The 141,765-nt window shown below is 41.6% G+C and overlaps 1 protein-coding gene, 1 long non-coding RNA gene and 2 pseudogenes across 4 annotated transcripts in view; 1 reads left to right on the top strand and 3 right to left on the bottom strand.

Annotated features, from left to right (window-relative positions):
• Nucleotides 1-54,229: 54,229 nt before the first annotated feature.
• LOC310890842 (nuclear pore complex protein Nup153-like) lies at nt 54,230-81,658 on the top strand (the record flags this gene model as incomplete). The annotated part of the gene is made up of 8 exons (XM_083853159.1): nt 54,230-54,513; nt 54,651-54,689; nt 54,790-54,843; nt 57,647-57,802; nt 58,904-58,956; nt 61,641-61,767; nt 63,388-63,861; nt 81,599-81,658. The coding sequence occupies exons 1-8, from the start codon at nt 54,388-54,390 to the stop codon at nt 81,656-81,658; spliced, it is 1,089 nt and encodes a 362-aa protein (XP_083709285.1). The 5' UTR covers nt 54,230-54,387.
• A 54-nt stretch (nt 81,659-81,712) lies between these two features.
• On the bottom strand, nt 81,713-118,388 carry LOC310890841 (nuclear pore complex protein Nup153-like; annotated as a pseudogene). The gene is made up of 9 exons: nt 118,201-118,388; nt 115,519-115,729; nt 113,146-113,394; nt 111,803-111,942; nt 111,595-111,720; nt 109,356-109,412; nt 95,686-96,277; nt 94,088-94,282; nt 81,713-81,816 (listed from the first exon to the last, which is right to left on the bottom strand). The product of its transcript is annotated as a nuclear pore complex protein Nup153-like (transcript).
• LOC310890829 lies at nt 100,327-106,154 on the bottom strand. Its single transcript, XR_014577324.1, has 4 exons — nt 106,012-106,154; nt 104,857-104,909; nt 102,053-102,179; nt 100,327-100,432 (listed from the first exon to the last, which is right to left on the bottom strand). It is a non-coding gene; the product is annotated as an uncharacterized lncRNA (long non-coding RNA).
• Nucleotides 118,389-129,968: 11,580 nt separating the features above from the next.
• LOC310890840 (nuclear pore complex protein Nup153-like) overlaps nt 129,969-141,765 on the bottom strand; it is a 15,075-nt pseudogene continuing 3,278 nt past the window's right edge. The window contains exons 3-7 of the transcript in view: nt 140,747-140,799; nt 137,938-138,064; nt 136,159-136,318; nt 131,576-132,187; nt 129,969-130,174 (exon numbers count right to left, since the gene is read on the bottom strand). The product of the transcript in view is annotated as a nuclear pore complex protein Nup153-like (transcript). The remainder of the gene's footprint in view (nt 130,175-131,575; nt 132,188-136,158; nt 136,319-137,937; nt 138,065-140,746; nt 140,800-141,765) is intronic.

The raw sequence follows: 141,765 nt of genomic DNA, 5'->3' as shown, positions 1-141,765 counted from the left end.
GATGCAGTCTACAAAACCAGAAATGCAGAAGTCCTATGTTTTGACTCCCTGGATTCATCAACCTGCTTCAGGATGGCTGGGGGAATCCAACTGTTAAGTCTAGCCAGACAGCGCAACTTGGGCTTAGCTGCCATTGTAACCAGCCTTGTTTCTCAACAGTAGCAAAGCTGAATGCATTGGTAAATATTTTCAGGTTTGGGCCTGCATAAGGTAGAAGGGACAACAAGTGGTTTTATATGCTAGGGAGTTCTTGTTCTTAGAGCTTTCCCTCTAGTTTGAGAGAAGCACATAACTAGTTTTACAGTGGGTTGACAGGAAAGAAGTGGGGGGGAAAAATGGGAACGCAGGGAGAAAGCCAAAGGCGTTATTACTAGAACAGGTTTAGAATGCTATTCTTTGCTTTTCATGAGCTTAGGGCAATGGGGAGTTTAAAGCTTAGCACTTCCTGAGAGGGTTTCTTACTCTACCGGCTCAGTTCTATCACTTATTTAAGGCAATTCAGGTCTCTGAACGGTTAAAGAATTGATACCAAATTTGATGAACTTTGATCCAGGATACTGACAAAACAGGACTTCATATAAACAATTTCAGTATGTTCATGAGGTTAGCTTGTGTGTTCTGTTAAATAGTAAAAAATGACACTTCTGTTTCTGTTTACCTAGCATAATTCTGCAAATGTTGCCTCCTTCTGCTTTAGAATGGAAATGCTCTTCTCCAAGAGAGCACTGTCCAAACTTCTTTGCCAAAATTTTTTGATTAAATTAATATTGTTTTATTTTGAAAACAAGAATAAGCCACAAACATGTTTTCTTGCTTCGGCTATCCAGAAGAACGTCAACAGTATTTTCAGATTTTCCTTCCCTACACAACTGTATGTAGGAAGAGTGCAGTTGGAAGCAGAAGACCTAAGATGATGTATCTTCTGTTTGTTTACTACAGTAACAAGACAATGGATTACCTCTTTATTAGAACTTGTGTAGCTTTGCAGTATTGAAACAAATGTAGGTATTAAAATACACATCAGTAATACGTTTCTGAATGGCTGAGTACCGTGCTCTCTTAGCATTGAAATACCCAGCCATTGGATTAGTTTGTCCCTCATGTTTGCTTAGTTTGGAAGCTATTTCAGAATGCCTTCAGCTTGTATTCTTCCCCAAAAGCATAGAACTCACTTCTCTGCATCCCCAATTCAAGTCAGAGAAACTGGGCACTGCAACCACAGGAGGTCTGCCTGTACAGAATCAGTGAAGACAAGTCTAAACAGCGGATTTTTTTGAATATGCAGCTGGGTTATCTGAATGTTCTTTATGCAGTGTACCTCAGTTTTAGTACAGATAGCACTTGTCTTGGTTCTTGTCATTAGTCTGAAGCTGCCCCTGAGAAAATCTTGAAAGGGAAAGTAGTGAAAGCTAATCAGCTGGCCCTTTCTTCTTAAGAACCAGCGTATTTTGTAATTCTCCCACTAATAATAAGGCGTCATGCTGGAGAATCGCGATTGTGTTGTTAAGCAAGACTGACTTCACCTGAGCGGTATAGTTGGCAGCTGTTGAATGTTTAATGGACTTTAAACAAACAAAAAAACTGAGCAGGTGGAGGTAGACATGGCAAACTGACAGGCAGTGTCAGATGCTTCTTTGAAATGGATAATCTGACTCCATTCACTTCTTTCTGGAAATAAGATCTAGTAATTAACCAAACAAAAGATAGAAGGGTTAAGACTGCATCTTTAAAGCAGCTGTGCTTGATAAATGTCTCTGGTCTTAAATCAATCTTTAGCAAAGCACAGAGACATAGCAGCAGCTTGCTTATGCCAACGCTAAAAATACTTGATGTGTACAGGTAACCATGTCAAGGCTCTGGAGTTAATCCATGAGAACAATTCCTTCTGGTATTGGCAAAGGTGAGGATGCTTGCTTCTATAGAAATGAGGTTTTGAGCTGTGACTTAAGCTGTCACTTAGGTGACTGTTTAGGAAAGCTTCCTTTTAAGTTTTGAAGTATGTAAGCTGACAAATTGTTTAAGTTCAGAACTGGGTTTACAGTTTCTGTTCTCTGACTGTATGCAACTTCTCATGTTTCAGACTGAAAGCAGAATTGCAGCGGTACCAGTCATACAACTATAATGCTTATTGCCAAGATTACCAGAACTACCACTCGCAGAGGAGTTACGATGCTTACGCTGACTACAACTACAGCTCCTATGCTCCCTATGACAGCATGCAAGCTGTTGGAGACTGCTCTTTAGGAGATTCTTTAATGGCTCCAGCTGTTTTTGAGGTAAAGATAGTGCACGCTTGCTGTAAAGAAAATATTTCACAGATAATATGTTGTACAGATTTGTGTGAATCAGCAAAAAGAATCCGAAGTTGAAAACATGCTTTCTGCTTAGTGTGAAGTTAAAAGAGCAGATTCCGTTCAGAGGTGTTTGTATTTAAGTGCTTAAATAGTAAATCCATAGAATTAGTGATTTATACACCATTATTTGTTCACGCATACCAAAGAATGGTTTTGACAGCATAATTGCGTACGCTTCTTCTGTTCCTGTTCTTCTGATTTGCTTTGCTTAAAGCAAATTAAACAGTTGTTGTAAGTGGTCTTATCGTGGTCAATGTATTAGTTGTGACCTCCGGAGGTCCCTTCCAACCTGTACTGTAATATTGGCTTTCTTCTAAAAATAAGTAGATAAAATGCCATCTATCCTTGTAGTTGTAGGAAGAAGGAATGGGTTGAGACTGCAGCACTTTGAATCTGTGATGCTTTCTGAAATGAGTTATGATTAAACTTAGCCTTTTCTGTCTTTCAGGAATCTTCAGTTATGACTGCAATCGGTGATGACCTAATTACTGACGGTAATAAGGGTTCTGTCATTGTCACTTGAGTTTAGCCATACTTGTGCCTTTTAACAATACAAGCCAACCTCTACTGGATGAAGAACATCTTGAAAATTCAGCTGAGGTCAAACCTCTGTGGGGTTGATCTGCAATCAGCTGGGGTTTTAAAGCTGATACAGCATACACTGACCGCATCAAGTAAAACGGGACACTGTCAATGCTTCGCAGCAGGTTTCTTGTACCTGTGCCTTCATTCCCATTTGAAAATGGTCTAAGACAGAATTTTGTTCTTTGTATTGGTTCCGCTAAACAGATTTTATATTAGAAACTCAGTAATATGCAAAAGCTTTGTTCTCCACCCTGAGGTAAAAGCTTATGTTGCAGATTCCAAAAGGAGGATTCAGCTTGCACTTACAAATACGGTACAAAACATATTTGTGTCCTGGAAGGTTTGCAAAGTTCCTCACGTGGAGGCATTTTGTGTTAGTGTTTAGAAACTATCCTATGTAACGTGTATTGCCGTAGAAGTGAATTAAATGACTCTTGGGAGGGTTTCATGGCTGATTATCCGTAAACGTTATCTTTACTATCTTAAACATTGTCTTTGTCTTTATCTTGAAAGACAGTTCTAGTCCCAGCCTTCTAATATACAAATTCGCAAAAGTTGGAGTTGTGAGGCTCAAAATTTTAGAGGACTAAATACCTCACTAAAATTAGTAGATCTAATAGCTTATTACACTTAGCTTAAAATACATTTTGTTAGCCATTTCACGTGAAGTTTTTTTGTGCGCATGCCTCAGATTTGATACTTGGACTTACCAGGCTTTTATTTTCAGATCCACAGCTCTACTTGGATGTTGATGAAATGAACAGACAATTCACGGAGACAAGCGAAGAACTCTACGATTCACTCATGAATTGTCACTGGCAACCTCTGGATACGGTCACTTCTGAAATCCCCTCTGCTATTTAAGCGTCTTCTAGAGCATGACCGTTAGGACCAAAGTGCTAAAACTACATTTCTTCTACATTATTCTAGCTCATAAGTTTTAAAGCACAATGATAGGTTGGGTTTTTTTTGCTATGCTTTTGACAGTTTCTGTAATCTTTTTGTTCATCACTCCCTTCTTGGAGCATCATGAAGTCATGTAAATATTCGAGAAATGTAAAGAGGTAAATGGGGTCTAAAGATAGACTTGCCTGTGTAAATAAAAAATTTGTTTCTGCAAACCTGCCAGCAAGGGATTTTACTTGTACCTGTGTGCAGCACGTTCTCTTCCGGCTTATGGAATTTAACAAGGTAGTAAGGGTATTTCATCTGTCTTTATTTTTATATGGGCATTAGGACACAAGCAAAATCTAGCTTCCCCTTGTTTTCCTGGTTCCTTAGGTAAGCGACAAGCCAAGCCTTTCATGTGCTTGCTTAGACTGGAAGTATGTATGGGAGACACTCACAGGCCTTGCTATGGAAACACCTGTGCCCACTTTTTCCTGCAGGCTGCTGGCTCTAACTGTACTACTGATACATGCTAGGTCAGCTAAAATTGGCTTATAAATAGGGTATGTTAAGCATATGGAAGTGTAGACTTCAACTGCCATAGCTACAAACATCCCGTGGAATGAGGATGATGTCTGCTGGCACTCTCTGCATCAGCATTCAGTTTTCCCTTGCCCTTCTTACTGTTAGACTTCTCAGCTGACGCTTTACAGCGAAGAAATTGCTACAACATAATCCGTGTTCTTAAACCTAAAAAAAAAAAATCTTGGAGAAAACAACTTGCTGGTTTTCCCTCCTTGCTGGCAAGGAGAAAAATAGTCCACCAGGAACAACAAAAAAATCCTAGTAACAGCTCCTTAAGTTATACCCTCTGCTACCCTCTCTGATTGCTCTGGTCTTCCTTCATTCGTGGTAATGAAGTTTTTAAAGCTCTGGTAGAAGGATGACAGCACTCAAGTCAAAGGAGATGAGAGCAATGAGGAAAGCTTTGCTTTAAGCTAGAGCAGTCTTGCGAGTTGCTGCCTTTATGCTGTTCTTATCTTGAAGGGTACAGAGTCTTTTCCAGTCATAGGGACTCCATAACCCTATGAGTATGGAGAAATAGTTGCTAATTAACAGTGTGTATAATAAGTAAGTGAGGCTGGAAACAAAAGAATATTCCTCCAAGAAAAAAAAGGAAGCAGAAATTACTGTACTTAATAGCTGGGGAAGCTGTTAAAGCTAGTTGACACAGTTCTGGTACTGCCGTGTGTGTTTTGGGGGCAACATAAACCATAATTGCTGTGATGGCAGGTAAGAATCCAATTCTTTTTTATGGCTTAGTGTAGTCAGTGAAAGCAGTGGTCCTAAGCTGCATGCTGTTCTTAAATGTAATGCAAATTCTCTTTTGTGACTCCTCAGTACTTCCAGGTTACTTGTAGCTGATCACCAGCAACTGCTTCTGTTAGCTATTAGCTGTTGGGTTTTTGCTAGGAATACTTTCAGTCCTGAATTGAAATGATGACATCCTGAAACAGAAGAGGCTCTTGGAGTATTGTAGGAAGCACATTCTTCCTGGTTCTAGTGCAGGTGTACATGTAGGAGGAGACAGAAGGCAAAGAACCTCACATAGGTGGAGGGGGTGAGGTGGCATCACAGTTAGAACTGTTGCAGTTAACTCTTCCCAAAGCATGAAAGCAACGTGGCTGGGAACAGGGATTTGTTGGGTTGCTTCTTTGTGTGAGCCAGGGAGTCTTTTGAGGGGCAGATTAATAAGAATATGACACAAGGTAGAGGTGGAATAGATGAAGCAAAGAATCTGGGTGTGAAAAGGGTTGCTTGTACGTGTCTATGGAATTGTTTCAGGGGACTGAGCTGGGGCAAATTCAAGATAATAGATGCAGCCTCCTTGAATTTGGATGGCAGTGCTGAAGCTTCAAAACCTTACAAGGTTTGATGCCACTTCAATTGCAGTGCATAGCTGTGGTACTTGAGCTCAGAAGTGCAAACTGCACAGGATTTTTTTATCTATTTTCTTCAACGTGAGCAGCAAAACATCTTCCAGGAATGTGCCTGGGTGCTACACTGCTTTGACACGGCTTGCTTTGCATCACCAAACACAGTAGTTAGGTTGCATCGAGTACTTTGTGGAAACATTCATTGTGTTGTCACCCAGAAATGGGATGCTACAGATGTGTGTTGGCCCGGCAGTATCAGTGCTGTTTTTTGGCCTTTGAGAGGTTGGTCCATAACATGTGACCTGTGTAACGAGAGGCCCACATAGATTGGTGACTTCATTAAGTCTGATGCTGTGGTGGTGTGTGACCCAAGGCCCTGAACGTCAGAAAATCAGGCTGTGGCCACCTATTTTATGCAGACTTTGCCTATTAACAAGGTCTCTACACTGTACGTTAGAGACGTGCGCCTCCTTTTCCGGACTAGATAGCGAAAATACCAGTTTTGTAGTTCAGTGAATGAGATTGGTTGGGCTGTTTGTTCTCCAGAGCTGAAAAATGTTGGGAGTGTATTCTCTTGGAGTCCACAGAAATGAAAATGATGAGAGGAAGAGAACGTTGGTTGCAGCCCGCGTGCTGCTGTTATAAAGTAGTTCTCTGATCTCTTTTTCCCTCTGCTGAGACTTATCAGCCTATCGTCCTTTCCTGTTAGGAGCGCATACCTGGCTTGGGATGGTGTGCGCAGGGCAGATTCTTTACCGTAAGAGCACAGTGAATGCCAGACTTCTTCCTGTACTGCCGTGTTAACCGTGAGTCACAAATTCAGGAAGCAGTGATTGCATCGGAACTGCTAGAATGCTTTGCGGAGTCTTTTTACTGGGTAAACTTCACAGCTGCAGTTACAACTTCCAGCCTGTGTTAGCTGAACACATCGTACTGGTGCCCGCCATCAGTTTGACAAAGATGGGATTGCAGTAGGAACTTGCTTTCTTCCTTCTTTTTAATTAAACAAGTCTTTGAAGCAACTTTTCCAACACCGCCATACTTCACTTCTTCCAGTTATTTTCTGTTTTACTTAGCTGAAATGTTTTTTTTTCTTCCAAGCTTGAGGAAGTTTTCTACAAGAATGTCCCGTAATGATTTCATAAACTCTTTTCGTTGTACCTAGCTGCAACAGAGAGTGGGGGGAAGATTGATCAAATGGTGATGATCGCTGTCATTCTGCTGGACACGCAGATACTTGCCTTTTGTTTTGGCTCATTTTTAATACCAATTAACTTCAGTGCCTAGCGTTAATAGACACCGTTTGACTGCATCGGCAAATGTTTCTGAGTCGTGAGTGTCATTAAAGGCCTGTCACCCTATGGAAATCCTTCTAAATAAGAAAAATGGCATTCAAATAAATAAATAAAGCAGCGTTTGAACTTATGAGCAAACCTAGCGTAGCTGCCTTTGACGCTGATCTGGAGGAGAAAAATCACGTTATCACACCACTATGGTTGCCTTAATAGGTTTGGTGTACATGAGGGAGGGAAGTATTATGTGATGTTTGCCTAGCTATTACATGGCCGATGCAGGAGGGGTTTTAGTCAGTTCCCTGAGCACGTATTGTTGCAGAAGTCGGTGATTTCACTGCCCAATGTCTGTTATTAAGGGCACGATTCATGTCCCGTTATCGTTTTTATTCTTTATTTATGTGTTTATTTTCTGGGGCGGCGATCTGTCACGATGCCCATCGTTCCCCTGCCGTGGGGTAGAATTTAGCGTGACGACTGCCTCCCGGACCAACGGGGCCACGAATCCGGCCTAAAACACTGCTTGTGCGTTGGTTGTCGGCGTGGGGGCTGTTGGTTGTCGGTGCGGGGGTATCGGTTGTCGGTGCGGGGCTTTTCTGACGAGCACTGTGGGCTCGGGGCGCCGTCCCACGCCCGGCGCGGTGCTGCGGCACACCAGCGGTCGGCGCCACGGCGCGGGGAGGCTCTGGAGGTGACTCCTAGCCCCGTGCTTACGGTGGCCGGGCCGGGGTTCATTATGGCGGCCGGGTCCTGAGGGCGGGAGCGGGAGGGCGGCGGGACCGGGACGGGACCGGGGCGGGGCGAGGAACGGGAGCGGCAGCGGGAGGGGGGGGCGCGCGTTCCCGTGAGGGGAGGGGGCGCGCGAGGGAGGGAGGGGGAGGGTGTGAGAAACACTCCGTAGCCAATAACTTGGGCTCAGGCGAGGAGCTCGGCGAAGCAGGAATTTATTCGCGATCGCAGTGGCGGGCGTCCCGTCCGTGCGAGGACTACCGCACACCAAATTTCCCTGGTGTATTGCCAAGCACTTCCCCGTGCAAGGGCTTACCATACACCACATTTCCCGAGACTCTTCCTTTCTCTCCCTTATCTCACGCTTCGTCCGTCTCCGGCCGCGCCCCTCGCGGAGCTGCGGAACCGCGGATCAGGACTCCACACTCGCTCCGTACAAAAGTACGTCTCAATCACACGGCACACAGAGTCTCACCCGACCCCCAAGGCAATACTTCCTATTTCTTACCTTGGTCTGTGCACAGAGTTACCGGATCAATTCTCAAAGCCGGAGTGCCTGCCTTCTTCCCTTCCCCACTCCTTCACGGATCCTGCCTCTTTCATCAGTCTCGGGCCCTCTGTCAGCTCTCCGCAGAACCGCCGCCGTCGATGCACAGGACCGCTGAAATCAGCGGGGCATGCCTTCCTGCTGCTGCGGCGGTGGGGCTCCCCAGTAGGCGACTGGCTCCCGGACGAGCCCCCAAATTGTGAGAAACACTCCGTAGCCAATAACTTGGGCTCAGGCGAGGAGCTCAGCGAAGCAGGAATTTATTCGCGATCGCAGTGGCGGGCGTCCCACGAGCAGGAGCGCCCCTGCTGGTTCCAAAACCCAGTTTATATACTTTTTGATGACGGGACCCTCCCCTGTTTCCCCACTGAGGGGGTGATCCAGGCTCACAATCTGTCTGATGCTTCCCAGACAATGCATGGCCTTCAGTTGCCGGCCTGTTAAATTTCGAATTTCTTTCGACTTTTTTACTGGTTGAAGCGGTAATGGTTCTTCACTTACCTGACTTGACTCAACACCGTGATTTTCCCCGAATTGTTCTACGGAGTCTGGTTGTCTGCATTTTACAAGGTCGCCTGCTAAGCGTTCTTATCGCTGCAAGCACACCTCGATACCCCATTCCTTACCTTTAAACAACGTAACTCTGCAAAAACAACATTTTTATTCCCACGAGGGGCAGGGCAGGCCCCGCGGCGCGTGGCGGCGGGGGGCGGGGGGGCCCCGTGACGGCACCGAACGCGGGGGGGGGGCGGTATGGCCTCGGGCGGCGCGACCGGTAGCGGCGCGACCGGCAGCGGCATGGCCGGCGGTGGCAGGGCCGGTGGCGGCGGGGCGCCGGGCGGCAGCCCAGGAGCCCGATCAGGAGGAGGAGGAGCAGGAGGAGGAGGAGGAGGAGGAGGAGGAGGAGGAGGAGGAGCGGCCGGCGGCAAGGTGAAGAGGCGGCGCCACCGTTTGGGCGCCGCGAAGCCCCCCTGTGCCAGGAGCAAGCGGGTGAGGAGCGGCCCCCCCACAGCGGGCCCTTCCCCCTCAGCCCACCAGTTACCCCCTTACTTACCCCCTTACCTTACCCGCCCCTTTATCCCCTTAGTTACCCCCTACCCACCTCCTTACCCCCTTAGTTACCCCCTCGACCGCTTAGTTACCCCCTTAGTTACCCCCTCAACGGCTTAGTTACCCCCTTAGTTACCCCCTCAGCCCCTTCCTAACCCCCTCAGTTACCCCCTCAGCCCCTTCCTAACCCCCTCAGTTACCCCCTCAGCCCCTTCCTAACCCCCTCAGTTACCCCCTCAGCCCCTTACTTACCCCCTTACCCCTCTACCCAGCCCATTACCCCCCTCCTCCCCCTCCCCTTCACCCCCAGCCCGCTGCCCTCAGGACCCCCAGTGCCACCCCCAGGGCTTTCCCCGCTCCCTGCACCCCTCCTCAGCCCATCATCAATTCTCTGAACGTTACCTGCCAGGCTTTGCTTCTCGTTTGTGCTGTAGGGTACAGCAGGTTGATGGTGAAAGCGGTCCGTCAATTCGGGGTGTGAAAATCCCCGTGCTGGAGGGGGGACGCGCCGAGATCCCTCCCAGCAGCTCTTTGCTAAGAAATGTCAGGACGCCCAGGGAGATGCTCTGGAGATGCCCTCTGCACATGTTTGTTCAGCCAAAACCTCTCCGCTATTAAATGAGCAACGTAGCTGAGGGGATTGATTATCATATGCAAAACCAAGGGAGCGCTACGCATGGATAGCTGCTCAATTAGGTTTTTATCACTTGCAGAAATGCCAAGTCCCTTATACCACATATTGACAATCAATCTTGTCCATCTAAAGCTGGCCTGGAAGGGCAATGCAAACATTCCCCACGCTTACAGAGCAACCGTTGAAACCTCTGGCTTGAACAGTGCATTAATGTTGAAAGTGCCATAGCTTGCGTGTGCCGACACTGTGTAGCTAACTGATAAACCTTACACGTGGATTGAAAATAATCAGTGGAGATGGTTTTCTAACTTTTCCATTGTCTGTTATCTCTGCGTGTTTTCCAGTAGGTTTATTTAAAGAGTGTGCCAGAGCAAACACGTGCGTGGGGATATCTGGGGGATTCTGCACAGAGAATGGCTGCTGCACATCCAGCGCAGATCAAATTAACAGTAACTTATCGGGGAAGAGTTTTAATGATTTGATAAATAGACAAACTGATAGGTGTTACATGTGTGCATTTATTATAGCAGTTAGCTTTGTAACCAGACGAATCGTGCAAATGTTCATAACGTAAAAGGACGAGCTTTGAGCAGATAGCTTGCTTAGAGCATTTGTCAATTAATTTCAGTTTATTTTCAATATCATGTCCACTCTGCAGAAGGTTCTGTGGCTTAATGTTAATTGTCTCTCAGTGATGCAGTTGGGGAGGCACGAAAGCGACCGATGCGATTTTGTGAGGTTATACCTCTGGTTCTGATCCCTACCCCGCTGTTTTTCTCATCCTTCCCCCTACAACTTTAGTCGATAAGTCGATTCTTAGAAATACTTAAATAGATGTGTTTTGTGTGCTTGTGATCGTAATTACAGCCCACCAAACCCTCTGTCTCTTACCATTAAGCTCTGAAGGTGCCTGGGCACTGTAGACAGTATAGTTAGCAGCTTCAAAGTTCCTGGGAACTAGTCCTGGATCTAATTTACCTTTTTTTTTTCCCCCTGCCTGCAGGAGGGATGATTAGCAGGATGCCTAGCTCATGATTGTCAGCTTTCTGGATATTAATTTTTATTATTAATTTTTATTATTAATTATATTCATTTATATTAATGTATCTTTTATTTAACCGTAGTTCCTGGGGCTTTCGGTCAGGTGGGAATTCTCCGATCGTACCCGATGTATGCCGCAGAGTCAGTCTTCTACAAAATACAGCAACAGCTTTAGAAGGCTCTTGCAAGAGGAGGTGCTGGTGCTATAGCTATAGCTGTGTTTCTTCCAGGACATCTTCTGGGTTAGCCTGACTGTTGAGAGCAGAACTGTTTTTTGTGCGTATAGTCACTGCAATTCAGCATTACTAAAATTGAAAATATTTAGATTCACTGATTTTAATGGGTAGTATGGTCCTGACTGTCGCAGTAGATAATTGCTGAACTTCTGGTTTAGTTGGTTTTCACGGGAGGGTGCGAAGAGGAAGAGTCCTGGAACAAGTCTGTAGGTCAGGAGCTGTTCAGGCGTAGAGTTTCCTGATAGCCTTGCAGATTGACGACCTGCTGGTGAATTTTGGCAGAGGTTTCAAAACTTTGAACCTTGCCAAGGTCACTTGGAAGTGCAGACAGTGATAGGTAGTTGTAAATCAATCTTAGGTGAATTTAGGTTTACCAGAAGTGTAGCGATCCTATGCCAGGGATCAACCTCGTCGTCGTCTTCTGAATATTTGCTGTATAATATCTGTCTTCAAGGTCCGTGGAAGGTGGTATCCCAGCATATGCTGTTGACTGCGTTTCTGTAATTAAACAAGTGTTTTTTCTTTCAAGCAGGGATTAATTAGCAGAATGACAGAAACTGTGAAAAATATTGTACCGGCCTGGCTGCAGAAGTATTTCAATAAGCGTGAGGAGGAGTGTGTAGACAGAAATGAATCTGCAAACCAGGAGGAGACTCCGGTAAACTATCACCACGATTATTCAGATGAAGATACCATAATCGATGAGAGATTCACGCCTGAACCAGCAGGAATTAGTAGACGAGGTATGTGAAAAATCATTTGGAATTCTGGCCATCTGTATTTATTCACAGATTTCTAGTTTTGAATCTGAATTTCAAAAGGAAATTGGAATGAGGGTTTTGACAGAATGAAAAAAACCCAAAAAAAGTCAAAACAACTGTTTGTGAAACCGTCTTAGCTTTAAACTGTATACACAGTTACGAAGCATACATCTTATGCTCTTGGAAGGCATCAGTTAACTTTAGGTACTCTATTAGCCAGGTGCTAAATGCTGAAAATAAGTCATTTGCAAGTGTGCTGGGTTGCATTTTCCATCTTTTAAAAGATATGGAATGAAAATCTGTCTAATTGCCTAAGGCAATTAAAAAAATTAATTTGTTTTGCAGTCTTCGAAACAAAAGACTAGATGCTAGAATGGCAGAGGAAAATTCCGTCTCGTGTCCCGACTTTGTTTGTTTTGTTTTGTTTTTTTTTTGTTTTGGGCTTTGATCAATTTAGTAAAGTTCCTCGTTAACTTGATGGTGAACTGGGGAACTTGTGCACGGATGTGGTTTATGAGATTATTATCCTTAAAATATTCAATAACTTTAAGGTCTACGCGGGGGGAGGGGGTGTCTTTGAAAAGGTATTTGGACCGTTGGCAACGAGGTTTGCAACTCCTTTACCTCATGAAAGATTAATTTGTCTTATATCCAGTGCCTCTCACTGTTCCTGTAGTCCTGTTGTATAAATTTGCATCTATTCTTATTTGAGTTTCTCTTAAATTAGCTGTTTTGGGGAAGTCAGCTTTTAATAAGTGAAGAAGTTTTGTCTGAGCGTGCGTAGGTAACCATAGATAATGTGGAAAGTCAGTTGCTTCTGTTGTTGGCAGAATCAAAAAATAAGGAGGAAATATCTTTGCCTCCAATCTCATCTAATTGTAAACAAGGAGATTGATGGCTTTCTGTGTAGCTGTAGCTTGGGAATGAGTTTGGAGAAAAGAATAGAGAAGGTCTTCGTGACTGAGGAACACATGTTGGCTTTCCTATGTAACTGCGTGAAAGGAGCTTTCAGTAAGAACAGCTGCACTGCAAGCTTGCTAACTCCAGGAGATCAGGAGCAGGTGGACACCCTGGAACCTTTTGCAGCTTATGTTGCTGTCCGTGGGTGTTGCTTACTATGCTTAAGAATAAGATTATTTTTTTTAATTATTACTACATTTTGAAACCAATGTGTTTCTTCAGTTCTGAGGTATCAGTGTGCTGGAGCCTATATTGGGTGGCCTTCCGCCTGAAGAACTTTCTGTATCTCAAACGGTGCTGTCCTAAAAATCTGCTCATGGTTTGGAGAGCTAATTAGTGGTACTGCAGTGGTTATGAAGATTGAACTAACTAGTTTAAGCTTCAGTTCAAGTATCAAGAGGATAGTGGCTCAAAGTCATTTGAATTGCCCAGATTCCTGGGAGAGACAGTAGGCTTTCATCAGGCAAAATACCCATGAATAGTTCCATTCATTTAGCAAGATAGACTTCAAGGCCACCTATTCCAGGCCACTGGCATTGTTTGCAGACCCTTTGCTTCAAGAGGGAAAAATGCTCATCTGGTTACTTGGGTCAACATCCTTGTCCCTTGGGTCAAAATCCCAATAGTTAATGGGTAGGAGATGATGTTTTGCCTCTAACGTGAGCTGATATGGAAGAACTTGGGAAAAAAGTACTGCAAACGTTCATTTTCATGTTGTGTATTCAGATTAATGTAACCTTTGTTCCAATATTATGGAAGCTGCAGTGTTATCTGTAATTTACCGTGTAATCTCAAATTTTGTAAAGCTTATTGCAAGCTGTACATGGGAGAAGGAGTATATATGTTTGATTTAGTGAACGGCCAAGTCAGCGTTAGAGCATTTGAGCACGGGGTCAGAATGTGGTGTTGTAAAACCTCATAGTTAACTACTTCTGGATGCAACATTAATACTGTGTATCGCAAGCAGTGTTGTTGTTGTAGCCAGACAGTTAGATGCAACCGTATCTGGGTGAGGAAGAAGTTAAATTTGGCTTCTCTCTTTTTGCGCTTAGAACTTGGCAATAGCATGGCTGTCGATAGGAAACAGGTTTTGGCTTCTGTGAGCTTGTCTATAGCAAAGCTAATTATCTCCCTGTTCTTGTCTAGAACCATCCACAAGTAGATCAGCACTGAACTTCCCAGTTGTGTTAACAAGGCCCTCTCTTCATCGGAGCCGTCTGAATTATACCATGCTGGATTCTCCTGTCCCACCTTGTCAGCCCTCGACATCTTCTATATTTGGCATTGGCAGTCCTAGGCTGTCCTTCATAAAAGAAATAGAAGATTCTACCTCTCAACAAGACGATGATAACATCTCAACAACCAGTGATTCCTCCTCTAGAGCATCTGATGAAGGTGATTTTTGTGTTCTCTGTTTAATTGACTTTTTTTTTAATGTGAAGTACCTTGCGTTCTTTAATATTCCACATCACCTTAGTAAATAAAATAGGTGAATGTCAACTTTGGATGCGAGAATTAAATTGAATTTTTAGTGTTTTAGAAGTATATAATCCTATCACCTTTTTAATAGAAGCGTGCTTTGGAATACGTTTATGATACCCTGATATTAGAAAGAGTCAATGCTGAAATATACACGTTCAGCTAGGTTATATGTAAATTTTGAACTGGGACGGTAGGAAATCAGGCTGACTTGCCGTAGCTTGACAACTAGGCTGATTGTCTAGAAGGAAGAGTGACTCTATCATAGAGAATATCTAACAGACAGCTGGTTAAATGTGAATAAGTGCAGGTGACAAATAGGAACACGAGATGTTTTCCTGTGTTTCAGCAAGAGAAGATAAAGAAACTACTCTGACATAAGCTATAGGCTGTTTTTTGACCTTTCTTGGTAGAAGGCTTCAGCTGTCAATACTTTCATGTCTTTTGCCAAATTCATTGAGGAAAGCACACCATTTTAAAATAAAAAATAAGCATCGTGTCGATGTAGGTTGGTACGTAGGTCTTCTCGCTGAAAGGGCGAACAGCAGGTTTGCAGCTTTTTCTAGTCCCCCATATAGACAGGGACTGACGTGTGCTCAGCAGGTTTTCCAGAGAACTTTTGTACAGCTGAGAGTAGAGTTGCTGGGCTTTAGCAATATAACCTGAGTGCACTAGAACTTTCTGGTGTGTCTTCGTAAAACATACATGGGCAGAAGATCGTTAACTCTTAGAGCAGCCTTTGGGGAATCTTCCAGGTTTAAAACCTGTGCGATTATGATCTGTGCTGGCCTCCAGCCTTTTACCAACACAGAAAAAAGCTTTGTCCGTACAAATGCACTGATGTTTATGCGGTCCTCTTTTATCTTAGCCTGAAGGAAAAAAAAATCTGCATTGGAAGCACAGTATTAACTTGGTAAGATTGCTGAAAACTACTTGCAGCTCTGTGAACAGTTTTCAAGTTTGTAGGTGATACTTGGTTTTCAGTCTGTACGTGAAGTTGATCTATTTAAAGAAGCTGAAGTCATGCTTATTTTTCTGTATTGAAGAACTTGAATTAGTGTGATCTTTATTGTTAAAGTTCTGTACGTACGAGAGGCATTTACATCTAGCATACGTCATTTTGGCAGATGTTGCAGTTTTAAAAAATACTTCATCGTCACTGCTCTGGCCCACAGAAGCTGAAAGAACTCATTCCCTCTCGCAGCATTCTGCAGCTAGCTCTAAGAAACCTGCATTCAGTTTATTTGTTTTTGGAGGACTGTGTCCTGTAAGTACTGCACAGTATTTCTTTTAATCAGTTTGAATGTGTACCTGTTTTTCTATCCACTTCTCATACTGTGTTTCCGTAGGTACGTGGAAGCACGTCTGTTTTTAAGCAAAACCAGCTTGGGTTTTCTCCATTTTACCCCGGAAAGACGGCCTATGCCGGTGGTGCAGCTGTAAGATCAAGGCAGCCAAAGACGGAACCTTATCAGGTATGAGAAAAGTAGTGTAGTGGGAAATAGTGATGGAAATAAAAAAAGCAGCACTGCCAAAGGAGCTTTGAGCAGGGAGCTGAATATGTGGTAACAGTTGCTCTTCTGCCCTCTTGGTCTACAAAAATAGACGAGATTGATTTCTGTTTAAATTCTTTAATGACAGTTTTTACCACAGGTAATACTTGTCAGAAAGAACAAGAATGACAGTTTGGGCTAGTTGTTGGTAGTTGGGGTTTCCTCTGTTGTTAGGTCTTTCAAAAAATTCCATTCAAGTGCCATTGTCTGCCTCTGACTACATTACGTTAAAATAACTTGATGCAAAAAAGCCAATGACAGCATAACTTTGAAAACTTGTGTTTATGGTAGCAAAAGCTACAGTAGTCAAACCTGGCTAATATTTATCTGTGGATCTTCTTTTCCAAGCATGCCTACATTCATGCTATGGATATGTTGTATAAACCTGCAGTCTTTGAAAATATCTAAAATCAACTTTGCTGATCCTTTGTTCTTCTGGTACACAGAGGCATGCAGGACTAAATGCAGTCTCAAGATAAGCAGTAACATGCTTTCTGTTTTGAACGATTCATATAGTTCTTGGAGAGAGTTATTTGCCCCCAAGAGTTCTTGGAAATAGCAAATAAAAACTGCTGACAACTCTGATTAGCTAGAGCTGAATCGAAAAGGAAAGTCAAATCAGGTTTGGTAGGAATGTATTTAAATGAAAGTGACTTTTATCGATAAATCAAAAGGAATTTTAAGAAAATGAAAACGCGGGTTTGCTGGCTCTGTTCTGACAGTCCATTTGTGCAACGGAAAAAGGGCAGTACAAGTACCTCACTTACGGGAAACCTTGAAACCTTGTGGTGCAAAGCTGGGAACCCTCTTTGGTCGGCTATTTTTGTTTTTTACAATATTACTGCATTATGGTAAAAAGAGGAACCAAAATACTAGGCTTTTAAAGGAGAGAGTAGCTTGCTTCTTGCTGCTTGCTGTGAATGACAGCAAGGTACTAGAGAGTCCAGCGAAGGGCCACCAAGAAGATCAAGGGACTGGGAGCACCTCTCCTCTGAGGAGAGGCAGGGACTGCTGGGCCTGTTTAGCATGGAGGAGATGAGGTTCAGGGGGGATCTTATTGGTGTATATAAATACCTGAATGGATGGTGCAAAGAGCATAGAGAGCCATTGTGTTTTCAGCGGTGCCCAGTGCCAGGTCAAGAGGCAACAGGCACAAACTGAAACGTGAGGCTCTGTCTGAGCATCAGGAAATGCTTTTGCACTGTGCGGGTGATGGAGCCCTGGCACGGGTTGCCCGGAGAGGCTGTGGAGTCTCCCTCTTTGGAGGTCTTCAAGAGCTGACTTGACATGGTCCTGGGCAACCTGCTCGGGGTGGCCCTGCTTGAGCGGGGGGGTAGACCAGGCGATCTCTAGAGGTCACTTCCAACCTTAACCATTCTGTGGTTCTGTGAGTCTCACTTGTGTTTTTACATGCTGCGTGGTCTGCTTCCTGTCTTCACATCGTGTGATAAGCACAGTGTGGTTATATGAGGGGTTTAACCTGGGAAGAAAAAAAGTCACACCAAAGGAAGTTTTCGACTGATATTTGAAGTTGGGTGGTGCAAATAAACAGTTTACTTTTTCAGTGTAATGTTTAGATCTGTTACAGTTTAAATCAGATCTTTATCTTTTAAGACAAAGATTTGCAGCCAACTTTAATCTTGGGGGAAGGGAGGAAGCAAGAGAGAAGTAAAACTAGTTCCTGGTTATGATTGTATACACTGATTTTAAGATGGTACACTTAGACCATCGTGAAACTCTGAGGTCTGTGTTGTTACTGAAAATGCTTTCTGTACCACAAGCCTTTTCTTGAGTTCTGTTTCCCTGATTACTGCTTCGGAGGCCTTAGCAGTCCTAGCATCATCCGTCTTGACCTTTTACAAGTACGGAGTTCTTTTATTGCTCGTGCAACAAGCACGTGCAAGATGCACTGAGGCCCAAGGTAAACTTCATTAAACTCCGAATGTATTCTCTTCTTTATGGCTTAAACTCCCAGTGACTGCATTTTTCTCTGTCATCAGAATATATTGATTGTATCATCAGTGTAGCCTTGGGACGTAAAATACATGCCTCTTTAGCTCAGAATTGACCATTGTAACACTTAAAATGCTAATTTTTCAGGCACAAAAGAGAGCGAAAGCTGGACAAGAAACTGTGTGGTCCCACGCTACCTTAATTCCTTTAACACGGCGCATCTTGGAGGCAATGGAGAAGCTGTCAAGCCCTTTGTTGGTAAATAGCACTTCTTTTAATCTGTTTTTGCTTCATGTGTTTATAAAACTTAGTAAATGTGCCATCAAAGCATAAAGATAAAATTATTCTTCCTTACGTTGTGGCCGGTTTAATTTATTGCGCTGTTTTTTCAACAGGATGCTAAAAGAATGGCATCTGTTTTGCTGCTGTGTTGTGTAAGTTGACCATGAACCCCCACATTTTTGTTGCAGGGAACCCTCTCTCTCAGGAGAAAAAAATTGCCCTCTAATAGTTATGCTTTGTTTTTTCCTCAGCCTCCGGACATAGATAAACTGGATATTACTGACTTCCAGTCCAAACGAAGAAAGGTAAGAACCAATAATGTCTTAAGCTGAGGTAGATAACTTTTTCAATGCTTTATCACTATTAGAAAAATTTTCTCAAACCTCAGTGACAACATAGACATCAAATCAAGTTAATAGTGGCATGTATCCACAGTAGATGATGGGCTGTGAAGATTACTCAGGTTAAGAATTATGTTATCTTTGTAAGTTGAGAGCAACAACTCTAGAACACACCAAGTCGTTTTATCTTGTCCCCCAACTTGGGGTGAAGCTGCATATTAAAATTCCTCTTGAGGCAAGTTTTCTCTTGAAGAAATGATCACAAATAGAAAAATACTGATTGAGTGGTCATATAGACTTTGTACAGACTTCCGTGTTCATTCGGGCACAGAAAACTAGTTTTTGTGCTTTTTATCACCATTCAAAGTAAAGAGGAGGAAAATTGTTAATTTCCGACGCTATAAATCTTACGCTCCTAAATTCCTATTTGGAGGTAGCACAGAACTGGTGAGAATGCTGTGGTAAAGCATGATTTCCTTTCATTTTGTTTAAAAAATGAAAACTAGTCATCTTTTTTTGATGACTTTAGTTAGGGGTATCATTAAATTGCAAAACCGTACCAGGCACAATAGCTCTTGGTGTATTAAATGCCTAACTGGGGGAATTAATATTTTTCATTTTTACCTTTAAAACCAGCGATGAACCATCGTTGGAGTCTGATAAATTTTCCATAAAATTAAATGGGCATCTCTTTCTGCGAAAACATCTGTGTTTCCAGTATCAGTCTGAGTGTACAAATGACCACGTGTTAAGTGTATGGGCTTCTTAGGCTGGAAATCAAAGTGGACAGTAATACTGGTTGCTTATTGCTTTTAACTCTTTCAATCTCTGTATTGTTTAGCCAGCACAATCTCCATTTGGTAAAGTTCTAAAATGAATGTAGCAGCAACTGCTTAGTTTTTAGGGGGGTAGAGGTTTTTTTTTTTCTTTTTCTTTTCCGACGCTATAAATCTTACGCTCCTAAATTCCTATTTGGAGGTAGCACAGAACTGGTGATAATGCTGTGGTAAAGCATGATTTCCTTTCATTTTCTTTAAAAAATGAAAACTAGTCATCTTTTTTTGATGACTTTAGTTAGGGGTATCCTTGGGCTTATTAAATTACAAAACCCTTAGATGACCACTTGAAGATCAGGTGACTGAAGGAAATAACAAGATGTGCAAACTTTTCATCTTCTGTTCTAATGAGCAAAGGGACAGTGTCTCAAGAAGTTTCTGTGCTAATTCCTTGATTGGATGGATGTATAATTAAGTTTACAATCACTTCAGAGTTTACAAACATCTCAGATTTCCTGGACCATCTTTTCACCATCTGCCAAATTACAAGGGCATGGAGAAGTGAAGTATATCATAAATATTATCCAAATAACTAAAACCAAATCTGGTGTGAATTCTCAGTTATATTATAGCAATACACCTGTGATAAGGCATTAAGAAAGATCTGCCAGATTTGCAACAGAGAGCCTGAAATTGTCAGCCACTAAATGAATGTTGCACGCAGCTGTCAGTGGGTGAAAGGAGATAGATTGTCTATTCATAATACTAGAATTCATAATGGTGGCGGGAGAAGGGTAGCCCGTGATGAGAAGCAATTATTTGCTGAGGAGACGATCGTGTGTTTTCCTGCTAAAGTGAACATGCGGTTGACGGAACACTTGTGCACTCAGGCTAAACTTCTGCAGTGGGTAGCAGTGATGTGGTATTTTTCTTATTTCAAGGAGCTGTACCAGGCAGAATAGCTCTTGGTGTATTGAATGCCTAACTGGGGGAATTAATATTTTTCTTTTTTACCTTTAAAACCAGCAATGAACCATCGTTCACTCGAAGTAGATTTGTGAACTTACATAAAACATGTCTTATTCAAGGTTTCAAACTGAATGTAATATTTTTTAGAAAGATGTATTTTTATATACTTTAGAGAGAGTGTGAATTCTATTACTAAGAGCTGGGAGATACTGTGAAATTAAAGCTGCAGCGTAAACAAAAATTTCCTGTTGGTATTGATTTGAACAATAGCATGCTTCCTAAGACTGTATTTTCTGATCCTTAAGACCGCAGGCGGAGCCATCGGTAAATCTTGTAGCCTTTAGGGTTTGTTTTCTGTCTGACAGTTCAGTTAAGTCAGTTTTGCAGAACACGCAGTGGTCTGTGTTAAAAATTAACTCTGGTCTGTGAAAATGCTTTGAAAAGGGAAGTCAAACCCACTACTTGAAGTGCATCTAATGCACATGTAAAGCATTGGATCATATTTTAATGAATGAGATTATTGTAAGATTGACAAGTTGTTTTTTTTTTGAGTGTGTTCTATTGTTTGTGTAACTTTGAAGAGGGAAAATGTAGGGAATGTGAAGCCCAGAAGCCTGTATAATTAGTTGCTTAACACTTCGAATGTTAAATTAATGAATTAAGCTACTGAAAAAAAAAAATCACAGTGTGGGCAGAGGAAAAGATAGGAGCATATTCTAGGAACATGGGTTATTTTAATTATGGTAGCATGAATTATTTTGTCTATGAAGCTAACTGCCAAATTTTGAAATGGAATTCAGTCAGACTTTGGCTACTTATATATAGCTTTATGGATTTCGTTACTGGTTTTCTGGTGATTTCCCTCTACAAGTTGAACGGTCTTCAGAATTTTCAAATCGTATTCACTGAGTGCCAAGACCGATGGGGGGAGGTTTATAGTTCTGTAATTTGTTTTCATCAATAAATATTGGAATTAATTTGGGTGGACGTAAGGATAAATTGATTGCTGTTTCCCTTTCAAAGCTGGAATCCCAGAATGCATTCCAGCCTCCACCTGTTAAGAGACTTGTGACACCAACGGTAAACCGTCAACCGATGCGTTATACGCGGTATTCTGAACCATCACCGACTTCAACTACTCAGTCCAGCAAAATTTGCCAGAGAGGAGACACAAAGTTCCAAGTGAGTACATTTTTGAGTCCTTATGTGCCTGTTTTTTTTTTCCAGTCTTGGAATGTTTCTCAAACCAATTGTTATCCTATCTTTGCAAAAAGTACTGATAGTATGTTTGAGGCGAGCTTTAAGGCAGTGGGAACCATTGTGAAATAGATTGAGCTTTTATGGATTTAATTCTGTTTTTGGAACACTCAGTGTCTTGTGGTTGTTTTCACGATGTCATGATGTGCTATTGAGTCATCCTGTTGTCAGTGAAAGAATATTAAAAGACAGAAATGTTTTCCTTTTATATTCTCATGTACACAAAGCTGTCACTGATGAAACATGCTCGTGTTCTGTGTAAACTATTCCAGGTGAGCTATGTGCTCCAAGTGAGAGTTCTGACAATGTGCTGAGTTATCGGTTTTGATTGCTTTGGAGTAGATGGAGTCTAATAAATTTTCCATAAAATTAAATGGGCATCTCTTTCTGCGAAAACATCTGTGTTTCCAGTATCAGTCTGAGTGTACAAATGACCACGTGTTAAGTGTATGGGCTTCTTAGGCTGGAAATCAAAGTGGACAGTAATACTGGTTGCTTATTGCTTTTAACTCTTTCAATCTCTGTATTGTTTAGCCAGCACAATCTCCATTTGGTAAAGTTCTAAAATGAATGTAGCAGCAACTGCTTAGTTTTTAGGGGGGTAGAGGTTTTTTTTTTCCTTGTTTGTTCATAAATGACAGAAAACAGAAAAGTATGTCCCTTTTACGGGTTTGGTAAACACAAGTTTTGATGAAAACTCTCCCCCCCCCACACACAATTTTTGTCATTTTGTTTAAAATAATTACTTTCTTTGTTAGAGGATTTGACAAATTTGATTTAGTGTTCTATCAGTTTGTCCTCAATGCTGAGTGAAGCAGTGTGCTTACTTTAGCCCCAAAATTTAACTGAACTGTACCCACAATGCTGAATTACGGAACAACGTTAAGTAGGTGAGGTGTATTCAGTGCTATAAAATTAAAAATAAATAAATAAAATAAAAACCACAAAAAACCACATGAAGTGGTTGTTGGTACTTTGTGTATTCTGTACATATTCAGCTAAGTCTTGAACTAAACTTAACTTGCAGGGGATGAGAGAGAAGACTTTGCCTGCAGAACAGCGAGCAGAACCATCTGAAAGGTATGACATCTATTAATTTAAAACTTACTTGAAGAAAGAAAGAAATCTCCTTTTTCAGTACGGTCTGCACCTGAAAGGTGGTGACAGTTCTCAGTAAAAGGAATGGGAAATCCAATGAAAATTTTGTATTTTGAGGGAGCTGCAAAGTCTGGATTGTGTTTGAAGATCAATATAACTTTGAGAAAATTGTTGTTTTTATGAACGGAAGGAAGATGAGCAAGAATAAAAGTACTGATACACCACTTTTTATCCCAAGTTTATCTTCTGAGTAGGATACGAAGATGGGAAATGAGGCACGTTTTCTGTATCCACAGAAAGGATCTTTGCTATTGGAGGCCTAATTTTTTCCTTCTACAGGAAATATGGCTCATTTTGTAGTTTAACTAAATCTGTAGCGTTACAAATTTTGCTTTGACAGATATTTCATGGTTTATAACTCAGTTTACTTATAACAAAATAATTTGTCCCTCCTAATGTTCCCTAGGGGAAAAGCTATTAGTTTTAGCTATTTAATTGCTTGCAGTTTGAAAGCTCTGTCCTAATGGGATGATTCTTTCTGAAGTATTCTTTAGAAGGTGAAGTAGGGGAAGTGAGTTACAGTTCAGGAGGATGTTTATTGATGTGTTTTTTTCTTTATTTTTTAAGCAAAAACATGGAGGAAGATTTATGATTTATTATTCTTTTTTTTAATACTCCTTTCATGATGAAGTTAATTGTCTGCTTTGAGTTCACATGAAGACCATGTGTTCTTTAGAATCATTTGAGGCCAAATGCTAACTCATCTCTAAAATAAAAATCCAGCAGAATTAATTGAATTTCTTCTTGAGGAGACTGCTTTGTGTTATACTGCTTTCTTGGTTTAGGTCAAATGAGTTATCCTCCAGATAATATTGATGGCTCTTCCTTCTGGGCAAATGGTGTTTTGGGTAATAATGCTTGAGTTAAGAGACTTTGCACTCGGTTTTTAGGGGGTCGCTCTTTTCAAAGAACAGTAGCAGGGAATTTTGTTGACTCTATGCTCATCTGCCAAGCAATTCTTATGTGACCATGGGCATTCTTTGGCTTGCAGAAAGAACTCAACACTTTGTTTTGGCATCTAAAAGTTGGACTTCACAACAACCACCTTTTTAGGGGTGGAAGCGACTGGCTTTAAGGTTCTGGTACAGGTGCAATCAGGTGCTGGGTTGTAATTATGTTTTTTTCAAACTGTTCTAAATTGTCTCTGTTAGAACTCCTTTCTACTTCTCCATTTAGGAAGGAGATAGAGCAAACTCATACTGCTTTTGATTTCGTTCACAAAGTTTATTGCAGTGCCCTACCTTTTGTTTGTAGAGTAGGTAGTGGTGGTAGTGTTTTTTGTGATGCTGGTCTCTGTTGGGTGCCATGTTCTGGAGCAGGAGCACCACACTGATCTGCTGGCAAGAGTCCCTTTGGACAGTTGAGTTGGAATACTCAGTAAATCTCTGGCCCACCAATGCTATATATCTATGTGTGTGTGTGTGTGTGTATATATTTTAAACCTGAGTCCAATTGTAGATTAGACTTGCTTGAAGGCTGACAATTGTCTTTGCCCCCTTGAAGCTCACAGGTGTTAACAGAAAGAGGAATATGGGCTGTTATGGGCAAGCGATAGTTGTCTGAATGAAGATCTATTTTGATGTAAGACTTTTTTCAGAATTCTAATGGATTGACAGTTTGGATTAGAGAAAAGTCTGAGCATCTGCCTTAGGGATCTGTCTTCCTCTATGCAGTTACAGTGCTAAGCAGGCTGTTGTCAAGTATTTGACAAGTTTAGACCAGTTCTCCTCCTCAGTATTGTGGGAGTTTGACCTGGTGTCTTCCAGTGCGATCTAATGCACTTCTGTACTGACTGACTGATTGGCTGCAAGATAAGCTTTGATGTCACGGTTTTTCCAGGCATACTTCATTTTCTTGCCATAGTACTTTTGTTAGAGTTATTCCCTATTCCACTTCTGGTTTGGGTTATTTTTTCCCCATTTGCTCTTGGATTAGGATATCTTTCTGGTTTTGAGCTAGGCTTTTTTAAGTACCAGAAAAACGCCTTTGTATGCCTTACAAAAGGGATCTGTATTCATGTCTGAAAAGACTTCTGGAATGTTGGCATACCCAAACACCTCTGCTGTTCCTGCTGATGGCCACATGAAAGCCAGAGCTGCTTCTGAAGCTTAGGCCATATTACCTTGCCACACAAGTCTAAGGCGTCCCTATTCTATCAGAGCTGTTGGCAGTGTTTCCCATGTGTATGTGTGCATATGTGCACTCTTTCTGTATTTTTGTGAGCTGTTCTTTTATATCCCTGCAAAAGATACACGTGCATCGCAGAATCAGAGAACCAGTCCTATTTAAAGGAAGCACTGGAAAATAACAATCTAAATCAGCTCTTCTATTTCAGGTCTTCTGGCTTAGTCATTGTTCCCGTGTGAACGGTGCACTTATGTATGTCCTTTTCATTGCTGCTGTTAATAAAGTTTTTCCTATTTAGAACATCAAGTATTTACCAGCGTTTAGCAACTTGTGAGACAGCTTTAGTTTTTTTCTGATCAGCAGGTTTCAATTCTAGGACTAATAACAGCTCTAATATCTTGAAAAAAAAATTTGGCTGGTAATTTTTTTTTCTCTTGTTTCCCCCAACTTCTGTACTGTCGTGTGCTAGCAATGTGACCAGCTACAAATTCAGTACTGCTGCGTCCAATGGTCTGTCTTCAGGAGTGAGTAGCAGAGGTGGCAAAATGAGAAGGGAAAGAGGAGTACACTATTTATCAAGAGCTGTACAAGAACAGGTAAGTGACTCTTAAATTAATTGCTGTCACTGAGCTTACTGAAGTAACTAGCTAAGTGTGTCAGTTTTATTGCATCATAGTAAATTATAACAATACCGCTTTATTTTTGCATTGTTTTTGTTTTCTTGTGGGTTTCAGAGCAGGCTCCAATTGATTTCCTGTCTTTGAATACCTGAACTTTGCTTATGTAATTTTGAAATTTTTAATTCTCTTACCTTGGAGATTCTTCAAACTATAACATTTCTCGTTAGCAATTGAATGAATGAGTCCTAAGAAGAGAAGTTTTGGTGAAGGTTTGTATAGTTTTTCTACAGGAATGATACTTGAAACGAGTGCCAAGTATAAAAAGAAAAAAAAAGCTTAATTTTTGGTTTCATATTTAAGTCATACAGAAAGATACAGGCCAAGAGTGTGAAAAAGAGTAGTAGAAGAGAGCATTCTGCATGTCTGCTAACGATGACTCAGTTTTTGATACTCACCAAACTCATTGTGAGAGAGTTTGTTTCTCATTTTAATAGGAAAAATCTATTCCATAAAACTATGACCATGAATATTCAGATTATTTTTTCTTTTATTGGATGTTATATAAGCTGCCTGTAAGTTAATTTAAGTATTTACGTTAACATTAAGTATTTAATTAATATTAAGTTAATATTAAGTATTTAAGTTAATTTAAGTTTCAAATCATTAAATGGGACTTCCAGATGATGCAATATAAAGAAATCATAAACACTGTTGTTTATTCCTGTAACGCAAATAAAATAATGGTCCAAATATCAAAAGTTCCATAAACTTTTCAAATCAAAACTGTGAAACAGATGTAAGCTACAGGATGCACTGAATATCAGTAGTACCAACTTACATCCCTTCCTAGTCATTTCTAAGTAGATCATGATAGTACTGTACAAATTTTGGTCAGATTTCCTATGCCATTTAAAACATAACTCATCCAATCTTAGTAATCAAATAAAGTAAGTGGCAGGGATGAAAATTGAAGTTGTTAAGAGGCTGTTTTCTGATTTTTATATTTGCATCCTGATACATGGTATAGACTGTATTTACCAGAACACAATCTTCAGTGCTGCTAGTCTGACTTTCTTTGGTGCTTTTTGTGTTTAGTTTGGTTGTTGAACCTACCTGCTTCTTTAAACATTACCTTTTTCCACGTTCACTGCTGTAGTGACTTTAGAAACTTTGGCAGCTATCCCGCCTAATTTTGCAAGAGGAACACTTTCTCACTTGTCTTGAGAGTGTACTCTTAATTGAAGCCATGCGAGGGTAGTTAGAAAGGATGATGCTTCTCCAGAGCTTTGATGACTAAAGTATAGAAAAGAAAGAAAAAAAATGTGATCTGTGCGTCTCTGTTCTGCACAGGTTTTGAGTTAACTTTCAGTGTTCTTGCTGTACAGTTGTTGAATAGAGTATAATGTGGAAGCAGGCCTGCCATAAATTAAAATGACGTGGTAGACAGAGGTGGGGAGATCGGGATTTCTTCTGGAAACTTGCTTTCTCTTAATTTGTATGGATTTTTGTTCTATTTAATTTTGTTAATAAATTGGGTGCGATGGGGTGAGAAAGTAGTATGTCTTGTATAAGAAAAATTAAAATTTGCAACTTTAGGAAGTGGAGGAACCAGTGCTACCGAACATACCCCTACCCATCAGTGCTGCATCGCTGCCTCAGTTCAATTCCAGTTTCATTGGTAGTAGCGCTGTCTCAGCGTCACCGAGCGCTGTTTCAACAGCAGCAATGAGCACGGCAACTCCAGCAGCTGCGACGGGCATGGCAAATCCATCAGAGGTGGAGGGCATGACAGATCCATCAGAGGTGGAGGGCATGACAGATCCATCAGAGGTGGAGGACTTGACAGATCTATCAGAGGAGGAGGTGGAGGACATGATTTATACAACGGCGACGTCGGGCATAACGTGTTCAACAGTGCCCTCAGGCTTGACATATCCAATAATGGCGGCGGGCATGCCATATCTGCTGATGACAAAGGACAAGGCAAAGTCAACAGCGGCAACGACAAGCGTGGCAAATTCAACGGAGGCGGCAGGCATGGCAGATGCAGCAGCGACGGCGGCGGGCAAGGTAAATCTTTATGCTATAAATAATGTTTACAATGAGTATACTGCTTTATTGCGAGTTGACTTTTTCTGTGGTGCTCATGAAACTAACAAATATTAGTTTCTACGCAGCTGAATGAATTGGGGTTGTATGCCAGTTTGGGGAAAAAGGCATAAATGTTTTGATTCTGCTTCTCTCAGTCTTAGAGCCTGCCAACTCCCATTTAACGTGATTGTATAACTGCTTCAAATGCTGTGGAAGTCTGCGGGGGAAGGGGGGTGTGGACTTTATGCCAAGTTATTTATAGTGGTTTTGGCAGGGGTAGAGTTAATTTTCTTCGTAGTAGATGATGCTGTGTTGCAGATTTGTGAGCAAAACAGTGTTGGTAAGGCACTGGTGTTTTAGCTGTTGCTGAGCAGTGCTTACACAGTGACAAGTCCTTTTCTGTGTCTCACGCTGCCCTGCCAGCGAGGAGGTCGGGGATGCACAAGAGGCTGGGAGGGCACTCAGCCAGGACAGCGGAGCCCAGAGGACCGAAGGGATATTCCACACCATTTAGCATCGTGCTCAGCAATAAATGCTGGGGGAAAGAAGGGGAAGGAGTGGGGAGTATGTACAGGGTTATGGCATTTGTCTTTCCAGGTAGCCATTACATGCGATGAGTCATTAATGCTACCTCAAATTTAACAACTTTACTTCTTTACTTCCAGTTCTTTTCCCTGTTCCATTTGGAGGGAGTGAGCGAGTGGCTGTGTGGTGCTTAGTTGCCTGCAATGGTTAAACCACAACTTTATTTAAGTTATTAAATTAGAGGTAACGTGGTCATATAAGCCTCACATAGAATGAGCCTAGGGTGCAATAATTGGCATATTATTGCAATAAAATAAACATTAATCTGTTCCAGAGTACTTGAAATATTTTTTGTACGGTTTGAAGTAGACAGCTGCTTTAACATGTTGAGGTGTTTGCTGAAGTTCTTGGAGTATCATTGGGCTGAGTTTGCCGTTCTTCAGCTTCCTGGCTTGCTTTTCCGTGCATTTAGACCTAAGTAGCATCTCCAGCTTTTCCTCTCAGTTTCTGGAATTTGGTTTTGAAGATACTGTCCTATACCCACTTGGAAACTTCCCTGTGTTTTATTATTACTTTTATCTGCAAAATAACTCAAACATCAGGTTTTTCGACGTCACTGCGGGACTTCTGTTGGGTAGTGAATTCAGGTAGTTGTTGCTCTTAAATATAAACCTTTAATTCTTTTGAAAATACAGATACAACCAACAAGTACTGTTAGCAGTCCTGAGTTTGCGTTTTCATCTCCAGTTGTGAAATCTACTGAGGCAGAAGTGCTACCTACGTCTTCTGTAAGTAAAATAATAAAGGAGCTTGACTTTTTTTCTTAGGCATTTAGTAGGCTGTTGCAGAACACTAAAGCAGAATCTGCCTTGATGGAGAAAAGTATGTAGGCTTCTGGCTTATAATTTGTCATTCAGCATGCGTGCTACAAATGTGAAGAGCAGCTTTCAGATTTGGTTTTGTGTGTGCATTCGATTGAAGTTCCTGTGGCTTGAGAATCTGAAAAACCTCTCTTGTTCATAGCAGATTGGGTTTACATTTAGTGTTCCCGTTGTAAAATCGGCAGAACTTTCTGGACCCAGTGGTACTCCAGTGACGCCCTTTCTTACCCTAGGTAACTGAAACTTTAGCACTTCAGATCTGAAGTGCTGATTTTCCTTTTTTTCTTTATTAAATCTTCAATCTGTCCTGTCTGCGCATGCTAGCAATTCCAGGCAGTGTTGGACTTCTGCAGTATTTTTCCAGTGACAGATCTGCTTTTATATTTTTTTTTTGTTTTGTTGCTTTTTGTTTTGCTTGTAATCATAAAGCATTGCAAAGTAAGTAGAATTTGTGAAGATTCTTATGTGAGAAGCATGAAAGCTGGAAATTGTTTCTAACAAAAGTGAGTATAATCTGCTCTAACTAGGTCACATTGTGAAAGCTGTTTTTGTTTTCTTTTGTTTCAAAAGACACCACCACCTCAACCAACATCAACACACAGAAAGAGGAGGTCAAAGATTTTGCTGGTGGTCCCTTCACCACTGCCCACGTATTAAAGGAAGGAAGCGTCTTAGACGTTCTAAAAAATCCTGGAGAGATAATGAACTCCTTTTAAAAAGATGCTGCAAAAAATACGCTAGCATTTTTTATTAAAAAAAAAACCAACACACGACTTATGGTTAATAGAGTATCTGCTATAAATATGAATGTAGGAGAGCATTACATTAAGCGCTGCGTTTGTTAGGGTGCATCTGCCCCCTTCTATTCTAAGTGGTGTTTGTTGCTGGAAGTAAAACTGCAAGATGAAAAGCAGATGGGTTGCATCTCCTTTACGTGTTAGCATGTAATTGTAAATGAGGTACTAAGAGAATTAGCCAGATAATCGGTGTTTCATTTTAAGTAAATACAATTTGTGGAATTGAAAAGGAAATGTTTGTAAAACTCAACACTCCTGTCCCACCTTCAGCCCAGGTGAAGAAAGAATAGGAAAGAGCTTCAGTTCCAAATACATGGCGAAAGCTGCGAATCTTTGGGCCTTAGCTTACAATGGCTCCTGTGGATTAAAATTTAAACTGCAAACAGAAGTGGAGTGTTTTACGTTAAAAACCCTTTTCTGAATTTTGTTTTTAAGCAATTGCAATTGTTTTCAACAGTTTCATAAAGTGTGTCTGTGGAAAAGATATCTTTTAAGAAAAAGGGCTTTATTGAATTTGATCTTTTCCCAAAAGTCTTCTTCTAACTTACATACTTGTTAAGAAGGCAGCACATTTCTCTGTTGGAAAGAGCTAAGTGAGAGAAAATACATTGTGCATTTTGTTTAAGGAAAGACCTCTGAGTGAAGTGACATTCACTTTCTTTATCGGTTTAAAAGAAGCAGAATCTAAATCCACATTGTTCAAAGACTTCATTTTTGACTAAAAAAAACCCAACAAACAAACCACAAAACAACTATGTTCAAGGTAGATTTACAAGCAACTTGAGCTGCTGTTTAAGATGCATTTCCTTTAGTCTTTCTGTATTAGTAGCTTGTCTTTCCTGTTAAAATTGCCACCTTTTAAATAAGGAGTTGTCCTGTGTCCGATGCATTTTGAAAAAGATTATAGAAAATTAGACAGTTGTTCAATTGTCTTGAGTTTTTATTATTTAATTAATATTCAGCATCTGTGGGAAAATACCGCATGGATTGCTGCTCCGAGTACAAACTTCTGTACAGTTACTGGAGTAGATTTGAGTCATCTGCTACGGAAGGAGGAGCTTTAGAAATTTGATTCGATTGGGCATCGCGTCTTAATCAAATTGTATTATTTCCATTCCACGTTGGACTGTCAGATTTCAGTCAGCTACTGTCTGTTTGTACTTGTATCGACCAGTGAAAATGTTGATTTAAAGCTTGCTTGGAAACAAAGAGTTAAATGAAGCTTTAACGAAATGTTCTGTTGTGACCCAGTGCAGCAGATGAAATTTCATCCGTTTAGATAAGATTTCTGGGGACTTCCTGTTGCGCTCGGTCTGAATGTCTAGTTGTAACCATTGGCACCTGGGTTGAAATTTTTGCCCTCTAGTAAAGTCACTTAGTTACATGTAGTGAGGTGCTGCGCTAACAGGAAGACTTTTTTTTCTTGCTTCCTAGACTTTGGATTGTTGAAAACACGCTCTTCTACGTCTGCGCAACCTACAACAAGCACAGTGGTTTATACTAGGCCTGCAATAACAACTTTTTCTGCAGGTAAAGAGACTTCTAAACAAGCATCGTACTGGCAATCTGATACATGTGACCCTTTTCTGCAAAACAAAGACATAAAGGACAAATGTGTAACTTGTCAAGCTACTAAAGCCTCAACAGTTGAGAGTATGAAACAGACAGTAAGTTCAAGTCAATGCGACACCTCAAAGCCAGCAGCGCCCCCAGCAGGGATGCTGGGCTTTGGAGACAAATTCAAAACAGTACCTGGAACGTGGGATTGTGATACATGTCTTGTCCAAAACAAACCGGAAGCTACAAAATGTATAGCATGTGAGACACCAAAACCTGGAACGGGAGTAATGCCTGCTCTGACATGACCAGTGGTCACAGACAGCTCGGTGACAGTGACATCCTCCTCGAGCAGCACTGACACAACAGCCACTCTGGGCTTTGGAGACAAATTTAAGAAGGACAAAGGCTCTTGGGACTGTGGAATATGCCTTGTACCAAATAAGACGGAAGATAACAAATGTGTAGCCTGTCAGTCTGAGAAACCAGGTATGGTCCTTTTTTTCCTGTTGTTTCCATCCTAGCCTCTGTGAATCTTGTACAGAATAAAAGTACGTTGCATATATGGAATATTTTAAGCAACACGATTCCCAGGTACGGTTGATGGGTTAGCGGCTGTCTGCAGGATTGGTTTACAGGCACTTCAGAGGTCTCAGCCCAGGTTCCAGCCTGTCGCATAAATTGAACTGATTGTGAAATGTATTAGTACGGAGCTGGATCAATGCAGATACCCCCGGCTTTGCAGCTGGTGAGGGAAGGTGGCTGAAGTGAGTGACTTAATTTAAAAACAACATAGTGATTTTTCACTGGCGAAAATGAGAACTCCATAGAAAGAGTTAAAAATGACTGCGTTTTTCTCTTTCAAAAAATAAGTAAAAAAAATTACAGAATGTGGCCAAAATGCCTCTACTCACCGTTTGTATGTAATTGAGGGGAGATGTGAAGCCAGATTTCAAGACAGTGTAGTCTTAACTAGTCTTAAGCTAAAGCAGAGAGATGCCTATGAAGGTCAGTGGTAGGCTTCAAGAAAGCGAGTGACCCGCTGGGTAACTTCTTCAGGGCAGTACTGGGTTGTTTCCCATTGTGTGTGACCGTAATTGATTTTGAGCGTGGTTGTATTGTTTTTAAAATACGATTCTAATTCTAACTTTGACTCTAAATGTCATTTAACATGCCATTACATCGAAAAACACCTGTGCAAATATATCGTGGAAGAAACAAATTAAGATGGACTAGACCGGGCTTTTGTAATCATCCTGTGCGGTAAGACTGAAATTTCATGAGGTAAGATAATGGATTTCAGACAGAGTTGATTCTCTTGGACTTCCAACCTCTGAGCGGTCAGTCGGCATCTTTGTCTGAGGCTCTTGCCATTGCAAGGAGGAATTTTGGAAATGAGGGGTTTACTGTGACCATGGTGCAGTGAATTGCACGGTTACGTTGCACTTGTCAGGAGGAAGAGCGATGCAAGTAATACTAGGATAAAAGTTTTCTGCGTGTGCCGTGGAAGGGAAGAGCCATTCTTGTCTTTCCGGTTTTGAATTTGAAGCGTTATCTTCTGCTTCTCTCTTAAAAGGCACCTTTTTTTTAAAAGGCACCTGTCAGGCCTCTTTATGGAGGTTACACTGTGGTCAACAGCAGCAGAAGCTTGTGTGCTGAACAGAGTTGTGTGTTGTTTGGAAGCTTTGAGTTCCACTCTGGTTTTTTTGTTTGTTTCTTTGTTTCTTTGTGGGTTTTTGGTGGCTTTTATTTTTTTCAGGGGCGGGGGGGGGAGTTGCGGAGTAGTTTTGAACATTTCTGTGGGATTTGACAAATCAAATTTAAAAGTTAATGCTCATTTTATAGTTCATGTTCAAACAGGATGGTTAACTGTCTTGTTTGTCTCACAGAGGGTCCAACACCTGTGACCAGTAGCAGTGCATCTGCATTTTCTGCTCCTTCTGGAGAATTTCTGGATTTAGACAAATTTAAGAAGCCTGAAGGAAGCTGGGATTGGGAGACCTGCTTGGTTCAAAACAAAGCAGAGGCCACGAAGTGTGTAGCCTGTGAAAGTGCAAAGCCAAGCACCAAAGCAGAGCTCAGAGGTAATACTTAATGATTAAAACGAGGATGCATATTCTGTGATTTATTTTTTGGTTTGCTCTGATTTTTTTTATTTTCTTACCTGTTAAGCACAATTATTTTTTCCTTTGAGGTGTGGCAAAATTATTCGTTTTTCCTGTAGGAATATTGCCTAGATAACTTCTGTTTCCACACTTTTCCCCAAGAATAAGTTTATCCTTTTTAGAGAAAAGCTTTCATTAATGACGTGCTTGTTCTTTACATGCCCTACACGTTGTTCATTTGGAGTTCAGACTAAAAACATGATCTTTCAAAGAAGTTTGTATACTTTTTAAAGCCAGGTGGTGGGCAGAAAACACAATTGTGAAAAGTTTTATGTAGAGAGGAAGCATGGGGTTTTCTTGTTTGTTTTACTGTTTGGTTGGTTGTTTGTTAAACAGTTTTGACTGGAAAGATCAGGACTAGAATGTAGTTCAAACCTTCACGTACTGCAGATACACCGTGGGTTACGGACTTGACATTCACTTATTTCTGCAGGTTTTGGTACTGCGACTGCGTCCACAAAATGCTGCCTTGCCATCATTTACATTCGGTGTTCACTCAGAGTGTTCAGGTGCAGAGTCTGCAGCTGCCTCACAGTTTATTTTGGGAAGGACAGAAGAGAAGCAGGATTCTGTCACTACTGCTGCTCCGTTAGTGTTTGGAAAGAAAGCTGACACTGAAGAGTCAAAGACACAGCCTATCTTTTCAGTTGGGAAGTCCGAGCGTACAAAAGAAGAGAGCACAGCAAAACCTATGTTCAACTTCAGTTTCGTTAAACCATCAGAGAAGGAACCTGAGCAAGCAAAGCCAGCTTTTTCATTTGGGGTCCAAACCAGTACTTCAGGTAAACAGAGTATCTTTTGTCTTCACTTGTGCGCTTATGTCCATCAAGTAAGACCTCTGAAACCATACTAGAAAAAATCTGCGGGATTTGATATGTTCATGTACTAGAGCTTTAGAAAAAGTTTAATTCCTATATGCAGCATGTCTTCTGTCCTGGTTATTGATACGTACGAAATTAGTAGCAATCCCTTTTTTGATCTCAACACTAGGTTTAGACAAAAAATTGCGACACCTTAAGGAACCTGTCCTGCATCTCATACAAGCACAGAAGTTGCAGTGTCTCAATGCTAGCAGTACAGTTGGTGGTAAAATCTTTAGTAGGGTGAAATAGAGGCCTCACACCTTTCAGAGAAAAAAAGAGATTATTCCCACGTACTTGCAACTATGCTGCAGAGTGTACTGCTGTTACTCTAGTGCTACAAAGGTCCAAAAATCACTGAACAGTTATTAGCCAGTTTTGTATTCCTTTAATTTGTTGAAAGACTGCAGTAGAGGATTGAAGTTTTTATTGAGGATCACTGTGTGGAAAAATTCTGATTGTTAAATGTCATTTGTATGACTTAAGAACCGCGTTTTGGAGTACAGAATTCAGTATTAATTCCAGAAGGGGTAAGGGGAAGGACATTAGCTAGTAATCCCGAACAAAAGCAGTGTATAGAGCTATACTGATTTTAATCGCAGTATTCTTACAGTTGGTCTGTTACTGAACAGATATGTTTTGGGGAGATATGGTGGCCAGGGAGGCGTGTGTGTTTGTGTGCTTCCTCTTCTAGTTAAGGTTCTGGGGTCTGGTTTAGTCAGGAAAATTCGATGAGGCACCTTGTGTAAAAGGAAATGTTAACCAGCATTTTTCAACACGGTGTAGTCCCTTAAAAGTGTCATAGATGAAAAGAGGCCATAACCGCTGGGGGAAAAAGTTAGTGGGAAACTGAGAGCAGGATCACATTCAGTAGTGAGAGAGCAGCAGCCTAGGGAAAGCTGATGAATGACTGTAACAGATAGTTCTATTTTAAGTGTAAAACAACACTCAGTACTTTATAATGGTGGTCTTACCAGAGGGTTCTTCTCCATGGCTCCTAAAAGCACGTCTTGAAGGCATTCGAGTGCAGTGAACTTAAGCTGTAAGAGTTGGGCTGGTAAGCTTGGCCTGATTTGAAGCTGTAGGCACGGGGCTATAATTTCTGAACAGGCTACAAAAGAAACTGTACCACTGTGCTTTTCAGTGCTCCGTTTAGCAAAGCCATCAAATTGTTGCAGGCAATTGATGTTGTTCTTCTAAGAGCACCTGAAAGATATTTTTGTTTGAAGAGTTCAGAGGTACCGGTTAATACTGGTTCAGATAATTACAGCCAGCTCTTGGTGTTTGTGACCAATAAAGTTTGTGGCTCCAAAAGGAGTGGGTTAGTGCTAACTGATTAACTGCTGTATATGCAGAAATATGGAATCTGATTACTTACGCAGAGAGCACTTAAAATGTATTGTTTTGCTGGCTCTCAGTGAGTTGCATCTTAATGCTACCAAGGAATAAGCTTTTTGCTCCTGGCCCAAGTTTTTTAATTTGGTGAAAGCCTTTTCTGTGCACGTGCACATGCCAGAGAGGTTGCTTAAGTAATAGAAGCTATAGTAGCTGCTATCTTCTGTTTTTTGTAGAAGACAGAAACTGAATTCGTTAGCTTTGTAACTGTTATGCATACTAGAATTGGTTTTCTCCCTTTTGAAAATAGTAGAGGGTATGCCTATGTCAGATTTGGTGAGCAAGGTGATCAGATGAGGGCACTGCAAGACTGCCAGAACGCACCAGGTCTGGGGGGAAAAGGAATCCGGCTGAGCATAGGAATTTCTAAAAGGTAACCAAGGAGTTGTGCATTGATACAGTTATTCTAAATAATCAGATTCTTGTAGCTCTGCCTTTGGAAAGTCTGTGGCCCTTGCTGTAGTGGCTGCACACAGGATGCAGTCTACAAAACCAGAAATGCAGAAGTCCTATGTTTTGACTCCCTGGATTCATCAACCTGCTTCAGGATGGCTGGGGGAATCCAACTGTTAAGTCTAGCCAGACAGCGCAACTTGGGCTTAGCTGCCATTGTAACCAGCCTTGTTTCTCAACAGCAGCAAAGCTGAATGCATTGGTAAATATTTTCAGGTTTGGGCCTGCATAAGGTAGAAGGGACAACAAGTGGTTTTATATGCTAGGGAGTTCTTGTTCTTAGAGCTTTCCCTCTAGTTTGAGAGAAGCACATAACTAGTTTTATAGTGGGTTGACAGGAAAGAAGTGGGGGGGAAAAATGGGAACGCAGGGGGAAAGCCAAAGGCGTTATTACTAGAACAGGTTTAAAATGCTATTCTTTGCTTTTCATGAGCTTAGGGCAATGGGGAGTTTAAAGCTTAGCACTTCCTGAGAGGGTTTCTTACTCTACCGGCTCAGTTCTATCACTTATTTAAGGCAATTCAGGTCTCTGAACGGTTAAAGAATTGATACCAAATTTGATGAACTTTGATTCAGGATACTGACAAAACAGGACTTCATATAAACAATTTCAGTATGTTCATGAGGTTAGCTTGTGTGTTCTGTTAAATAGTAAAAAATGACACTTCTGTTTCTGTTTACCTAGCATAATTCTGCAAATGTTGCCTCCTTCTGCTTTAGAATGGAAATGCTCTTCTCCAAGAGAGCACTGTCCAAACTTCTTTGCCAAAATTTTTTGATTAAATTAATATTGTTTTATTTTGAAAACAAGAATAAGCCACAAACATGTTTTCTTGCTTCGGCTATCCAGAAGAACGTCAACAGTATTTTCAGATTTTCCTTCCCTACACAACTGTATGTAGGAAGAGTGCAGTTGGAAGCAGAAGACCTAAGATGATGTATCTTCTGTTTGTTTACTACAGTAACAAGACAATGGATTACCTCTTTATTAGAACTTGTGTAGCTTTGCAGTATTGAAACAAATGTAGGTATTAAAATACACATCAGTAATACGTTTCTGAATGGCTGAGTACCGTGCTCTCTTAGCATTGAAATACCCAGCCATTGGATTAGTTTGTCCCTCATGTTTGCTTAGTTTGGAAGCTATTTCAGAATGCCTTCAGCTTGTATTCTTCCCCAAAAGCATAGAACTCACTTCTCTGCATCCCCAATTCAAGTGAGAGAAACTGGGCACTGCAAACACAGGAGGTCTGCCTGTACAGAATCAGTGAAGACAAGTCTAAACAGCGGATTTTTTTGAATATGCAGCTGGGTTATCTGAATGTTCTTTATGCAGTGTACCTCAGTTTTAGTACAGATAGCACTTGTCTTGGTTCTTGTCATTAGTCTGAAGCTGCCCCTGAGAAAATCTTGAAAGGGAAAGTAGTGAAAGCTAATCAGCTGGCCCTTTCTTCTTAAGAACCAGCGTATTTTGTAATTCTCCCACTAATAATAAGGCGTCATGCTGGAGAATCGCGATTGTGTTGTTAAGCAAGACTGACTTCACCTGAGCGGTATAGTTGGCAGCTGTTGAATGTTTAATGGACTTTAAACAAACAAAAAAACTGAGCAGGTGGAGGTAGACATGGCAAACTGACAGGCGGTGTCAGATGCTTCTTTGAAATGGATAATCTGACTCCATTCACTTCTTTCTGGAAATAAGATCTAGTAATTAACCAAACAAAAGATAGAAGGGTTAAGACTGCATCTTTAAAGCAGCTGTGCTTGATAAATGTCTCTGGTCTTAAATCAATCTTTAGCAAAGCACAGAGACATAGCAGCAGCTTGCTTATGCCAACGCTAAAAATACTTGATGTGTACAGGTAACCATGTCAAGGCTCTGGAGTTAATCCATGAGAACAATTCCTTCTGGTATTGGCAAAGGTGAGGATGCTTGCTTCTATAGAAATGAGGTTTTGAGCTGTGACTTAAGCTGTCACTTAGGTGACTGTTTAGGAAAGCTTCCTTTTAAGCTTTGAAGTATGTAAGCTGACAAATTGTTTAAGTTCAGAACTGGGTTTACAGTTTCTGTTCTCTGACTGTATGCAACTTCTCATGTTTCAGACTGAAAGCAGAATTGCAGCGGTACCAGTCATGCAACTATAATGATTATTGCCAAGATTACCAGAACTACCACTCGCAGAGGAGTTACGATGCTTACGCTGACTACAACTACAGCTCCTATGCTCCCTATGACAGCATGCAAGCTGTTGGAGACTGCTCTTTAGGAGATTCTTTAATGGCTCCAGCTGTTTTTGAGGTAAAGATAGTGCACGCTTGCTGTAAAGAAAATATTTCACAGATAATACGTTGTACAGATTTGTGTGAATCAGCAAAAAGAATCCGAAGTTGAAAACATGCTTTCTGCTTAGTGTGAAGTTAAAAGAGCAGATTCCATTCAGAGGTGTTTGTATTTAAGTGCTTAAATAGTAAATCCATAGAATTAGTGATTTATACACCATTATTTGTTCACGCATACCAAAGAATGGTTTTGACAGCATAATTGCGTACGCTTCTTCTGTTCCTGTTCTTCTGATTTGCTTTGCTTAAAGCAAATTAAACAGTTGTTTTAAGTGGTCTTATCGTGGTCAATGTATTAGTTGTGACCTCCGGAGGTCCCTTCCAACCTGTACTGTAATATTGGCTTTCTTCTAAAAATAAGTAGATAAAATGCCATCTATCCTTGTAGTTGTAGGAAGAAGGAATGGGTTGAGACTGCAGCACTTTGAATCTGTGATGCTTTCTGAAATGAGTTATGATTAAACTTAGCCTTTTCTGTCTTTCAGGAATCTTCAGTTATGACTGCAATCGGTGATGACCTAATTACTGACGGTAATAAGGGTTCTATCATTGTCACTTGAGTTTAGCCATCCTTGTGCCTTTTAACAATACAAGCCAACCTCTACTGGATGAAGAACATCTTGAAAATTCAGCTGAGGTCCAACCTCTGTGGGGTTGATCTGCAATCAGCTGGGGTTTTAAAGCTGATACAGCATACACTGACCGCATCAAGTAAAACGGGACACTGTCAATGCTTCGCAGCAGGTTTCTTGTACCTGTGCCTTCATTCCCATTTGAAAATGGTCTAAGACAGAATTTTGTTCTTTGTATTGGTTCCGCTAAACAGATTTTATATTAGAAACTCAGTAATATGCAAAAGCTTTGTTCTCCACCCTGAGGTAAAAGCTTATGTTGCAGATTCCAAAAGGAGGATTCAGCTTGCACTTACAAATACGGTACAAAACATATTTGTGTCCTGGAAGGTTTGCAAAGTTCCTCACGTGGAGGCATTTTGTGTTAGTGTTTAGAAACTATCCTATGTAACGTGTATTGCCGTAGAAGTGAATTAAATGACTCTTGGGAGGGTTTCATGGCTGATTATCCGTAAACGTTATCTTTACTATCTTAAACATTGTCTTTGTCTTTATCTTGAAAGACAGTTCTAGTCCCAGCCTTCTAATATACAAATTCCCAAAAGTTGGAGTTGTGAGGCTCAAAATTTTAGAGGACTAAATACCTCACTAAAATTAGTAGATCTAATAGCTTATTACACTTAGCTTAAAATACATTTTGTTAGCCATTTCACGTGAAGTTTTTTTGTGCGCATGCCTCAGATTTGATACTTGGACTTACCAGGCTTTTATTTTCAGATCCACAGCTCTACTTGGATGTTGATGAAATGAACAGACAATTCACGGAGACAAGCGAAGAACTCTACGATTCACTCATGAATTGTCACTGGCAACCTCTGGATACGGTCACTTCTGAAATCCCCTCTGCTATTTAAGCGTCTTCTAGAGCATGACCGTTATGACCAAAGTGCTAAAACTACATTTCTTCTACATTATTCTAGCTCATAAGTTTTAAAGCACAATGATAGGTTGGGGTTTTTTTGCTATGCTTTTGACAGTTTCTGTAATCTTTTTGTTCATCACTCCCTTCTTGGAGCATCATGAAGTCATGTAAATATTCGAGAAATGTAAAGAGGTAAATGGGGTCTAAAGATAGACTTGCCTGTGTAAATAAAAAATTTGTTTCTGCAAACCTGCCAGCAAGGGATTTTACTTGTACCTGTGTGCAGCACGTTCTCTTCCGGCTTATGGAATTTAACAAGGTAGTAAGGGTATTTCATCTGTCTTTATTTTTATATGGGCATTAGGACACAAGCAAAATCTAGCTTCCCCTTGTTTTCCTGGTTCCTTAGGTAAGCGACAAGCCAAGCCTTTCATGTGCTTGCTTAGACTGGAAGTATGTATGGGAGACACTCACAGGCCTTGCTATGGAAACACCTGTGCCCACTTTTTCCTGCAGGCTGCTGGCTCTAACTGTACTACTGATACATGCTAGGTCAGCTAAAATTGGCTTATAAATAGGGTATGTTAAGCATATGGAAGTGTAGACTTCAACTGCCATAGCTACAAACATCCCGTGGAATGAGGATGATGTCTGCTGGCACTCTCTGCATCAGCATTCAGTTTTCCCTTGCCCTTCTTACTGTTAGACTTCTCAGCTGACGCTTTACAGCGAAGAAATTGCTACAACATAATCCGTGTTCTTAAACCTAAAAAAAAAAAATCTTGGAGAAAACAACTTGCTGGTTTTCCCTCCTTGCTGGCAAGGAGAAAAATAGTCCACCAGGAACAACAAAAAAATCCTAGTAACAGCTCCTTAAGTTATACCCTCTGCTACCCTCTCTGATTGCTCTGGTCTTCCTTCATTCGTGGTAATGAAGTTTTTAAAGCTCTGGTAGAAGGATGACAGTACTCAAGTCAAAGGAGATGAGAGCAATGAGGAAAGCTTTGCTTTAAGCTAGAGCAGTCTTGCGAGTTGCTGCCTTTATGCTGTTCTTATCTTGAAGGGTACAGAGTCTTTTCCAGTCATAGGGACTCCATAACCCTATGAGTATGGAGAAATAGTTGCTAATTAACAGTGTGTATAATAAGTAAGTGAGGCTGGAAACAAAAGAATATTCCTCCAAGAAAAAAAAGGAAGCAGAAATTACTGTACTTAATAGCTGGGGAAGCTGTTAAAGCTAGTTGACACAGTTCTGGTACTGCCGTGTGTGTTTTGGGGGCAACATAAACCATAATTGCTGTGATGGCAGGTAAGAATCCAATTCTTTTTTATGGCTTAGTGTAGTCAGTGAAAGCAGTGGTCCTAAGCTGCATGCTGTTCTTAAATGTAATGCAAATTCTCTTTTGTGACTCCTCAGTACTTCCAGGTTACTTGTAGCTGATCACCAGCAACTGCTTCTGTTAGCTATTAGCTGTTGGGTTTTTGCTAGGAATACTTTCAGTCCTGAATTGAAATGATGACATCCTGAAACAGAAGAGGCTCTTGGAGTATTGTAGGAAGCACATTCTTCCTGGTTCTAGTGCAGGTGTACACGTAGGAGGAGACAGAAGGCAAAGAACCTCACATAGGTGGAGGGGGTGAGGTGGCATCACAGTTAGAGCTGTTGCAGTTAACTCTTCCCAAAGCATGAAAGCAACGTGGCTGGGAACGGGGATTTGTTGGGTTGCTTCTTTGTGTGAGCCAGGGAGTCTTTTGAGGGGCAGATTAATAAGAATATGACACAAGGTAGAGGTGGAATAGATGAAGCAAAGAATCTGGGTGGGAAAAGGGTTGCTTGTACGTGTCTATGGAATTGTTTCAGGGGACTGAGCTGGGGCAAATTCAAGATAATAGATGCAGCCTCCTTGACTTTGGATGGCAGTGCTGAAGCTTCAAAACCTTACAAGGTTTGATGCCACTTCAATTGTAGTGCATAGCTGTGGTACTTGAGCTCAGAAGTGCAAACTGCACAGGATTTTTTTATCTATTTTCTTCAACGTGAGCAGCAAAACATCTTCCAGGAATGTGCCTGGGTGCTACGCTGCTTTGACACGGCTTGCTTTGCATCACCAAACACAGTAGTTAGGTTGCATCGAGTACTTTGTGGAAACATTCATTGTGTTGTCACCCAGAAATGGGATGCTACAGATATGTGTTGGCCCGGCAGTATCAGTGCTGGTTTTTGGCCTTTGAGAGGTTGGTCCATAACATGTGACCTGTGTAACGAGAGGCCCACATAGATTGGTGACTTCATTAAGTCTGATGCTGTGGTGGTGTGTGACCCAAGGCCCTGAACGTCAGAAAATCAGGCTGTGGCCACCTATTTTATGCAGACTTTGCCTATTAACAAGGTCTCTACACTGTACGTTAGAGACGTGCGCCTCCTTTTCCGGACTAGATAGCGAAAATACCAGTTTTGTAGTTCAGTGAATGAGATTGGTTGGGCTGTTTGTTCTCCAGAGCTGAAAAATGTTGGGAGTGTATTCTCTTGGAGTCCACAGAAATGAAAATGATGAGAGGAAGAGAACGTTGGTTGCAGCCCGCGTGCTGCTGTTATAAAGTAGTTCTCTGATGTCTTTTTCCCTCTGCTGAGACTTATCAGCCTATCGTCCTTTCCTGTTAGGAGCGCATACCTGGCTTGGGATGGTGTGCGCAGGGCAGATTCTTTACCGTAAGAGCACAGTGAATGCCAGACTTCTTCCTGTACTGCCGTGTTAACCGTGAGTCACAAATTCAGGAAGCAGTGATTGCATCGGAACTGCTAGAATGCTTTGCGGAGTCTTTTTACTGGGTAAACTTCACAGCTGCAGTTACAACTTCCAGCCTGTGTTAGCTGAACACATCGTACTGGTGCCCGCCATCAGTTTGACAAAGATGGGATTGCAGTAGGAACTTGCTTTTTTCCTTCTTTTTAATTAAACAAGTCTTTGAAGCAACTTTTCCAACACCGCCATACTTCACTTCTTCCAGTTATTTTCTGTTTTACTTAGCTGAAATGTTTTTTTTTCTTCCAAGCTTGAGGAAGTTTTCTACAAGAATGTCCCGTAATGATTTCATAAACTCTTTTCGTTGTACCTAGCTGCAACAGAGAGTGGGGGGAAGATTGATCAAATGGTGATGATCGCTGTCATTCTGCTGGACACGCAGATACTTGCCTTTCGTTTTGGCTCATTTCTAATACCAATTAACTTCAGTGCCTCGCGTTAATAGACACCGTTTGACTGCATCGGCAAATGTTTCTGAGTCGTGAGTGTCATTAAAGGCCTGTCACCCTATGGAAATCCTTCTAAATAAGAAAAATGGCATTCAAATAAATAAATAAAGCAGCGTTTGAACTTATGAGCAAACCTAGCGTAGCTGCCTTTGACGCTGATCTGGAGGAGAAAAATCACGTTATCACACTACTATGGTTGCCTTAATAGGTTTGGTGTACATGAGGGAGGGAAGTATTATGTGATGTTTGCCTAGCTATTACATGGCCGATGCAGGAGGGGTTTTAGTCAGTTCCCTGAGCACGTATTGTTGCAGAAGTCGGTGATTTCACTGCCCAATGTCTGTTATTAAGGGCACGATTCATGTCCCGTTATCGTTTTTATTCTTTATTTATGTGTTTATTTTCTGGGGCGGCGATCTGTCACGATGCCCATCGTTCCCCTGCCGTGGGGTAGAATTTAGCGTGACGACTGCCTCCCGGACCAACGGGGCCACGAATCCGGCCTAAAACACTGCTTGTGCGTTGGTTGTCGGCGTGGGGGCTGTTGGTTGTCGGTGCGGGGGTATCGGTTGTCGGTGCGGGGCTTTTCTGACGAGCACTGTGGGCTCGGGGCGCCGTCCCACGCCCGGCGCGGTGCTGCGGCACACCAGCGGTCGGCGCCACGGCGCGGGGAGGCTCTGGAGGTGACTCCTAGCCCCGTGCTTACGGTGGCCGGGCCGGGGTTCATTATGGCGGCCGGGTCCTGAGGGCGGGAGCGGGAGGGCGGCGGGACCGGGACGGGACCGGGGCGGGGCGAGGAACGGGAGCGGCAGCGGGAGGGGGGGGCGCGCGTTCCCGTGAGGGGAGGGGGCGCGCGAGGGAGGGAGGGGGAGGGTGTGAGAAACACTCCGTAGCCAATAACTTGGGCTCAGGCGAGGAGCTCGGCGAAGCAGGAATTTATTCGCGATCGCAGTGGCGGGCGTCCCGTCCGTGCGAGGACTACCGCACACCAAATTTCCCTGGTGTATTGCCAAGCACTTCCCCGTGCAAGGGCTTACCATACACCACATTTCCCGAGACTCTTCCTTTCTCTCCCTTATCTCACGCTTCGTCCGTCTCCGGCCGCGCCCCTCGCGGAGCTGCGGAACCGCGGATCAGGACTCCACACTCGCTCCGTACAAAAGTACGTCTCAATCACACGGCACACAGAGTCTCACCCGACCCCCAAGGCAATACTTCCTATTTCTTACCTTGGTCTGTGCACAGAGTTACCGGATCAATTCTCAAAGCCGGAGTGCCTGCCTTCTTCCCTTCCCCACTCCTTCACGGATCCTGCCTCTTTCATCAGTCTCGGGCCCTCTGTCAGCTCTCCGCAGAACCGCCGCCGTCGATGCACAGGACCGCTGAAATCAGCGGGGCATGCCTTCCTGCTGCTGCGGCGGTGGGGCTCCCCAGTAGGCGACTGGCTCCCGGACGAGCCCCCAAATTGTGAGAAACACTCCGTAGCCAATAACTTGGGCTCAGGCGAGGAGCTCAGCGAAGCAGGAATTTATTCGCGATCGCAGTGGCGGGCGTCCCACGAGCAGGAGCGCCCCTGCTGGTTCCAAAACCCAGTTTATATACTTTTTGATGACGGGACCCTCCCCTGTTTCCCCACTGAGGGGGTGATCCAGGCTCACAATCTGTCTGATGCTTCCCAGACAATGCATGGCCTTCAGTTGCCGGCCTGTTAAATTTCGAATTTCTTTCGACTTTTTTACTGGTTGAAGCGGTAATGGTTCTTCACTTACCTGACTTGACTCAACACCGTGATTTTCCCCGAATTGTTCTACGGAGTCTGGTTGTCTGCATTTTACAAGGTCGCCTGCTAAGCGTTCTTATCGCTGCAAGCACACCTCGATACCCCATTCCTTACCTTTAAACAACGTAACTCTGCAAAAACAACATTTTTATTCCCACGAGGGGCAGGGCAGGCCCCGCGGCGCGTGGCGGCGGGGGGCGGGGGGGCCCCGTGACGGCACCGAACGCGGGGGGGGGGCGGTATGGCCTCGGGCGGCGCGACCGGTAGCGGCGCGACCGGCAGCGGCATGGCCGGCGGTGGCAGGGCCGGTGGCGGCGGGGCGCCGGGCGGCAGCCCAGGAGCCCGATCAGGAGGAGGAGGAGCAGGAGGAGGAGGAGGAGGAGGAGGAGCGGCCGGCGGCAAGGTGAAGAGGCGGCGCCACCGTTTGGGCGCCGCGAAGCCCCCCTGTGCCAGGAGCAAGCGGGTGAGGAGCGGCCCCCCCACAGCGGGCCCTTCCCCCTCAGCCCACCAGTTACCCCCTTACTTACCCCCTTACCTTACCCGCCCCTTTATCCCCTTAGTTACCCCCTACCCACCTCCTTACCCCCTTAGTTACCCCCTCGACCGCTTAGTTACCCCCTTAGTTACCCCCTCAACGGCTTAGTTACCCCCTTAGTTACCCCCTCAGCCCCTTCCTAACCCCCTCAGTTACCCCCTCAGCCCCTTCCTAACCCCCTCAGTTACCCCCTCAGCCCCTTCCTAACCCCCTCAGTTACCCCCTCAGCCCCTTACTTACCCCCTTACCCCTCTACCCAGCCCATTACCCCCCTCCTCCCCCTCCCCTTCACCCCCAGCCCGCTGCCCTCAGGACCCCCAGTGCCACCCCCAGGGCTTTCCCCGCTCCCTGCACCCCTCCTCAGCCCATCATCAATTCTCTGAACGTTACCTGCCAGGCTTTGCTTCTCGTTTGTGCTGTAGGGTACAGCAGGTTGATGGTGAAAGCGGTCCGTCAATTCGGGGTGTGAAAATCCCCGTGCTGGAGGGGGGACGCGCCGAGATCCCTCCCAGCAGCTCTTTGCTAAGAAATGTCAGGACGCCCAGAGAGATGCTCTGGAGATGCCCTCTGCACATGTTTGTTCAGCCAAAACCTCTCCGCTATTAAATGAGCAACGTAGCTGAGGGGATTGATTATCATATGCAAAACCAAGGGAGCGCTACGCATGGATAGCTGCTCATTTAGGTTTTTATCACTTGCAGAAATGCCAAGTCCCTTATACCACATATTGACAATCAATCTTGTCCATCTAAAGCTGGCCTGGAAGGGCAATGCAAACATTCCCCACGCTTACAGAGCAACCGTTGAAACCTCTGGCTTGAACAGTGCATTAATGTTGAAAGTGCCATAGCTTGCGTGTGCCGACACTGTGTAGCTAACTGATAAACCTTACACGTGGATTGAAAATAATCAGTGGAGATGGTTTTCTAACTTTTCCATTGTCTGTTATCTCTGCGTGTTTTCCAGTAGGTTTATTTAAAGAGTGTGCCAGAGCAAACACGTGCGTGGGGATATCTGGGGGATTCTGCACAGAGAATGGCTGCTGCACATCCAGCGCAGATCAAATTAACAGTAACTTATCGGGGAAGAGTTTTAATGATTTGATAAATAGACAAACTGATAGGTGTTACATGTGTGCATTTATTATAGCAGTTAGCTTTGTAACCAGACGAATCGTGCAAATGTTCATAACGTAAAAGGACGAGCTTTGAGCAGATAGCTTGCTTAGAGCATTTGTCAATTAATTTCAGTTTATTTTCAATATCATGTCCACTCTGCAGAAGGTTCTGTGGCTTAATGTTAATTGTCTCTCAGTGATGCAGTTGGGGAGGCACGAAAGCGACCGATGCGATTTTGTGAGGTTATACCTCTGGTTCTGATCCCTACCCCGCTGTTTTTCTCATCCTTCCCCCTACAACTTTAGTCGATAAGTCGATTCTTAGAAATACTTAAATAGATGTGTTTTGTGTGCTTGTGATCATAATTACAGCCCACCAAACCCTCTGTCTCTTACCATTAAGCTCTGAAGGTGCCTGGGCACTGTAGGCAGTATAGTTAGCAGCTTCAAAGTTCCTGGGAACTAGTCCTGGATCTAATTTACCTTTTTTTTTTCCCCCTGCCTGCAGGAGGGATGATTAGCAGGATGCCTAGCTCATGATTGTCAGCTTTCTGGATATTAATTTTTATTATTAATTTTTATTATTAATTATATTCATTTATATTAATTTATCTTTTATTTAACCGTAGTTCCTGGGGCTTTCGGTCAGGTGGGAATTCTCCGATCGTACCCGATGTATGCCGCAGAGTCAGTCTTCTACAAAATACAGCAACAGCTTTAGAAGGCTCTTGCAAGAGGAGGTGCTGGTGCTATAGCTATAGCTGTGTTTCTTCCAGGACATCTTCTGGGTTAGCCTGACTGTTGAGAGCAGAACTGTTTTTTGTGCGTATAGTCACTGCAATTCAGCATTACTAAAATTGAAAATATTTAGATTCACTGATTTTAATGGGTAGTATGGTCCTGACTGTCGCAGTAGATAATTGCTGAACTTCTGGTTTAGTTGGTTTTCACGGGAGGGTGCGAAGAGGAAGAGTCCTGGAACAAGTCTGTAGGTCAGGAGCTGTTCAGGCGTAGAGTTTCCTGATAGCCTTGCAGATTGACGACCTGCTGGTGAATTTTGGCAGAGGTTTCAAAACTTTGAACCTTGCCAAGGTCACTTGGAAGTGCAGAAAGTGATAGGTAGTTGTAAATCAATCTTAGGTGAATTTAGGTTTACCAGAAGTGTAGCGATCCTATGCCAGGGATCAACCTCGTCGTCGTCTTCTGAATATTTGCTGTATAATATCTGTCTTCAAGGTCCGTGGAAGGTGGTATCCCAGCATATGCTGTTGACTGCGTTTCTGTAATTAAACAAGTGTTTTTTCTTTCAAGCAGGGATTAATTAGCAGAATGACAGAAACTGTGAAAAATATTGTACCGGCCTGGCTGCAGAAGTATTTCAATAAGCGTGAGGAGGAGTGTGTAGACAGAAATGAATCTGCAAACCAGGAGGAGACTCCGGTAAACTATCACCACGATTATTCAGATGAAGATACCATAATCGATGAGAGATTCACGCCTGAACCAGCAGGAATTAGTAGACGAGGTATGTGAAAAATCATTTGGAATTCTGGCCATCTGTATTTATTCACAGATTTCTAGTTTTGAATCTGAATTTCAAAAGGAAATTGGAATGAGGGTTTTGACAGAATGAAAAAAACCCAAAAAAAGTCAAAACAACTGTTTGTGAAACCGTCTTAGCTTTAAACTGTATACACAGTTACGAAGCATACATCTTATGCTCTTGGAAGGCATCAGTTAACTTTAGGTACTCTATTAGCCAGGTGCTAAATGCTGAAAATAAGTCATTTGCAAGTGTGCTGGGTTGCATTTTCCATCTTTTAAAAGATATGGAATGAAAATCTGTCTAATTGCCTAAGGCAATTAAAAAAATTAATTTGTTTTGCAGTCTTCGAAACAAAAGACTAGATGCTAGAATGGCAGAGGAAAATTCCATCTCGTGTCCCGACTTCGTTTGTTTTGTTTTGTTTTTTTTTTGTTTTGGGCTTTGATCAATTTAGTAAAGTTCCTCGTTAACTTGATGGTGAACTGGGGAACTTGTGCACGGATGTGGTTTATGAGATTATTATCCTTAAAATATTCAATAACTTTAAGGTCTACGCGGGGGGAGGGGTTGTCTTTGAAAAGGTATTTGGACCGTTGGCAACGAGGTTTGCAACTCCTTTACCTCATGAAAGATTAATTTGTCTTATATCCAGTGCCTCTCACTGTTCCTGTAGTCCTTTTGTATAAATTTGCATCTATTCTTATTTGAGTTTCTCTTAAATTAGCTGTTTTGGGGAAGTCAGCTTTTAATAAGTGAAGAAGTTTTGTCTGAGCGTGCGTAGGTAACCATAGATAATGTGGAAAGTCAGTTGCTTCTGTTGTTGGCAGAATCAAAAAATAAGGAGGAAATATCTTTGCCTCCAATCTCATCTAATTGTAAACAAGGAGATTGATGGCTTTCTGTGTAGCTGTAGCTTGGGAATGAGTTTGGAGAAAAGAATAGAGAAGGTCTTCGTGACTGAGGAACACATGTTGGCTTTCCTATGTAACTGCGTGAAAGGAGCTTTCAGTAAGAACAGCTGCACTGCAAGCTTGCTAACTCCAGGAGATCAGGAGCAGGTGGACACCCTGGAACCTTTTGCAGCTTATGTTGCTGTCCGTGGGTGTTGCTTACTATGCTTAAGAATAAGATTATTTTTTTTAATTATTACTACATTTTGAAACCAATGTGTTTCTTCAGTTCTGAGGTATCAGTGTGCTGGAGCCTATATTGGGTGGCCTTCCGCCTGAAGAACTTTCTGTATCTCAAACGGTGCTGTCCTAAAAATCTGCTCATGGTTTGGAGAGCTAATTAGTGGTACTGCAGTGGTTATGAAGATTGAACTAACTAGTTTAAGCTTCAGTTCAAGTATCAAGAGGATAGTGGCTCAAAGTCATTTGAATTGCCCAGATTCCTGGGAGAGACAGTAGGCTTTCATCAGGCAAAATACCCATGAATAGTTCCATTCATTTAGCAAGATAGACTTCAAGGCCACCTATTCCAGGCCACTGGCATTGTTTGCAGACCCTTTGCTTCAAGAGGGAAAAATGCTCATCTGGTTACTTGGGTCAACATCCTTGTCCCTTGGGTCAAAATCCCAATAGTTAATGGGTAGGAGATGATGTTTTGCCTCTAACGTGAGCTGATATGGAAGAACTTGGGAAAAAAGTACTGCAAACGTTCATTTTCATGTTGTGTATTCAGATTAATGTAACCTTTGTTCCAATATTATGGAAGCTGCAGTGTTATCTGTAATTTACCGTGTAATCTCAAATTTTGTAAAGCTTATTGCAAGCTGTACATGGGAGAAGGAGTATATATGTTTGATTTAGTGAACGGCCAAGTCAGCGTTAGAGCATTTGAGCACGGGGTCAGAATGTGGTGTTGTAAAACCTCATAGTTAACTACTTCTGGATGCAACATTAATACTGTGTATCGCAAGCAGTGTTGTTGTTGTAGCCAGACAGTTAGATGCAACCGTATCTGGGTGAGGAAGAAGTTAAATTTGGCTTCTCTCTTTTTGCGCTTAGAACTTGGCAATAGCATGGCTGTCGATAGGAAACAGGTTTTGGCTTCTGTGAGCTTGTCTATAGCAAAGCTAATTATCTCCCTGTTCTTGTCTAGAACCATCCACAAGTAGATCAGCACTGAACTTCCCAGTTGTGTTAACAAGGCCCTCTCTTCATCGGAGCCGTCTGAATTATACCACGCTGGATTCTCCTGTCCCACCTTGTCAGCCCTCGACATCTTCTGTATTTGGCATTGGCAGTCCTAGGCTGTCCTTCATAAAAGAAATAGAAGATTCTACCTCTCAACAAGACGATGATAACATCTCAACAACCAGTGATTCCTCCTCTAGAGCATCTGATGAAGGTGATTTTTGTGTTCTCTGTTTAATTGACTTTTTTTTTAATGTGAAGTACCTTGCGTTCTTTAATATTCCACATCACCTTAGTAAATAAAATAGGTGAATGTCAACTTTGGATGCGAGAATTAAATTGAATTTTTAGTGTTTTAGAAGTATATAATCCTATCACCTTTTTAATAGAAGCGTGCTTTGGAATACGTTTATGATACCCTGATGTTAGAAAGAGTCAATGCTGAAATATACACGTTCAGCTAGGTTATATGTAAATTTTGAACTGGGACGGTAGGAAATCAGGCTGACTTGCCGTAGCTTGACAACTAGGCTGATTGTCTAGAAGGAAGAGTGACTCAGAATATCTAACAGACAGCTGGTTAAATGTGAATAAGTGCAGGTGACAAATAGGAACACGAGATGTTTTCCTGTGTTTCAGCAAGAGAAGATAAAGAAACTACTCTGACATAAGCTATAGGCTGTTTTTTGACCTTTCTTGGTAGAAGGCTTCAGCTGTCAATACTTTCATGTCTTTTGCCAAATTCATTGAGGAAAGCACACCATTTTAAAATAAAAAATAAGCATCGTGTCGATGTAGGTTGGTACGTAGGTCTTCTCGCTGAAAGGGCGAACAGCAGGTTTGCAGCTTTTTCTAGTCCCCCATATAGACAGGGACTGACGTGTGCTCAGCAGGTTTTCCAGAGAACTTTTGTACAGCTGAGAGTAGAGTTGCTGGGCTTTAGCAATATAACCTGAGTGCACTAGAACTTTCTGGTGTGTCTTCGTAAAACATACATGGGCAGAAGATCGTTAACTCTTAGAGCAGCCTTTGGGGAATCTTCCAGGTTTAAAACCTGTGCGATTATGATCTGTGCTGGCCTCCAGCCTTTTACCAACATAGAAAAAAGCTTTGTCCGTACAAATGCACTGATGTTTATGCGGTCCTCTTTTATCTTAGCCTGAAGGAAAAAAATATCTGCATTGGAAGCACAGTATTAACTTGGTAAGATTGCTGAAAACTACCTGCAGCTCTGTGAACAGTTTTCAAGTTTGTAGGTGATACTTGGTTTTCAGTCTGTACGTGAAGTTGATCTATTTAAAGAAGCTGAAGTCATGCTTATTTTTCTGTATTGAAGAACTTGAATTAGTGTGATCTTTATTGTTAAAGTTCTGTACGTACGAGAGGCATTTACATCTAGCATACGTCATTTTGGCAGATGTTGCAGTTTTAAAAAATACTTCATCGTCACTGCTCTGGCCCACACAAGATGAAAGAACTCATTCCCTCTCGCAGCATTCTGCAGCTAGCTCTAAGAAACCTGCATTCAGTTTATTTGTTTTTGGAGGACTGTGTCCTGTAAGTACTGCACAGTATTTCTTTTAATCAGTTTGAATGTGTACCTGTTTTTCTATCCACTTCTCATACTGTGTTTCCGTAGGTACGTGGAAGCACGTCTGTTTTTAAGCAAAACCAGCTTGGGTTTTCTCCATTTTACCCCGGAAAGACGGCCTATGCCGGTGGTGCAGCCGTAAGATCAAGGCAGCCAAAGACGGAACCTTATCAGGTATGAGAAAAGTAGTGTAGTGGGAAATAGTGATGGAAATAAAAAAAGCAGCACTGCCAAAGGAGCTTTGAGCAGGGAGCTGAATATGTGGTAACAGTTGCTCTTCTGCCCTCTTGGTCTACAAAAATAGACGTCTGAGATTGATTTCTGTTTAAATTCTTTAATGACAGTTTTTACCACAGGTAATACTTGTCAGAAAGAACAAGAATGACAGTTTGGGCTAGTTGTTGGTAGTTGGGGTTTCCTCTGTTGTTAGGTCTTTCAAAAAATTCCATTCAAGTGCCATTGTCTGCCTCTGACTACATTACGTTAAAATAACTTGATGCAAAAAAACCAATGACAGCATAACTTTGAAAACTTGTGTTTATGGTAGCAAAAGCTACAGTAGTCAAACCTGGCTAATATTTATCTGTGGATCTTCTTTTCCAAGCATGCCTACATTCATGCTATGGATATGTTGTATAAACCTGCAGTCTTTGAAAATATCTAAAATCAACTTTGCTGATCCTTTGTTCTTCTGGTACACAGAGGCATGCAGGACTAAATGCAGTCCCAAGATAAGCAGTAACATGCTTTCTGTTTTGAACGATTCATATAGTTCTTGGAGAGAGTTATTTGCCCCCAAGAGTTCTTGGAAATAGCAAATAAAAACTGCTGACAACTCTGATTAGCTAGAGCTGAATCGAAAAGGAAAGTCAAATCAGGTTTGGTAGGAATGTATTTAAATGAAAGTGACTTTTATCGATAAATCAAAAGGAATTTGAAGAAAATGAAAACGCGGGTTTGCTGGCTCTGTTCTGACAGTCCATTTGTGCAACGGAAAAAGGGCAGTACAAGTACCTCACTTACGGGAAACCTTGAAACCTTGTGGTGCAAAGCTGGGAACCCTCTTTGGTCGGCTATTTTTGTTTTTTACAATATTACTGCATTATGGTAAAAAGAGGAACCAAAATACTAGGCTTTTAAAGGAGAGAGTAGCTTGCTTCTTGCTGCTTGCTGTGAATGACAGCAAGGTACTAGAGAGTCCAGCGAAGGGCCACCAAGAAGATCAAGGGACTGGGAGCACCTCTCCTCTGAGGAGAGGCAGGGACTGCTGGGCCTGTTTAGCATGGAGGAGAGGAGGTTTGGGGGGATCTTATTGGTGTATATAAATACCTGAATGGATGGTGCAAAGAGCATAGAGAGCCATTGTGTTTTCAGCGGTGCCCAGTGCCAGGTCAAGAGGCAACAGGCACAAACTGAAACGTGAGGCTCTGTCTGAGCATCAGGAAATGCTTTTGCACTGTGCGGGTGATGGAGCCCTGGCACAGGTTGCCCGGAGAGGCTGTGGAGTCTCCCTCTTTGGAGGTCTTCAAGAGCTGACTTGACATGGTCCTGGGCAACCTGCTCGGGGTGGCCCTGCTTGAGCGGGGGGGTAGACCAGGCGATCTCTAGAGGTCACTTCCAACCTTAACCATTCTGTGGTTCTGTGAGTCTCACTTGTGTTTTTACATGCTGCGTGGTCTGCTTCCTGTCTTCACATCGTGTGATAAGCACAGTGTGGTTATTTGAGGGGTTTAACCTGGGAAGAAAAAAAGTCACACCAAAGGAAGTTTTTGACTGATATTTGAAGTTGGGTGGTGCAAATAAACAGTTTACTTTTTCAGTGTAATGTTTAGATCTGTTACAGTTTAAATCAGATCTTTATCTTTTAAGACAAAGATTTGCAGCCAACTTTAATCTTGGGGGAAGGGAGGAAGCAAGAGAGAAGTAAAACTAGTTCCTGGTTATGATTGTATACACTGATTTTAAGATGGTACACTTAGACCATCGTGAAACTCTGAGGTCTGTGTTGTTACTGAAAATGCTTTCTGTACCACAAGCCTTTTCTTGAGTTCTGTTTCCCTGATTACTGCTTCGGAGGCCTTAGCAGTCCTAGCATCATCCGTCTTGACCTTTTACAAGTACGGAGTTCTTTTATTGCTCGTGCAACAAGCACGTGCAAGATGCACTGAGGCCCAAGGTAAACTTCATTAAACTCCGAACGTATTCTCTTCTTTATGGCTTGAACTCCCAGTGACTGCATGTTTCTCTGTCATCAGAATATATTGATTGTATCATCAGTGTAGCCTTGGGACGTAAAAAACATGCCTCCTTAGCTGAGAATTGACCATTGTAACACTTAAAATGCTAATTTTTCAGGCACAAAAGAGAGCGAAAGCTAGAGAAGAAACTGTGCGGTCCCACGCTACCTTGAGTACCTCAGCGTGGTGCATCTTGGAGGCAGTGGAGAAGCTGTCAAGCCCTTTGTTGGTAAATAGCACTTCTTTTAATCTGTTTTTGCTTCATGTGTTTATAAAACTTAGTAAATGTGCCATCAAAGGATAAAGATAAAACTATTCTTCCTTACGTTGTGGCCGGTTTAATTTATTGCGCTGTTTTTTCAACAGGATGCTAAAAGAATGACATCTCTTTTGCCGCTGTGTTGTGTAAGTTGACCATGAACCCCCACATTTTTGTTGCAGGGAACCCTCTCTCTCAGGAGAAAAAAATTGCCCTCTAATATTTATGCTTTGTTTTTTCCCTCAGCCTCCGGACATAGATAAACCGGATATTACTGACTTCCAGTCCAAACGAAGAAAGGTAAGAACCAATAATGTCTTAAGCTGAGGTAGATAACTTTTTCAATGCTTTATCACTATTAGAAAAATTTTCTCAAACCTCAGTGACAACATAGACATCAAATCAAGTTAATATTGGCATGTATCCACAGTAGATGATGGGCTGTGAAGATTACTCAGGTTAAGAATTATGTTATCTTTGTAAGTTGAGAGCAACAGCTCTAGAACACACCAAGTCGTTTTATCTTGTCCCCCAACTTGGGGTGAAGCTGCATATTAAAATTCCTCTTGAGGCAAGTTTTCTCTTGAAGAAATGATCACAAATAGAAAAATACTGCTTGAGTGGTCATATAGACTTTGTACAGACTTCCGTGTTCATTCGGGCACAGAAAACTAATTTTTCTGCTTTTTATCACCATTCAAAGTAAAGAGGAGGAAAATTGTTAATTTCCGACGCTATAAATCTTACGCTCCTAAATTCCTATTTGGAGGTAGCACAGAACTGGTGAGAATGCTGTGGTAAAGCATGATTTCCTTTCATTTTGTTTAAAAAATGAAAACTAGTCATCTTTTTTTGATGACTTTAGTTAGGGGTATCATTAAATTGCAAAACTGTACCAGGCAGAATAGCTCTTGGTGTATTAAATGCCTAACTGGGGGAATTAATATTTTTCATTTTTACCTTTAAAACCAGCGATGAACCATCGTTGGAGTCTGATAAATTTTCCATAAAATTAAATGGGCATCTCTTTCTGCGAAAACATCTGTGTTTCCAGTATCAGTCTGAGTGTACAAATGACCACTTGTTAAGTGTATGGGCTTCTTAGGCTGGAAATCAAAGTGGACAGTAATACTGGTTGCTTATTGCTTTTAACTCTTTCAATCTCTGTATTGTTTAGCCAGCACAATCTCCATTTGGTAAAGTTCTAAAATGAATGTAGCAGCAACTGCTTAGTTTTTAGGGGGGTAGAGGTTTTTTTTTTTCTTTTTCTTTTCTGACGCTATAAATCTTAACGCTCCTAAATTCCTATTTGGAGGTAGCACAGAACTGGTGATAATGCTGTGGTAAAGCATGATTTCCTTTCATTTTCTTTAAAAAATGAAAACTAGTCATCTTTTTTTGATGACTTTAGTTAGGGGTATTCTTGGGCTTATTAAATTGCAAAACCCTTAAATGACCACTTGAAGATCAGGTGACTGAAGGAAATAACAAGATGTGCAAACTTTTCATCTTCTGTTCTAATGAGCAAAGGGACAGTGTCTCAAGAAGTTTCTGTGCTAATTCCTTGACTGGATGGATGTATAATTAAGTTTACAATCACTTCAGAGTTTACAAACATCTCAGATTTCCTGGACCATCTTTTCACCATCTGCCAAATTACAAGGGCATGGAGAAGTGAAGTATATCATAAATATTATCCAAATAACTAAAACCAAATCTGGTGTGAATTCTCAGTTATATTATAGCAATACACCTGTGATAAGGCATTAAGAAAGATCTGCCAGATTTGCAACAGAGAGCCTGAAATTGTCAGCCACTAAATGAATGTTGCACGCAGCTGTCAGTGGGTGAAAGGAGATAGATTGTCTATTCATAATACTAGAATTCATAATGGTGGCGGGAGAAGGGTAGCCCGTGATGAGAAGCAATTATTTGCTGAGGAGACGATCGTGTGTTTTCCTGCTAAAGTGAACATGCGGTTGACGGAACACTTGTGCACTCAGGCTAAACTTCTGCAGTGGGTAGCAGTGATGTGGTATTTTTCTTATTTCAAGGAGCTGTACCAGGCAGAATAGCTCTTGGTGTATTGAATGCCTAACTGGGGGAATTAATATTTTTCTTTTTTACCTTTAAAACCAGCAATGAACCATCGTTCACTCGAAGTAGATTTGTGAACTTACATAAAACATGTCTTATTCAAGGTTTCAAACTGAATGTAATATTTTTTAGAAAGATGTATTTTTATATACTTTAGAGAGAGTGTGAATTCTATTACTAAGAGCTGGGAGATACTGTGAAATTAAAGCTGCAGCGTAAACAAAAATTTCCTGTTGGTATTGATTTGAACAATAGCATGCTTCCTAAGACTGTATTTTCTGATCCTTAAGACCGCAGGCGGAGCCATCGGTAAATCTTGTAGCCTTTAGGGTTTGTTTTCTGTCTGACAGTTCAGTTAAGTCAGTTTTGCAGAACACGCAGTGGTCTGTGTTAAAAATTAACTCTGGTCTGTGAAAATGCTTTGAAAAGGGAAGTCAAACCCACTACGTGAAGTGCATCTAATGCACATGTAAAGCATTGGATCATATTTTAATGAATGAGATTATTGTAAGACTGACAAGTTGGTTTTTTTGAGTGTGTTCTATTGTTTGTGTAACTTTGAAGGGGGAAAATGTAGGGGATGTGAAGCCCAGAAGCCTGTATAATTAGTTGCTTAACACTTCAAATGTTAAATTAATGAATTAAGCTACTAAAAAAAAAAAATCACAGTGTGGGCAGAGGAAAAGATAGGAGCATATTCTAGGAACATGGATTATTTTAATTATGGTAGCATGAATTATTTTGTCTATGAAGCTGACTGCCAAATTTTGAAACGGAATTCAGTCAGACTTTGGCTACTTATATATAGCTTTATGGATTTCGTTACTGGTTTTCTGGTGATTTCCCTCTACAAGTTGAACGGTCTTCAGAATTTTCAAATTGTATTCACTGAGTGCCAAGACCGATGGGGGGAGGTTTATAGTTCTGTAATTTGTTTTCATCAATAAATATTGGAATTAATTTGGGTGGACATAAGGATAAATTGATTGCTGTTTCCCTTTCAAAGCTGGAATCCCAGAATGCATTCCAGCCTCCACCTGTTAAGAGACTTGTGACACCAACAGTAAACCGTCAGTTGCGTTATACGCGGTATTCTGAACCATCACCGACTTCAACTACTCAGTCCAGCAAAATTTGCCAGAGAGGAGACACAAAGTTCCAAGTGAGTACATTTTTGAGTCCTTATGTGCCTGTTTTTTTTTTCCAGTCTTGGAATGTTTCTCAAACCAATTGTTATCCTATCTTTGCAAAAAGTACTGATAGTATGTTTGAGGCGAGCTTTAAGGCAGTGGGAACCATTGTGAAATAGATTGAGCTTTTATGGATTTAATTCTGTTTTTGGAACACTCAGTGTCTTGTGGTTGTTTTCACGATGTCATGATGTGCTATTGAGTCATCCTGTTCTCAGTGAAAGAATATTAAAAGACAGAAATGTTTTCCTTTTATATTCTCATGTACACAAAGCTGTCACTGATGAAACATGCTCGTGTTCTGTGTAAACTATTCCAGGTGAGCTATGTGCTCCAAGTGAGAGTTCTGACAATGTGCTGAGTTATCGGTTTTGATTGCTTTGGAGTAGATGGAGTCTGATAAATTTTCCATAAAATTAAATGGGCATCTCTTTCTGCGAAAACATCTGTGTTTCCAGTATCAGTCTGAGTGTACAAATGACCACGTGTTAAGTGTATGGGCTTCTTAGGCTGGAAATCAAAGTGGACAGTAATACTGGTTGCTTATTGCTTTTAACTCTTTCAATCTCTGTATTGTTTAGCCAGCACAATCTCCATTTGGTAAAGTTCTAAAATGAATGTAGCAGCAACTGCTTAGTTTTTAGGGGGGTAGAGGTTTTTTTTTTTCTTGTTTGTTGATAAATGACAGAAAACAGAAAAGTATGTCCCTTTTACGGGGTTGGCAAACACAAGTTTTGATGAAAACTCTCCCCCACACACACAATTTTTGTCATTTTGTTTAAAGTAATTACTTTCTTTGTTAGAGGATTTGACAAATTTGATTTAGTGTTCTATCAGTTTGTCCTCAATGCTGAGTGAAGCAGTGATGCTTACTTTAGCCCCAAAATTTAACTGAACTGTACCCACAATGCTGAATTAGGGAACAACGTTAAGTAGGTGAGGTGTATTCAGGGCTATAAAATTAAAAATAAATAAATAAAATAAAAACCACAAAAAACCACATGAAGTGGTTGTTGGTACTTTGTGTATTCTGTACATATTCAGCTAAGTCTTGAACTAAACTTAACTTGCAGGGGATGAGAGAGAAGACTTTGCCTGCAGAACAGCGAGCAGAACCATCTGAAAGGTATGACATCTATTAATTTAAAACTTACTTGAAGGAAGAAAGAAATCTCCTTTTTCAGTACGGTCTGCACCTGAAAGGTGGTGACAGTTCTCAGTAAAAGGAATGGGAAATCCAATGAAAATTTTGTATTTTGAGGGAGCTGCAAAGTCTGGATTGTGTTTGAAGATCAATATAACTTTGAGAAAATTGTTGTTTTTATGAAAGGAAGGAAGATGAGCAAGAATAAAAGTACTGATACACCACTTTTTATCCCAAGTTTATCTTCTGAGTAGGATACGAAGATGGGAAACGAGGCACGTTATAATGCTGTATCCACAGAAAGGATCTTTGCTATTGGAGGCCTAATTTTTTCCTTCTACAGGAAATATGGCTCATTTTGTAGTTTAACTAAATCTGTAGCGTTACAAATTTTGCTTTGACAGATATTTCATGGTTTATAACTCAGTTTACTTATAACAAAATAATTTGTCCCTCCTAATGTTCCCTAGGGGAAAAGCTATTAGTTTTAGCTATTTAATTGCTTGCAGTTTGAAAGCTCTGTCCTAATGGGATGATTCTTTCTGAAGTATTCTTTAGAAGGTGAAGTAGGGGAAGTGAGTTACAGTTCAGGAGGATGTTTATTGATGTGTTTTTTTCTTTATTTTTTAAGCAAAAACATGGAGGAAGATTTATGATTTATTATTCTTTTTTTTAATACTCCTTTCATGATGAAGTTAATTGTCTGCTTTGAGTTCACATGAAGACCATGTGTTCTTTAGAATCATTTGAGGCCAAATGCTAACTCATCTCTAAAATAAAAAAAATCCAGCAGAATTAATTGAATTTCTTCTTGAGGAGACTGCTTTGTGTTATACTGCTTTCTTGGTTTAGGTCAAATGAGTTATCCTCCAGATAATATTGATGGCTTTTCCTTCTGGGCAAATGGTGTTTTGGGTAATAATGCTTGAGTTAAGAGACTTTGCACTCGGTTTTTAGGGGGTCGCTCTTTTCAAAGAACAGTAGCAGGGAATTTTGTTGACTCTATGCTCATCTGCCAAGCAATTCTTATGTGACCATGGGCATTCTTTGGCTTGCAGAAAGAACTCAACACTTTGTTTTGGCATCTAAAAGTTGGACTTCACAACAACCACCTTTTTAGGGGTGGAAGCGACTGGCTTTAAGGTTCTGGTACAGGTGCAATCAGGTGCTGGGTTTTAATTATGTTTTTTTCAAACTGTTCTAAATTGTCTTTGTTAGAACTCCTTTCTACTTCTCCATTTAGGAAGGAGATAGAGCAAACTCACACTGCTTTTGATTTCGTTCACAAAGTTTATTGCAGTGCCCTACCTTTTGTTTGTAGAGTAGGTAGTGGTGGTAGTGTTTTTTGTGATGCTGGTCTCTGTTGGGTGCCATGTTCTGGAGCAGGAGCACCACACTGATCTGCTGGCAAGAGTCCCTTTGGACAGTTGAGTTGGAATACTCAGTAAATCTCTGGCCCACCAATGCTATATATCTATGCGTGTGTGTGTATATATATATATATTTTATATCCTGAGTCCAATTGTAGATTAGACTTGCTTGAAGGCTGACAACTGTCTTTGCCCCCTTGAAGCTCACAGGTGTTAACAGAAAGAGGAATATGGGCTGTTAGGGGCAAGCGATAGTTGTCTGAATGAAGATCTATTTTGATGTAAGACTTTTTTCAGAATTCTAATGGATTGACAGTTTGGATTAGAGAAAAGTCTGAGCATCTGCCTTAGGGATCTGTCTTCCTCTATGCAGTTACAGTGCTAAGCAGGCTGTTGTCAAGTATTTGACAAGTTTAGACCAGTTCTCCTCCTCAGTATTGTGGGAGTTTGACCTGGTGTCTTCCAGTGCGATCTAATGCACTTTTGTACTGACTGACTGATTGGCTGCAAGATAAGCTTTGATGTCACGGTTTTTCCAGGCATACTTCATTTTCTTGCCATAGTACTTTTGTTAGAGTTATTCCCTATTCCACTTCTGGTTTGGGTTATTTTTTCCCCATTTGCTCTTGGATTAGGATATCTTTCTGGTTTTGAGCTAGGCTTTTTTAAGTACCAGAAAAACGCCTTTGTATGCCTTACAAAAGGGATCTGTATTCATGTCTGAAAAGACTTCTGGAATGTTGGCATACCCAAACACCTCTGCTGTTCCTGCTGATGGCCACACGAAAGCCAGAGCTGCTTCTGAAGCTTAGGCCATATTACCTTGCCACACAAGTCTAAGGCGTCCCTATTCTATCAGAGCTGTTGGCAGTGTTTCCCATGTGTATGTGTGCATATGTGCACTCTTTCTGTATTTTTGTGAGCTGTTCTTTTATATCCCTGCAAAAGATACACGTGCATCGCAGAATCAGAGAACCAGTCCTATTTAAAGGAAGCACTGGAAAATAACAATCTAAATCAGCTCTTCTATTTCAGGTCTTCTGGCTTAGTCATTGTTCCCATGTGAACGGTGCACTTATGTATGTCCTTTTCATTGCTGCTGTTAATAAAGTTTTTCCTATTTAGAACATCAAGTATTTACCAGCGTTTAGCAACTTGTGAGACAGCTTTAGTTTTTTTCTGATCAGCAGGTTTCAATTCTAGGACTAATAACAGCTCTAATATCTTGAAAAAAAAATTTGGCTGGTAATTTTTTTTTCTCTTGTTTCCCCCAACTTCTGTACTGTCGTGTGCTAGCAATGTGACCAGCTACAAATTCAGTACTGCTGCGTCCAGTGGTCTGTCTTCAGGAGTGAGTAGCGGAGGCGGCAAAATGAGAAGGGAAAGAGGAATACACTATTTATCAAGAGCTGTACAAGAACAGGTAAGTGACTCTTAAATTAATTGCTGTCACTGAGCTTACTGAAGTAACTAGCTAAGTGTGTCAGTTTTATTGCATCATAGTAAATTATAACAATACCGCTTTATTTTTGCATTGTTTTTGTTTTCTTGTGGGTTTCAGAGCAGGCTCCAATTGATTTCCTGTGTTTGAATACCTGAACTTTGCTTATGTAATTTTGAAATTTTTAATTCTCTTACCTTGGAGATTCTTCAAACTATAACATTTCTCGTTAGCAATTGAATGAATGAGTCCTAAGAAGAGAAGTTTTGGTGAAGGTGTGTATAGTTTTTCTACAGGAATGATACTTGAAACGAGTGCCAAGTATAAAAAGAAAAAAAAAGCTTAATTTTTGGTTTCATATTTAAGTCGTACAGAAAGATACAGGCCAAGAGTGTGAAAAAGAGTAGTAGAAGAGAGCATTCTGCATGTCTGCTAACGATGACTCAGTTTTTGATACTCACCAAACTCATTGTGAGAGAGTTTTTTTCTCATTTTAATAGGAAAAATCTATTCCATAAAACTATGACCATGAATATTCAGATTATTTTTTCTTTTATTGGATGTTATATAAGCTGCCTGTAAGTTAATTTAAGTATTTACGTTAACATTAAGTATTTAATTAATATTAAGTTAATATTAAGTATTTAAGTTAATTTAAGTTTCAAATCATTAAATGGGACTTCTGGATGATGCAATATAAAGAAATCGTAAACACTGTTGTTTATTCCTGTAACGCAAATAAAATAATGGTCCAAATATCAAAAGTTCCATAAACTTTTCAAATCAAAACTGTGAAACAGATGTAAGCTACAGGATGCACTGAATATCAGTAGTACCAACTTACATCCCTGCCTAGTCATTTCTAAGTAGATCATGATAGTACTGTACAAATTTTGGTCAGATTTCCTATGCCATTTAAAACATAACTCATCCAATCTTAGTAATCGAATAAAGTAAGTGGCAGGGATGAAAATTGAAGTTGTTAAGAGGCTGTTTTCTGATTTTTATATTTGCATCCTGATACATGGTATAGACTGTATTTACCAGAACACAATCTTCAGTGCTGCTAGTCTGACTTTCTTTGGTGCTTTTTGTGTTTAGTTTGGTTGTTGAACCTACCTGCTCCTTTATACATTACCTTTTTCCACGTTCACTGCTGTAATGACTTTAGAAACTTTGGCAGCTATCCTGCCTAATTTTGCAAGAGGAACACTTTCTCACTTGTCTTGAGAGTGTACTCTTAATTGAGGCCATGCGAGGGTAGTTAGAAAGGATGATGCTTCTCCAGAGCTTTGATGACTAAAGTATAGAAAAGAAAGAAAAAAAATGTGATCTGTGCGTCTCTGTTCTGCACAGGTTTTGAGTTAACTTTCAGTGTTCTTGCTGTACAGTTGTTGAATAGAGTATAATGTGGAAGCAGGCCTGCCATAAATTAAAATGACGTGGTAGACAGAGGTGGGGAGATCGGGATTTCTTCTGGAAACTTGCTTTCTCTTAATTTGTATGGATTTTTGTTCTATTTAATTTTGTTAATAAATTGGGTGGGATGGGGTGAGAAAGTAGTATGTCTTGTATAAGAAAAATTAAAATTTGCAACTTTAGGAAGTGGAGGAACCAGTGCTACCGAACATACCCCTACCCATCAGTGCTGCATCGCTGCCTCAGTTCAATTCCAGTTTCATTGGTAGTAGCGCTGTCTCAGCGTCACCGAGCGCTGTTTCAACAGCAGCAATGAGCACGGCAACTCCAGCAGCTGCGACGGGCATGGCAAATCCATCAGAGGTGGAGGGCATGACAGATCCATCAGAGGTGGAGGGCATGACAGATCCATCAGAGGTGGAGGACTTGACAGATCTATCAGAGGAGGAGGTGGAGGACATGATATATACAACGGCGACGTCGGGCATAACGTGTTCAACAGTGCCCTCAGGCTTGACATATCCAATAATGGCGGCGGGCATGCCATATCTACTGATGACAAAGGACATATCAAGGTCAACAGCGGCAACGACAAGCGTGGCAAATTCAACGGAGGCGGCAGGCATGGCAGATGCAGCAGCGACGGCGGCGGGCAAGGTAAATCTTTATGCTATAAATAATGTTTACAATGAGTATACTGCTTTATTGCGAGTTGACTTTTTCTGTGGTGCTCATGAAACTAACAAATATTAGTTTCTACGCAGCTGAATGAATTGGGGTTGTATGCCAGTTTGGGGAAAAAGGCATAAATGTTTTGATTCTGCTTCTCTCAGTCTTAGAGCCTGCCAACTCCCATTTAACGTGATTGTATAACTGCTTCAAATGCTGTGGAAGTCTGCGGGGGAAGGGGGGTGTGGACTTTATGCCACGTTATTTATAGTGGTTTTGGCAGGGGTAGAGTTAATTTTCTTCGTAGTAGATGATGCTGTGTTGCAGATTTGTGAGCAAAACAGTGTTGGTAAGGCACTGGTGTTTTAGCTGTTGCTGAGCAGTGCTTACACAGTGAGAAGTCCTTTTCTGTTTCTCACGCTGCCCTGCCAGCGAGGAGGTCGGGGATGCACAAGAGGCTGGGAGGGCACTCAGCCAGGACAGCGGAGCCCAGAGGACCGAAGGGATATTCCACACCATTTAGCATCGTGCTCAGCAATAAATGCTGGGGGAAAGAAGGGGAAGGAGTGGGGAGTATGTACAGGGTTATGGCATTTGTCTTTCCAGGTAGCCATTACATGCGATGAGTCATTAATGCTACCTCAAATTTAACAACTTTACTTCTTTATTTCCAGTTCTTTTCCCTGTTCCATTTGGAGGGAGTGAGCGAGTGGCTGTGTGGTGCTTAGTTGCCTGCAATGGTTAAACCACAACTTTATTTAAGTTATTAAATTAGAGGTAACGTGGTCATATAAGCCTCACATAGAATGAGCCTAGGGTGCAATAATTGGCATATTATTGCAATAAAATAAACATTAATCTGTTCCAGAGTACTTGAAATATTTTTTGTACGGTTTGAAGTAGACAGCTGCTTTAACATGTTGAGGTGTTTGCTGAAGTTCTTGGAGTATCATTGGGCTGAGTTTGCCGTTCTTCAGCTTCCTGGCTTGCTTTTCCGTGCATTTAGACCTAAGTAGCATCTCCAGCTTTTCCTCTCAGTTTCTGGAATTTGGTTTTGAAGATATTGTCCTATACCCACTTGGAAACTTCCCTGTGTTTTATTATTACTTTTATCTGCAAAATAACTCAAACATCAGGTTTTTCGACGTCACTGCGGGACTTCTGTTGGGTAGTGAATTCAGGTAGTTGTTGCTCTTAAATATAAACCTTTAATTCTTTTGAAAATACAGATACAACCAACAAGTACTGTTAGCAGTCCTGAGTTCGCGTTTTCATCTCCAGTTGTGAAATCTACTGAGGCAGAAGTGCTACCTACGTCTTCTGTAAGTAAAATAATAAAGGAGCTTGACTTTTTTTCTTAGGCATTTAGTAGGCTGTTGCAGAACACTAAAGCAGAATCTGCCTTGATGGAGAAAAGTATGTAGGCTTCTGGCTTATAATTTGTCATTCAGCATGCGTGCTACAAATGTGAAGAGCAGCTTTCAGATTTGGTTTTGTGTGTGCATTCGATTGGAGTTCCTGTGGCTTGAGAATCTGAAAAACCTCTCTTGTTCATAGCAGATTGGGTTTACATTTAGTGTTCCCGTTGTAAAATCGGCAGAACTTTCTGGACCCAGTGGTACTCCAGTGACGCCCTTTCTTACCCTAGGTAACTGAAACTTTAGCACTTCAGATCTGAAGTGCTTATTTTCCTTTTTTTCTTTATTAAATCTTCAATCTGTCCTGTCTGCGCATGCTAGCAATTCCAGGCAGTGTTGGACTTCTGCAGTATTTTTCCAGTGACAGATCTGCTTTTATATTTTTTTTTTGTTTTGTTGCTTTTTGTTTTGCTTGTAATCATAAAGCATTGCAAAGTAAGTAGAATTTGTGAAGATTCTTATGTGAGAAGCATGAAAGCTGGAAATTCTTGTTTCTAACAAAAGTGAGTATAATCTGCTCTAACTAGGTCACATTGTGAAAGCTGTTTTTGTTTTCTTTTGTTTCAAAAGACACCACCACCTCAACCAACATCAACACACAGAAAGAGGAGGTCAAAGATTTTGCTGGTGGTCCCTTCACCACTGCCCACGTCTTAAAGGAAGGAAGCGTCTTAGACGTTCTAAAAAATCCTGGAGAGATAATGAACTCCTTTTAAAAAGATGCTGCAAAAAATACGCTAGCATTTTTTATTAAAAAAAAACCAACACACGACTTATGGTTAATAGAGTATCTGCTATAAATATGAATGTAGGAGAGCATTACATTAAGCGCTGCGTTTGTTAGGGTGCATCTGCCCCCTTCTATTCTAAGTGGTGTTTGTTGCTGGAAGTAAAACTGCAAGATGAAAAGCAGATGGGTTGCATCTCCTTTACGTGTTAGGATGTAATTGTAAATGAGGTACTAAGAGAATTAGCCAGATAATCGGTGTTTCATTTTAAGTAAATACAATTTGTGGAATTGAAAAGGAAATGTTTGTAAAGCTCAACACTCCTGTCCCACCTTCAGCCCAGGTGAAGAAAGAATAGGAAAGAGCTTCAGTTCCAAATACATGGCGAAAGCTGCGAATCTTTGGGCCTTAGCTTACAATGGCTCCTGTGGATTAAAATTTAAACTGCAAACAGAAGTGGAGTGTTTTACGTTAAAAACCCTTTTCTGAATTTTGTTTTTAAGCAATTGCAATTGTTTTCAACAGTTTCATAAAGTGTGTTTTTCACATTGTTCAAAGACTTCATTTTTGACTAAAAAAAAACCAACAAACAAACCACAAAACAACTATGTTCAATGTAGATTTACAAGCAACTTGAGCTGCTGTTTAAGATGCATTTCCTTTAGTCTTTCTGTATTAGTAGCTTGTCTTTTCTGTTAAAATTGCCACCTTTTAAATAAGGAGTTGTCCTGTGTCCGATGCATTTTGAAAAAGATTATAGAAAATTAGACAGTTGTTCAATTGTCTTGAGTTTTTATTATTTAATTAATATTCAGCATCTGTGGGAAAATACCGCATGGATTGCTGCTCCGAGTACAAACTTCTGTACAGTTACTGGAGTAGATTTGAGTCATCTGCTACGGAAGGAGGAGCTTTAGAAATTTGATTCGATTGGGCATCGCGTCTTAATCAAATTGTATTATTTCCATTCCACGTTGGACTGTCAGATTTCAGTCAGCTACTGTCTGTTTGTACTTGTATCGACCAGTGAAAATGTTGATTTAAAGCTTGCTTGGAAACAAAGAGTTAAATGAAGCTTTAACGAAATGTTCTGTTGTGACCCAGTGCAGCAGATGAAATTTCATCCGTTTAGATAAGATTTCTGGGGACTTCCTGTTGCGCTCGGTCTGAATGTCTAGTTGTAACCATTGGCACCTGAGTTGAAATTTTTGCCCTCTAGTAAAGTCACTTAGTTACATGTAGTGAGGTGCTGCGCTAACAGGAAGACTTTTTTTTCTTGCTTCCTAGACTTTGGATTGTTGAAAACACGCTCTTCTACGTCTGCACAACCTACAACAAGCACAGTGGTTTATACTAGGCCTGCAATAACAACTTTTTCTGCAGGTAAAGAGACTTCTAAACAAGCATCGTACTGGCAATCTGATACATGTGACCCTTTTCTGCAAAACAAAGACATAAAGGACAAATGTGTAACTTGTCAAGCTACTAAAGCGTCAACAGTTGAGAGTATGAAACAGACAGTAAGTTCAAGTCAATGCGACACCTCAAAGCCAGCAGCGCCCCCAGCAGGGATGCTGGGCTTTGGAGACAAATTCAAAACAGTACCTGGAACGTGGGATTGTGATACATGTCTTGTCCAAAACAAACCGGAAGCTACAAAATGTGTAGCATGTGAGACACCAAAACCTGGAACGGGAGTAATGCCTGCTCTGACATGACCAGTGGTCACAGACAGCTCGGTGACAGTGACATCCTCCTCGAGCAGCACTGACACAACAGCCACTCTGGGCTTTGGAGACAAATTTAAGAAGGCGAAAGGCTCTTGGGACTGTGGAATATGCCTTGTACCAAATAAGACGGAAGATAACAAATGTGTAGCCTGTCAGTCTGAGAAACCAGGTATGGTCCTTTTTTTCCTGTTGTTTCCATCCTAGCCTCTGTGAATCTTGTACAGAATAAAAGTACGTTGCATATATGGAATATTTTAAGCAACACGATTCCCAGGTACGGTTGATGGGTTAGCGGCTGTCTGCAGGATTGGTTTACAGGCACTTCAGAGGTCTCAGCCCAGGTTCCAGCCTGTCGCATAAATTGAACTGATTGTGAAATGTATTAGTACGGAGCTGGATCAATGCAGATACCCCCGGCTTTGCAGCTGGTGAGGGAAGATGGCTGAAGTGGGTGACTTAATTTAAAAACAACATAGTGATTTTTCACTGGCGAAAATGAGAACTCCATAGAAAGAGTTAAAAATGGCTGCGTTTTTCTCTTTCAAAAAATAAGTAAAAAAAATTACAGAATGTGTCCAAAATGCCTCTACTCACCGTTTGTATGTAATTGAGGGGAGATGTGAAGCCAGATTTCAAGACAGTGTAGTCTTAACTAGTCTTAAGCTAAAGCAGAGAGATGCCTATGAAGGTCAGTGGTAGGCTTCAAGAAAGCGAGTGACCCGCTGGGTAACTTCTTCAGGGCAGTACTGGGTTGTTTCCCATTGTGTGTGACCGTAATTGATTTTGAGCGTGGTTGTATTGTTTTTAAAATACGATTCTAATTCTAACTTTGACTCTAAATGTCATTTAACATGCCATTACATCGAAAAACACCTGTGCAAATATATCGTGGAAGAAACAAATTAAGATGGACTAGACCGGGCTTTTGTATTCATCCTGTGCGGTAAGACTGAAATTTCCTGAGGTAAGATAATGGATTTCAGACAGAGTTGATTCTCTTGGACTTCCAACCTCTGAGCGGTCAGTCGGCATCTTTGTCTGAGGCTCTTGCCATTGCAAGGAGGAATTTTGGAAATGAGGGGTTTACTGTGACCATGGTGCAGTGAATTGCACGGTTACGTTGCACTTGTCAGGAGGAAGAGCGATGCAAGTAATACTAGGATAAAAGTTTTCTGCGTGTGCTGTGGAAGGGAAGAGCCATTCTTGTCTTTCCGGTTTTGAATTTGAAGCGTTATCTTCTGCTTCTCTCTTAAAAGGCACCTTTTTTTTAAAAGGCACCTGTCAGGCCTCTTTATGGAGGTTACACTGTGGTCCACAGCAGCAGAAGCTTGTGTGCTGAACAGAGTTGTGTGTTGTTTGGAAGCTTTGAGTTCCACTCTGGTTTTTTTGTTTGTTTCTTTGTTTCTTTGTGGGTTTTTGGTGGCTTTTATTTTTTTCAGGGGCGGGGGGGGGAGTTGCGGAGTAGTTTTGAACATTTCTGTGGGATTTGACAAATCAGATTTAAAAGTTAATGCTCATTTTATAGTTCATGTTCAAACAGGATGGTTAACTGTCTTGTTTGTCTCACAGAGGGTCCAACACCTGTGACCAGTAGCAGTGCATCTGCATTTTCTGCTCCTTCTGGAGAATTTCTGGATTTAGACAAATTCAAGAAGCCTGAAGGAAGCTGGGATTGGGAGACCTGCTTGGTTCAAAACAAAGCAGAGGCCACGAAGTGTGTAGCCTGTGAAAGTGCAAAGCCAAGCACCAAAGCAGAGCTCAAAGGTAATCCTTAATGATTAAAACGAGGATGCATATTCTGTGATTTATTTTTTGGTTTGCTCTGATTTTTTTTATTTTCTTACCTGTTAAGCACAATTATTTTTTCCTTTGAGGTGTGGCAAAATTATTCGTTTTTCCTGTAGGAATATTGCCTAGATAACATCTGTTTCCACACTTTTCCCCAAGAATAAGTTTATCCTTTTTAGAGAAAAGCTTTCATTAATGACGTGCTTGTTCTTTACATGCCCTACACGTTGTTCATTTGGAGTTCAGACTAAAAACATGATCTTTCAAAGAAGTTCGTATACTTTTTAAAGCCAGGTGGTGGGCAGAAAACACAATTGTGAAAAGTTTTATGTAGAGAGGAAGCATGGGGTTTTCTTGTTTGTTTTACTGTTGGTGGGTTGTTTTTTAAACAGTTTTGACTGGAAAGATCAGGACTAGAATGTAGTTCAAACCTTCATGTACTTCAGGTAAACAGAATATCTTTTGTCTTCACTTGTGCGCTTATGTCTATCAAGTAAGACCTCTGAAACCATACTAGAAAAAATCTGCGGGATTTGATATGTTCATGTACTAGAGCTTTAGAAAAAGTTTAATTCCTATATGCAGCATGTCTTCTGTCCTGGTTATTGATACGTACGCAATTAGTAGCAATCCCTTTTTTGATCTCAACACTAGGTTTAGACAAAAAATTGCGACACCTTAAGGAACCTGTCCTGCATCTCATACAAGCACAGAAGTTGCAGTGTCTCAATGCTAGCAGTACAGTTGGTGGTAAAATCTTTAGTAGGGTGAAATAGAGGCCTCACACTTTTCAGAGAAAAAAAGAGATGAGAGAGAGTATCTTATTCCCACGTACTTGCAACTATGCTGCAGAGTGTACTGCTGTTACTCTAGTGCTACAAAGGTCCAAAAATCACTGAACAGTTATTAGCCAGTTTTGTATTCCTTTAATTTGTTGAAAGACTGCAGTAGAGGATTGAAGTTTTTATTGAGGATCACTGTGTGGAAAAATTCTGATTGTTAAATGTCATTTGTATGACTTAAGAACCGCGTTTTGGAGTACAGAATTCAGTATTAATTCCAGAAGGGGTAAGGGGAAGGACATTAGCTAGTAATCCCGAACAAAAGCAGTGTATAGAGCTATACTGATTTTAATCGCAGTATTCTTACAGTTGGTCTGTTACTGAACAGATATGTTTTGGGGAGATATGGTGGCCAGGGAGGCGTGTGTGTTTGTGTGCTTCCTCTTCTAGTTAAGGTTCTGGGGTCTGGTTTAGTCAGGAAAATTCGATGAGGCACCTTGTGTAAAAGGAAATGTTAACCAGCATTTTTCAACACGGTGTAGTCCCTTAAAAGTGTCATAGATGAAAAGAGGCCATAACCGCTGGGGGAAAAAGTTAGTGGGAAACTGAGAGCAGGATCACATTCAGTAGTGAGAGAGCAGCAGCCTAGGGAAAGCTGATGAATGACTGTAACAGATAGTTCTATTTTAAGTGTAAAACAACACTCAGTACTTTATAATGGTGGTCTTACCAGAGGGTTCTTCTCCATGGCTCCTAAAAGCACGTCTTGAAGGCATTCGAGTGCAGTGAACTTAAGCTGTAAGAGTTGGGCTGGTAAGCTTGGCCTGATTTGAAGCTGTAGGCACGGGGCTATAATTTCTGAACAGGCTACAAAAGAAACTGTACCACTGTGCTTTTCAGTGCTCCGTTTAGCAAAGCCATCAAATTGTTGCAGGCAATTGATGTTGTTCTTCTAAGAGCACCTGAAAGATATTTTTGTTTGAAGAGTTCAGAGGTACCGGTTAATACTGGTTCAGATAATTACAGCCAGCTCTTGGTGTTTGTGACCAATAAAGTTTGTGGCTCCAAAAGGAGTGGGTTAGTGCTAACTGATTAACTGCTGTATATGCAGAAATATGGAATCTGATTACTTACGCAGAGAGCACTTAAAATGTATTGTTTTGCTGGCTCTCAGTGAGTTGCATCTTAATGCTACCAAGGAATAAGCTTTTTGCTCCTTTTTTGCACCTTTAATTTGGTGAAAGCCTTTTCTGTGCACGTGCACATGCCAGAGAGGTTGCTTAAGTAATAGAAGCTATAGTAGCTGCTATCTTCTGTTTTTTGTAGAAGACAGAAACTGAATTCGTTAGCTTTGTAACTGTTATGCATACCAGAATTGGTTTTCTCCCTTTTGAAAATAGTAGAGGGTATGCCTATGTCAGATTTGGTGAGCAAGGTGATCAGATGAGGGCACTGCAAGACTGCCAGAACGCACCAGGTCTGGGGGGAAAAGGAATCCGGCTGAGCATAGGAATTTCTAAAAGGTAACCAAGGAGTTGTGCATTGATACAGTTATTCTAAATAATCGGATTCTTGTAGCTCTGCCTTTGGAAAGTCTGTGGCCCTTGCTGTAGTGGCTGTACACAGGATGCAGTCTACAAAACCAGAAATGCAGAAGTCCTATGTTTTGACTCCCTGGATTCATCAACCTGCTTCAGGATGGCTGGGGGAATCCAACTGTTAAGTCTAGCCAGACAGCGCAACTTGGGCTTAGCTGCCATTGCAACCAGCCTTGTTTCTCAACAGTAGCAAAGCTGAATGCATTGGTAAATATTTTCAGGTTTGGGCCTGCATAAGGTAGAAGGGACAAGAAGTGGTTTTATATGCTAGGGAGTTCTTGTTCTTAGAGCTTTCCCTCTAGTTTGAGAGAAGCACATAACTAGTTTTACAGTGGGTTGACAGGAAAGAAGTGGGGGGGAAAAATGGGAACGCAGGGAGAAAGCCAAAGGCGTTATTACTAGAACAGGTTTAGAATGCTATTCTTTGCTTTTCATGAGCTTAGGGCAATGGGGAGTTTAAAGCTTAGCACTTCCTGAGAGGGTTTCTTACTCTACCGGCTCAGTTCTATCACTTATTTAAGGCAATTCAGGTCTCTGAACGGTTAAAGAATTGATACCAAATTTGATGAACTCTGATCCAGGATACTGACAAAACAGGACTTCATATAAACAATTTCAGTATGTTCATGAGGTTAGCTTGTGTGTTCTGTTAAATAGTAAAAAATGACACTTCTGTTTCTGTTTACCTAGCATAATTCTGCAAATGTTGCCTCCTTCTGCTTTAGAATGGAAATGCTCTTCTCCAAGAGAGCACTGTCCAAACTTCTTTGCCAAAATTTTTTGATTAAATTAATATTGTTTTATTTTGAAAACAAGAATAAGCCACAAACATGTTTTCTTGCTTCGGCTATCCAGAAGAACGTCAACAGTATTTTCAGATTTTCCTTCCCTACACAACTGTATGTAGGAAGAGTGCAGTTGGAAGCAGAAGACCTAAGATGATGTATCTTCTGTTTGTTTACTACAGTAACAAGACAATGGATTACCTCTTTATTAGAACTTGTGTAGCTTTGCAGTATTGAAACAAATGTAGGTATTAAAATACACATCAGTAATACGTTTCTGAATGGCTGAGTACCGTGCTCTCTTAGCATTGAAATACCCAGCCATTGGATTAGTTTGTCCCTCATGTTTGCTTAGTTTGGAAGCTATTTCAGAATGCCTTCAGCTTGTATTCTTCCCCAAAAGCATAGAACTCACTTCTCTGCATCCCCAATTCAAGTGAGAGAAACTGGGCACTGCAAACACAGGAGGTCTGCCTGTACAGAATCAGTGAAGACAAGTCTAAACAGCGGATTTTTTTGAATATGCAGCTGGGTTATCTGAATGTTCTTTATGCAGTGTACCTCAGTTTTAGTACAGATAGCACTTGTCTTGGTTCTTGTCATTAGTCTGAAGCTGCCCCTGAGAAAATCTTGAAAGGGAAAGTAGTGAAAGCTAATCAGCTGGCCCTTTCTTCTTAAGAACCAGCGTATTTTGTAATTCTCCCACTAATAATAAGGCGTCACGCTGGAGAATCGCGATTGTGTTGTTAAGCAAGACTGACTTCACCTGAGCGGTATAGTTGGCAGCTGTTGAATGTTTAATGGACTTTAAACAAACAAAAAAACTGAGCAGGTGGAGGTAGACATGGCAAACTGACAGGCGGTGTCAGATGCTTCTTTGAAATGGATAATCTGACTCCATTCACTTCTTTCTGGAAATAAGATCTAGTAATTAACCAAACAAAAGATAGAAGGGTTAAGACTGCATCTTTAAAGCAGCTGTGCTTGATAAATGTCTCTGGTCTTAAATCAATCTTTAGCAAAGCACAGAGACTTAGCAGCAGCTTGCTTATGCCAACGCTAAAAATACTTGATGTGTACAGGTAACCATGTCAAGGCTCTGGAGTTAATCCATGAGAACAATTCCTTCTGGTATTGGCAAAGGTGAGGATGCTTGCTTCTATAGAAATGAGGTTTTGAGCTGTGACTTAAGCTGTCACTTAGGTGACTGTTTAGGAAAGCTTCCTTTTAAGCTTTGAAGTATGTAAGCTGACAAATTGTTTAAGTTCAGAACTGGGTTTACAGTCTCTTGTTCTCTGACTGTATGCAACTTCTCATGTTTCAGACTGAAAGCAGAATTGCAGCGGTACCAGTCATGCAACTATAATGATTATTGCCAAGATTACCAGAACTACCACTCGCAGAGGAGTTACGATGCTTACGCTGACTACAACTACAGCTCCTATGCTCCCTATGACAGCATGCAAGCTGTTGGAGACTGCTCTTTAGGAGATTCTTTAATGGCTCCAGCTGTTTTTGAGGTAAAGATAGTGCACGCTTGCTGTAAAGAAAATATTTCACAGATAATATGTTGTACAGATTTGTGTGAATCAGCAAAAAGAATCCGAAGTTGAAAACATGCTTTCTGCTTAGTGTGAAGTTAAAAGAGCAGATTCCATTCAGAGGTGTTTGTATTTAAGTGCTTAAATAGTAAATCCATAGAATTAGTGATTTATACACCATTATTTGTTCACGCATACCAAAGAATGGTTTTGACAGCATAATTGCGTACGCTTCTTCTGTTCCTGTTCTTCTGATTTGCTTTGCTTAAAGCAAATTAAACAGTTGTTGTAAGTGGTCTTATCGTGGTCAATGTATTAGTTGTGACCTCCGGAAGTCCCTTCCAACCTGTACTGCAATATTGGCTTTCTTCTAAAAATAAATAGATAAAATGCCATCTATCCTTGTAGTTGTAGGAAGAAGGAATGGATTGAGACTGCAGCACTTTGAATCTGTGATGCTTTCTGAAATGAGTTATGATTAAACTTAGCCTTTTCTGTCTTTCAGGAATCTTCAGTTATGACTGCAATCGGTGATGACCTAATTACTGACGGTAATAAGGGTTCTATCATTGTCACTTGAGTTTAGCCATCCTTGTGCCTTTTAACAATACAAGCCAACCTCTACTGGATGAAGAACATCTTGAAAGTTCAGCTGAGGTCCAACCTCTGTGGGGTTGATCTGCAATCAGCTGGGGTTTTAAAGCTGATACAGCATACACTGACCGCATCAAGTAAAACGGGACACTGTCAATGCTTCGCAGCAGGTTTCTTGTACCTGTGCCTTCATTCCCATTTGAAAATGGTCTAAGACAGAATTTTGTTCTTTGTATTGGTTCCGCTAAACAGATTTTATATTAGAAACTCAGTAATATGCAAAAGCTTTGTTCTCCACCCTGAGGTAAAAGCTTATGTTGCAGATTCCAAAAGGAGGATTCAGCTTGCACTTACAAATACGGTACAAAACATATTTGTGTCCTGGAAGGTTTGCAAAGTTCCTCACGTGGAGGCATTTTGTGTTAGTGTTTAGAAACTATCCTATGTAACGTGTATTGCCGTAGAAGTGAATTAAATGACTCTTGGGAGGGTTTCATGGCTGATTATCCGTAAACGTTATCTTTACTATCTTAAACATTGTCTTTGTCTTTATCTTGAAAGACAATTCTAGTCCCAGCCTTCTAATATACAAATTCCCAAAAGTTGGAGTTGTGAGGCTCAAAATTTTAGAGGACTAAATACCTCACTAAAATTAGTAGATCTAATAGCTTATTACACTTAGCTTAAAATACATTTTATTAGCCATTTCACGTGAAGTTTTTTTGCGTGCATGCCTCAGATTTGATACTTGGACTTACCAGGCTTTTATTTTCAGATCCACAGCTCTACTTGGATGTTGATGAAATGAACAGACAATTCACGGAGACAAGCGAAGAACTCTACGATTCACTCATGAATTGTCACTGGCAACCTCTGGATACGGTCACTTCTGAAATCCCCTCTGCTATTTAAGTGTCTTCTAGAGCATGACCGTTAGGACCAAAGTGCTAAAACTACATTTCTTCTACATTATTCTAGCTCATAAGTTTTAAAGCACAATGATAGGTTGGGTTTTTTTTGCTATGCTTTTGACAGTTTCTGTAATCTTTTTGTTCATCACTCTCTTGGAGCACCATGAAGTCATGTAAATATTCGAGAAATGTAAAGAGGTAAATGGGGTCTTATCTTAAAGATAAGACTTGCCTGTGTAAATAAAAAATTTGTTTCTGCAAACCTGCCAGCAAGGGATTTTACTTGTACCTGTGTGCAGCACGTTCTCTTCCGGCTTATGGAATTTAACAAGGTAGTAAGGGTATTTCATCTGTCTTTATTTTTATATGGGCATTAGGACACAAGCAAAATCTAGCTTCCCCTTGTTTTCCTGGTTCCTTAGGTAAGCGACAAGCCAAGCCTTTCATGTGCTTGCTTAGACTGGAAGTATGTATGGGAGACACTCACAGGCCTTGCTATGGAAACACCTGTGCCCACTTTTTCCTGCAGGCTGCTGGCTCTAACTGTACTACTGATACATGCTAGGTCAGCTAAAATCGGCTTATAAATAGGGTATGTTAAGCATATGGAAGTGTAGACTTCAACTGCCATAGCTACAAACATCCCGTGGAATGAGGATGATGTCTGCTGGCACTCTCTGCATCAGCATTCAGTTTTCCCTTGCCCTTCTTACTGTTAGACTTCTCAGCTGACGCTTTACAGCGAAGAAATTGCTACAACATAATCCGTGTTCTTAAACCTAAAAAAAAAAAATCTTGGAGAAAACAACTTGCTGGTTTTCCCTCCTTGCTGGCAAGGAGAAAAATAGTCCACCAGGAACAACAAAAAAATCCTAGTAACAGCTCCTTAAGTTATACCCTCTGCTACCCTCTCTGATTGCTCTGGTCTTCCTTCATTCGTGGTAATGAAGTTTTTAAAGCTCTGGTAGAAGGATGACAGTACTCAAGTCAAAGGAGATGAGAGCAATGAGGAAAGCTTTGCTTTAAGCTAGAGCAGTCTTGCGAGTTGCTGCCTTTATGCTGTTCTTATCTTGAAGGGTACAGAGTCTTTTCCAGTCATAGGGACTCCATAACCCTATGAGTATGGAGAAATAGTTGCTAATTAACAGTGTGTATAATAAGTAAGTGAGGCTGGAAACAAAAGAATATTCCTCCAAGAAAAAAAAGGAAGCAGAAATTACTGTACTTAATAGCTGGGGAAGCTGTTAAAGCTAGTTGACACAGTTCTGGTACTGCCGTGTGTGTTTTGGGGGCAACATAAACCATAATTGCTGTGATGGCAGGTAAGAATCCAATTCTTTTTTATGGCTTAGTGTAGTCAGTGAAAGCAGTGGTCCTAAGCTGCATGCTGTTCTTAAATGTAATGCAAATTCTCTTTTGTGACTCCTCAGTACTTCCAGGTTGCTTGTAGCTGATCACCAGCAACTGCTTCTGTTAGCTATTAGCTGTTGGGTTTTTGCTAGGAATACTTTCAGTCCTGAATTGAAATGATGACATCCTGAAACAGAAGAGGCTCTTGGAGTATTGTAGGAAGCACATTCTTCCTGGTTCTAGTGCAGGTGTAGACGTAGGAGGAGACAGAAGGCAAAGAACCTCACATAGGTGGAGGGGGTGAGGTGGCATCACAGTTAGAGCTGTTGCAGTTAACTCTTCCCAAAGCATGAAAGCAACGTGGCTGGGAACAGGGATTTGTTGGGTTGCTTCTTTGTGTGAGCCAGGGAGTCTTTTGAGGGGCAGATTAATAAGAATATGACACAAGGTAGAGGTGGAATAGATGAAGCAAAGAATCTGGGTGGGAAAAGGGTTGCTTGTACGTGTCTATGGAATTGTTTCAGGGGACTGAGCTGGGGCAAATTCAAGATAATAGATGCAGCCTCCTTGACTTTGGATGGCAGTGCTGAAGCTTCAAAACCTTACAAGGTTTGATGCCACTTCAATTGTAGTGCATAGCTGTGGTACTTGAGCTCAGAAGTGCAAACTGCACAGGATTTTTTTATCTATTTTCTTCAACGTGAGCAGCAAAACATCTTCCAGGAATGTGCCTGGGTGCTACGCTGCTTTGACACGGCTTGCTTTGCATCACCAAACACAGTAGTTAGGTTGCATCGAGTACTTTGTGGAAACATTCATTGTGTTGTCACCCAGAAATGGGATGCTACAGATGTGTGTTGGCCCGGCAGTATCAGTGCTGTTTTTTGGCCTTTGAGAGGTTGGTCCATAACATGTGACCTGTGTAACGAGAGGCCCACATAGATTGGTGACTTCATTAAGTCTGATGCTGTGGTGGTGTGTGACCCAAGGCCCTGAACGTCAGAAAATCAGGCTGTGGCCACCTATTTTATGCAGACTTTGCCTATTAACAAGGTCTCTACACTGTACGTTAGAGACGTGCGCCTCCTTTTCCGGACTAGATAGCGAAAATACCAGTTTTGTAGTTCAGTGAATGAGATTGGTTGGGCTGTTTGTTCTCCAGAGCTGAAAAATGTTGGGAGTGTATTCTCTTGGAGTCCACAGAAATGAAAATGATGAGAGGAAGAGAACGTTGGTTGCAGCCCGCGTGCTGCTGTTATAAAGTAGTTCTCTGATGTCTTTTTCCCTCTGCTGAGACTTATCAGCCTATCGTCCTTTCCTGTTAGGAGCGCATACCTGGCTTGGGATGGTGTGCGCAGGGCAGATTCTTTACCGTAAGAGCACAGTGAATGCCAGACTTCTTCCTGTACTGCCGTGTTAACCGTGAGTCACAAATTCAGGAAGCAGTGATTGCATCGGAACTGCTAGAATGCTTTGCGGAGTCTTTTTACTGGGTAAACTTCACAGCTGCAGTTACAACTTCCAGCCTGTGTTAGCTGAACACATCGTACTGGTGCCCGCCATCAGTTTGACAAAGATGGGATTGCAGTAGGAACTTGCTTTTTTCCTTCTTTTTAATTAAACAAGTCTTTGAAGCAACTTTTCCAACACCGCCATACTTCACTTCTTCCAGTTATTTTCTGTTTTACTTAGCTGAAATGTTTTTTTTTCTTCCAAGCTTGAGGAAGTTTTCTACAAGAATGTCCCGTAATTATTTCATAAACTCTTTTCGTTGTACCTAGCTGCAACAGAGAATGCTTTTATTCAAAAACCTGCTGGTTTTCTTTTCCAAGAAGTAGTGGGGTTTTTCCTATCTCTTCACTGATGGGAAAGGCTGTAGGACAGTAGCTTGAGGGGCTACTAATGCTGTCATCAGTGAGCCGGGAAAAGGCAGGAGTCCGAAACGGGTAAAAAGTACTTAAAAGGATACCAAAAGAGTAAACGGTACTTAAGCCGTGGATGTTTCTTTTTGCAGGGATGCTCTGGACCAACCGCTTCTTTCTAGCGCTACCTCAAAGTAACTTGCAGATAGAACTCACAGGGAAGGTTGATCAAATGGTGATGATTGCTGTCATTCTGCTGGACACGCAGATACTTGCCTTTCGTTTTGGCTCATTTTTAATACCAATTAACTTCAGTGCCTCGCGTTAATAGACACCGTTTGACTGCATCGGCAAATGTTTCTGAGTCGTGAGTGTCGTTAAAGGCCTGTCACCTGTTGTGGTTTAACCCGGCTGGCAGCTAAACACCACACAGCCGTTCGCTCACCCTCCCCCCTCCCTCTCTGGGATGGGGGAGAGAAACGGGAAAGTGAAGCCGGTGAGTTGAGATAAAGACAGTTTATTAAGACAGGAATATAATAATAACAATAATAGTAATAATAGTGATAATGGTAATAGTATTAATAATAATAATGTGTAAGAAAACAAGTGATGCACAACGCAATTGCTCACCACCCGCTGACCGATGCCCAGCCTATCCCCGAGCAGCCGGCCCCCCACCCCAGCCAGCCACCCCTATGTATTGTTTAGCATGACGCCAGATGGTATGGAATACCCCTTTGGCCAGTTTGGGTCAGCTGTCCTGGGTCTGTCCCCTCCCAGCTCCTGCTGCACCCCCAGCCTGCTCGCTGGCAGGACAGCGAGAAGCCGAAAAGTCCTTGGCCTGGTGTAAACACTGCTCTGCAACAATTAAAACATCAGCGTGTTATCAGCGCTCTTCTCATCCTAATCCAAAACATAGCACCCTACCAGCTACTATGAGGGAAAATTAACTCTGTCCTAACTGGAACCAGGACAAACTGCTTCAGCACTTTTGATCTTTTACAAACTCAGCTAAATTATTTAAGTTCTACTTTGGGCACCGTGTTCCTTCATCAGCCAGGATTTTGTGGATAGAGTTGAGTCTTCTTATCACGCGAGGCCAATAAAACAACTGAGTAATTTAAACCTTTGTGGCTGCTCCCACCCCCAACACTTTCCCATTCCCATGACGACTTCTCATCCCCCAAATGACTTCTCACCCCCAGGTCTCACTCGGGGACCCACCACCCGCAGCCGCTCCCCATCAGGAGCAGACATCCCCAAACCAATTGGCGACGCGGGCAGCGGCAGAGGGCTGCGTTCAGCCCCCACCCCCCCCACCCCCCCCCGCTGACCGATGCAGGAAATAAGTGCAGGCAGAGGCTTTGCAGGGTGGAACAGTTTGTAATTTATTCCCGGGGTAATTAATTGTGGCTGCCACCCCCAGCCCGTCCCCAGGTGAGGCCCGGCCGCCTGCTCAGGCGGGGGGCCCGGCCTGCCGGCCCGTGCGGTCTCCGGCCCCCGGCTCCTCCTGCCTGACCCTATGCAGCCAGGACGTGTCCCCGACGTCGTCGTCCTGCTGGGACCTTGGCAGTCTGCGCCCCACCTGCCCCGCGTGCCAGGAGAAGCTCCTGACGAGCTCTCCTGCCATGGAGGGGCTGCGCTCCCTGCGCCGGGGCGAGACGCTGCGGGAGCGGTAGCTGGAGGGGCTCGTCTGGCGCTGCTGCTGCTGCTGCCGCTGCCCCAGCCGTGCGTTGCGCTGGAACCTCCTGCGTGGTCGTCGGGCCAGGCGCACGATGCCAATGATGTGCCCGCGGCACAGCGGGCAGGTGTCTCTTTCGGCAGCCCAGACGTGGACACACTCCAGGCAGAAGATGTGCCTGCAGGGGTCGATGCGAGCCGCGCTGGACATGCGCTCCAAACAGATGGGGCACGTCTCCTCCTCGGGGGCCTCCTCTGGCTGCCGCTGTGGCCGCCAGCTCATGATGCCTGTGGCCGCCGCAACGTGGAGCTGGTTTTCGTCTGGGGGAGGCTGCCCTGGTGCCAGGCACTTAGCAGCAGCCTGGGGTCTTCAGCACCCCCCGGGTCGCCGGCAGGACCTCGATGCCTTGCGTGTCGCTGTCTGGATCTCGACGCTTGGCGTGACACCAGCAGGACTACTGCAGATAGGAGCAGGAAGAAAACATTGCAGCAGCAAAGAGACATCAGCTTTCTAGGTTCAACCAATTGTCTAGAGTACTGTAGCGGTAACTGTTCTGTGTATGGATTGCAGACATTGCCGTTAGAATGGCAAATCTGCTTGTGGTAGGTTATACATGGCAAGACCGCGCTTAGGACAGATGAGGCAGATAGATGTCTATAGATTTGAGAACATTACCGAAGGACCTCGATGGCTCGGGTGCAACAGCAATGGCTTCGCGTGTGCCTCTCGGCACACCTCCGCCTCTCTCTTTCCTTCCAGCCTTAGGACCTCGAGCTTTCGATACCACCAGCTGGACTGGCCGCAGGCGCGCCGCTCAGGGCATTTATAGCCAGCCACCTCTTGTGAGGCAATAGGGTGACATCACCAGGGTCTCGGGGTGCCCATCAAGCACTGACTTGATGGGAGTCTCACGTATTTGAACGTATTTGAAGTGACACTTTATTCTTGATACCTTAGGGCCCACTCCTTGGCCCACTCTTGGGTTCGGTCTCTTCCGAGATGGCTTTTCTTAATTAGCCTAATACCGCTCTCCTTGCTTGGCTTCTGTCAGCATGGAGCAGCCATCTCACATCAGCATTTTCTCGCAACAGTCAGGTGATCTCTGTCAGTGCTGCCAACAGGGGCACCCCTGCGGCCAGTCCAGCTGGCGGTATCGAAAGCTCGAGGTCCTAAGGCTGGAAGGAAAGAGAGAGGCGGAGGTGTGCCGAGAGGCACACGCGAAGCCATTGCTGTTGCACCCGAGCCATCGAGGTCCTTCGGTAATGTTCTCAAATCTATAGACATCTATCTGCCTCATCTGTCCTAAGCGCGGTCTTGCCATGTATAACCTACCACAAGCAGATTTGCCATTCTAACGGCAATGTCTGCAATCCATACACAGAACAGTTACCGCTACAGTACTCTAGACAATTGGTTGAACCTAGAAAGCTGATGTCTCTTTGCTGCTGCAATGTTTTCTTCCTGCTCCTATCTGCAGTAGTCCTGCTGGTGTCACGCCAAGCGTCGAGATCCAGACAGCGACACGCAAGGCATCGAGGTCCTGCCGGCGACCCGGGGGGTGCTGAAGACCCCAGGCTGCTGCTAAGTGCCTGGCACCAGGGCAGCCTCCCCCAGACGAAAACCAGCTCCACGTTGCGGCGGCCACAGGCATCATGAGCTGGCGGCCACGGCGGCAGCCAGAGGAGGCCCCCGAGGAGGAGACGTGCCCCATCTGTTTGGAGCGCATGTCCAGCGCGGCTCGCATCGACCCCTGCAGGCACATCTTCTGCCTGGAGTGTGTCCACGTCTGGGCTGCCGAAAGAGACACCTGCCCGCTGTGCCGCGGGCACATCATTGGCATCGTGCGCCTGGCCCGACGACCACGCAGGAGGTTCCAGCGCAACGCACGGCTGGGGCAGCGGCAGCAGCAGCAGCAGCGCCAGACGAGCCCCTCCAGCTACCGCTCCCGCAGCGTCTCGCCCCGGCGCAGGGAGCGCAGCCCCTCCATGGCAGGAGAGCTCGTCAGGAGCTTCTCCTGGCACGCGGGGCAGGTGGGGCGCAGACTGCCAAGGTCCCAGCAGGACGACGACGTCGGGGACACGTCCTGGCTGCATAGGGTCAGGCAGGAGGAGCCGGGGGCCGGAGACCGCACGGGCCGGCAGGCCGGGCCCCCCGCCTGAGCAGGCGGCCGGGCCTCACCTGGGGACGGGCTGGGGGTGGCAGCCACAATTAATTACCCCGGGAATAAATTACAAACTGTTCCACCCTGCAAAGCCTCTGCCTGCACTTATTTCCTGCATCGGTCAGCGGGGGGGGGTGGGGGGGGTGGGGGCTGAACGCAGCCCTCTGCCGCTGCCCGCGTCGCCAATTGGTTTGGGGATGTCTGCTCCTGATGGGGAGCGGCTGCGGGTGGTGGGTCCCCGAGTGAGACCTGGGGGTGAGAAGTCATTTGGGGGATGAGAAGTCGTCATGGGAATGGGAAAGTGTTGGGGGTGGGAGCAGCCACAAAGGTTTAAATTACTCAGTTGTTTTATTGGCCTCGCGTGATAAGAAGACTCAACTCTATCCACAAAATCCTGGCTGATGAAGGAACACGGTGCCCAAAGTAGAACTTAAATAATTTAGCTGAGTTTGTAAAAGATCAAAAGTGCTGAAGCAGTTTGTCCTGGTTCCAGTTAGGACAGAGTTAATTTTCCCTCATAGTAGCTGGTAGGGTGCTATGTTTTGGATTAGGATGAGAAGAGCGCTGATAACATGCTGATGTTTTAATTGTTGCAGAGCAGTGTTTACACCAGGCCAAGGACTTTTCGGCTTCTCGCTCTGTCCTGCCAGCGAGCAGGCTGGGGGTGCAGCAGGAGCTGGGAGGGGACAGACCCAGGACAGCTGACCCAAACTGGCCAAAGGGGTATTCCATACCATCTGGCGTCATGCTAAACAATACATAGGGGTGGCTGGCTGGGGTGGGGGGCCGGCTGCTAGGGGATAGGCTGGGCATCGGTCAGCGGGTGGTGAGCAATTGCGTTGTGCATCACTTGTTTTCTTACACATTATTATTATTAATACTATTACCATTATCACTATTATTACTATTATTGTTATTATTATATTCCTGTCTTAATAAACTGTCTTTATCTCAACTCACCGGCTTCACTTTCCCGTTTCTCTCCCCCATCCCAGAGAGGGAGGGGGGAGGGTGAGCGAACGGCTGTGTGGTGTTTAGCTGCCAGCCGGGTTAAACCACAACAGGTGACAGGCCTTTAACGACACTCACGACTCAGAAACATTTGCCGATGCAGTCAAACGGTGTCTATTAACGCGAGGCACTGAAGTTAATTGGTATTAAAAATGAGCCAAAACGAAAGGCAAGTATCTGCGTGTCCAGCAGAATGACAGCGATCATCACCATTTGATCAACCTTCCCTGTGAGTTCTATCTGCAAGTTACTTTGAGGTAGCGCTAGAAAGAAGCGGTTGGTCCAGAGCATCCCTGCAAAAAGAAACATCCACGGCTTAAGTACCGTTTACTCTTTTGGTATCCTTTTAAGTACTTTTTACCCGTTTCGGACTCCTGCCTTTTCCCGGCTCACTGATGACAGCATTAGTAGCCCCTCAAGCTACTGTCCTACAGCCTTTCCCATCAGTGAAGAGGTAGGAAAAACCCCACTGCTTCTTGGAAGAGAAAACCAGCAGGTTTTTGAATAAAAGCACTCTCTATTGCAGCTAGGTACAACGAAAAGAGTTTATGAAATCATTACGGGACATTCTTGTAGAAAACTTCCTCAAGCTTGGAAGAAAAAAAAACATTTCAGCTAAGTAAAACAGAAAATAACTGGAAGAAGTGAAGTATGGCGGTGTTGGAAAAGTTGCTTCAAAGACTTGTTTAATTAAAAAGAAGGAAAAAAGCAAGTTCCTACTGCAATCCCATCTTTGCCAAACTGATGGCGGGCACCAGTACGATGTGTTCAGCTAACACAGGCTGGAAGTTGTAACTGCAGCTGTGAAGTTTACCCAGTAAAAAGACTCCGCAAAGCATTCTAGCAGTTCCGATGCAATCACTGCTTCCTGAATTTGTGACTCATGGTTAACACGGCAGTACAGGAAGAAGTCTGGCATTCACTGTGCTCTTACGGTAAAGAATCTGCCCTGCGCACACCATCCCAAGCCAGGTATGCGCTCCTAACAGGAAAGGACGATAGGCTGATAAGTCTCAGCAGAGGGAAAAAGACATCAGAGAACTACTTTATAACAGCAGCACGCGGGCTGCAACCAACGTTCTCTTCCTCTCATCATTTTCATTTCTGTGGACTCCAAGAGAATACACTCCCAACATTTTTCAGCTCTGGAGAACAAACAGCCCAACCAATCTCATTCACTGAACTACAAAACTGGTATTTTCGCTATCTAGTCCGGAAAAGGAGGCGCACGTCTCTAACGTACAGTGTAGAGACCTTGTTAATAGGCAAAGTCTGCATAAAATAGGTGGCCACAGCCTGATTTTCTGACGTTCAGGGCCTTGGGTCACACACCACCACAGCATCAGACTTAATGAAGTCACCAATCTATGTGGGCCTCTCGTTACACAGGTCACATGTTATGGACCAACCTCTCAAAGGCCAAAAAACAGCACTGATACTGCCGGGCCAACACATATCTGTAGCATCCCATTTCTGGGTGACAACACAATGAATGTTTCCACAAAGTACTCGATGCAACCTAACTACTGTGTTTGGTGATGCAAAGCAAGCCGTGTCAAAGCAGCGTAGCACCCAGGCACATTCCTGGAAGATGTTTTGCTGCTCACGTTGAAGAAAATAGATAAAAAAATCCTGTGCAGTTTGCACTTCTGAGCTCAAGTACCACAGCTATGCACTACAATTGAAGTGGCATCAAACCTTGTAAGGTTTTGAAGCTTCAGCACTGCCATCCAAAGTCAAGGAGGCTGCATCTATTATCTTGAATTTGCCCCAGCTCAGTCCCCTGAAACAATTCCATAGACACGTACAAGCAACCCTTTTCACACCCAGATTCTTTGCTTCATCTATTCCACCTCTACCTTGTGTCATATTCTTATTAATCTGCCCCTCAAAAGACTCCCTGGCTCACACAAAGAAGCAACCCAACAAATCCCTGTTCCCAGCCACGTTGCTTTCATGCTTTGGGAAGAGTTAACTGCAACAGCTCTAACTGTGATGCCACCTCACCCCCTCCACCTATGTGAGGTTCTTTGCCTTCTGTCTCCTCCTACGTCTACACCTGCACTAGAACCAGGAAGAATGTGCTTCCTACAATACTCCAAGAGCCTCTTCTGTTTCAGGATGTCATCATTTCAATTCAGGACTGAAGGTATTCCTAGCAAAAACCCAACAGCTAATAGCTAACAGAAGCAGTTGCTGGTGATCAGCTACAAGCAACCTGGAAGTACTGAGGAGTCACAAAAGAGAATTTGCATTACATTTAAGAACAGCATGCAGCTTAGGACCACTGCTTTCACTGACTACACTAAGCCATAAAAAAGAATTGGATTCTTACCTGCCATCACAGCAATTATGGTTTATGTTGCCCCCAAAACACACACGGCAGTACCAGAACTGTGTCAACTAGCTTTAACAGCTTCCCCAGCTATTAAGTACAGTAATTTCTGCTTCCTTTTTTTTCTTGGAGGAATATTCTTTTGTTTCCAGCCTCACTTACTTATTATACACACTGTTAATTAGCAACTATTTCTCCATACTCATAGGGTTATGGAGTCCCTATGACTGGAAAAGACTCTGTACCCTTCAAGATAAGAACAGCATAAAGGCAGCAACTCGCAAGACTGCTCTAGCTTAAAGCAAAGCTTTCCTCATTGCTCTCATCTCCTTTGACTTGAGTACTGTCATCCTTCTACCAGAGCTTTAAAAACTTCATTACCACGAATGAAGGAAGACCAGAGCAATCAGAGAGGGTAGCAGAGGGTATAACTTAAGGAGCTGTTACTAGGATTTTTTTGTTGTTCCTGGTGGACTATTTTTCTCCTTGCCAGCAAGGAGGGAAAACCAGCAAGTTGTTTTCTCCAAGATTTTTTTTTTTTAGGTTTAAGAACACGGATTATGTTGTAGCAATTTCTTCGCTGTAAAGCGTCAGCTGAGAAGTCTAACAGTAAGAAGGGCAAGGGAAAACTGAATGCTGATGCAGAGAGTGCCAGCAGACATCATCCTCATTCCACGGGATGTTTGTAGCTATGGCAGTTGAAGTCTACACTTCCATATGCTTAACATACCCTATTTATAAGCCGATTTTAGCTGACCTAGCATGTATCAGTAGTACAGTTAGAGCCAGCAGCCTGCAGGAAAAAGTGGGCACAGGTGTTTCCATAGCAAGGCCTGTGAGTGTCTCCCATACATACTTCCAGTCTAAGCAAGCACATGAAAGGCTTGGCTTGTCGCTTACCTAAGGAACCAGGAAAACAAGGGGAAGCTAGATTTTGCTTGTGTCCTAATGCCCATATAAAAATAAAGACAGATGAAATACCCTTACTACCTTGTTAAATTCCATAAGCCGGAAGAGAACGTGCTGCACACAGGTACAAGTAAAATCCCTTGCTGGCAGGTTTGCAGAAACAAATTTTTTATTTACACAGGCAAGTCTTATCTTTAAGATAAGACCCCATTTACCTCTTTACATTTCTCGAATATTTACATGACTTCATGGTGCTCCAAGAGAGTGATGAACAAAAAGATTACAGAAACTGTCAAAAGCATAGCAAAAAAAACCCAACCTATCATTGTGCTTTAAAACTTATGAGCTAGAATAATGTAGAAGAAATGTAGTTTTAGCACTTTGGTCCTAACGGTCATGCTCTAGAAGACACTTAAATAGCAGAGGGGATTTCAGAAGTGACCGTATCCAGAGGTTGCCAGTGACAATTCATGAGTGAATCGTAGAGTTCTTCGCTTGTCTCCGTGAATTGTCTGTTCATTTCATCAACATCCAAGTAGAGCTGTGGATCTGAAAATAAAAGCCTGGTAAGTCCAAGTATCAAATCTGAGGCATGCGCACAAAAAAACTTCACGTGAAATGGCTAATAAAATGTATTTTAAGCTAAGTGTAATAAGCTATTAGATCTACTAATTTTAGTGAGGTATTTAGTCCTCTAAAATTTTGAGCCTCACAACTCCAACTTTTGGGAATTTGTATATTAGAAGGCTGGGACTAGAATTGTCTTTCAAGATAAAGACAAAGACAATGTTTAAGATAGTAAAGATAACGTTTACGGATAATCAGCCATGAAACCCTCCCAAGAGTCATTTAATTCACTTCTACGGCAATACACGTTACATAGGATAGTTTCTAAACACTAACACAAAATGCCTCCACGTGAGGAACTTTGCAAACCTTCCAGGACACAAATATGTTTTGTACCGTATTTGTAAGTGCAAGCTGAATCCTCCTTTTGGAATCTGCAACATAAGCTTTTACCTCAGGGTGGAGAACAAAGCTTTTGCATATTACTGAGCTTCTAATATAAAATCTGTTTAGCGGAACCAATACAAAGAACAAAATTCTGTATTAGACCATTTTCAAATGGGAATGAAGGCACAGGTACAAGAAACCTGCTGCGAAGCATTGACAGTGTCCCGTTTTACTTGATGCGGTCAGTGTATGCTGTATCAGCTTTAAAACCCCAGCTGATTGCAGATCAACCCCACAGAGGTTTGACCTCAGCTGAATTTTCAAGATGTTCTTCATCCAGTAGAGGTTGGCTTGTATTGTTAAAAGGCACAAGGATGGCTAAACTCAAGTGACAATGATAGAACCCTTATTACCGTCAGTAATTAGGTCATCACCGATTGCAGTCATAACTGAAGATTCCTGAAAGACAGAAAAGGCTAAGTTTAATCATAACTCATTTCAGAAAGCATCACAGATTCAAAGTGCTGCAGTCTCAACCCATTCCTTCTTCCTACAACTACAAGGATAGATGGCATTTTATCTATTTATTTTTAGAAGAAAGCCAATATTACAGTACAGGTTGGAAGGGACCTCCGGAGGTCACAACTAATAAATTGACCACTTACATAAGACCACTTACAACAACTGTTTAATTTGCTTTAAGCAAAGCAAATCAGAAGAACAGGAACAGAAGAAGCGTACGCAATTATGCTGTCAAAACCATTCTTTGGTATGCGTGAACAAATAATGGTGTATAAATCACTAATTCTATGGATTTACTATTTAAGCACTTAAATACAAACACCTCTGAATGGAATCTGCTCTTTTAACTTCACACTAAGCAGAAAGCATGTTTTCAACTTCGGATTCTTTTTGCTGATTCACACAAATCTGTACAACGTATTATCTGTGAAATATTTTCTTTACAGCAAGCGTGCACTATCTTTACCTCAAAAACAGCTGGAGCCATTAAAGAATCTCCTAAAGAGCAGTCTCCAACAGCTTGCATGCTGTCACAGGGAGCATAGGAGCTGTAGTTGTAGTCAGCGTAAGCATCGTAACTCCTCTGCGAGTAGTAGTTCTGGTAATCTTGGCAATAATCATTATGGTTGTATGACTGGTACCGCTGCAATTCTGCTTTCAGTCTGAAACATGAGAAGTTGCATACAGTCAGAGAACAAGAGACTGTAAACCCAGTTCTGAACTTAAACAATTTGTCAGCTTACATACTTCAAAGCTTAAAAGGAAGCTTTCCTAAACAGTCACCTAAGTGACAGCTTAAGTCACAGCTCAAAATCTCATTTCTATAGAAGCAAGCATCCTCACCTTTGCCAATACCAGAAGGAATTGTTCTCATGGATTAACTCCAGAGCCTTGACATGGTTACCTGTACACATCAAGTATTTTTAGCGTTGGCATAAGCAAGCTGCTGCTATGTCTCTGTGCTTTGCTAAAGATTGATTTAAGACCAGAGACATTTATCAAGCACAGCTGCTTTAAAGATGCAGTCTTAACCCTTCTATCTTTTGTTTGGTTAATTACTAGATCTTATTTCCAGAAAGAAGTGAATGGAGTCAGATTATCCATTTCAAAGAAGCATCTGACGCTGCCTGTCAGTTTGCCATGTCTACCTCCACGTGCTCAGTTTTTTTGTTTGTTTAAAGTCCATTAAACATTCAACAGCTGCCAACTATACCACTCAGGTGAAGTCAGTCTTGCTTAACAACACAATCGCGATTCTTCAGCATGACGCCTTATTATTAGTGGGAGCATTACAAAATACACTGGTTCTTAAGAAGAAAGGGCCAGCTGATTAGCTTTCACTACTTTCCCTTTCAAGATTTTCTCAGGGGCAGCTTCAGACTAATGACAAGAACCAAGACAAGTGCTATCTGTACTAAAACTGAGGTACACTGCATAAAGAACATTCAGATAACCCAGCTGCATATTCAAAAAAATCCGCTGTTTAGACTTGTCTTCACTGATTCTGTACAGGCAGACCTCCTGTGTTTGCAGTGCCCAGTTTCTCTGACTTGAATTGGGGATGCAGAGAAGTGAGTTCTATGCTTTTGGGGAAGAATACAAGCTGAAGGCATTCTGAAATAGCTTCCAAACTCAGCAAACATGAGGGACAAACTAATCCAATGGCTGGGTATTTCAATGCTAAGAGAGCACGGTACTCAGCCATTCAGAAACGTATTACTGATGTGTATTTTAATACCTACATTTGTTTCAATACTGCAAAGCTACACAAGTTCTAATAAAGAGGTAATCCATTGTCTTGTTACTGTAATAAACAAACAGAAGATACATCATCTTAGGTCTTCTGCTTCCAACTGCACTCTTCCTACATACAGTTGTGTAGGGAAGGAAAATCTGAAAATACTGTTGACGTTCTTCTGGATAGCCGAAGCAAGAAAACATGTTTGTGGCTTATTCTTGTTTTCAAAATAAAACAATATTAATTTAATCAAAAAATTTTGGCAAAGAAGTTTGGACAGTGCTCTCTTGGAGAAGAGCATTTCCATTCTAAAGCAGAAGGAGGCAACATTTGCAGAATTATGCTAGGTAAACAGAAACAGAAGTGTCATTTTTTACTATTTAACAGAACACACAAGCTAACCTCATGAACATACTGAAATTGTTTATATGAAGTCCTGTTTTGTCAGTATCCTGGATCAAAGTTCATCAAATTTGGTATCAATTCTTTAACCGTTCAGAGACCTGAATTGCCTTAAATAAGTGATAGAACTGAGCCGGTAGAGTAAGAAACCCTCTCAGGAAGTGCTAAGCTTTAAACTCCCCATTGCCCTAAGCTCATGAAAAGCAAAAAATAGCATTCTAAACCTGTTCTAGTAATAACGCCTTTGGCTTTCTCCCTGCGTTCCCATTTTTCCCCCCCACTTCTTTCCTGTCAACCCACTGTAAAACTAGTTATGTGCTTCTCTCAAACTAGAGGGAAAGCTCTAAGAACAAGAACTCCCTAGCATATAAAACCACTTCTTGTCCCTTCTACCTTATGCAGGCCCAAACCTGAAAATATTTACCAATGCATTCAGCTTTGCTACTGTTGAGAAACAAGGCTGGTTGCAATGGCAGCTAAGCCCAAGTTGCGCTGTCTGGCTAGACTTAACAGTTGGATTCCCCCAGCCATCCTGAAGCAGGTTGATGAATCCAGGGAGTCAAAACATAGGACTTCTGCATTTCTGGTTTTGTAGACTGCATCCTGTGTACAGCCACTACAGCAAGGGCCACAGACTTTCCAAAGGCAGAGCTACAAGAATCTGATTATTTAGAATAACTGTATCAATGCACAACTCCTTGGTTACCTTTTAGAAATTCCTATGCTCAGCCGGATTCCTTTTCCCCCCAGACCTGGTGCGTTCTGGCAGTCTTGCAGTGCCCTCATCTGATCACCTTGCTCACCAAATCTGTCATAGGCATACCCTCTACTATTTTCAAAAGGGAGAAAACCAATTCTGGTATGCATAACAGTTACAAAGCTAACGAATTCAGTTTCTGTCTTCTACAAAAAACAGAAGATAGCAGCTACTATAGCTTCTATTACTTAAGCAACCTCTCTGGCATGTGCACGTGCACAGAAAAGGCTTTCACCAAATTAAAGGTGCAAAAAAGGAGCAAAAAGCTTATTCCTTGGTAGCATTAAGATGCAACTCACTGAGAGCCAGCAAAACAATACATTTTAAGTGCTCTCTGCGTAAGTAATCAGATTCCATATTTCTGCATATACAGCAGTTAATCAGTTAGCACTAACCCACTCCTTTTGGAGCCACAAACTTTATTGGTCACAAACACCAAGAGCTGGCTGTAATTATCTGAACCAGTATTAACCGGTACCTCTGAACTCTTCAAACAAAAATATCTTTCAGGTGCTCTTAGAAGAACAACATCAATTGCCTGCAACAATTTGATGGCTTTGCTAAACGGAGCACTGAAAAGCACAGTGGTACAGTTTCTTTTGTAGCCTGTTCAGAAATTATAGCCCCGTGCCTACAGCTTCAAATCAGGCCAAGCTTACCAGCCCAACTCTTACAGCTTAAGTTCACTGCACTCGAATGCCTTCAAGACGTGCTTTTAGGAGCCATGGAGAAGAACCCTCTGGTAAGACCACCATTATAAAGTACTGAGTGTTGTTTTACACTTAAAATAGAACTATCTGTTACAGTCATTCATCAGCTTTCCCTAGGCTGCTGCTCTCTCACTACTGAATGTGATCCTGCTCTCAGTTTCCCACTAACTTTTTCCCCCAGCGGTTATGGCCTCTTTTCATCTATGACACTTTTAAGGGACTACACCGTGTTGAAAAATGCTGGTTAACATTTCCTTTTACACAAGGTGCCTCATCGAATTTTCCTGACTAAACCAGACCCCAGAACCTTAACTAGAAGAGGAAGCACACAAACACACACGCCTCCCTGGCCACCATATCTCCCCAAAACATATCTGTTCAGTAACAGACCAACTGTAAGAATACTGCGATTAAAATCAGTATAGCTCTATACACTGCTTTTGTTCGGGATTACTAGCTAATGTCCTTCCCCTTACCCCTTCTGGAATTAATACTGAATTCTGTACTCCAAAACGCGGTTCTTAAGTCATACAAATGACATTTAACAATCAGAATTTTTCCACACAGTGATCCTCAATAAAAACTTCAATCCTCTACTGCAGTCTTTCAACAAATTAAAGGAATACAAAACTGGCTAATAACTGTTCAGTGATTTTTGGACCTTTGTAGCACTAGAGTAACAGCAGTACACTCTGCAGCATAGTTGCAAGTATGTGGGAATAATCTCTTTTTTTCTCTGAAAAGTGTGAGGCCTCTATTTCACCCTACTAAAGATTTTACCACCAACTGTACTGCTAGCATTGAGACACTGCAACTTCTGTGCTTGTATGAGATGCAGGACAGGTTCCTTAAGGTGTCGCAATTTTTTGTCTAAACCTAGTGTTGAGATCAAAAAAGGGATTGCTACTAATTTCGTACGTATCAATAACCAGGACAGAAGACATGCTGCATATAGGAATTAAACTTTTTCTAAAGCTCTAGTACATGAACATATCAAATCCCGCAGATTTTTTCTAGTATGGTTTCAGAGGTCTTACTTGATGGACATAAGCGCACAAGTGAAGACAAAAGATACTCTGTTTACCTGAAGTACTGGTTTGGACCCCAAATGAAAAAGCTGGCTTTGCTTGCTCAGGTTCCTTCTCTGATGGTTTAACGAAACTGAAGTTGAACATAGGTTTTGCTGTGCTCTCTTCTTTTGTACGCTCGGACTTCCCAACTGAAAAGATAGGCTGTGTCTTTGACTCTTCAGTGTCAGCTTTCTTTCCAAACACTAACGGAGCAGCAGTAGTGACAGAATCCTGCTTCTCTTCTGTCCTTCCCAAAATAAACTGTGAGGCAGCTGCAGACTCTGCACCTGAACACTCTGAGTGAACACCGAATGTAAATGATGGCAAGGCAGCATTTTGTGGACGCAGTCGCAGTACCAAAACCTGCAGAAATAAGTGAATGTCAAGTCCGTAACCCACGGTGTATCTGCAGTACGTGAAGGTTTGAACTACATTCTAGTCCTGATCTTTCCAGTCAAAACTGTTTAACAAACAACCAACCAAACAGTAAAACAAACAAGAAAACCCCATGCTTCCTCTCTACATAAAACTTTTCACAATTGTGTTTTCTGCCCACCACCTGGCTTTAAAAAGTATACAAACTTCTTTGAAAGATCATGTTTTTAGTCTGAACTCCAAATGAACAACGTGTAGGGCATGTAAAGAACAAGCACGTCATTAATGAAAGCTTTTCTCTAAAAAGGATAAACTTATTCTTGGGGAAAAGTGTGGAAACAGAAGTTATCTAGGCAATATTCCTACAGGAAAAACGAATAATTTTGCCACACCTCAAAGGAAAAAATAATTGTGCTTAACAGGTAAGAAAATAAAAAAAATCAGAGCAAACCAAAAAATAAATCACAGAATATGCATCCTCGTTTTAATCATTAAGTATTACCTCTGAGCTCTGCTTTGGTGCTTGGCTTTGCACTTTCACAGGCTACACACTTCGTGGCCTCTGCTTTGTTTTGAACCAAGCAGGTCTCCCAATCCCAGCTTCCTTCAGGCTTCTTAAATTTGTCTAAATCCAGAAATTCTCCAGAAGGAGCAGAAAATGCAGATGCACTGCTACTGGTCACAGGTGTTGGACCCTCTGTGAGACAAACAAGACAGTTAACCATCCTGTTTGAACATGAACTATAAAATGAACATTAACTTTTAAATTTGATTTGTCAAATCCCACAGAAATGTTCAAAACTACTCCGCAACTCCCCCCCCCCCCGCCCCTGAAAAAAATAAAAGCCACCAAAAACCCACAAAGAAACAAACAAACAAACAAAAAAACCAGAGTGGAACTCAAAGCTTCCAAACAACACACAACTCTGTTCAGCACACAAGCTTCTGCTGCTGTTGACGACAGTGTAACCTCCATAAAGAGGCCTGACAGGTGCCTTTTAAAAAAAAGGTGCCTTTTAAGAGAGAAGCAGAAGATAACGCTTCAAATTCAAAACCGGAAAGACAAGAATGGCTCTTCCCTTCCACGGCACACGCAGAAAACTTTTATCCTAGTATTACTTGCATCGCTCTTCCTCCTGACAAGTGCAACGTAACCGTGCAATTCACTGCACCATGGTCACAGTAAACCCCTCATTTCCAAAATTCCTCCTTGCAATGGCAAGAGCCTCAGACAAAGATGCCGACTGACCGCTCAGAGGTTGGAAGTCCAAGAGAATCAACTCTGTCTGAAATCCATTATCTTACCTCATGAAATTTCAGTCTTACCGCACAGGATGATTACAAAAGCCCGGTCTAGTCCATCTTAATTTGTTTCTTCCACGATATATTTGCACAGGTGTTTTTCGATGTAATGGCATGTTAAATGACATTTAGAGTCAAAGTTAGAATTAGAATCGTATTTTAAAAACAATACAACCACGCTCAAAATCAATTACGGTCACACACAATGGGAAACAACCCAGTACTGCCCTGAAGAAGTTACCCAGCGGGTCACTCGCTTTCTTGAAGCCTACCACTGACCTTCATAGGCATCTCTCTGCTTTAGCTTAAGACTAGTTAAGACTACACTGTCTTGAAATCTGGCTTCACATCTCCCCTCAATTACATACAAACGGTGAGTAGAGGCATTTTGGACACATTCTGTAATTTTTTTTACTTATTTTTTGAAAGAGAAAAACGCAGTCATTTTTAACTCTTTCTATGGAGTTCTCATTTTCGCCAGTGAAAAATCACTATGTTGTTTTTAAATTAAGTCACCCACTTCAGCCATCTTCCCTCACCAGCTGCAAAGCCGGGGGTATCTGCATTGATCCAGCTCCGTACTAATACATTTCACAATCAGTTCAATCTATGCGACAGGCTGGAACCTGGGCTGAGACCTCTGAAGTGCCTGTAAACCAATCCTGCAGACAGCCGCTAATCCATCAACCGTACCTGGGAATCGTGTTGCTTAAAATATTCCATATATGCAACGTACTTTTATTCTGTACAAGATTCACAGAGGCTAGGATGGAAACAACAGGAAAAAAAGGACCATACCTGGTTTCTCAGACTGACAGGCTACACATTTGTTATCTTCCGTCTTATTTGGTACAAGGCATATTCCACAGTCCCAAGAGCCTTTCGCCTTCTTAAATTTGTCTCCAAAGCCCAGAGTGGCTGTTGTGTCAGTGCTGCTCGAGGAGGATGTCACTGTCACCGAGCTGTCTGTGACCACTGGTCATGTCAGAGCAGGCATTACTCCCGTTCCAGGTTTTGGTGTCTCACATGCTATACATTTTGTAGCTTCCGGTTTGTTTTGGACAAGACATGTATCACAATCCCACGTTCCAGGTACTGTTTTGAATTTGTCTCCAAAGCCCAGCATCCCTGCTGGGGGCGCTGCTGGCTTTGAGGTGTCGCATTGACTTGAACTTACTGTCTGTTTCATACTCTCAACTGTTGAGGCTTTAGTAGCTTGACAAGTTACACATTTGTCCTTTATGTCTTTGTTTTGCAGAAAAGGGTCACATGTATCAGATTGCCAGTACGATGCTTGTTTAGAAGTCTCTTTACCTGCAGAAAAAGTTGTTATTGCAGGCCTAGTATAAACCACTGTGCTTGTTGTAGGTTGTGCAGACGTAGAAGAGCGTGTTTTCAACAATCCAAAGTCTAGGAAGCAAGAAAAAAAAGTCTTCCTGTTAGCGCAGCACCTCACTACATGTAACTAAGTGACTTTACTAGAGGGCAAAAATTTCAACTCAGGTGCCAATGGTTACAACTAGACATTCAGACCGAGCGCAACAGGAAGTCCCCAGAAATCTTATCTAAACGGATGAAATTTCATCTGCTGCACTGGGTCACAACAGAACATTTCGTTAAAGCTTCATTTAACTCTTTGTTTCCAAGCAAGCTTTAAATCAACATTTTCACTGGTCGATACAAGTACAAACAGACAGTAGCTGACTGAAATCTGACAGTCCAACGTGGAATGGAAATAATACAATTTGATTAAGACGCGATGCCCAATCGAATCAAATTTCTAAAGCTCCTCCTTCCGTAGCAGATGACTCAAATCTACTCCAGTAACTGTACAGAAGTTTGTACTCGGAGCAGCAATCCATGCGGTATTTTCCCACAGATGCTGAATATTAATTAAATAATAAAAACTCAAGACAATTGAACAACTGTCTAATTTTCTATAATCTTTTTCAAAATGCATCGGACACAGGACAACTCCTTATTTAAAAGGTGGCAATTTTAACAGGAAAGACAAGCTACTAATACAGAAAGACTAAAGGAAATGCATCTTAAACAGCAGCTCAAGTTGCTTGTAAATCTACCTTGAACATAGTTGTTTTGTGGTTTGTTTGTTGGGTTTTTTTTAGTCAAAAATGAAGTCTTTGAACAATGTGGATTTAGATTCTGCTTCTTTTAAACCGATAAAGAAAGTGAATGTCACTTCACTCAGAGGTCTTTCCTTAAACAAAATGCACAATGTATTTTCTCTCACTTAGCTCTTTCCAACAGAGAAATGTGCTGCCTTCTTAACAAGTATGTAAGTTAGAAGAAGACTTTTGGGAAAAGATCAAATTCAATAAAGCCCTTTTTCTTAAAAGATATCTTTTCCACAGACACACTTTATGAAACTGTTGAAAACAATTGCAATTGCTTAAAAACAAAATTCAGAAAAGGGTTTTTAACGTAAAACACTCCACTTCTGTTTGCAGTTTAAATTTTAATCCACAGGAGCCATTGTAAGCTAAGGCCCAAAGATTCGCAGCTTTCGCCATGTATTTGGAACTGAAGCTCTTTCCTATTCTTTCTTCACCTGGGCTGAAGGTGGGACAGGAGTGTTGAGTTTTACAAACATTTCCTTTTCAATTCCACAAATTGTATTTACTTAAAATGAAACACCGATTATCTGGCTAATTCTCTTAGTACCTCATTTACAATTACATCCTAACACGTAAAGGAGATGCAACCCATCTGCTTTTCATCTTGCAGTTTTACTTCCAGCAATAAACACCACTTAGAATAGAAGGGGGCAGATGCACCCTAACAAACGCAGCGCTTAATGTAATGCTCTCCTACATTCATATTTATAGCAGATACTCTATTAACCATAAGTCGTGTGTTGGTTTTTTTTTTAATAAAAAATGCTAGCGTATTTTTTGCAGCATCTTTTTAAAAGGAGTTCATTATCTCTCCAGGATTTTTTAGAACGTCTAAGACGCTTCCTTCCTTTAATACGTGGGCAGTGGTGAAGGGACCACCAGCAAAATCTTTGACCTCCTCTTTCTGTGTGTTGATGTTGGTTGAGGTGGTGGTGTCTTTTGAAACAAAAGAAAACAAAAACAGCTTTCACAATGTGACCTAGTTAGAGCAGATTATACTCACTTTTGTTAGAAACAAGAATTTCCAGCTTTCATGCTTCTCACATAAGAATCTTCACAAATTCTACTTACTTTGCAATGCTTTATGATTACAAGCAAAACAAAAAGCAACAAAACAAAAAAAAAATATAAAAGCAGATCTGTCACTGGAAAAATACTGCAGAAGTCCAACACTGCCTGGAATTGCTAGCATGCGCAGACAGGACAGATTGAAGATTTAATAAAGAAAAAAAGGAAAATCAGCACTTCAGATCTGAAGTGCTAAAGTTTCAGTTACCTAGGGTAAGAAAGGGCGTCACTGGAGTACCACTGGGTCCAGAAAGTTCTGCCGATTTTACAACGGGAACACTAAATGTAAACCCAATCTGCTATGAACAAGAGAGGTTTTTCAGATTCTCAAGCCACAGGAACTTCAATCGAATGCACACACAAAACCAAATCTGAAAGCTGCTCTTCACATTTGTAGCACGCATGCTGAATGACAAATTATAAGCCAGAAGCCTACATACTTTTCTCCATCAAGGCAGATTCTGCTTTAGTGTTCTGCAACAGCCTACTAAATGCCTAAGAAAAAAAGTCAAGCTCCTTTATTATTTTACTTACAGAAGACGTAGGTAGCACTTCTGCCTCAGTAGATTTCACAACTGGAGATGAAAACGCAAACTCAGGACTGCTAACAGTACTTGTTGGTTGTATCTGTATTTTCAAAAGAATTAAAGGTTTATATTTAAGAGCAACAACTACCTGAATTCACTACCCAACAGAAGTCCCGCAGTGACGTCGAAAAACCTGATGTTTGAGTTATTTTGCAGATAAAAGTAATAATAAAACACAGGGAAGTTTCCAAGTGGGTATAGGACAATATCTTCAAAACCAAATTCCAGAAACTGAGAGGAAAAGCTGGAGATGCTACTTAGGTCTAAATGCACGGAAAAGCAAGCCAGGAAGCTGAAGAACGGCAAACTCAGCCCAATGATACTCCAAGAACTTCAGCAAACACCTCAACATGTTAAAGCAGCTGTCTACTTCAAACCGTACAAAAAATATTTCAAGTACTCTGGAACAGATTAATGTTTATTTTATTGCAATAATATGCCAATTATTGCACCCTAGGCTCATTCTATGTGAGGCTTATATGACCACGTTACCTCTAATTTAATAACTTAAATAAAGTTGTGGTTTAACCATTGCAGGCAACTAAGCACCACACAGCCACTCGCTCACTCCCTCCAAATGGAACAGGGAAAAGAACTGGAAGTAAAGAAGTAAAGTTGTTAAATTTGAGGTAGCATTAATGACTCATCGCATGTAATGGCTACCTGGAAAGACAAATGCCATAACCCTGTACATACTCCCCACTCCTTCCCCTTCTTTCCCCCAGCATTTATTGCTGAGCACGATGCTAAATGGTGTGGAATATCCCTTCGGTCCTCTGGGCTCCGCTGTCCTGGCTGAGTGCCCTCCCAGCCTCTTGTGCATCCCCGACCTCCTCGCTGGCAGGGCAGCGTGAGACACAGAAAAGGACTTGTCACTGTGTAAGCACTGCTCAGCAACAGCTAAAACACCAGTGCCTTACCAACACTGTTTTGCTCACAAATCTGCAACACAGCATCATCTACTACGAAGAAAATTAACTCTACCCCTGCCAAAACCACTATAAATAACTTGGCATAAAGTCCACACCCCCCTTCCCCCGCAGACTTCCACAGCATTTGAAGCAGTTATACAATCACGTTAAATGGGAGTTGGCAGGCTCTAAGACTGAGAGAAGCAGAATCAAAACATTTATGCCTTTTTCCCCAAACTGGCATACAACCCCAATTCATTCAGCTGCGTAGAAACTAATATTTGTTAGTTTCATGAGCACCACAGAAAAAGTCAACTCGCAATAAAGCAGTATACTCATTGTAAACATTATTTATAGCATAAAGATTTACCTTGCCCGCCGCCATCGCTGCTGCATCTGCCATGCCTGCCGCCTCCGTTGAATTTGCCACGCTTGTCGTTGCCGCTGTTGACCTTGATATGTCCTTTGTCATCAGCAGGTATGGCATGCCCGCCGCCATTATTGGACATGTCAAGCCTGAGGGCACTGTTGAACACGTTATGCCTGACGTCGCCGTTGTATAAATCATGTCCTCCACCTCCTCCTCTGATAGATCTGTCAAGTCCTCCACCTCTGATGGATCTTTCATGCCCTCCACCTCTGATGGATCTGTCATGCCCTCCACCTCTGATGGATTTGCCATGCCCGTCGCAGCTGCTGGAGTTGCCGTGCTCATTGCTGCTGTTGAAACAGCGCTCGGTGACGCTGAGACAGCGCTACTACCAACGAAACTAGAATTGAACTGAGGCAGCGATGCAGCACTGATGGGTAGGGGTATGTTCGGTAGCACTGGTTCCTCCACTTCCTAAAGTTGCAAATTTTAATTTTTCTTATACAAGACATACTACTTTCTCACCCCATCCCACCCAATTTATTAACAAAATTAAATAGAACAAAAATCCATACAAATTAAGAGAAAGCAAGTTTCCAGAAGAAATCCCGATCTCCCCACCTCTGTCTACCACGTCATTTTAATTTATGGCAGGCCTGCTTCCACATTATACTCTATTCAACAACTGTACAGCAAGAACACTGAAAGTTAACTCAAAACCTGTGCAGAACAGAGACGCACAGATCACATTTTTTTTCTTTCTTTTCTATACTTTAGTCATCAAAGCTCTGGAGAAGCATCATCCTTTCTAACTACCCTCGCATGGCTTCAATTAAGAGTACACTCTCAAGACAAGTGAGAAAGTGTTCCTCTTGCAAAATTAGGCGGGATAGCTGCCAAAGTTTCTAAAGTCACTACAGCAGTGAACGTGGAAAAAGGTAATGTTTAAAGAAGCAGGTAGGTTCAACAACCAAACTAAACACAAAAAGCACCAAAGAAAGTCAGACTAGCAGCACTGAAGATTGTGTTCTGGTAAATACAGTCTATACCATGTATCAGGATGCAAATATAAAAATCAGAAAACAGCCTCTTAACAACTTCAATTTTCATCCCTGCCACTTACTTTATTTGATTACTAAGATTGGATGAGTTATGTTTTAAATGGCATAGGAAATCTGACCAAAATTTGTACAGTACTATCATGATCTACTTAGAAATGACTAGGAAGGGATGTAAGTTGGTACTACTGATATTCAGTGCATCCTGTAGCTTACATCTGTTTCACAGTTTTGATTTGAAAAGTTTATGGAACTTTTGATATTTGGACCATTATTTTATTTGCGTTACAGGAATAAACAACAGTGTTTATGATTTCTTTATATTGCATCATCTGGAAGTCCCATTTAATGATTTGAAACTTAAATTAACTTAAATACTTAATATTAACTTAATATTAATTAAATACTTAATGTTAACGTAAATACTTAAATTAACTTACAGGCAGCTTATATAACATCCAATAAAAGAAAAAATAATCTGAATATTCATGGTCATAGTTTTATGGAATAGATTTTTCCTATTAAAATGAGAAAAAAACTCTCTCACAATGAGTTTGGTGAGTATCAAAAACTGAGTCATCGTTAGCAGACATGCAGAATGCTCTCTTCTACTACTCTTTTTCACACTCTTGGCCTGTATCTTTCTGTATGACTTAAATATGAAACCAAAAATTAAGCTTTTTTTTTCTTTTTATACTTGGCACTCGTTTCAAGTATCATTCCTGTAGAAAAACTATACAAACCTTCACCAAAACTTCTCTTCTTAGGACTCATTCATTCAATTGCTAACGAGAAATGTTATAGTTTGAAGAATCTCCAAGGTAAGAGAATTAAAAATTTCAAAATTACATAAGCAAAGTTCAGGTATTCAAACACAGGAAATCAATTGGAGCCTGCTCTGAAACCCACAAGAAAACAAAAACAATGCAAAAATAAAGCGGTATTGTTATAATTTACTATGATGCAATAAAACTGACACACTTAGCTAGTTACTTCAGTAAGCTCAGTGACAGCAATTAATTTAAGAGTCACTTACCTGTTCTTGTACAGCTCTTGATAAATAGTGTATTCCTCTTTCCCTTCTCATTTTGCCACCTCCGCTACTCACTCCTGAAGACAGACCATTGGACGCAGCAGTACTGAATTTGTAGCTGGTCACATTGCTAGCACACGACAGTACAGAAGTTGGGGGAAACAAGAGAAAAAAAAATTACCAGCCAAATTTTTTTTTCAAGATATTAGAGCTGTTATTAGTCCTAGAATTGAAACCTGCTGATCAGAAAAAAACTAAAGCTGTCTCACAAGTTGCTAAACGCTGGTAAATACTTGATGTTCTAAATAGGAAAAACTTTATTAACAGCAGCAATGAAAAGGACATACATAAGTGCACCGTTCACACGGGAACAATGACTAAGCCAGAAGACCTGAAATAGAAGAGCTGATTTAGATTGTTATTTTCCAGTGCTTCCTTTAAATAGGACTGGTTCTCTGATTCTGCGATGCACGTGTATCTTTTGCAGGGATATAAAAGAACAGCTCACAAAAATACAGAAAGAGTGCACATATGCACACATACACATGGGAAACACTGCCAACAGCTCTGATAGAATAGGGACGCCTTAGACTTGTGTGGCAAGGTAATATGGCCTAAGCTTCAGAAGCAGCTCTGGCTTTCATGTGGCCATCAGCAGGAACAGCAGAGGTGTTTGGGTATGCCAACATTCCAGAAGTCTTTTCAGACATGAATACAGATCCCTTTTGTAAGGCATACAAAGGCGTTTTTCTGGTACTTAAAAAAGCCTAGCTCAAAACCAGAAAGATATCCTAATCCAAGAGCAAATGGGGAAAAAATAACCCAAACCAGAAGTGGAATAGGGAATAACTCTAACAAAAGTACTATGGCAAGAAAATGAAGTATGCCTGGAAAAACTGTGACCTCAAAGCTTATCTTGCAGCCAATCAGTCAGTCAGTACAGAAGTGCATTAGATCGCACTGGAAGACACCAGGTCAAACTCCCACAATACTGAGGAGGAGAACTGGTCTAAACTTGTCAAATACTTGACAACAGCCTGCTTAGCACTGTAACTGCATAGAGGAAGACAGATCCCTAAGGCATATGCTCAGACTTTTCTCTAATCCGAACTGTCAATCCATTAGAATTCTGAAAAAAGTCTTACATCAAAATAGATCTTCATTCAGACAACTATCGCTTGCCCATAACAGCCCATATTCCTCTTTCTGTTAACACCTGTGAGCTTCAAGGGGGCAAAGACAATTGTCAGCCTTCAAGCAAGTCTAATCTACAATTGGACTCAGGTTTAAAATATATACACACACACACACACACATAGATATATAGCATTGGTGGGCCAGAGATTTACTGAGTATTCCAACTCAACTGTCCAAAGGGACTCTTGCCAGCAGATCAGTGTGGTGCTCCTGCTCCAGAACATGGCACCCAACAGAGACCAGCATCACAAAAAACACTACCACCACTACCTACTCTACAAACAAAAGGTAGGGCACTGCAATAAACTTTGTGAACGAAATCAAAAGCAGTATGAGTTTGCTCTATCTCCTTCCTAAATGGAGAAGTAGAAAGGAGTTCTAACAGAGACAATTTAGAACAGTTTGAAAAAAACATAATTACAACCCAGCACCTGATTGCACCTGTACCAGAACCTTAAAGCCAGTCGCTTCCACCCCTAAAAAGGTGGTTGTTGTGAAGTCCAACTTTTAGATGCCAAAACAAAGTGTTGAGTTCTTTCTGCAAGCCAAAGAATGCCCATGGTCACCTAAGAATTGCTTGGCAGATGAGCATAGAGTCAACAAAATTCCCTGCTACTGTTCTTTGAAAAGAGCGACCCCCTAAAAACCGAGTGCAAAGTCTCTTAACTCAAGCATTATTACCCAAAACACCATTTGCCCAGAAGGAAGAGCCATCAATATTATCTGGAGGATAACTCATTTGACCTAAACCAAGAAAGCAGTATAACACAAAGCAGTCTCCTCAAGAAGAAATTCAATTAATTCTGCTGGATTTTTTTTATTTTAGAGATGAGTTAGCATTTGGCCTCAAATGATCCTAAAGAACACATGGTCTTCATGTGAACTCAAAGCAGACAATTAACTTCATCATGAAAGGAGTATTAAAAAAAAGAATAATAAATCATAAATCTTCCTCCATGTTTTTGCTTAAAAAATAAAGAAAAAAACACATCAATAAACATCCTCCTGAACTGTAACTCACTTCCCCTACTTCACCTTCTAAAGAATACTTCAGAAAGAATCATCCCATTAGGACAGAGCTTTCAAACTGCAAGCAATTAAATAGCTAAAACTAATAGCTTTTCCCCTAGGGAACATTAGGAGGGACAAATTATTTTGTTATAAGTAAACTGAGTTATAAACCATGAAATATCTGTCAAAGCAAAATTTGTAACGCTACAGATTTAGTTAAACTACAAAATGAGCCATATTTCCTGTAGAAGGAAAAAATTAGGCCTCCAATAGCAAAGATCCTTTCTGTGGATACAGAAAACGTGCCTCATTTCCCATCTTCGTATCCTACTCAGAAGATAAACTTGGGATAAAAAGTGGTGTATCAGTACTTTTATTCTTGCTCATCTTCCTTCCGTTCATAAAAACAACAATTTTCTCAAAGTTATATTGATCTTCAAACACAATCCAGACTTTGCAGCTGCCTCAAAATACAAAATTTTCATTGGATTTCCCATTCCTTTTACTGAGAACTGTCACCACCTTTCAGGTGCAGACTGTACTGAAAAAGGAGATTTCTTTCTTCCTTCAAGTAAGTTTTAAATTAATAGATGTCATACCTTTCAGATGGTTCTGCTCACTGTTCTGCAGGCAAAGTCTTCTCTCTCATCCCCTGCAAGTTAAGTTTAGTTCAAGACTTAGCTGAACATGTACAGAATACACAAAGTACCAACAACCACTTCATGTGGTTTTTTGTGGTTTTTATTTTATTTATTTATTTTTAATTTTATAGCCCTGAATACACCTCACCTACTTAACGTTGTTCCCTAATTCAGCATTGTGGGTACAGTTCAGTTAAATTTTGGGGCTAAAGTAAGCACACTGCTTCACTCAGCATTGAGGACAAACTGATAGAACACTAAATCAAATTTGTCAAATCCTCTAACAAAGAAAGTAATTATTTTAAACAAAATGACAAAAATTGTGTGTGTGGGGGGGAGAGTTTTCATCAAAACTTGTGTTTACCAACCCCGTAAAAGGGACATACTTTTCTGTTTTCTGTCATTTATCAACAAACAAGGAAAAAAAAAACCTCTACCCCCCTAAAAACTAAGCAGTTGCTGCTACATTCATTTTAGAACTTTACCAAATGGAGATTGTGCTGGCTAAACAATACAGAGATTGAAAGAGTTAAAAGCAATAAGCAACCAGTATTACTGTCCACTTTGATTTCCAGCCTAAGAAGCCCATACACTTAACACGTGGTCATTTGTACACTCAGACTGATACTGGAAACACAGATGTTTTCGCAGAAAGAGATGCCCATTTAATTTTATGGAAAATTTATTAGACTCCATCTACTCCAAAGCAATCAAAACCGATAACTCAGCACATTGTCAGAACTCTCACTTGGAGCACATAGCTCACCTGGAATAGTTTACACAGAACACGAGCATGTTTCATCAGTGACAGCTTTGTGTACATGAGAATATAAAAGGAAAACATTTCTGTCTTTTAATATTCTTTCACTGAGAACAGGATGACTCAATAGCACATCATGACATCGTGAAAACAACCACAAGACACTGAGTGTTCCAAAAACAGAATTAAATCCATAAAAGCTCAATCTATTTCACAATGGTTCCCACTGCCTTAAAGCTCGCCTCAAACATACTATCAGTACTTTTTGCAAAGATAGGATAACAATTGGTTTGAGAAACATTCCAAGACTGGAAAAAAAAAACAGGCACATAAGGACTCAAAAATGTACTCACTTGGAACTTTGTGTCTACTCTCTGGCAAATTTTGCTGGACTGAGTAGTTGAAGTCGGTGATGGTTCAGAATACCGCGTATAACGCATCGGTTGACGGTTTACCGTTGGTGTCACAAGTCTCTTAACAGGTGGAGGCTGGAATGCATTCTGGGATTCCAGCTTTGAAAGGGAAACAGCAATCAATTTATCCTTACGTCCACCCAAATTAATTCCAATATTTATTGATGAAAACAAATTACAGAACTATAAACCTCCCCCCATCGGTCTTGGCACTCAGTGAATACGATTTGAAAATTCTGAAGACCGTTCAACTTGTAGAGGGAAATCACCAGAAAACCAGTAACGAAATCCATAAAGCTATATATAAGTAGCCAAAGTCTGACTGAATTCCATTTCAAAATTTGGCAGTTAGCTTCATAGACAAAATAATTCATGCTACCATAATTAAAATAACCCATGTTCCTAGAATATGCTCCTATCTTTTCCTCTGCCCACACTGTGATTTTTTTTTTTCAGTAGCTTAATTCATTAATTTAACATTCGAAGTGTTAAGCAACTAATTATACAGGCTTCTGGGCTTCACATCCCCTACATTTTCCCCCTTCAAAGTTACACAAACAATAGAACACACTCAAAAAAACCAACTTGTCAGTCTTACAATAATCTCATTCATTAAAATATGATCCAATGCTTTACATGTGCATTAGATGCACTTCACGTAGTGGGTTTGACTTCCCTTTTCAAAGCATTTTCACAGACCAGAGTTAATTTTTAACACAGACCACTGCGTGTTCTGCAAAACTGACTTAACTGAACTGTCAGACAGAAAACAAACCCTAAAGGCTACAAGATTTACCGATGGCTCCGCCTGCGGTCTTAAGGATCAGAAAATACAGTCTTAGGAAGCATGCTATTGTTCAAATCAATACCAACAGGAAATTTTTGTTTACGCTGCAGCTTTAATTTCACAGTATCTCCCAGCTCTTAGTAATAGAATTCACACTCTCTCTAAAGTATATAAAAATACATCTTTCTAAAAAATATTACATTCAGTTTGAAACCTTGAATAAGACATGTTTTATGTAAGTTCACAAATCTACTTCGAGTGAACGATGGTTCATTGCTGGTTTTAAAGGTAAAAAAGAAAAATATTAATTCCCCCAGTTAGGCATTCAATACACCAAGAGCTATTCTGCCTGGTACAGCTCCTTGAAATAAGAAAAATACCACATCACTGCTACCCACTGCAGAAGTTTAGCCCGAGTGCACAAGTGTTCCGTCAACCGCATGTTCACTTTAGCAGGAAAACACACGATCGTCTCCTCAGCAAATAATTGCTTCTCATCACGGGCTACCCTTCTCCCGCCACCATTATGAATTCTAGTATTATGAATAGACAATCTATCTCCTTTCACCCACTGACAGCTGCGTGCAACATTCATTTAGTGGCTGACAATTTCAGGCTCTCTGTTGCAAATCTGGCAGATCTTTCTTAATGCCTTATCACAGGTGTATTGCTATAATATAACTGAGAATTCACACCAGATTTGGTTTTAGTTATTTGGATAATATTTATGATATACTTCACTTCTCCATGCCCTTGTAATTTGGCAGATGGTGAAAAGATGGTCCAGGAAATCTGAGATGTTTGTAAACTCTGAAGTGATTGTAAACTTAATTATACATCCATCCAATCAAGGAATTAGCACAGAAACTTCTTGAGACACTGTCCCTTTGCTCATTAGAACAGAAGATGAAAAGTTTGCACATCTTGTTATTTCCTTCAGTCACCTGATCTTCAAGTGGTCATCTAAGGGTTTTGTAATTTAATAAGCCCAAGGATACCCCTAACTAAAGTCATCAAAAAAAGATGACTAGTTTTCATTTTTTAAAGAAAATGAAAGGAAATCATGCTTTACCACAGCATTATCACCAGTTCTGTGCTACCTCCAAATAGGAATTTAGGAGCGTAAGATTTATAGCGTCGGAAAAGAAAAAGAAAAAAAAAAACCTCTACCCCCCTAAAAACTAAGCAGTTGCTGCTACATTCATTTTAGAACTTTACCAAATGGAGATTGTGCTGGCTAAACAATACAGAGATTGAAAGAGTTAAAAGCAATAAGCAACCAGTATTACTGTCCACTTTGATTTCCAGCCTAAGAAGCCCATACACTTAACAAGTGGTCATTTGTACACTCAGACTGATACTGGAAACACAGATGTTTTCGCAGAAAGAGATGCCCATTTAATTTTATGGAAAATTTATCAGACTCCAACGATGGTTCATCGCTGGTTTTAAAGGTAAAAATGAAAAATATTAATTCCCCCAGTTAGGCATTTAATACACCAAGAGCTATTGTGCCTGGTACGGTTTTGCAATTTAATGATACCCCTAACTAAAGTCATCAAAAAAAGATGACTAGTTTTCATTTTTTAAACAAAATGAAAGGAAATCATGCTTTACCACAGCATTCTCACCAGTTCTGTGCTACCTCCAAATAGGAATTTAGGAGCGTAAGATTTATAGCGTCGGAAATTAACAATTTTCCTCCTCTTTACTTTGAATGGTGATAAAAAGCACAAAAACTAGTTTTCTGTGCCCGAATGAACACGGAAGTCTGTACAAAGTCTATATGACCACTCAATCAGTATTTTTCTATTTGTGATCATTTCTTCAAGAGCAAACTTGCCTCAACAGGAATTTTAATATGCAGCTTCACCCCAAGTTGGGGGACAAGATAAAACGACTTGGTGTGTTCTAGAGTTGGTGCTCTCAACTTACAAAGATAACATAATTCTTAACCTGAGTAATCTTCACAGCCCATCATCTACTGTGGATACATGCCAATATTAACTTGATTTGATGTCTATGTTGTCACTGAGGTTTGAGAAAATTTTTCTAATAGTGATAAAGCATTGAAAAAGTTATCTACCTCAGCTTAAGACATTATTGGTTCTTACCTTTCTTCGTTTGGACTGGAAGTCAGTAATATCCGGTTTATCTATGTCCGGAGGCTGAGGAAAAAACAAAGCATAACTATTAGAGGGCAATTTTTTTCTCCTGAGAGAGAGGGTTCCCTGCAACAAAAATGTGGGGGTTCATGGTCAACTTACACAACACAGCAGCAAAACAGATGCCATTCTTTTAGCATCCTGTTGAAAAAACAGCGCAATAAATTAAACCGGCCACAACGTAAGGAAGAATAATTTTATCTTTATGCTTTGATGGCACATTTACTAAGTTTTATAAACACATGAAGCAAAAACAGATTAAAAGAAGTGCTATTTACCAACAAAGGGCTTGACAGCTTCTCCATTGCCTCCAAGATGCGCCGTGCTGAGGTACTTAAGGTAGCGTGGGACCACACAGTTTCTTGTCCAGCTTTCGCTCTCTTTTGTGCCTGAAAAATTAGCATTTTAAGTGTTACAATGGTCAATTCTGAGCTAAAGAGGCATGTATTTTACGTCCCAAGGCTACACTGATGATACAATCAATATATTCTGATGACAGAGAAAAATGCAGTCACTGGGAGTTTAAGCCATAAAGAAGAGAATACATTCGGAGTTTAATGAAGTTTACCTTGGGCCTCAGTGCATCTTGCACGTGCTTGTTGCACGAGCAATAAAAGAACTCCGTACTTGTAAAAGGTCAAGACGGATGATGCTAGGACTGCTAAGGCCTCCGAAGCAGTAATCAGGGAAACAGAACTCAAGAAAAGGCTTGTGGTACAGAAAGCATTTTCAGTAACAACACAGACCTCAGAGTTTCACGATGGTCTAAGTGTACCATCTTAAAATCAGTGTATACAATCATAACCAGGAACTAGTTTTACTTCTCTCTTGCTTCCTCCCTTCCCCCAAGATTAAAGTTGGCTGCAAATCTTTGTCTTAAAAGATAAAGATCTGATTTAAACTGTAACAGATCTAAACATTACACTGAAAAAGTAAACTGTTTATTTGCACCACCCAACTTCAAATATCAGTCGAAAACTTCCTTTGGTGTGACTTTTTTTCTTCCCAGGTTAAACCCCTCATATAACCACACTGTGCTTATCACACGATGTGAAGACAGGAAGCAGACCACGCAGCATGTAAAAACACAAGTGAGACTCACAGAACCACAGAATGGTTAAGGTTGGAAGTGACCTCTAGAGATCGCCTGGTCTACCCCCCCGCTCAAGCAGGGCCACCCCGAGCAGGTTGCCCAGGACCATGTCAAGTCAGCTCTTGAAGACCTCCAAAGAGGGAGACTCCACAGCCTCTCCGGGCAACCTGTGCCAGGGCTCCATCACCCGCACAGTGCAAAAGCATTTCCTGATGCTCAGACAGAGCCTCACGTTTAAGTTTGTGCCTGTTGCCTCTTGACCTGGCACTGGGCACCGCTGAAAACACAATGGCTCTCTATGCTCTTTGCACCATCCATTCAGGTATTTGTATACACCAATAAGATCCCCCCTGAACCTCATCTCCTCCATGCTAAACAGGCCCAGCAGTCCCTGCCTCTCCTCAGAGGAGAGGTGCTCCCAGTCCCTTGATCTTCTTGGTGGCCCTTCGCTGGACTCTCTAGTACCTTGCTGTCATTCACAGCAAGCAGCAAGAAGCAAGCTACTCTCTCCTTTAAAAGCCTAGTATTTTGGTTCCTCTTTTTACCATAATGCAGTAATATTGTAAAAAACAAAAATAGCCGACCAAAGAGGGTTCCCAGCTTTGCACCACAAGGTTTCAAGGTTTCCCGTAAGTGAGGTACTTGTACTGCCCTTTTTCCGTTGCACAAATGGACTGTCAGAACAGAGCCAGCAAACCCGCGTTTTCATTTTCTTAAAATTCCTTTTGATTTATCGATAAAAGTCACTTTCATTTAAATATATTCCTACCAAACCTGATTTGACTTTCCTTTTCGATTCAGCTCTAGCTAATCAGAGTTGTCAGCAGTTTTTATTTGCTATTTCCAAGAACTCTTGGGGGCAAATAACTCTCTCCAAGAACTATATGAATCGTTCAAAACAGAAAGCATGTTACTGCTTATCTTGGGACTGCATTTAGTCCTGCATGCCTCTGTGTACCAGAAGAACAAAGGATCAGCAAAGTTGATTTTAGATATTTTCAAAGACTGCAGGTTTATACAACATATCCATAGCATGAATGTAGGCATGCTTGGAAAAGAAGATCCACAGATAAATATTAGCCAGGTTTGACTACTGTAGCTTTTGCTACCATAAACACAAGTTTTCAAAGTTATGCTGTCATTGGCTTTTTTGCATCAAGTTATTTTAACGTAATGTAGTCAGAGGCAGACAATGGCACTTAAATGGAATTTTTTGAAAGACCTAACAACAGAGGAAACCCCAACTACCAACAACTAGCCCAAACTGTCATTCTTGTTCTTTCTGACAAGTATTACCTGTGGTAAAAACTGTCATTAAAGAATTTAAACAGAAATCAATCTCAGACGTCTATTTTTGTAGACCAAGAGGGCAGAAGAGCAACTGTTACCACATATTCAGCTCCCTGCTCAAAGCTCCTTTGGCAGTGCTGCTTTTTTTATTTCCATCACTATTTCCCACTACACTACTTTTCTCATACCTGATAAGGTTCCGTCTTTGGCTGCCTTGATCTTACAGCTGCACCACCGGCATAGGCCGTCTTTCCGGGGTAAAATGGAGAAAACCCAAGCTGGTTTTGCTTAAAAACAGACGTGCTTCCACGTACCTACGGAAACACAGTATGAGAAGTGGATAGAAAAACAGGTACACATTCAAACTGATTAAAAGAAATACTGTGCAGTACTTACAGGACACAGTCCTCCAAAAACAAATAAACTGAATGCAGGTTTCTTAGAGCTAGCTGCAGAATGCTGCGAGAGGGAATGAGTTCTTTCAGCTTCTGTGGGCCAGAGCAGTGACGATGAAGTATTTTTTAAAACTGCAACATCTGCCAAAATGACGTATGCTAGATGTAAATGCCTCTCGTACGTACAGAACTTTAACAATAAAGATCACACTAATTCAAGTTCTTCAATACAGAAAAATAAGCATGACTTCAGCTTCTTTAAATAGATCAACTTCACGTACAGACTGAAAACCAAGTATCACCTACAAACTTGAAAACTGTTCACAGAGCTGCAAGTAGTTTTCAGCAATCTTACCAAGTTAATACTGTGCTTCCAATGCAGATTTTTTTTTCCTTCAGGCTAAGATAAAAGAGGACCGCATAAACATCAGTGCATTTGTACGGACAAAGCTTTTTTCTGTGTTGGTAAAAGGCTGGAGGCCAGCACAGATCATAATCGCACAGGTTTTAAACCTGGAAGATTCCCCAAAGGCTGCTCTAAGAGTTAACGATCTTCTGCCCATGTATGTTTTACGAAGACACACCAGAAAGTTCTAGTGCACTCAGGTTATATTGCTAAAGCCCAGCAACTCTACTCTCAGCTGTACAAAAGTTCTCTGGAAAACCTGCTGAGCACACGTCAGTCCCTGTCTATATGGGGGACTAGAAAAAGCTGCAAACCTGCTGTTCGCCCTTTCAGCGAGAAGACCTACGTACCAACCTACATCGACACGATGCTTATTTTTTATTTTAAAATGGTGTGCTTTCCTCAATGAATTTGGCAAAAGACATGAAAGTATTGACAGCTGAAGCCTTCTACCAAGAAAGGTCAAAAAACAGCCTATAGCTTATGTCAGAGTAGTTTCTTTATCTTCTCTTGCTGAAACACAGGAAAACATCTCGTGTTCCTATTTGTCACCTGCACTTATTCACATTTAACCAGCTGTCTGTTAGATATTCTGAGTCACTCTTCCTTCTAGACAATCAGCCTAGTTGTCAAGCTACGGCAAGTCAGCCTGATTTCCTACCGTCCCAGTTCAAAATTTACATATAACCTAGCTGAACGTGTATATTTCAGCATTGACTCTTTCTAACATCAGGGTATCATAAACGTATTCCAAAGCACGCTTCTATTAAAAAGGTGATAGGATTATATACTTCTAAAACACTAAAAATTCAATTTAATTCTCGCATCCAAAGTTGACATTCACCTATTTTATTTACTAAGGTGATGTGGAATATTAAAGAACGCAAGGTACTTCACATTAAAAAAAAAGTCAATTAAACAGAGAACACAAAAATCACCTTCATCAGATGCTCTAGAGGAGGAATCACTGGTTGTTGAGATGTTATCATCGTCTTGTTGAGAGGTAGAATCTTCTATTTCTTTTATGAAGGACAGCCTAGGACTGCCAATGCCAAATATAGAAGATGTCGAGGGCTGACAAGGTGGGACAGGAGAATCCAGCATGGTATAATTCAGACGGCTCCGATGAAGAGAGGGCCTTGTTAACACAACTGGGAAGTTCAGTGCTGATCTACTTGTGGATGGTTCTAGACAAGAACAGGGAGATAATTAGCTTTGCTATAGACAAGCTCACAGAAGCCAAAACCTGTTTCCTATCGACAGCCATGCTATTGCCAAGTTCTAAGCGCAAAAAGAGAGAAGCCAAATTTAACTTCTTCCTCACCCAGATACGGTTGCATCTAACTGTCTGGCTACAACAACAACACTGCTTGCGATACACAGTATTAATGTTGCATCCAGAAGTAGTTAACTATGAGGTTTTACAACACCACATTCTGACCCCGTGCTCAAATGCTCTAACGCTGACTTGGCCGTTCACTAAATCAAACATATATACTCCTTCTCCCATGTACAGCTTGCAATAAGCTTTACAAAATTTGAGATTACACGGTAAATTACAGATAACACTGCAGCTTCCATAATATTGGAACAAAGGTTACATTAATCTGAATACACAACATGAAAATGAACGTTTGCAGTACTTTTTTCCCAAGTTCTTCCATATCAGCTCACGTTAGAGGCAAAACATCATCTCCTACCCATTAACTATTGGGATTTTGACCCAAGGGACAAGGATGTTGACCCAAGTAACCAGATGAGCATTTTTCCCTCTTGAAGCAAAGGGTCTGCAAACAATGCCAGTGGCCTGGAATAGGTGGCCTTGAAGTCTATCTTGCTAAATGAATGGAACTATTCATGGGTATTTTGCCTGATGAAAGCCTACTGTCTCTCCCAGGAATCTGGGCAATTCAAATGACTTTGAGCCACTATCCTCTTGATACTTGAACTGAAGCTTAAACTAGTTAGTTCAATCTTCATAACCACTGCAGTACCACTAATTAGCTCTCCAAACCATGAGCAGATTTTTAGGACAGCACCGTTTGAGATACAGAAAGTTCTTCAGGCGGAAGGCCACCCAATATAGGCTCCAGCACACTGATACCTCAGAACTGAAGAAACACATTGGTTTCAAAATGTAGTAATAATTAAAAAAAATAATCTTATTCTTAAGCATAGTAAGCAACACCCACGGACAGCAACATAAGCTGCAAAAGGTTCCAGGGTGTCCACCTGCTCCTGATCTCCTGGAGTTAGCAAGCTTGCAGTGCAGCTGTTCTTACTGAAAGCTCCTTTCACGCAGTTACATAGGAAAGCCAACATGTGTTCCTCAGTCACGAAGACCTTCTCTATTCTTTTCTCCAAACTCATTCCCAAGCTACAGCTACACAGAAAGCCATCAATCTCCTTGTTTACAATTAGATGAGATTGGAGGCAAAGATATTTCCTCCTTATTTTTTGATTCTGCCAACAACAGAAGCAACTGACTTTCCACATTATCTATGGTTACCTACGCACGCTCAGACAAAACTTCTTCACTTATTAAAAGCTGACTTCCCCAAAACAGCTAATTTAAGAGAAACTCAAATAAGAATAGATGCAAATTTATACAACAGGACTACAGGAACAGTGAGAGGCACTGGATATAAGACAAATTAATCTTTCATGAGGTAAAGGAGTTGCAAACCTCGTTGCCAACGGTCCAAATACCTTTTCAAAGACACCCCCTCCCCCCGCGTAGACCTTAAAGTTATTGAATATTTTAAGGATAATAATCTCATAAACCACATCCGTGCACAAGTTCCCCAGTTCACCATCAAGTTAACGAGGAACTTTACTAAATTGATCAAAGCCCAAAACAAAAAAAAAACAAAACAAAACAAACAAAGTCGGGACACGAGACGGAATTTTCCTCTGCCATTCTAGCATCTAGTCTTTTGTTTCGAAGACTGCAAAACAAATTAATTTTTTTAATTGCCTTAGGCAATTAGACAGATTTTCATTCCATATCTTTTAAAAGATGGAAAATGCAACCCAGCACACTTGCAAATGACTTATTTTCAGCATTTAGCACCTGGCTAATAGAGTACCTAAAGTTAACTGATGCCTTCCAAGAGCATAAGATGTATGCTTCGTAACTGTGTATACAGTTTAAAGCTAAGACGGTTTCACAAACAGTTGTTTTGACTTTTTTTGGTTTTTTTTCATTCTGTCAAAACCCTCATTCCAATTTCCTTTTGAAATTCAGATTCAAAACTAGAAATCTGTGAATAAATACAGATGGCCAGAATTCCAAATGATTTTTCACATACCTCGTCTACTAATTCCTGCTGGTTCAGGCGTGAATCTCTCATCGATTATGGTATCTTCATCTGAATAATCGTGGTGATAGTTTACCGGAGTCTCCTCCTGGTTTGCAGATTCATTTCTGTCTACACACTCCTCCTCACGCTTATTGAAATACTTCTGCAGCCAGGCCGGTACAATATTTTTCACAGTTTCTGTCATTCTGCTAATTAATCCCTGCTTGAAAGAAAAAACACTTGTTTAATTACAGAAACGCAGTCAACAGCATATGCTGGGATACCACCTTCCACGGACCTTGAAGACAGATATTATACAGCAAATATTCAGAAGACGACGACGAGGTTGATCCCTGGCATAGGATCGCTACACTTCTGGTAAACCTAAATTCACCTAAGATTGATTTACAACTACCTATCACTGTCTGCACTTCCAAGTGACCTTGGCAAGGTTCAAAGTTTTGAAACCTCTGCCAAAATTCACCAGCAGGTCGTCAATCTGCAAGGCTATCAGGAAACTCTACGCCTGAACAGCTCCTGACCTACAGACTTGTTCCAGGACTCTTCCTCTTCGCACCCTCCCGTGAAAACCAACTAAACCAGAAGTTCAGCAATTATCTACTGCGACAGTCAGGACCATACTACCCATTAAAATCAGTGAATCTAAATATTTTCAATTTTAGTAATGCTGAATTGCAGTGACTATACGCACAAAAAACAGTTCTGCTCTCAACAGTCAGGCTAACCCAGAAGATGTCCTGGAAGAAACACAGCTATAGCTATAGCACCAGCACCTCCTCTTGCAAGAGCCTTCTAAAGCTGTTGCTGTATTTTGTAGAAGACTGACTCTGCGGCATACATCGGGTACGATCGGAGAATTCCCACCTGACCGAAAGCCCCAGGAACTACGGTTAAATAAAAGATAAATTAATATAAATGAATATAATTAATAATAAAAATTATTAATAAAAATTAATATCCAGAAAGCTGACAATCATGAGCTAGGCATCCTGCTAATCATCCCTCCTGCAGGCAGGGGGAAAAAAAAAAGGTAAATTAGATCCAGGACTAGTTCCCAGGAACTTTGAAGCTGCTAACTATACTGCCTATAGTGCCCAGGCACCTTCAGAGCTTAATGGTAAGAGACAGAGGGTTTGGTGGGCTGTAATTATGATCACAAGCACACAAAACACATCTATTTAAGTATTTCTAAGAATCGACTTATCGACTAAAGTTGTAGGGGGAAGGATGAGAAAAACAGCGGGGTAGGGATCAGAACCAGAGGTATAACCTCACAAAATCGCATCGGTCGCTTTCGTGCCTCCCCAACTGCATCACTGAGAGACAATTAACATTAAGCCACAGAACCTTCTGCAGAGTGGACATGATATTGAAAATAAACTGAAATTAATTGACAAATGCTCTAAGCAAGCTATCTGCTCAAAGCTCGTCCTTTTACGTTATGAACATTTGCACGATTCGTCTGGTTACAAAGCTAACTGCTATAATAAATGCACACATGTAACACCTATCAGTTTGTCTATTTATCAAATCATTAAAACTCTTCCCCGATAAGTTACTGTTAATTTGATCTGCGCTGGATGTGCAGCAGCCATTCTCTGTGCAGAATCCCCCAGATATCCCCACGCACGTGTTTGCTCTGGCACACTCTTTAAATAAACCTACTGGAAAACACGCAGAGATAACAGACAATGGAAAAGTTAGAAAACCATCTCCACTGATTATTTTCAATCCACGTGTAAGGTTTATCAGTTAGCTACACAGTGTCGGCACACGCAAGCTATGGCACTTTCAACATTAATGCACTGTTCAAGCCAGAGGTTTCAACGGTTGCTCTGTAAGCGTGGGGAATGTTTGCATTGCCCTTCCAGGCCAGCTTTAGATGGACAAGATTGATTGTCAATATGTGGTATAAGGGACTTGGCATTTCTGCAAGTGATAAAAACCTAATTGAGCAGCTATCCATGCGTAGCGCTCCCTTGGTTTTGCATATGATAATCAATCCCCTCAGCTACGTTGCTCATTTAATAGCGGAGAGGTTTTGGCTGAACAAACATGTGCAGAGGGCATCTCCAGAGCATCTCCCTGGGCGTCCTGACATTTCTTAGCAAAGAGCTGCTGGGAGGGATCTCGGCGCGTCCCCCCTCCAGCACGGGGATTTTCACACCCCGAATTGACGGACCGCTTTCACCATCAACCTGCTGTACCCTACAGCACAAACGAGAAGCAAAGCCTGGCAGGTAACGTTCAGAGAATTGATGATGGGCTGAGGAGGGGTGCAGGGAGCGGGGAAAGCCCTGGGGGTGGCACTGGGGGTCCTGAGGGCAGCGGGCTGGGGGTGAAGGGGAGGGGGAGGAGGGGGGTAATGGGCTGGGTAGAGGGGTAAGGGGGTAAGTAAGGGGCTGAGGGGGTAACTGAGGGGGTTAGGAAGGGGCTGAGGGGGTAACTGAGGGGGTTAGGAAGGGGCTGAGGGGGTAACTAAGGGGGTAACTAAGCCGTTGAGGGGGTAACTAAGGGGGTAACTAAGCGGTCGAGGGGGTAACTAAGGGGGTAAGGAGGTGGGTAGGGGGTAACTAAGGGGATAAAGGGGCGGGTAAGGTAAGGGGGTAAGTAAGGGGGTAACTGGTGGGCTGAGGGGGAAGGGCCCGCTGTGGGGGGGCCGCTCCTCACCCGCTTGCTCCTGGCACAGGGGGGCTTCGCGGCGCCCAAACGGTGGCGCCGCCTCTTCACCTTGCCGCCGGCCGCTCCTACTCCTCCTCCTCCTCCTCCTCCTCCTCCTCCTCCTGATCGGGCTCCTGGGCTGCCGCCCGGCGCCCCGCCGCCACCGGCCCTGCCACCGCCGGCCATGCCGCTGCCGGTCGCGCCGCTACCGGTCGCGCCGCCCGAGGCCATACCGCCCCCCCCCCGCGTTCGGTGCCGTCACGGGGCCCCCCCGCCCCCCGCCGCCACGCGCCGCGGGGCCTGCCCTGCCCCTCGTGGGAATAAAAATGTTGTTTTTGCAGAGTTACGTTGTTTAAAGGTAAGGAATGGGGTATCGAGGTGTGCTTGCAGCGATAAGAACGCTTAGCAGGCGACCTTGTAAAATGCAGACAACCAGACTCCGTAGAACAATTCGGGGAAAATCACGGTGTTGAGTCAAGTCAGGTAAGTGAAGAACCATTACCGCTTCAACCAGTAAAAAAGTCGAAAGAAATTCGAAATTTAACAGGCCGGCAACTGAAGGCCATGCATTGTCTGGGAAGCATCAGACAGATTGTGAGCCTGGATCACCCCCTCAGTGGGGAAACAGGGGAGGGTCCCGTCATCAAAAAGTATATAAACTGGGTTTTGGAACCAGCAGGGGCGCTCCTGCTCGTGGGACGCCCGCCACTGCGATCGCGAATAAATTCCTGCTTCGCTGAGCTCCTCGCCTGAGCCCAAGTTATTGGCTACGGAGTGTTTCTCACAATTTGGGGGCTCGTCCGGGAGCCAGTCGCCTACTGGGGAGCCCCACCGCCGCAGCAGCAGGAAGGCATGCCCCGCTGATTTCAGCGGTCCTGTGCATCGACGGCGGCGGTTCTGCGGAGAGCTGACAGAGGGCCCGAGACTGATGAAAGAGGCAGGATCCGTGAAGGAGTGGGGAAGGGAAGAAGGCAGGCACTCCGGCTTTGAGAATTGATCCGGTAACTCTGTGCACAGACCAAGGTAAGAAATAGGAAGTATTGCCTTGGGGGTCGGGTGAGACTCTGTGTGCCGTGTGATTGAGACGTACTTTTGTACGGAGCGAGTGTGGAGTCCTGATCCGCGGTTCCGCAGCTCCGCGAGGGGCGCGGCCGGAGACGGACGAAGCGTGAGATAAGGGAGAGAAAGGAAGAGTCTCGGGAAATGTGGTGTATGGTAAGCCCTTGCACGGGGAAGTGCTTGGCAATACACCAGGGAAATTTGGTGTGCGGTAGTCCTCGCACGGACGGGACGCCCGCCACTGCGATCGCGAATAAATTCCTGCTTCGCCGAGCTCCTCGCCTGAGCCCAAGTTATTGGCTACGGAGTGTTTCTCACACCCTCCCCCTCCCTCCCTCGCGCGCCCCCTCCCCTCACGGGAACGCGCGCCCCCCCCTCCCGCTGCCGCTCCCGTTCCTCGCCCCGCCCCGGTCCCGTCCCGGTCCCGCCGCCCTCCCGCTCCCGCCCTCAGGACCCGGCCGCCATAATGAACCCCGGCCCGGCCACCGTAAGCACGGGGCTAGGAGTCACCTCCAGAGCCTCCCCGCGCCGTGGCGCCGACCGCTGGTGTGCCGCAGCACCGCGCCGGGCGTGGGACGGCGCCCCGAGCCCACAGTGCTCGTCAGAAAAGCCCCGCACCGACAACCGATACCCCCGCACCGACAACCAACAGCCCCCACGCCGACAACCAACGCACAAGCAGTGTTTTAGGCCGGATTCGTGGCCCCGTTGGTCCGGGAGGCAGTCGTCACGCTAAATTCTACCCCACGGCAGGGGAACGATGGGCATCGTGACAGATCGCCGCCCCAGAAAATAAACACATAAATAAAGAATAAAAACGATAACGGGACATGAATCGTGCCCTTAATAACAGACATTGGGCAGTGAAATCACCGACTTCTGCAACAATACGTGCTCAGGGAACTGACTAAAACCCCTCCTGCATCGGCCATGTAATAGCTAGGCAAACATCACATAATACTTCCCTCCCTCATGTACACCAAACCTATTAAGGCAACCATAGTAGTGTGATAACGTGATTTTTCTCCTCCAGATCAGCGTCAAAGGCAGCTACGCTAGGTTTGCTCATAAGTTCAAACGCTGCTTTATTTATTTATTTGAATGCCATTTTTCTTATTTAGAAGGATTTCCATAGGGTGACAGGCCTTTAATGACACTCACGACTCAGAAACATTTGCCGATGCAGTCAAACGGTGTCTATTAACGCGAGGCACTGAAGTTAATTGGTATTAGAAATGAGCCAAAACGAAAGGCAAGTATCTGCGTGTCCAGCAGAATGACAGCGATCATCACCATTTGATCAGTCTTCCCCCCACTCTCTGTTGCAGCTAGGTACAACGAAAAGAGTTTATGAAATCATTACGGGACATTCTTGTAGAAAACTTCCTCAAGCTTGGAAGAAAAAAAAAACATTTCAGCTAAGTAAAACAGAAAATAACTGGAAGAAGTGAAGTATGGCGGTGTTGGAAAAGTTGCTTCAAAGACTTGTTTAATTAAAAAGAAGGAAGAAAGCAAGTTCCTACTGCAATCCCATCTTTGTCAAACTGATGGCGGGCACCAGTACGATGTGTTCAGCTAACACAGGCTGGAAGTTGTAACTGCAGCTGTGAAGTTTACCCAGTAAAAAGACTCCGCAAAGCATTCTAGCAGTTCCGATGCAATCACTGCTTCCTGAATTTGTGACTCACGGTTAACACGGCAGTACAGGAAGAAGTCTGGCATTCACTGTGCTCTTACGGTAAAGAATCTGCCCTGCGCACACCATCCCAAGCCAGGTATGCGCTCCTAACAGGAAAGGACGATAGGCTGATAAGTCTCAGCAGAGGGAAAAAGACATCAGAGAACTACTTTATAACAGCAGCACGCGGGCTGCAACCAACGTTCTCTTCCTCTCATCATTTTCATTTCTATGGACTCCAAGAGAATACACTCCCAACATTTTTCAGCTCTGGAGAACAAACAGCCCAACCAATCTCATTCACTGAACTACAAAACTGGTATTTTCGCTATCTAGTCCGGAAAAGGAGGCGCACGTCTCTAACGTACAGTGTAGAGACCTTGTTAATAGGCAAAGTCTGCATAAAATAGGTGGCCACAGCCTGATTTTCTGACGTTCAGGGCCTTGGGTCACACACCACCACAGCATCAGACTTAATGAAGTCACCAATCTATGTGGGCCTCTCGTTACACAGGTCACATGTTATGGACCAACCTCTCAAAGGCCAAAAACCAGCACTGATACTGCCGGGCCAACACATATCTGTAGCATCCCATTTCTGGGTGACAACACAATGAATGTTTCCACAAAGTACTCGATGCAACCTAACTACTGTGTTTGGTGATGCAAAGCAAGCCGTGTCAAAGCAGCGTAGCACCCAGGCACATTCCTGGAAGATGTTTTGCTGCTCACATTGAAGAAAATAGATAAAAAAATCCTGTGCAGTTTGCACTTCTGAGCTCAAGTACCACAGCTATGCACTGCAATTGAAGTGGCATCAAACCTTGTAAGGTTTTGAAGCTTCAGCACTGCCATCCAAATTCAAGGAGGCTGCATCTATTATCTTGAATTTGCCCCAGCTCAGTCCCCTGAAACAATTCCATAGACACGTACAAGCAACCCTTTTCCCACCCAGATTCTTTGCTTCATCTATTCCACCTCTACCTTGTGTCATATTCTTATTAATCTGCCCCTCAAAAGACTCCCTGGCTCACACAAAGAAGCAACCCAACAAATCCCTGTTCCCAGCCACGTTGCTTTCATGCTTTGGGAAGAGTTAACTGCAACAGCTCTAACTGTGATGCCACCTCACCCCCTCCACCTATGTGAGGTTCTTTGCCTTCTGTCTCCTCCTACGTCTACACCTGCACTAGAACCAGGAAGAATGTGCTTCCTACAATACTCCAAGAGCCTCTTCTGTTTCAGGATGTCATCATTTCAATTCAGGACTGAAAGTATTCCTAGCAAAAACCCAACAGCTAATAGCTAACAGAAGCAGTTGCTGGTGATCAGCTACAAGCAACCTGGAAGTACTGAGGAGTCACAAAAGAGAATTTGCATTACATTTAAGAACAGCATGCAGCTTAGGACCACTGCTTTCACTGACTACACTAAGCCATAAAAAAGAATTGGATTCTTACCTGCCATCACAGCAATTATGGTTTATGTTGCCCCCAAAACACACACGGCAGTACCAGAACTGTGTCAACTAGCTTTAACAGCTTCCCCAGCTATTAAGTACAGTAATTTCTGCTTCCTTTTTTTTCTTGGAGGAATATTCTTTTGTTTCCAGCCTCACTTACTTATTATACACACTGTTAATTAGCAACTATTTCTCCATACTCATAGGGTTATGGAGTCCCTATGACTGGAAAAGACTCTGTACCCTTCAAGATAAGAACAGCATAAAGGCAGCAACTCGCAAGACTGCTCTAGCTTAAAGCAAAGCTTTCCTCATTGCTCTCATCTCCTTTGACTTGAGTGCTGTCATCCTTCTACCAGAGCTTTAAAAACTTCATTACCACGAATGAAGGAAGACCAGAGCAATCAGAGAGGGTAGCAGAGGGTATAACTTAAGGAGCTGTTACTAGGATTTTTTTGTTGTTCCTGGTGGACTATTTTTCTCCTTGCCAGCAAGGAGGGAAAACCAGCAAGTTGTTTTCTCCAAGATTTTTTTTTTTTAGGTTTAAGAACACGGATTATGTTGTAGCAATTTCTTCGCTGTAAAGCGTCAGCTGAGAAGTCTAACAGTAAGAAGGGCAAGGGAAAACTGAATGCTGATGCAGAGAGTGCCAGCAGACATCATCCTCATTCCACGGGATGTTTGTAGCTATGGCAGTTGAAGTCTACACTTCCATATGCTTAACATACCCTATTTATAAGCCAATTTTAGCTGACCTAGCATGTATCAGTAGTACAGTTAGAGCCAGCAGCCTGCAGGAAAAAGTGGGCACAGGTGTTTCCATAGCAAGGCCTGTGAGTGTCTCCCATACATACTTCCAGTCTAAGCAAGCACATGAAAGGCTTGGCTTGTCACTTACCTAAGGAACCAGGAAAACAAGGGGAAGCTAGATTTTGCTTGTGTCCTAATGCCCATATAAAAATAAAGACAGATGAAATACCCTTACTACCTTGTTAAATTCCATAAGCCGGAAGAGAACGTGCTGCACACAGGTACAAGTAAAATCCCTTGCTGGCAGGTTTGCAGAAACAAATCTTTTATTTACACAGGCAAGTCTATCTTTAGACCCCATTTACCTCTTTACATTTCTCGAATATTTACATGACTTCATGATGCTCCAAGAAGGGAGTGATGAACAAAAAGATTACAGAAACTGTCAAAAGCATAGCAAAAAAAACCCAACCTATCATTGTGCTTTAAAACTTATGAGCTAGAATAATGTAGAAGAAATGTAGTTTTAGCACTTTGGCCATAACGGTCATGCTCTAGAAGACACTTAAATAGCAGAGGGGATTTCAGAAGTGACCGTATCCAGAGGTTGCCAGTGACAATTCATGAGTGAATCGTAGAGTTCTTCGCTTGTCTCCGTGAATTGTCTGTTCATTTCATCAACATCCAAGTAGAGCTGTGGATCTGAAAATAAAAGCCTGGTAAGTCCAAGTATCAAATCTGAGGCATGCGCACAAAAAAACTTCACGTGAAATGGCTAACAAAATGTATTTTAAGCTAAGTGTAATAAGCTATTAGATCTACTAATTTTAGTGAGGTATTTAGTCCTCTAAAATTTTGAGCCTCACAACTCCAACTTTTGGGAATTTGTATATTAGAAGGCTGGGACTAGAATTGTCTTTCAAGATAAAGACAAAGACAATGTTTAAGATAGTAAAGATAACGTTTACGGATAATCAGCCATGAAACCCTCCCAAGAGTCATTTAATTCACTTCTACGGCAATACACGTTACATAGGATAGTTTCTAAACACTAACACAAAATGCCTCCACGTGAGGAACTTTGCAAACCTTCCAGGACACAAATATGTTTTGTACCGTATTTGTAAGTGCAAGCTGAATCCTCCTTTTGGAATCTGCAACATAAGCTTTTACCTCAGGGTGGAGAACAAAGCTTTTGCATATTACTGAGTTTCTAATATAAAATCTGTTTAGCGGAACCAATACAAAGAACAAAATTCTGTCTTAGACCATTTTCAAATGGGAATGAAGGCACAGGTACAAGAAACCTGCTGCGAAGCATTGACAGTGTCCCGTTTTACTTGATGCGGTCAGTGTATGCTGTATCAGCTTTAAAACCCCAGCTGATTGCAGATCAACCCCACAGAGGTTGGACCTCAGCTGAATTTTCAAGATGTTCTTCATCCAGTAGAGGTTGGCTTGTATTGTTAAAAGGCACAAGGATGGCTAAACTCAAGTGACAATAATAGAACCCTTATTACCGTCAGTAATTAGGTCATCACCGATTGCAGTCATAACTGAAGATTCCTGAAAGACAGAAAAGGCTAAGTTTAATCATAACTCATTTCAGAAAGCATCACAGATTCAAAGTGCTGCAGTCTCAACCCATTCCTTCTTCCTACAACTACAAGGATAGATGGCATTTTATCTACTTATTTTTAGAAGAAAGCCAATATTACAGTACAGGTTGGAAGGGACCTCCGGAGGTCACAACTAATACATTGACCACGATAAGACCACTTACAACAACTGTTTAATTTGCTTTAAGCAAAGCAAATCAGAAGAACAGGAACAGAAGAAGCGTACGCAATTATGCTGTCAAAACCATTCTTTGGTATGCGTGAACAAATAATGGTGTATAAATCACTAATTCTATGGATTTACTATTTAAGCACTTAAATACAAACACCTCTGAATGGAATCTGCTCTTTTAACTTCACACTAAGCAGAAAGCATGTTTTCAACTTCGGATTCTTTTTGCTGATTCACACAAATCTGTACAACATATTATCTGTGAAATATTTTCTTTACAGCAAGCGTGCACTATCTTTACCTCAAAAACAGCTGGAGCCATTAAAGAATCTCCTAAAGAGCAGTCTCCAACAGCTTGCATGCTGTCATAGGGAGCATAGGAGCTGTAGTTGTAGTCAGCGTAAGCATCGTAACTCCTCTGCGAGTGGTAGTTCTGGTAATCTTGGCAATAATCATTATAGTTGTATGACTGGTACCGCTGCAATTCTGCTTTCAGTCTGAAACATGAGAAGTTGCATACAGTCAGAGAACAAGAGACTGTAAACCCAGTTCTGAACTTAAACAATTTGTCAGCTTACATACTTCAAAGCTTAAAAGGAAGCTTTCCTAAACAGTCACCTAAGTGACAGCTTAAGTCACAGCTCAAAACCTCATTTCTATAGAAGCAAGCATCCTCACCTTTGCCAATACCAGAAGGAATTGTTCTCATGGATTAACTCCAGAGCCTTGACATGGTTACCTGTACACATCAAGTATTTTTAGCGTTGGCATAAGCAAGCTGCTGCTAAGTCTCTGTGCTTTGCTAAAGATTGATTTAAGACCAGAGACATTTATCAAGCACAGCTGCTTTAAAGATGCAGTCTTAACCCTTCTATCTTTTGTTTGGTTAATTACTAGATCTTATTTCCAGAAAGAAGTGAATGGAGTCAGATTATCCATTTCAAAGAAGCATCTGACGCTGCCTGTCAGTTTGCCATGTCTACCTCCACGTGCTCAGTTTTTTTGTTTGTTTAAAGTCCATTAAACATTCAACAGCTGCCAACTATACCGCTCAGGTGAAGTCAGTCTTGCTTAACAACACAATCGCGATTCTCCAGCGTGACGCCTTATTATTAGTGGGAGAATTACAAAATACGCTGGTTCTTAAGAAGAAAGGGCCAGCTGATTAGCTTTCACTACTTTCCCTTTCAAGATTTTCTCAGGGGCAGCTTCAGACTAATGACAAGAACCAAGACAAGTGCTATCTGTACTAAAACTGAGGTACACTGCATAAAGAACATTCAGATAACCCAGCTGCATATTCAAAAAAATCCGCTGTTTAGACTTGTCTTCACTGATTCTGTACAGGCAGACCTCCTGTGTCTGCAGTGCCCAGTTTCTCTGACTTGAATTGGGGATGCAGAGAAGTGAGTTCTATGCTTTTGGGGAAGAATACAAGCTGAAGGCATTCTGAAATAGCTTCCAAACTCAGCAAACATGAGGGACAAACTAATCCAATGGCTGGGTATTTCAATGCTAAGAGAGCACGGTACTCAGCCATTCAGAAACGTATTACTGATGTGTATTTTAATACCTACATTTGTTTCAATACTGCAAAGCTACACAAGTTCTAATAAAGAGGTAATCCATTGTCTTGTTACTGTAGTAAACAAACAGAAGATACATCATCTTAGGTCTTCTGCTTCCAACTGCACTCTTCCTACATACAGTTGTGTAGGGAAGGAAAATCTGAAAATACTGTTGACGTTCTTCTGGATAGCCGAAGCAAGAAAACATGTTTGTGGCTTATTCTTGTTTTCAAAATAAAACAATATTAATTTAATCAAAAAATTTTGGCAAAGAAGTTTGGACAGTGCTCTCTTGGAGAAGAGCATTTCCATTCTAAAGCAGAAGGAGGCAACATTTGCAGAATTATGCTAGGTAAACAGAAACAGAAGTGTCATTTTTTACTATTTAACAGAACACACAAGCTAACCTCATGAACATACTGAAATTGTTTATATGAAGTCCTGTTTTGTCAGTATCCTGGATCAGAGTTCATCAAATTTGGTATCAATTCTTTAACCGTTCAGAGACCTGAATTGCCTTAAATAAGTGATAGAACTGAGCCGGTAGAGTAAGAAACCCTCTCAGGAAGTGCTAAGCTTTAAACTCCCCATTGCCCTAAGCTCATGAAAAGCAAAGAATAGCATTCTAAACCTGTTCTAGTAATAACGCCTTTGGCTATCTCCCTGCGTTCCCATTTTTCCCCCCCACTTCTTTCCTGTCAACCCACTATAAAACTAGTTATGTGCTTCTCTCAAACTAGAGGGAAAGCTCTAAGAACAAGAACTCCCTAGCATATAAAACCACTTGTTGTCCCTTCTACCTTATGCAGGCCCAAACCTGAAAATATTTACCAATGCATTCAGCTTTGCTACTGTTGAGAAACAAGGCTGGTTGCAATGGCAGCTAAGCCCAAGTTGCGCTGTCTGGCTAGACTTAACAGTTGGATTCCCCCAGCCATCCTGAAGCAGGTTGATGAATCCAGGGAGTCAAAACATAGGACTTCTGCATTTCTGGTTTTGTAGACTGCATCCTGTGTGCAGCCACTACAGCAAGGGCCACAGACTTTCCAAAGGCAGAGCTACAAGAATCTGATTATTTAGAATAACTGTATCAATGCACAACTCCTTGGTTACCTTTTAGAAATTCCTATGCTCAGCCGGATTCCTTTTCCCCCCAGACCTGGTGCGTTCTGGCAGTCTTGCAGTGCCCTCATCTGATCACCTTGCTCACCAAATCTGACATAGGCATACCCTCTACTATTTTCAAAAGGGAGAAAACCAATTCTGGTATGCATAACAGTTACAAAGCTAACGAATTCAGTTTCTGTCTTCTACAAAAAACAGAAGATAGCAGCTACTATAGCTTCTATTACTTAAGCAACCTCTCTGGCATGTGCACGTGCACAGAAAAGGCTTTCACCAAATTAAAACACTTGGGCCAGAAGCAAAAAGCTTATTCCTTGGTAGCATTAAGATGCAACTCACTGAGAGCCAGCAAAACAATACATTTTAAGTGCTCTCTGCGTAAGTAATCAGATTCCATATTTCTGCATATACAGCAGTTAATCAGTTAGCACTAACCCACTCCTTTTGGAGCCACAAACTTTATTGGTCACAAACACCAAGAGCTGGCTGTAATTATCTGAACCAGTATTAACCGGTACCTCTGAACTCTTCAAACAAAAATATCTTTCAGGTGCTCTTAGAAGAACAACATCAATTGCCTGCAACAATTTGATGGCTTTGCTAAACGGAGCACTGAAAAGCACAGTGGTACAGTTTCTTTTGTAGCCTGTTCAGAAATTATAGCCCCGTGCCTACAGCTTCAAATCAGGCCAAGCTTACCAGCCCAACTCTTACAGCTTAAGTTCACTGCACTTGAATGCCTTCAAGACGTGCTTTTAGGAGCCATGGAGAAGAACCCTCTGGTAAGACCACCATTATAAAGTACTGAGTGTTGTTTTACACTTAAAATAGAACTATCTGTTACAGTCATTCATCAGCTTTCCCTAGGCTGCTGCTCTCTCACTACTGAATGTGATCCTGCTCTCAGTTTCCCACTAACTTTTTCCCCCAGCGGTTATGGCCTCTTTTCATCTATGACACTTTTAAGGGACTACACCGTGTTGAAAAATGCTGGTTAACATTTCCTTTTACACAAGGTGCCTCATCGAATTTTTCTGACTAAACCAGACCCCAGAACCTTAACTAGAAGAGGAAGCACACAAACACACATGCCTCCCTGGCCACCATATCTCCCCAAAACATATCTGTTCAGTAACAGACCAACTGTAAGAATACTGCGATTAAAATCAGTATAGCTCTATACACTGCTTTTGTTCGGGATTACTAGCTAATGTCCTTCCCCTTACCCCTTCTGGAATTAATACTGAATTCTGTACTCCAAAACGCGGTTCTTAAGTCATACAAATGACATTTAACAATCAGAATTTTTCCACACAGTGATCCTCAATAAAAACTTCAATCCTCTACTGCAGTCTTTCAACAAATTAAAGGAATACAAAACTGGCTAATAACTGTTCAGTGATTTTTGGACCTTTGTAGCACTAGAGTAACAGCAGTACACTCTGCAGCATAGTTGCAAGTATGTGGGAATAATCTCTTTTTTTCTCTGAAAGGTGTGAGGCCTCTATTTCACCCTACTAAAGATTTTACCACCAACTGTACTGCTAGCATTGAGACACTGCAACTTCTGTGCTTGAATGAGATGCAGGACAGGTTCCTTAAGGTGTCGCAATTTTTCGTCTAAACCTAGTGTTGAGATGCTGTGTCTTTGACTCTTCAGTGTCAGCTTTCTTTCCAAACACTAACGGAGCAGCAGTAGTGACAGAATCCTGCTTCTCTTCTGTCCTTCCCAAAATAAACTGTGAGGCAGCTGCAGACTCTGCACCTGAACACTCTGAGTGAACACCGAATGTAAATGATGGCAAGGCAGCATTTTGTGGACGCAGTCGCAGTACCAAAACCTGCAGAAATAAGTGAATGTCAAGTCCGTAACCCACGGTGTATCTGCAGTACCTGAAGGTTTGAACTACATTCTAGTCCTGATCTTTCCAGTCAAAACTGTTTAACAAACAACCCACCAAACAGTAAAACAAACAAGAAAACCCCATGCTTCCTCTCTACATAAAACTTTTCACAATTGTGTTTTCTGCCCACCACCTGGCTTTAAAAAGTATACGAACTTCTTTGAAAGATCATGTTTTTAGTCTGAACTCCAAATGAACAACGTGTAGGGCATGTAAAGAACAAGCACGTCATTAATGAAAGCTTTTCTCTAAAAAGGATAAACTTATTCTTGGGGAAAAGTGTGGAAACAGATGTTATCTAGGCAATATTCCTACAGGAAAAACGAATAATTTTGCCACACCTCAAAGGAAAAAATAATTGTGCTTAACAGGTAAGAAAATAAAAAAAATCAGAGCAAACCAAAAAATAAATCACAGAATATGCATCCTCGTTTTAATCATTAAGTATTACCTTTGAGCTCTGCTTTGGTGCTTGGCTTTGCACTTTCACAGGCTACACACTTCGTGGCCTCTGCTTTGTTTTGAACCAAGCAGGTCTCCCAATCCCAGCTTCCTTCAGGCTTCTTGAATTTGTCTAAATCCAGAAATTCTCCAGAAGGAGCAGAAAATGCAGATGCACTGCTACTGGTCACAGGTGTTGGACCCTCTGTGAGACAAACAAGACAGTTAACCATCCTGTTTGAACATGAACTATAAAATGAGCATTAACTTTTAAATTTGATTTGTCAAATCCCACAGAAATGTTCAAAACTACTCCGCAACTCCCCCCCCCCGCCCCTGAAAAAAATAAAAGCCACCAAAAACCCACAAAGAAACAAACAAACAAACAAAAAAACCAGAGTGGAACTCAAAGCTTCCAAACAACACACAACTCTGTTCAGCACACAAGCTTCTGCTGCTGTTGACGACAGTGTAACCTCCATAAAGAGGCCTGACAGGTGCCTTTTAAAAAAAAGGTGCCTTTTAAGAGAGAAGCAGAAGATAACGCTTCAAATTCAAAACCGGAAAGACAAGAATGGCTCTTCCCTTCCACGGCACACGCAGAAAACTTTTATCCTAGTATTACTTGCATCGCTCTTCCTCCTGACAAGTGCAACGTAACCGTGCAATTCACTGCACCATGGTCACAGTAAACCCCTCATTTCCAAAATTCCTCCTTGCAATGGCAAGAGCCTCAGACAAAGATGCCGACTGACCGCTCAGAGGTTGGAAGTCCAAGAGAATCAACTCTGTCTGAAATCCATTATCTTACCTCATGAAATTTCAGTCTTACCGCACAGGATGATTACAAAAGCCCGGTCTAGTCCATCTTAATTTGTTTCTTCCACGATATATTTGCACAGGTGTTTTTCGATGTAATGGCATGTTAAATGACATTTAGAGTCAAAGTTAGAATTAGAATCGTATTTTAAAAACAATACAACCACGCTCAAAATCAATTACGGTCACACACAATGGGAAACAACCCAGTACTGCCCTGAAGAAGTTACCCAGCGGGTCACTCGCTTTCTTGAAGCCTACCACTGACCTTCATAGGCATCTCTCTGCTTTAGCTTAAGACTAGTTAAGACTACACTGTCTTGAAATCTGGCTTCACATCTCCCCTCAATTACATACAAACGGTGAGTAGAGGCATTTTGGCCACATTCTGTAATTTTTTTTACTTATTTTTTGAAAGAGAAAAACGCAGTCATTTTTAACTCTTTCTATGGAGTTCTCATTTTCGCCAGTGAAAAATCACTATGTTGTTTTTAAATTAAGTCACTCACTTCAGCCACCTTCCCTCACCAGCTGCAAAGCCGGGGGTATCTGCATTGATCCAGCTCCGTACTAATACATTTCACAATCAGTTCAATTTATGCGACAGGCTGGAACCTGGGCTGAGACCTCTGAAGTGCCTGTAAACCAATCCTGCAGACAGCCGCTAACCCATCAACCGTACCTGGGAATCGTGTTGCTTAAAATATTCCATATATGCAACGTACTTTTATTCTGTACAAGATTCACAGAGGCTAGGATGGAAACAACAGGAAAAAAAGGACCATACCTGGTTTCTCAGACTGACAGGCTACACATTTGTTATCTTCCGTCTTATTTGGTACAAGGCATATTCCACAGTCCCAAGAGCCTTTCGCCTTCTTAAATTTGTCTCCAAAGCCCAGAGTGGCTGTTGTGTCAGTGCTGCTCGAGGAGGATGTCACTGTCACCGAGCTGTCTGTGACCACTGGTCATGTCAGAGCAGGCATTACTCCCGTTCCAGGTTTTGGTGTCTCACATGCTATACATTTTGTAGCTTCCGGTTTGTTTTGGACAAGACATGTATCGCAATCCCACGTTCCAGGTACTGTTTTGAATTTGTCTCCAAAGCCCAGCATCCCTGCTGGGGGCGCTGCTGGCTTTGAGGTGTCGCATTGACTTGAACTTACTGTCTGTTTCATACTCTCAACTGTTGAGGCTTTAGTAGCTTGACAAGTTACACATTTGTCCTTTATGTCTTTGTTTTGCAGAAAAGGGTCACATGTATCAGATTGCCAGTACGATGCTTGTTTAGAAGTCTCTTTACCTGCAGAAAAAGTTGTTATTGCAGGCCTAGTATAAACCACTGTGCTTGTTGTAGGTTGTGCAGACGTAGAAGAGCGTGTTTTCAACAATCCAAAGTCTAGGAAGCAAGAAAAAAAAGTCTTCCTGTTAGCGCAGCACCTCACTACATGTAACTAAGTGACTTTACTAGAGGGCAAAAATTTCAACTCAGGTGCCAATGGTTACAACTAGACATTCAGACCGAGCGCAACAGGAAGTCCCCAGAAATCTTATCTAAACGGATGAAATTTCATCTGCTGCACTGGGTCACAACAGAACATTTCGTTAAAGCTTCATTTAACTCTTTGTTTCCAAGCAAGCTTTAAATCAACATTTTCACTGGTCGATACAAGTACAGACAGTAGCTGACTGAAATCTGACAGTCCAACGTGGAATGGAAATAATACAATTTGATTAAGACGCGATGCCCAATCGAATCAAATTTCTAAAGCTCCTCCTTCCGTAGCAGATGACTCAAATCTACTCCAGTAACTGTACAGAAGTTTGTACTCGGAGCAGCAATCCATGCGGTATTTTCCCACAGATGCTGAATATTAATTAAATAATAAAAACTCAAGACAATTGAACAACTGTCTAATTTTCTATAATCTTTTTCAAAATGCATCGGACACAGGACAACTCCTTATTTAAAAGGTGGCAATTTTAACAGAAAAGACAAGCTACTAATACAGAAAGACTAAAGGAAATGCATCTTAAACAGCAGCTCAAGTTGCTTGTAAATCTACCTTGAACATAGTTGTTTTGTGGTTTGTTTGTTGGTTTTTTTTTAGTCAAAAATGAAGTCTTTGAACAATGTGGATTTAGATTCTGCTTCTTTTAAACCGATAAAGAAAGTGAATGTCACTTCACTCAGAGGTCTTTCCTTAAACAAAATGCACAATGTATTTTCTCTCACTTAGCTCTTTCCAACAGAGAAATGTGCTGCCTTCTTCACAAGTATGTAAGTTAGAAGAAGACTTTTGGGAAAAGATCAAATTCAATAAAGCCCTTTTTCTTAAAAGATATCTTTTCCACAGACACACTTTATGAAACTGTTGAAAACAATTGCAATTGCTTAAAAACAAAATTCAGAAAAGGGTTTTTAACGTAAAACACTCCACTTCTGTTTGCAGTTTAAATTTTAATCCACAGGAGCCATTGTAAGCTAAGGCCCAAAGATTCGCAGCTTTTGCCATGTATTTGGAACTGAAGCTCTTTCCTATTCTTTCTTCACCTGGGCTGAAGGTGGGACAGGAGTGTTGAGTTTTACAAACATTTCCTTTTCAATTCCACAAATTGTATTTACTTAAAATGAAACACCGATTATCTGGCTAATTCTCTTAGTACCTCATTTACAATTACATCCTAACACGTAAAGGAGATGCAACCCATCTGCTTTTCATCTTGCAGTTTTACTTCCAGCAACAAACACCACTTAGAATAGAAGGGGGCAGATGCACCCTAACAAACGCAGCGCTTAATGTAATGCTCTCCTACATTCATATTTATAGCAGATACTCTATTAACCATAAGTCGTGTGTTGGTTTTTTTTTTAATAAAAAATGCTAGCGTATTTTTTGCAGCATCTTTTTAAAAGGAGTTCATTATCTCTCCAGGATTTTTTAGAACGTCTAAGACGCTTCCTTCCTTTAATACGTGGGCAGTGGTGAAGGGACCACCAGCAAAATCTTTGACCTCCTCTTTCTGTGTGTTGATGTTGGTTGAGGTGGTGGTGTCTTTTGAAACAAAAGAAAACAAAAACAGCTTTCACAATGTGACCTAGTTAGAGCAGATTATACTCACTTTTGTTAGAAACAAGAATTTCCAGCTTTCATGCTTCTCACATAAGAATCTTCACAAATTCTACTTACTTTGCAATGCTTTATGATTACAAGCAAAACAAAAAGCAACAAAACAAAAAAAAAATATAAAAGCAGATCTGTCACTGGAAAAATACTGCAGAAGTCCAACACTGCCTGGAATTGCTAGCATGCGCAGACAGGACAGATTGAAGATTTAATAAAGAAAAAAAGGAAAATAAGCACTTCAGATCTGAAGTGCTAAAGTTTCAGTTACCTAGGGTAAGAAAGGGCGTCACTGGAGTACCACTGGGTCCAGAAAGTTCTGCCGATTTTACAACGGGAACACTAAATGTAAACCCAATCTGCTATGAACAAGAGAGGTTTTTCAGATTCTCAAGCCACAGGAACTTCAATCGAATGCACACACAAAACCAAATCTGAAAGCTGCTCTTCACATTTGTAGCATGCATGCTGAATGACAAATTATAAGCCAGAAGCCTACATACTTTTCTCCATCAAGGCAGATTCTGCTTTAGTGTTCTGCAACAGCCTACTAAATGCCTAAGAAAAAAAGTCAAGCTCCTTTATTATTTTACTTACAGAAGACGTAGGTAGCACTTCTGCCTCAGTAGATTTCACAACTGGAGATGAAAATGCGAACTCAGGACTGCTAACAGTACTTGTTGGTTGTATCTGTATTTTCAAAAGAATTAAAGGTTTATATTTAAGAGCAACAACTACTTGAATTCACTACCCAACAGAAGTCCCGCAGTGACGTCGAAAAACCTGATGTTTGAGTTATTTTGCAGATAAAAGTAATAATAAAACACAGGGAAGTTTCCAAGTGGGTATAGGACAATATCTTCAAAACCAAATTCCAGAAACTGAGAGGAAAAGCTGGAGATGCTACTTAGGTCTAAATGCACGGAAAAGCAAGCCAGGAAGCTGAAGAACGGCAAACTCAGCCCAATGATACTCCAAGAACTTCAGCAAACACCTCAACATGTTAAAGCAGCTGTCTACTTCAAACCGTACAAAAAATATTTCAAGTACTCTGGAACAGATTAATGTTTATTTTATTGCAATAATATGCCAATTATTGCACCCTAGGCTCATTCTATGTGAGGCTTATATGACCACGTTACCTCTAATTTAATAACTTAAATAAAGTTGTGGTTTAACCATTGCAGGCAACTAAGCACCACACAGCCACTCGCTCACTCCCTCCAAATGGAACAGGGAAAAGAACTGGAAGTAAAGAAGTAAAGTTGTTAAATTTGAGGTAGCATTAATGACTCATCGCATGTAATGGCTACCTGGAAAGACAAATGCCATAACCCTGTACATACTCCCCACTCCTTCCCCTTCTTTCCCCCAGCATTTATTGCTGAGCACGATGCTAAATGGTGTGGAATATCCCTTCGGTCCTCTGGGCTCCGCTGTCCTGGCTGAGTGCCCTCCCAGCCTCTTGTGCATCCCCGACCTCCTCGCTGGCAGGGCAGCGTGAGACACAGAAAAGGACTTGTCACTGTGTAAGCACTGCTCAGCAACAGCTAAAACACCAGTGCCTTACCAACACTGTTTTGCTCACAAATCTGCAACACAGCATCATCTACTACGAAGAAAATTAACTCTACCCCTGCCCAAACCACTATAAATAACTTGGCATAAAGTCCACACCCCCCTTCCCCCGCAGACTTCCACAGCATTTGAAGCAGTTATACAATCACGTTAAATGGGAGTTGGCAGGCTCTAAGACTGAGAGAAGCAGAATCAAAACATTTATGCCTTTTTCCCCAAACTGGCATACAACCCCAATTCATTCAGCTGCGTAGAAACTAATATTTGTTAGTTTCATGAGCACCACAGAAAAAGTCAACTCGCAATAAAGCAGTATACTCATTGTAAACATTATTTATAGCATAAAGATTTACCTTGCCCGCCGCCGTCGCTGCTGCATCTGCCATGCCTGCCGCCTCCGTTGAATTTGCCACGCTTGTCGTTGCCACTGTTGACTTTGCCTTGTCCTTTGTCATCAGCAGATATGGCATGCCCGCCGCCATTATTGGACATGTCAAGCCTGAGGGCACTGTTGAACATGTTATGCCCGACGTCGCCGTTGTATATATGATGTCCTCCACCTCCTCCTCTGATAGATCTGTCAAGTCCTCCACCTCCGATGGATCTGTCATGCCCTCCACCTCTGATGGATCTGTCATGCCCTCCACCTCTGATGGATTTGCCATGCCCGTCGCAGCTGCTGGAGTTGCCGTGCTCATTGCTGCTGTTGAAACAGCGCTCGGTGACGCTGAGACAGCGCTACTACCAACGAAACTAGAATTGAACTGAGGCAGCGATGCAGCACTGATGGGTAGGGGTATGTTCGGTAGCACTGGTTCCTCCACTTCCTAAAGTTGCAAATTTTAATTTTTCTTATACAAGACATACTACTTTCTCACCCCATCCCACCCAATTTATTAACAAAATTAAATAGAACAAAAATCCATACAAATTAAGAGAAAGCAAGTTTCCAGAAGAAATCCCGATCTCCCCACCTCTGTCTACCACGTCATTTTAATTTATGGCAGGCCTGCTTCCACATTATACTCTATTCAACAACTGTACAGCAAGAACACTGAAAGTTAACTCAAAACCTGTGCAGAACAGAGAGGCACAGATCACATTTTCTTTCTTTCTTTTCTATACTTTAGTCATCAAAGCTCTAGAGAAGCATCATCCTTTCTAACTACCCTCGCATGGCTTCAATTAAGAGTACACTCTCAAGACAAGTGAGAAAGTGTTCCTCTTGCAAAATTAGGCAGGATAGCTGCCAAAGTTTCTAAAGTCACTACAGCAGTGAACGTGGAAAAAGGTAATGTTTAAAGAAGCAGGTAGGTTCAACAACCAAACTAAACACAAAAAGCACCAAAGAAAGTCAGACTAGCAGCACTGAAGATTGTGTTCTGGTAAATACAGTCTATACCATGTATCAGGATGCAAATATAAAAATCAGAAGAGAGCCTCTTAACAACTTCAATTTTCATCCCTGCCACTTACTTTATTTGATTACTAAGATTGGATGAGTTATGTTTTAAATGGCATAGAAAATCTGACCGAAATTTGTACAGTACTATCATGATCTACTTAGAAATGACTAGGCAGGGATGTAAGTTGGTACTACTCATATTCAGTGCATCCTGTAGCTTACATCTGTTTCACAGTTTTGATTTGAAAAGTTTATGGAACCTTTGATATTTGGACCATTATTTTATTTGCGTTACAGGAATAAACAACAGTGTTTACGATTTCTTTATATTGCATCATCCAGAAGTCCCATTTAATGATTTGAAACTTAAATTAACTTAAATACTTAATATTAACTTAATATTAATTAAATACTTAATGTTAACATAAATACTTAAATTAACTTACAGGCAGCTTATATAACATCCAATAAAAGAAAAAATAATCTGAATATTCATGGTCATAGTTTTATGGAATAGATTTTTCCTATTAAAATGAGAAAAAAACTCTCTCACAATGAGTTTGGTGAGTATCAAAAACTGAGTCATCGTTAGCAGACATGCAGAATGCTCTCTTCTACTACTCTTTTTCACACTCTTGGCCTGTATCTTTCTGTATGACTTAAATATGAAACCAAAAAAAAGCTTTTTTTTTCTTTTTATACTTGGCACTCATTTCAAGTATCATTCCTGTAGAAAAACTATACAAACCTTCACCAAAACTTCTCTTCTTAGGACTCATTCATTCAATTGCTAACGAGAAATGTTATAGTTTGAAGAATCTCCAAGGTAAGAGAATTAAAAATTTCAAAATTACATAAGCAAAGTTCAGGTATTCAAACACAGGAAATCAATTGGAGCCTGCTCTGAAACCCACAAGAAAACAAAAACAATGCAAAAATAAAGCGGTATTGTTATAATTTACTATGATGCAATAAAACTGACACACTTAGCTAGTTACTTCAGTAAGCTCAGTGACAGCAATTAATTTAAGAGTCACTTACCTGTTCTTGTACAGCTCTTGATAAATAGTGTATTCCTCTTTCCCTTCTCATTTTGCTGCCTCCGCTACTCACTCCTGAAGACAGACCACTGGACGCAGCAGTACTGAATTTGTAGCTGGTCACATTGCTAGCACACGACAGTACAGAAGTTGGGGGAAAAAAGAGAAAAAAAACTTACCAGCCAAATTTTTTTTTCAAGATATTAGAGCTGTTATTAGTCCTAGAATTGAAACCTGCTGATCAGAAAAAAACTAAAGCTGTCTCACAAGTTGCTAAACGCTGGTAAATACTTGATGTTCTAAATAGGAAAAACTTTATTAACAGCAGCAATGAAAAGGACATACATAAGTGCACCGTTCACATGGGAACAATGACTAAGCCAGAAGACCTGAAATAGAAGAGCTGATTTAGATTGTTATTTTCCAGTGCTTCCTTTAAATAGGACTGGTTCTCTGATTCTGCGATGCACGTGTATCTTTTGCAGGGATATAAAAGAACAGCTCACAAAAATACAGAAAGAGTGCACATATGCACACATACACATGGGAAACACTGCCAACAGCTCTGATAGAATAGGGACGCCTTAGACTTGTGTGGCAAGGTAATATGGCCTAAGCTTCAGAAGCAGCTCTGGCTTTCATGTGGCCATCAGCAGGAACAGCAGAGGTGTTTGGGTATGCCAACATTCCAGAAGTCTTTTCAGACATGAATACAGATCCCTTTTGTAAGGCATACAAAGGCATTTTTCTGGTACTTAAAAAAGCCTAGCTCAAAACCAGAAAGATATCCTAATCCAAGAGCAAATGGGGAAAAAATAACCCAAACCAGAAGTGAAATAGGGAATAACTCTAACAAAAGTACTATGGCAAGAAAATGAAGTATGCCTGGAAAAACTGTGACCTCAAAGCTTATCTTGCAGCCAATCAGTCAGTCAGTACAGAAGTGCATTAGATCGCACTGGAAGACACCAGGTCAAACTCCCACAATACTGAGGAGGAGAACTGGTCTAAACTTGTCAAATACTTGACAACAGCCTGCTTAGCACTGTAACTGCATAGAGGAAGAAAGATCCCTAAGGCATATGCTCAGACTTTTCTCTAATCCGAACTGTCAATCCATTAGAATTCTGAAAAAAGTCTTACATCAAAATAGATCTTCATTCAGACAACTATCGCTTGCCCGTAACAGCCCATATTCCTCTTTCTGTTAACACCTGTGAGCTTCAAGGGGGCAAAGACAGTTGTCAGCCTTCAAGCAAGTCTAATCTACAATTGGACTCAGGATATAAAATATATATATATACACACACACACATAGATATATAGCATTGGTGGGCCAGAGATTTACTGAGTATTCCAACTCAACTGTCCAAAGGGACTCTTGCCAGCAGATCAGTGTGGTGCTCCTGCTCCAGAACATGGCACCCAACAGAGACCAGCATCACAAAAAACACTACCACCACTACCTACTCTACAAACAAAAGGTAGGGCACTGCAATAAACTTTGTGAACGAAATCAAAAGCAGTGTGAGTTTTCTGTATCTCCTTCCTAAATGGAGAAGTAGAAAGGAGTTCTAACAGAGACAATTTAGAACAGTTTGAAAAAAACATAATTAAAACCCAGCACCTGATTGCACCTGTACCAGAACCTTAAAGCCAGTCGCTTCCACCCCTAAAAAGGTGGTTGTTGTGAAGTCCAACTTTTAGATGCCAAAACAAAGTGTTGAGTTCTTTCTGCAAGCCAAAGAATGCCCATGGTCACATAAGAATTGCTTGGCAGATGAGCATAGAGTCAACAAAATTCCCTGCTACTGTTCTTTGAAAAGAGCGACCCCCTAAAAACCGAGTGCAAAGTCCCTTAACTCAAGCATTATTACCCAAAACACCATTTGCCCAGAAGGAAAAGCCATCAATATTATCTGGAGGATAACTCATTTGACCTAAACCAAGAAAGCAGTATAACACAAAGCAGTCTCCTCAAGAAGAAATTCAATTAATTCTGCTGGATTTTTTTTATTTTAGAGATGAGTTAGCATTTGGCCTCAAATGATCCTAAAGAACACATGGTCTTCATGTGAACTCAAAGCAGACAATTAACTTCATCATGAAAGGAGTATTAAAAAAAAGAATAATAAATCATAAATCTTCCTCCATGTTTTTGCTTAAAAAATAAAGAAAAAAACACATCAATAAACATCCTCCTGAACTGTAACTCACTTCCCCTACTTCACCTTCTAAAGAATACTTCAGAAAGAATCATCCCATTAGGACAGAGCTTTCAAACTGCAAGCAATTAAATAGCTAAAACTAATAGCTTTTCCCCTAGGGAACATTAGGAGGGACAAATTATTTTGTTATAAGTAAACTGAGTTATAAACCATGAAATATCTGTCAAAGCAAAATTTGTAACGCTACAGATTTAGTCAAACTACAAAATGAGCCATATTTCCTGTAGAAGGAAAAAATTAGGCCTCCAATAGCAAAGATCCTTTCTGTGGATACAGCATTATAACGTGCCTCATTTCCCATCTTCGTATCCTACTCAGAAGATAAACTTGGGATAAAAAGTGGTGTATCAGTACTTTTATTCTTGCTCATCTTCCTTCCTTTCATAAAAACAACAATTTTCTCAAAGTTCTATTGATCTTCAGACACAATCCAGACTTTGCAGCTCCCTCAAAATACAAAATTTTCATTGGATTTCCCATTCCTTTTACTGAGAACTGTCACCACCTTTCAGGTGCAGACCGTACTGAAAAAGGAGATTTCTTTCTTCCTTCAAGTAAGTTTTAAATTAATAGATGTCATACCTTTCAGATGGTTCTGCTCGCTGTTCTGCAGGCAAAGTCTTCTCTCTCATCCCCTGCAAGTTAAGTTTAGTTCAAGACTTAGGTGAATATGTACAGCATACACAAAGTACCAACAACCACTTCATGTGGTTTTTTGTGGTTTTTATTTTATTTATTTATTTTTAATTTTATAGCACTGAATACACCTCACCTACTTAACGTTGTTCCCTAATTCAGCATTGTGGGTACAGTTCAGTTAAATTTTGGGGCTAAAGTAAGCATCACTGCTTCACTCAGCATTGAGGACAAACTGATAGAACACTAAATCAAATTTGTCAAATCCTCTAACAAAGAAAGTAATTATTTTAAACAAAATGACAAAAATTGTGTGTGTGGGGGGGAGAGTTTTCATCAAAACTTGTGTTTACCAGCCCCGTAAAAGGGACATACTTTTCTGTTTTCTATCATTTATCAACAAACAAGAAAAAAAAAACCTCTACCCCCCTAAAAACTAAGCAGTTGCTGCTACATTCATTTTAGAACTTTACCAAATGGAGATTGTGCTGGCTAAACAATACAGAGATTGAAAGAGTTAAAAGCAATAAGCAACCAGTATTACTGTCCACTTTGATTTCCAGCCTAAGAAGCCCATACACTTAACACGTGGTCATTTGTACACTCAGACTGATACTGGAAACACAGATGTTTTCGCAGAAAGAGATGCCCATTTAATTTTATGGAAAATTTATCAGACTCCATCTACTCCAAAGCAATCAAAACCGATAACTCAGCACATTGTCAGAACTCTCACTTGGAGCACATAGCTCACCTGGAATAGTTTACACAGAACACGAGCATGTTTCATCAGTGACAGCTTTGTGTACATGAGAATATAAAAGGAAAACATTTCTGTCTTTTAATATTCTTTCACTGACAACAGGATGACTCAATAGCACATCATGACATCGTGAAAACAACCACAAGACACTGAGTGTTCCAAAAACAGAATTAAATCCATAAAAGCTCAATCTATTTCACAA

This window comes from Anser anser, assembly GCF_964211835.1.
Source record: "Anser anser genome assembly, contig: HAP1_SCAFFOLD_103, whole genome shotgun sequence".
In the NCBI taxonomy this organism is placed as follows: domain Eukaryota; kingdom Metazoa; phylum Chordata; class Aves; order Anseriformes; family Anatidae; genus Anser; species Anser anser.
The sequence above is the reverse complement of the archived record's forward strand: the minus strand, read 5'-3'. Positions and strand labels throughout refer to the sequence as shown.